Source organism: Platichthys flesus, chromosome 9 (assembly GCF_949316205.1).
Source record: "Platichthys flesus chromosome 9, fPlaFle2.1, whole genome shotgun sequence".
NCBI lineage: Eukaryota > Metazoa > Chordata > Actinopteri > Pleuronectiformes > Pleuronectidae > Platichthys > Platichthys flesus.
In genome coordinates, this window is record NC_084953.1 from 10,937,098 (window position 1) to 11,081,276 (window position 144,179).

At 40.8% G+C, this 144,179-nt stretch overlaps 4 protein-coding genes across 10 annotated transcripts; 2 read left to right on the forward strand and 2 right to left on the reverse strand.

The window, feature by feature from the left end:
• Nucleotides 1–45,321: 45,321 nt before the first annotated feature.
• xxylt1 (xyloside xylosyltransferase 1) lies at nt 45,322–65,883 on the reverse strand. Its single transcript, XM_062396213.1, has 5 exons — nt 65,411–65,883; nt 64,446–65,074; nt 58,995–59,142; nt 51,750–51,882; nt 45,322–46,572 (listed from the first exon to the last, which is right to left on the reverse strand). The coding sequence occupies exons 2-5, from the start codon at nt 64,968–64,970 to the stop codon at nt 46,176–46,178; spliced, it is 1,203 nt and encodes a 400-aa protein (XP_062252197.1). The 5' UTR covers nt 64,971–65,074; nt 65,411–65,883; the 3' UTR covers nt 45,322–46,175.
• A 2,479-nt stretch (nt 65,884–68,362) lies between these two features.
• On the forward strand, nt 68,363–76,235 carry LOC133961298 (serine/arginine-rich splicing factor 11-like). Of its 6 annotated transcripts, none has more exons than XM_062396387.1 (12): nt 68,363–68,718; nt 70,053–70,186; nt 72,784–72,893; nt 73,314–73,403; nt 73,489–73,535; nt 73,620–73,753; nt 73,910–73,991; nt 74,104–74,211; nt 74,516–74,605; nt 74,723–74,794; nt 74,881–75,070; nt 75,405–76,235. In XM_062396387.1, the coding sequence occupies exons 1-12, from the start codon at nt 68,597–68,599 to the stop codon at nt 75,609–75,611; spliced, it is 1,386 nt and encodes a 461-aa protein (XP_062252371.1). In that variant the 5' UTR covers nt 68,363–68,596; the 3' UTR covers nt 75,612–76,235. The 6 variants fall into 6 exon arrangements, with proteins under 6 accessions (XP_062252371.1, XP_062252370.1, XP_062252372.1 ...); XM_062396386.1 differs by having other exon boundaries at nt 68,364–68,718; nt 74,104–74,217; XM_062396388.1 differs by lacking the exon at nt 68,363–68,718 and adding an exon at nt 70,435–72,532 and having other exon boundaries at nt 68,741–70,186; nt 74,104–74,217.
• A 669-nt stretch (nt 76,236–76,904) lies between these two features.
• Nucleotides 76,905–105,160, reverse strand: LOC133960621 (ankyrin repeat domain-containing protein 13C). 2 transcript variants are annotated; one of them, XM_062395377.1, is made up of 13 exons: nt 104,504–105,160; nt 102,143–102,184; nt 95,189–95,293; nt 90,412–90,497; nt 88,486–88,531; nt 86,560–86,626; nt 85,169–85,313; nt 84,775–84,906; nt 83,835–83,996; nt 79,978–80,057; nt 79,491–79,589; nt 78,956–79,056; nt 76,905–78,755 (listed from the first exon to the last, which is right to left on the reverse strand). In XM_062395377.1, exons 1-13 carry the CDS (start codon nt 104,874–104,876, stop codon nt 78,625–78,627), a joined length of 1,569 nt encoding a protein of 522 aa, XP_062251361.1. In that variant the 5' UTR covers nt 104,877–105,160; the 3' UTR covers nt 76,905–78,624. The 2 variants fall into 2 exon arrangements, with proteins under 2 accessions (XP_062251361.1, XP_062251362.1); XM_062395378.1 differs by lacking the exon at nt 104,504–105,160 and adding an exon at nt 102,442–102,561.
• Nucleotides 105,161–108,497: 3,337 nt separating this feature from the next.
• On the forward strand, nt 108,498–119,173 carry LOC133960341 (cystathionine gamma-lyase-like). The gene is made up of 12 exons (XM_062394854.1): nt 108,498–108,736; nt 110,625–110,706; nt 110,880–110,975; nt 111,592–111,701; nt 112,439–112,573; nt 112,712–112,769; nt 112,889–112,966; nt 113,250–113,402; nt 114,057–114,178; nt 114,974–115,026; nt 115,284–115,422; nt 118,809–119,173. Exons 1-12 carry the CDS (start codon nt 108,560–108,562, stop codon nt 118,824–118,826), a joined length of 1,221 nt encoding a protein of 406 aa, XP_062250838.1. The 5' UTR covers nt 108,498–108,559; the 3' UTR covers nt 118,827–119,173.
• Nucleotides 119,174–144,179: the final 25,006 nt, after the last annotated feature.

Consider the following 144,179-nt stretch of genomic DNA (forward strand, 5'->3'; position numbering starts at 1 on the left):
GTATTGACAGTTGTTCTCCCCTCTCACAGGAAGGCAATTAGATTGATTATAGCTCCGATTTGGGAGTCTAAATTAATCTAGGAGTTTTTAACACATATATGTAAATCTTTTTGATTTTCTAAAAAAAAAAAAAAAGGTTGTAAAATAATCAGATCATTTAAGTCAGATCAGTTTCACTCGAGTCATTTTGGTCAGTTGGTCGAAGTCCGAGACTGGGAGATGCAGGTGGATGTGGGCCACCGACTTACAGTCCTATCACATATTGTCACTACCACCCTAAGACCTATGTCCCTAACATCCGCTGGTAGCCCCTAACACCTGCAAAGTCATGCAGTGTTTCAGAAATATTTAAGTTTCTTAGAAACACCCTTAAAACTTTTCTGAATAAAATGTTTAGATTTTAATATTCAGTTATTCTGGTTGTTATGGTAGGGGAGAGCGGGGTAATGTGGGACATCGGGTAATGTGAGACACCACCTGTATCTAGGCAATGGAACACATTTGTGGTCATTTGACCATTATATTTTCAAACCCCTCCCCCCCCCCCCCACCTTGCCATGAAGGAGAAGTTGGTGCTGGTGCTGTGGAAAAAATGTGTTTTTTGCATGTAAAAGTAAATTTTCTTGCTTTGAACTTAAATCAACTGTTGTGTCAAAACAAATTGAATCAGGTAGAAAAACTTATATCATACATCTTGGTGAACTTCCAACATAAAACCATGTGATTGATGCTAGCTGAAGATTAGCCTAAATTGCTAAGAGATTCTAAAACAGTGGCTATAGGGTATGTGTGACACTGTCTCACTCTACCTCACCATGAAGCACAAGCTAAGATTAGTCTTCAACATATTTTAGTGTTATTTTACATTATATATGTTTTATTTTTAATGTCATAAACATTGTAGAAATTGGGATTCGAACCGGCAACCTTCTTGTTGCAGAATACCCGCTCTATCCCCTAGGTCACGCTCTCCCCACAGAGCCCGAGAGTGCAGCCAGTGAGGTCATGCAAGGAAATAATTCCTTAAGAAAAGCTGAAAGGGATGGAAATATTGATAACACAACCCTCAAAAGATTCACAAAGAAAAAAGAGAAAGGGAAAGTAAAATGAGTAGCCATGGGAGCAGTAGCTGAGGCAAAGAAAATATTTCACAGATGAGATGGAGGAGGAGCTTGCCAAACACTTGAAACAACTAGCTGACCAGTTCCATTGCCTTGCTCCAGTTAAGTGCCGTGAACTGGCAATTGAATACGCAGAGAAAAACATGCTGAATTAATGGGAAATGTATAAATTTTACTGATATATCATTTTAGCTCGCCTAGAGGGGAGCAAATGTAAAAAATGTCCCACATTACCCCGCTCTCCCCTAATTCAAAATGCTTGGTATTTCTTTTGAGCTTGTTTCTCTCTGCCTTCATATGTGTATTTTAATTATCTTAACGCTTTAGTTTATTCCTCTTCTCTCTCTGGTCCTCCTCTCCCTCTCACCTTGGAACAGAGCTGATGAGAAATTGCTGCGTTGCTCTCAGCCTCAGGAATATGAATATGCGGGAACAACCTCTAATAAATATTTGAAGTGGGCAATAACTTCTCCAGTCCACACACACACACGCACACACACAAAATAAACTAACAAGTAGATTTCACACAGACCAAAATGGGAACACCCACAAACACAGGGTGTCCATGGTATCATCTCTCAACACATCTCCTCCCGACAGACTGCTCCTCGCTGCAGTGAGCAGTGTTATATAGTGTTACATATGCATCCTCACACACAGGTTAACATCATGCTACATCATTAGCACGTGAAGGAGGGCTAGACAAAGAGAGAAGGATGGGGAAGGATGATGCAGCAACGTGCTAACACCTCCATCTCCCAATCACCTTTGCAATGAACCTAGAAGCTAAGGCCAATCCAAAAAAGCATTAATTATTCTATCTGGGTTTTAATTTGTGACACAAACAGGTTGGGTTAATACCTCATTTCTTTTTTTTTGGTGTGGGGGGGGGGGGGGGGGGCGGATGTAGTGGGAAACTCTACAAGACGTCAACAGTCACCTGACTCCGGCTTCAGAGAAAGATAAAACATACGACCCTGTCCGACCTCTACATTCAATGCTGTAGAGCCACCAGACACTTCTGTGTTGGTTCAAATTACGCAGGGTTGTGGTGCTGTGGTTTTATTATTTATTTTTAGTTGTATTTATGTATATATATATAATTAATAACACAACACATCTTTAGTTCATAACCTCCAACATAACACTTATCAGTGTTTTGTGCTCTTATATTTTGGCTATACATCTGCCGGATGTCTTTTCTTGTCAGAGCTCAAGTTTAATTGTAATAATTACTTTTCATTCAGGCTTTTATTTCTTATGTTTCATTGAGAGTGATGCAAAACAAGGAAAGATAGATTCACTTATCTTTCTGCACTTTCCATGTATCTGACTTGTAGGATTTATCGAATGTACGAATTGAAGAATGTCACGTGCATGAGGTAATACTTTTTTAAGTCAAGCACATAATTTAAGCAAAGATCTGAAGAAGGCTCAGCTTCCTCCAGATAGAAGAGACGTTATATATTTAGCTCTGAGAGTCGACAGACAGGATGAATGAGGCAGAGGTGCTGGAGCCGGGCACTGACTCTTGACCTGCAGCATCTGCTCCTGAGTGATACGAGCTGGCTCTGGATTATGGCCGCTCAGAAGCTGAGGCCCTCATAGAACAGGCATGCTAAGTATGATACCACAGAAATTATCTAGTGAGGTTTGTGGCCATTCGTCAGTAGCTTCACAGCCTAAATAACAAAACATTTCGCTAATCTTATTGTCTGTAATTATGTAATAACGATTGACTTAGGCTGTTGTCGATAAATGCCCACTTTATCTGCCGAGTGAAAGCTGGCACTTCTAATGCCCCTTCATCACGAATGACCCTGTTAGGAATTAGGAGCCATACCACAGTGTTTTCTGAATGGCTGCTTTTGTTTCTGTTGTTACCTGCTAGGGTGTCCTTGAAACTTGCAATGTATGAGAGAGGACACATTAACCACGAGTTTGACTGCTTAACACAGCTTCTGATTGGAAATATGGGACAGGCAGTTATTAGAAGCACAGGTTTGTGTTAGCATAACAGTAATAGCTAAGGTTAGTTTAGGTTCTTAGGATCTTAAAGCTGAAATTAGCAGTCACAGTATCCTCTATATGTCCATTATTAAAAAAGTGCTGATGTTGAGTGTAGATAAAATCATGATAGATAATGATGGAAATATTCAGTCAAGATGCAGATACAGAAATGATTAGGGCCAACATCTCAACATTTTCAGCTGCACGGAAGTTAGAAAAAGCCACTGTGAGGTGATAAAAGAAGTCTCAGCCCTCAAAACAGCCTAAAGAGATCCAAACCTGAGCTAGCCCCAAAAGATAAATCAATTCTGCACTGCCCCACACTGAAACTTCTCAGCTGCCAAGAATATCTGTTAAAAGTGACAGAGCTGTCAAATAGGAGCTCTAGAGACAAAACAGACAGTATAGTGGACACTTAAAGTAACAGAGGCAACACATGAAGTTGTTTGCATATTGTTGAGACCCTGTGTTAAAAAGTTCAATATCCTGTGTATATCCACACGGCCACAGCTAAAAGTGGGCCTTTGTATTCGGCTTGTTTTTAGAACAGGCTGCAATGGTTTTACAAAAGCTTAATAACTACTGAGTTAGAGGAAGAGGACAAGTAGTTGTATAAAGATGAGTGATGGTGTTAACAAATATAGGCTGAGATAGGACAAACACACACACACACACACACACACACACACACACAACAACCCCCACACACACACACACACTCCAATCTGTCCTGGTTATCTCACCCTGCTTTTAGCCTGGGTGTTGATGAAGCCAAGTTTCCTCGATCAGTAAATATCAGGGTGAGTGACTCCATCAACTGGAGGCTTCAGGCTCGCCAAAAGAATTAGCATTAGCTGTCACTTTGATTAATGCAGTAGCTGTAGAAGGTTTCCCTCTATTTACTGTACATATTCAGAAGCATATCTAGGCTATATGGAGCTGTACAAGTGTGCAAGCCATCATTGATCACTATCACCTCCCAGTGGTCACAACAAGAAGCAAGGGAATTAACATACTGTTCAGTTCTATAGAATGAACAGAGTTTTAAGTTTTCTGTCACTACAACAGAGTTCCATCATCCAGTTTCCACAGAGTTAAGGTCAGATACAAATATGATTTTGAGAACACGATCGATAGTTACATATAAGGGATGGTGTTTTTTTTTCTTTTACATAAAAAACTATAATAAACCTAAAATATTTATGCTTTACCTGCTGAGAGTTAATTACGGTTTTGAATCATGATAATCATGACTCATAATATATGGATTATGATTCAATATACAACGATATATTGCAATTCTGTGAGTGAGGCAATATATTGCAATTTAAAAAAGTCTTGTTTGAATAAAAAATGTTATAATATAAAGAACACACCCCCAAAATTACAGAAGACTGATGACAACACTGCCAACCATGACCCTAAGATATAATAAAATGAACCACTGTCCCCCCCAAATCTTAAAAATATTAACTATTTTATTGTTTTTGAGAATTGATACTGACTAACTAATACACGCGACTCGAGTGTATCAATGTTTTCCTACAACACCCAATATAATGGTGCCGTAGCAGCTGCCGTTGGTTTCTAAATCCAACCACACTCAACTGATTAAGCTTCGTGCTTGTTCCAGTTTTAATCAATTTTGACTTTCGTGGAGATAGTTTACAAGCACATTATTCAAGAGTAAATAAAAGAGAAATTAACAAGTGAGCAACGAAACAAACACAAAACCAACTGTTCACACTCGTCTCTGTGATAAATACGATTGTTCCTCAGTGTGAACTGGTGGCCTGGCTGATGAGGGTCTGTTACACTGTGTGACAAGATAGTGTTTCAGCACAAGAGAGTGAAGCAGATCACCTTTCATGTTTGAAACAAAAGACTGCTAACACCTTGCAATAGAGCGAGGAGCTATTATCAAATATTCACTCATATCTATGGTGTGTCAAGTACAAAATACATATTCTACAGCTACAGGCTTGAAAATGACAAACTCCTATCCTGACATTCACTGGGCTTACGTTTCAAAAGGCTGTCCTACTCCTCAATATCACGTAGATTCAAAACCAACATGTCCATACGTGTAACTGTCTTTTTTATAAGTTGTCTTCACATTGACGCACTTTCTAAACAAAAATTGCCCTACGATCTTTGTTTTTAAAATAATACTATGCACTTGAAAAGATTTTCTAGATTAGATTAAATATCTGTCTCACCCCCCACACACATTCCTATTATCAGGTTTCTGCTTCATCCTGAAAGCAATAAAGTCACGTAGCAAAGTTCATTTCAAGTGTCAATCTCGAGTTTGATGCTTTTCTATATCCTCCTTTATCTCATCCTGTCAGGGCTCCAAGGCCCGAGGAAAACCTATCCCCTAAAGAGTGTAATTCAGGAGATGAGCACAAATCATTCTACGTTTTGGCAATAACTTTGTCCTATTGCCCTCAGACCGTTTCGGCCACTGCTTGTTTTTCTTGTTTGTTTGGTGTGTGTAGGTGTATTTTTAAGTGTTGGGGCTAAATTTAGCTGCACAACACCTAATCTTATTTCTCCAAACCAGGCGAGAAGGTAATTGTACCTTCTTACACACATCTACACTTAGCGGCACGGTGTTACAACAGCACTGAGAGCACAACATTGTGGTGACAGTCCATAAATTACCTTTAACAGCATTTATGTTGTGTTAGATGTTCTAGGTGTTGACATGAAGCTGTGTGTGTGTGTGTGTATGTGTGTTTGTGTGGTGTGTGGTGTGTGGTGTGTTATATTAAATTGTTTACACAGTCATATTACGGGGACTTGCCGTAAATTCTAGGGTGAAAACATGTTTGGTTATCGTTAGGGTTGGGCAAGTGTGTGTTTGTTTGTCTGTGCATGTTGTTTACCAGGGATAAGGTAAAATTTGGTACACATGATGCAAAATGTAGACACAAACACATTCACAAATGTGATCTGAGAATCAGGTAGAAGGTAGATAATGTTACGCAAAAATTAAAAAGGGTTAACAAAGGTCTCAATCGTATTATATGATCATATCTCTATATTAAGATTAATTAGCCCATAAATTGTCACTGATAACCTGGTTAAAAAAGCAGAGCCAATTGGTTCCATCAGGAGTTTGTAGAGCTCAAAAGCCGAGGTAAAGGAAAATGAATATTGAATTATAATGCTGAATGTGTTAACAATGTGTTGATTGAAGAAAAAAATAATCACCATATTAACAAAACAGGAGATTATATGTCCATCATTTTTAGTTACACTACCTTTTAGAGTGTTATTTCTAACATTGTAACTATAAAGCCATGATACCTCTGTAGGCTGCAACCTTAACCACAGCCATTATGTGTTTTGTACCTTTGTTTTTATATCCTCTTTTTAATCGCTTATATCCATAAATGTATTTTTTCATGTTTTTGAAACTATAATCCAATTAAGCTCTGATTTGATATATAATCACTTCATACAGTTGAACCCCATGACATGTAACCAACTGTTCTGCCCAATAGTATGCTGAGTGTTACAGGACACACTCTAAACCTGTTTATTAATGAAACAACATGTGCTAAAGTAGAAGCTGCCTGGCCAAATTACTTGATGGATAGAAGGCATAAAAATAATAATTTTGTCAAATGCATCCTCAAGACAGCCTTTTGAGGCAACGTGAATATTTTAATGAACATACGGAAGCATTGAGGTGAGTGACAGTGATTGAACAGCTTTACAAAAATGAATCATGGGAATCTGCAACTTGAACAAACTTTTCAAAATAAATAATTTGAATATAAAAAAAAACCTTTAATGGAGAATTCTGATCTCTATTGTCCAAGGACTCAGCAGCTAGAAGATCAACTTTGGTTTCAAACAAACACACATTTGGAAGTAGACTGGCACTCAGTGTAGCGTAGACCTCCACCAAGGGCCAACACTTCCCTCACCACATTTTAACTCACTAGATCTGCCACATTGTACATAAATATCAGTCCCTGATTTTTTCCCCCACAAGAATCATTCTCTGAGAAATCAAGGAAAATGTAGAAAGATGTATTTTCTCGAAATGTTGGAGAAAAAAAGAAGCTGAGAAAAAGAAGCTGTATTGGCTCCATAATCCGGAATTCGTTCTTACAGGCTCCAAACTTTAAATTTCCATCGATAATTTGACATGCGATGTGTGTGGCAGGTGAACTGCGAGCCCACATAATATTTTTTGACGTGTTTTTTATACATTATACATACCTGTCTCATAAAACCTAGAGTCCATTAAAAAAAACACAAAGTTTTCAACTGAAAGTCCAGACTGATGGAGGCAGATAGCCGCGCAGCCTCTGTCTGCTTCTCAAGGATTCTTCCTCTTTGAAAGAGAGTTTGTCCATGTCCCAATCAAAAGGTGCTTGCTCTTGAAGGGAATGTTGGGTCTCAAGGGGAAAAGCAAAGATGTTCACCAGGTGTTCACGTGGGCTTCTCATCTGATGAGACAAAATATCTTTCTGACAAATTATCTCTTTCAGCACTTGTCATGTCAGGTGATCATCACGATGGATAAAGGGATTTAATTGGCCAGTCAAAAATATTTTTAGAATTTAAAGATACATTTCATGCATAGATTGTGGCATTTAGCAGTAGTGCATCATTGTTTGGTCAACCTGTTGTCAAATGAACAAAATATGTTTACATTCATCACAGTTTGATGGTCAAGACATAAATGTGAAATTAAATTTAACAAATTAAATTGGTTTTCATTTATCAAAAATATGTTAAGATCATTATTATAATGTGAATGTTGTGATGACTGTCTTTGTTGAGCAAAGGACTGACTGTACTGAAGAAAGACAACCCACCATCTCAAATTCATTAATATACAGTTAATTGTGATCTTGATTTATTTGTTCCATCTTGGTTATGTAGAACTTGGTGTCTGGTATATATTGTGGCTGATCCAGGTACTTTACATGTTCAAAGTTTTTCTCTCTTAATCTGAGACCCTGAATTTCCTCTGTATTTTACTACATTGCTGTTTGTCTAATAATTGATATTGCAGCCATTCATAGTTGGTAAATGAATCACCTCCTTACAATAAATATCAACCATTCACGGCATTAATGTGTAATTGTATATCTCCTCAAATTTTCTGTATCGTTGTAGGTCCATATGATATTGTACTGTCACTGATCTGATTAGAATACCATGGTTATTTGTGTAATAACTTCAACACCTGAAATTGCATTGGATGTCTCTGTAATGCTGTTATCATGTAACTTCATTTATTCATAGACGAGGCTCTCACCTGTTTAAAGTGTTGTGTGCATAACCCTCATCTCCATCAGAGCATAAGCACGTTGCTGCATTTACGCAATTATTATTATTAAGTTGCGTCAAAGAAATCTGCACTGTTCGTGGTTGCTCTTAAAACAGTCATGAGTCACAATGTGTAAATTTAAAGAAAAAAATCTGGAAAAAATAATATAAAATGCCAGTTGTAATGTAAATGATGTGTCAATGTCTCATATATTACACCAACGCACCTTATACATGGTAAGACAATGAGAGCCTGTACAGGGTAAAGTGTAATACCATGATGGTGCCAACAGATTTATGCAGTTTTACAGGACACACACACACACACTCGCACACATCCATTAGCTTGTTCTAATCCTAAATCTGTGTCCCTGAGCCCTTACAGAGATGCAGTCTTGAGTAACGTGAGCACAAAGCCTGCTGTGTGCTCAGGTTCAGCCAGATCCTTATGGGGTTATAGATGTAATTTCCCAGATCATAGTGCATGATAGGGCGGTGTAACATGAAGATGTTGTGAGGCAGCATTGATATAGGGGATACAATGGTCTCATTTAGGAGGCGAGCCAGTATCAGAGCCTGCTGCTCGTTGTCTCGACAGAGAGAAGAGCAGGCCCAGCCACATGCAGGTTACAGCTCCTGCACATGGTGGAGATGAAAGACCTGAGTCAAGCACACAGCAGGGATTTATTATCTCTGTAATGAGGTGCTTGTTTAGTTTCCCAGGTGATTTTAGTTGAGCAACAGAATTTGGGTCCAGAGTCAGTGATACTTCGGCTAAGAAATGAAAAGTCATTGAAATGATGGCTTTCTGGCTTTTGTCAAGTCATGTTTATGCTTTAAATAAATATCTCGTATTTTAAATGGTTGGTTTGATTCGAGCATCTCCAGAAATAAAGTTTTTATTACATCAAATACGTGGTAGATGTTCGATATTCACATTGTCCAACTTAAATGGCCAAAATCATTAGAATTAGAATTAGCTTTAGTGGGCAAGTATATGTACACATGAGGAATTTGACTCCAGATTACCATTGCTGTCTTTGTACTTATATATAAATACACATACAGTTTGGCCAAGCTTGTTCTTTGTAGCCTTTGAGCCGACAAGATATAAAAAGATTAACATGTGCCTTCAGCAAAGAAGAGCCTACCCTATTTCCTTGGCTCAGGTGCAATGAAACAGCCAAACAACTGTGGCATTTCAAATTGATTTCTGCAGTGTCAAAAGGAGCAGTGAAATATTGTGGGCGTTCCTTAATAATATCCTGGTGCACACAATGAGGCATGACAGAGTACCTAGTCTGGAGCGCTGGAGTCAGTTTTGAAGTTACTGCAACCAACCAAATTAATTTCTTATTAATCTGCCAGTTATTGTGTTGATTGACGTCAATTGTAGTGGGTCACATTCAACACTTGGACCAAAATCTAAATCAATTTAGAAAATATATTTGGTTTACTGTCATTAGTGTCAAATAAAAGCATTGAAAGTCCTACTTATTAGAAGCTAAAACCACGCAGAACCTGGTTTATTCCAGACATGTCAGGAATAAATTCCAAAGATATGTCATTCAGACACAGTGTCTTTATTAAATACTTGTCCCATGGAGAAAAACGACAAGTTCCTTTTACTGCTGTCTTGCACAAAACATATTGTGGTCACAGTAAAGGTTAATAATAAACAGTGTTATGTTTATGCAAAATATTTGGTATTCAGAAAATGCTATACAATATCTTTTTAATCAGTTATTATGATGTAAAAACTTAAATTGATCACTTGATTGTAGGATTAATTGGCGAATGAGAAGAGTAGAGAAACTCAACATATTGCAGAGCATTACATAGCTATAGTGTAGTTAACCGCAGTTACCATTACAACTATTGTAATCCAATTAAAATATTTCCCCCCACTGTTGGTAAATAAGGCCTGTGTGCAGGGGCTGTAAAGAAGAACAGAGCTCCAGTTATTTTCTTTGTAAGTGACAAAAGAGAAACATTATTTTATTATATGGAAACCTGTGTGTAAAGGCAGGTCCATTCATTCACATCACAGTGAGTGAAACATCCATCAAACAGACAAAGAGCTGCACAACTAATGAGCTCTGTTACAACTTTTGGACAGAATTAGAGTCTGTTATGCAAGACCAGTCCGCAGTAATGAGGCTGCGTATAGGACTTTGTAGAGCATGAATAATGTGTTTGCCTGAACGTAACCAACTTACCGAGCGCACTTACATAACGGGGACTGTTAGGTTCCATGCGTGTGCACTAAACCAAAACACCTCAAGCGACAGCAGTCCCTGTATTTGTTCCTTGTCTATTGCCCAAGGGCCTGTAGGAACTCCATGTGATGCTAACGCATCAGGCTGGCAAAAAGGATCAACTAAGCACAAATTGTTATAGAAGTACCAAAGCATCTGATCATTTCAAATGCAGCATCCTAAAATAAAGATGGCTCAGGAGATCAGTTACACACTCCTGGTTCCCTATTCGTTTAGAGAAAGAGAAAGAGAGAGAGAGAGGGGGAGAGGGGGGGGAGAGAGAGAGAGAGAAAAGAGTCACAGCTCAATAAATTAGCCAACGGAGAGAGAAGCAAAGATTCACTACATCATACACCAAAGTCCTATTAAGCAGAGTCAACTTAATGAAATAGAGGACCTAGGTTTCTGTCACTCAATACGAGGTCACGCTAAACTCATAAAGATGATGAAAACCAATAAAACCTGTAAGTCACTTTCTCATTATTTGAGCTGCCTCACCTCCTCTTGGGTTTTGCTGTATTCCAGAGAATATTGATCCCGAGGCTCAAACACAATCTGGCTCCCCCCCTGTCACTGCTTATTGACGCTGGGATTTTAGACTAACGTCGTCTGAATAAACACTGATGACGTGAAATAAATGGGACCAAATTGGGCAGAACAGCAGCAGCCGGGGAACAATCTGAGCCATGTGTGAAAACATGCATCCCATGCAAATAGAATAAAATAAAATAAATATCAAGCTCAGTTTGGTTTCTTACCCTGATCCAAGCATGAAATGTCGGTAAAGGTTTTTGGTAATGAGGTGTTATACTCAGAATGAATGCAGAATGTTCTTGTTCTTAACTGTAAATAATCAGAATTGTGTTTTAAGGTAACAATATTGAAAGTGAATCATAACTTACAAAAAAGATACCACATTGACCCACTTTATCTGTACTCCCAAGTCATAACTAGGAGAAAAACTGAAGACTCTAAATAAAGATAGATGACACATCTCCACTTTCTCCCACTATCCAAATATGAAGCTAAAATAACCCAGATTTGTTCACTGCAATCTCTCACATTTGGAGCCAAAGTCTGCACAGTAGGTCCCACCAATACACGTGCTTGACCAATTCTCGGTCAGTCTGTGCTGTCAATCATCTTACTGTCAATCACCTTGTTTTTTTTAAACTTCAAATAACTCATTTAAAACCAGACTTACTGGCAAAATTAGGTTGCATTGAGCAGAGAAGCTCTCAGTGGGCGGCAGTCTTCAGCTATCGATTTTTGTGCAGTAGATTGCCATTGACTGTGCGATAGGAGATTAAAATGTCATGCTGTGAAGGGATGAGACTAACTAATGACCAAGTGGAAATGAGCGGCTTCCAACAGTTACCTTCACTCACTTCTGATAGAACTTAACTTCATACACACTGATGCTGCGACAGTGGTGTACTAAGAATAAAAAGATGTTACTGTTTTGTTTAAAGGTTGAACTATTTTAATTCTGCCAATGTATATTTCATTGCAGAGAAAAGTAAAGTGACACTGACAGAAAGTCAATAAAAAAGAGTCCTCCCACCTGGCTCCGGCTTAAGGCTGAGAGACAGAGGAACAATGGCAATCAGTGAGATGTGCAGCTGTATTCAGGTTTAAAGGGATAATTTGATTGAGCGCCAGAAGAGCGAGGCAAGGGCATGCGTAAATTATTAAAATTGAAAATACTTGACCTCCTTATATCTCTCTATCTCTCTCACACTCAATCAGTTCAATCCTTTGTTGAAGCCCGTTTTGCAGCAATTATATCTTCCTGTCTTCCTGGGTAAGTCTCTGTGAGCTTTGCCAAGTTTATCCCCATTCTTCACGGAAGTTTGTCTCTGCTTTGTCAGATTTTCTTAAATGATAATCAGAAGCAATAAGGGTTTTAATAAATACCTAACCTCCACAGCCTCAGCACTACAACATCAACGTAATCTCATCAGAAATATTCAGACACAAGATATGGAACATTTTAGATATTATCACATGGAACCCTGGATGCATGGTCTGTGCATCACATCCTCAGGCAAATTAGATGAATCCCCGGTTACAGCCTCAGATTAATTGGTGTGGATTTTGTGGTTACTGTTAACAAGACGCCAGCGAGATGACTGGGAAAGAGAAGAACTGCCGGTACTAAATATGTTCATTCATCACATTTTTGTTATAAAGAAAACTACTATTACAGATTTTCCTCTTGTGCAGACTTATTTTTCAAGATATTATCAATAGAAATTTTCAAAGCTAGAAATAATGTCTGTATTTCTTCTTGCTGCTCAATCTTATGTGCATTTTGTGATAACTGTAAAAACAGGACAAAACCCAAAGCAGATCCAAAAGAACTAACACTTTCCTCAACACATTATTGACTCAGCAATGTTTTATAATCTGTATAATCACAACCACGAAAGCACAGAAAATGCCCGAACAACTTTTCTAGTGTGTCTTCTGACTCAGAGCACAGGCCACGTGAGCGGCAGACATCAATTGCTTGTGAGATCGACCCATCAAGCTTTCACATAATCCTCCCAAGGTTGAATGCAGGGACTGAAAAGAAGGACACGGAGGAGTAATGTCGCCAGTTGCCAGAGCTGTCTGAAAGGGAAGTTACATTTAAAGCTGCTCTTCAGGAGAATTTTACCTTTTTACAGACAGAGCTCTTAAAAGGTTGTTCCAGTTTTGCAGCCTTCAGATGTTGTTATAGCCTCAGTAGCTTTATATGACAATAGATCAAGCTGAGACCATTTATTAGCCTGATTATTATATTAATTCCTGATTTAGGGCGGAGACTCGTCGATAAGCAAGATTCACGTTGCTGTTTTGTCAACTATTTCATCATAAGTTTAGCCCTTCGGTGCCAAGTGCCACCTTAGCAGAACCATCCCTAACTTTTGAGACATTATCTACATCTGGAATGATTCTAAGCAGGAGTGATTTATGTGCATTTGATCTGTCTGTCTAGGGACAGATTATACTTTTTTGGTATGTGTGTAATTGTATTCATATGTGTATGGTGTAACGCTGTTTTTGACTTTACTTACTCACTAATTTACTTATTATTATTATTTCCTTTTAGAAGCCAGATGTGCTTGCATCTTGTTTAATTACTGATAGAATGGAGAATTTCAGGAAGTCAGGTCATAATCTGGTGGTAAGAGAGAGGAAACTAATTCACGTCACACACAAGTGGAAACAGGTTGAGAATCTAACCTTTCATTTTCCACTGTCTCAGATAGCACATTCAAGGTCCATTTTTTTTTTATTAACTCCAGTTGTCACTCGTCAAGCATTTAGAGTCTCACGTGTGACCGAACATCATCAGCGTCCCATTTTAACACCTCTATTTCCTGTAGCTTGTGACATTAATGATGCTGGCGCGTTCGGGAGAGTGGAAAACCGAAGTGGGTCCTCTTTTTGTCATCAATTTTGTCTGCTGCCTTGAGATACAGGGGGCGATGAGAGGAAGGTAATGATCGGTTTCACTGTAGCACGTGAACAAACAAACTCATTTCCAAGACGTCTGCAGGACAGATGGCGACAACACGTGCTGTCACAAAGGGCTGTGATGTAAATCATAGGTCTTCTGCCCCTTTTGCTAATTTTTAAACCATTCTGTTTTTTTGTTTGTGATAGTAACACCAACAGCATCAAACTCATCATTTAAATATATATATATATTTATTTCTAGGGCCATTTTAAGAATTCTATGCATTTCCTCGCACGCTATTTCCTGTCTTTTTATCCATGACTTTCTCATTGTCAGTCTGTCATACCTGTCACTCCAGTTTCTCAAACATATGCACATACAACTAGAATTGCTGTCTTTAGAGCACATACTTCCACCAAGTCCCAAAGTCCTTAAATCAAATGAAGCTGCCCCGAATTGTAGATATAGATGTCATAGATATCAGTCTACTAAACATGCCAGATTTTTTAAATCAAAAATGCTCTCTCTTAGCATGTTAAAGAAAGGGGAAAAAGTTCCTGAATCCACTTACTGATCTAGATGCTCTTGGAAATTTAATGGATTCTTTCCTGACCCTCACCACATCTTTCCAGCAAGTTTTGTGAAAATTCGTCCAGCAGATTTTGCATAATCCTGACAGAAAACAAACTCTGACCAAAAAAAATAACTCCTCTGTGGATTAGGCCACTCGCATGCATTCTAATGTTCTTGCAAACCTACAGCTAAGGACCAAAACCAAACCTTTGATTTCCAACAGTGTTTATTGCGATGGAACGAGATCACTGAAGGAACATGTTAACTGTCAAGCTGCCGCTGTGACCTCTGGGAGTTTACACTGAGAGAAGTGGCTTCTATGGGGACAAAAGATGCTGCTGTGGAATGTAAACTCTGCGCTGTCGTCTGCCATAACACCACAGCTTCAGAGGAGAAGACAACACTCCTTCTACAACATTCTCTCTACTGACATGTTTTGCTGCCTGAGCTACAGCTATCAGGAAATGTTCTACAAGAATAAAAGATTAAAGTTAAATATGATACAAATTAGGAAACAAGCGTTAAAGTACTGATGCGGATGTCAATTGTCATGGCAACAATCACACCTTCGAAGCTTTCAGGTCAGCCCCATTTAAAACACACCTTTCGGCTGTGGCTGAGGGGTAGAGTGGTCGTCCTCCAACCTGAAGGTCGGCAGTTCGTTCCCCAGTCTGACCCATCTGCATGCGGAAGTGTCCTTTGGCAAGATGCTGAACCCCGAATGGCCACCCTTAAAATAACTAAGTGCTGCGAATAGATGCACTGTATGAATGTGTGTGAATGGGTGAATGTAGAACTGTACTGTAAAGCGCCTTGAGTGGTCATCAAGACTAGAAAAGCGCTATATAAATACAAAGCCATTGACCTTTTACTATTTACTCAAAAGCATTTGTTGTTTAATGCATAAGGGTCAATAAAGCAAACAGGCGACAGTGGCATTTTTGTTTTCCTAAAGCCACTCAGCATTTCCTAATGCTGAGTGGTGCTGAACACCTTTTCGTTTCCAATTTGACACTGCATTGTATAGAACAGCGGTCATACCAAGAATCCTCATCTTTATGAGAGCAGTGACTAGTGCGGTCATAACTAAATGTTGGAGAAAACCTCTGTTTAAGTCACAGTTAAATGTAAGTGTAGCTGGCTCTGTTGGCTGTTTTCTGTGATTATCCCCAGTATTTATTCCCAATTGTTTGCAACCACACATTTTCATGAAATGGATGTCAGCGTGCAGATATTTGTAATACATGTGCGGTTTGGGACAAATCAAACACTGGGCTGAATAGCAGTTCTAAATACAGCTCTATTAATGGAGGAGCCTCATCAGAAGCCATGACAACCGGTGCAAGGAGTCCTCAGGCGTTTCTGCATTTTGTTTTTTCAAAGTCTGAAGTTACACCAAGGGATAATTTTATTTTTAATTAATGATTCATCTGTTGATTGTCTTCAACTCATCAGTCATGTGTAAATGCTGAAAAGTAATAGTGAACTAGAATTACTGCCCAGTGGGCGTATGCCTCAACCAACCAGAGGAGTTTTAATCAACATTGATTTCTTTCCAAACTAATATGCAGTCACACTGACCCTTTGACCAAGAAGAACATTAAATGTATTTGTATTAAATCATTTATTTGCCAGTATAGAATAATATTAAAACATTTCTTACGGTTGCATTCAAATTCAAACCAAAAATATGGTTCACTGGCCCTTTTCTCGTCCAAAGCAAACTGAAATAACACAAGTACCATGTAATTTGACAGAGAGTGCTTCTGGCAACCTTTAGCCATAAGACTCAACATCTGCAATAACTCTCCCCTCAACTTTGAAAGGATTTCTCAAAAGATATGACCTCCGAAAAAAAAACTGATAAAACACTGGATCAACAGCGATTCACAGGGGGCCATATGGGCCCATTGAAGAAAGTAAAAACAAAAGATGGCACCAAAAAACCTCTGTTGATTGCTTTAATGAGTGTGTGTGTGTGTGTGTTACCTCAGAGTAGCTGATAAATTCCTCTCTCACTGATCAGCAGTGGGTTACTCACCAAGGACAAGCAGTCCATTGACTCTCCTACTTTGTCCAAACGTGGTCCCACTCACAGAAGAGAAGAAAGTCCACATTCAGTCTTCAGTTCCTACAAGATGAAGAAACAAACACTGTCCTCCTGGGTCACAAAGGCGAGGAGGACGAATAGCTGTGGTTCCACCACTGAGCCACAGGTGCAACCATGCTTTCCCAGTCACCTGACGCTCTGTGCGTCCTCAAAGTCCATGCTTAGAAAGTTAGCACCACGCTAATTGAGATGCTAGTTGGAGGCTAGAGCTGAACCGAAATCAATACATACACTGCTAACACCACGCTAACGAAGATGCTAACGGACAGCTGTGCAGCGGAGTAGCAGCTCAAAGGGTTGTGTTTAGATCCCTAAAATAACACTGCAAGTCAAAAACACCTTGCACACATTTTTTTCAAAGGAGTCAGGCTACTTTCATGACTTTATTTGAATCTTAATATCTGGCTTTCTTTCATAGCTGCTAGCTTCATTAGAAAAAAAGTGCATCCTTCATTCGCAGGTGCTGCACTTACACTCCTCTCTGCTTCACACCCCTTAACCAATCACATCGTCAGAAATGGACGGACTCCCTGAGAGGAACAACTAGATAAATGAGACTCATGCAAGGTTCGGTGTCTCACCTCCTGTTAAAGGTTGTCTAGTTAACATCAATCTATAGAAAAGTTTAAATCGTACATTAGTATACCCTTTATGATTGACATAGCTTTAATTCAGCATTGCTAGGATTTCTACTGCTAAATATATTTGAACTCTGTGGCTTTTACCCAGGGGTTACAGGGATAAATGTAATTTATAGTAGCCTATATGATATTTTCAGTATCTATACTGTACACACAGTTTATCGTAGGGAAGTGAAGTGCAGAGTTTGGTGCAACATGCCAATTTTAATGAAAATTGGAATAACATTGTGTTTTCTGGCTGTGGAGCGAGTTGAACTTGTCTTCTCCTATGTCCTAAAAAAAAATAAACACACAGCAGTGGTGGTGTAGATTATCATCACGGTGACAACATTTTCAAATGAATGTTCTGTAGTTAAGGAGCAAAGTATATTCAAGGTAGTTTTGGAAAAGGGAGCCAAGAGTTTATTCATTCTTGTTGTTGTTCCCTGTGCGTCCTTAATGTTGGCGTGAGAAGACGTCAAGGGAAAAGAGATGCGGACAAAAGCATTTGTTGTGGTTTAAGCCGGGAAAATGCTTGAGCTAACGTCACTGAAACTATGGTAACGGTTTTCTGTATCCATGACCTGTATGCACGGCGAGTGCGGAGGTATAATAGGACAATCAATTTAGGCAAAAGGGAAACACTGCTGTCAACTCGAGGTAAAGGATAATTGAAAAAAGCGCCTGCAGAGGTCTGTTGTGGAATTCGGTAATAATTCATTTTTAGGTGTTTTCTGGCTGCTATGCAAATATGTATGAGTACACATTTGTCATAATCAAAAAGTTAAAAGAAGAAGAACAGCGACAACAAAACAAGAGCAAGACACACACGTGTTTAAATTTGCAGGTGGAATTTGAATGATTGATGAAGGTTCCTCATAATTTTTACAACAAAGTGGAGGATGCACTGACTACGTGTCTTAGATCTGAATTTAAACATTCAAAACGTTTCCCAACATCAGATTCTCCAGTCATGGAGCTTGTGTCTCTGAGACTAAATCACTGCAGCTTTACAGATATATTTACAGACTTAGTGTTATGAACCAGTCTCTTTTGGTGCATTGTATCTATACCACTCTTTGCAGCCAGTATTGACCTATTCAAATGCTGACATTTACAGCCATGCTACTTTCCCTATTGGTATCTCAATTGGCCTGACTTTCACACGCGCGCGCACGCACACGCGCACACGCACACACACACAAACCCCATTGAGTTTTCTGTCCTCGTTCTACCTACAGTAACCTCTCTCTCACCTCGTCCTCCCATTGCTGAATTAGTCTTTTGTCGCCATCCACCATTTGTCGGTGCCCTCAGCCAATCAACCAGTCGCTGCAGTGTCCAGCCGGCCATGGGCTAATGCAATACTCTAAAGAGCCCTGACTGATTTGATTAATCAAATCTAAAGCGAGTGGAGGGTAAGTGGGGTGGGGGGAATGGTTGGATGATCGGCCCTGCAGCTAGACATTGTGTTTGTCAGTGTGTGTTTGTATGTGCGAGACAGGAAGGTTGGTATTTGGGAGGATAAAGGGCACAGGTATAAAATACAGACTTGGAAAATGTTTTTGTAATTTCAATGACAGCATCTGGATTGATGTTGCATATCACAACGACAGTTTACGTGTTTACAAGTAGAGCAACATTACGACTCTTGACTCGCTTGAACTTTACTTCCGACTACATGTTAACCCTCGAACCCAGGGCATACTTTGCTCAAGCAGTTAGTTACTGCTGAATGTCGAGGTCACAAAATGTTGTGAACTCTACATTATGTGACTAAGGTTCGAACACTCACAATGTCACGATTGAATGGTGTTTACATGACAGTGTTTTATTCAGACTATTGTCTTCATCAAGTTAATATTGTAATATTGGTGTCAATGTGTATTGAGAGGCATCCTTATTATTAACATGTATTTATTAATGTTATCAGACTCTGAACTCTGGGGTTCACTGAATTTTATAGACTTAAGGAAAAAGGAGCAGTATCAGAATAACAATCTCTATCCATACAAATGCACTTTGAGCATTCACATTGATTTAAAAACAATAAGTTTTGATGTAATCATTGCTTTATCATATCAGTGATCACGTTGTTCCTTAATTTGCTCATTCAGCATATCCCAAACATTTCATCTTATTATAGTATTTTATAAAAAACAGTTTAAAGCAAACAAATGCTATGAGACTGCAGATTAAAGGGCCTGTCATGAATGAAACATGGAGAACAGTAACATACTGTTAGTGCCACTTCTTTGTCACCTTGGAAACTGCAGACATAATTCGAAAAGTCTTTCTTCATTTCTCCCCCTCTGACACACTCTGTGGCTCATCTTCCATTCGTGTCAAATTATCTGTGAAGCAGTGACTGAGTGCAAGTTAATTATGAGACAGACAGACACAGGGAAATTGGGTGAGCAGGGACCAGTCTGGCCAAAGCTCCACTTTCCCCAATTACAGTGCAGCCAGAGAGCTGCCCCCGGCTGACTGGAGCACCAATTAACATCCGCCGAGAGGGGCTTTAGGAAACCTCTCTGAGTCTGTCCTGTGACCTGACATTCACCTTGGCATCACTGTACTTTAACAGCCAGCCAATGACACCATAATGAGATCAGAGGGTATAAAGCACCCTGCATCCCTCAGGACAGAGCTTTAGTGCAATCTACTCGCTAGAAATGAGCTCTGGTAGATCATTTTGGGTTATGGGGTTCGCAAAAGGACCAGCAGGACCACTCCCACAGTGACCCCCACAGGACGCCATGTGAGACTCTGTAAGTCATGAACCTTTAATGGCAACTTCAGCTCGAAGGCCCGCTCATAGCTGTAAGCTTCCGCTCCTCATTAACATGTGCTGTTACAGCGAACGTAGGTTGGATATTTATGAAAATCTATCAGTCACTCGTCTGGTTCTGGGGACTTCAGGGATTATGATATTTAAAGATTTACAGAGAAAAGAGTCATGGCAATTCTTAGATATGATGATGAGCCGAGAGCAAAGATAAGATTGCATCGTCTAATATGTTATATGGATGTACAACATGATATAAAATATCTTAATACATTTGTTTAGTCAGGGCAAAAAGATTGATTATTATTATAAGAATGTTGTACACCAACCAAGGCCAAATAATCCCACACATACACATAGAGATTGCATAAGAAATGGAAGTGGTCTGCTAACCTAATTATTGGTGATAAAAATATCCTAAATTAGGAAAAGTGGATCAGCCTCTTAACCTTTTTTCAGCCCCAACACTTAATATGTTCCCCATCCCCCCATCAGGTTTGGTGGATTCATTGGTTTTTGCATAATGGTGCTAAAGGCATTCCACCTCGGAGGAATAAAACATGGGACATACACAAAAGTAATCAATGACTCAAACAACTTTGATTATGAGTAGAAATTCATGAAATCAAGGAAATTGTCCAGTAATGCTAAGACTAACAGGAAGGAGATATCGTATCTGACAGTTTAGAGATGCTACTCCCTGAAGAGGTGCAATCATTCTGTTAAGCTGCAACTAGTGTGGTTTCTACCTGACGCTCACTTTTAAATGAGAAACTGTCAAATATCTATGTCAGACACAAACAACAATAAGTCATTTGAAACATCAGCTTTGACCGTGGGAAATTGTGATTGTTTTAGAACAACATATTAAAAAAATGTTTTAATGACTATGTAAATAATCACTTTTCTGATATGCTGACACATATACGTTAACATGGTTACCTGATGATGGAGCTCACTTTGTAACAGTTCCTAGCATCAGCAGATGCATGGCCTTAGTTTAAGCCTATAGTTATCTTTTTTACCATCAAATATCCTATATGATACATTAAAAGAGAATTCCTTATTCACAAGATCTGTGTTTTGGTCCAAACACAATAAAAACCCAATTCATTGAGTCACAAAAGGAGGCTGCAGCGTATCATCCCTTCTGTTGAGAAGGTTATCGGCTGCAATCTGCCATCGCTACAGGACCTGTTTGCCTCAAGAACCCTGAGGTGTGCAGGCAAGATTGTGGCTGATCCTTCCCACCCGGGTCACAAGCTCTTTGAGGTTCTTCCCTCCGGCAGGAGGCTTCGAACCATCAGGACCAAAACCTCCCGCCGCAAGACCAACTTCTTCCCGGCTGCAACTGGCCTTGTCAATAAGGCCCGGGACCCCCACCTGTCTTTGACTCTTATCCCGCCCCCACGCCTCAATTCTGGGTTACATTAACACACACTACAGTATATTGCACATTGCACATCCTCATTCTCTCCTGTTTTGCATTTATACCTTGTATTTGTTTTGTTTGTTTTATGTATAGTTATTTCTTTCCTATGTGAAATACTTATTGTGTTTTTGTAGTACTTATCGTGTTTTTATGTTTTATGTTCAATGTTTGCACCTTTTTTACTAAAGAAAATTCTAGGTAGATCTAAACCTACTTGGCAATAAATCCTTTGTGATTCTGATTAAACCTTTCTTCTTCTCTTTTCTTTTTTCTCTCAATACTTTGCTCGTTAAGTCATAATTTCCTCTCAGTTTAACAAAGCACAACTACCCTGCAGTTCAGCACCACATACACCACAGAAACTAAATTATAATATCAAAGAAAATTGGGAAACTCAGGTTTCTCGCACCCACTGACAATCTGACAACAGCTGTTAGAATTATTTATATATTTTGTCTTTTATATTTTATGCTTGCGGTGCTCACTAACACCCCGTGGATGCCCAGCTGAAAGGAGCTGCCAGAGCGGTCATAAAATAAAAATATGAGAAATAGTTATGCAACTGCTGAACTCACATAATATGCAGGTAATATATATAACTCTCTGAATGAGGAGACTATTTGATGTGGCAGGAGAAGCAAGAAGGCAGCCAGAGCAGATCCATCCAACTGTCCCTACACAGAGGGAGGAAGAGGAAGAGAAGGAGAAGAAGATAAGAAGATTTTTATTCATTTTATTTTGATCATTTATTGATTGATTACTGCAGACGAGACATCAGCAGTGATGTTAAGGCGAATGCATGGAGGTAACGCCTCCTGGTCCGGTAGGAAATGATGGTGAAAATATGCATCACATCGGATGTAAAGCTTTGTGATATGCTCAAAACGAATATGCACATACCAATGGACTTACCAACATAGAAAAAGTTTCAGCTTTGGATTTTGGTGTTACTCAATTCTCTGGTGCATAGGAACATAAAGAGACTTAACAGAGATCAATGCCTGTGGTAGAATAAGCACTGTTACTCAACTTCTGCAACTATTTACATGGTGTTATCGAGCCTGTCATGGGCAATAATGCTTAGGGACTCTTCCTATGAATCGACCTACTTATTCCACAAACGTCTGTCAGTCCGTATGTGGAATGTCTATCTCGGGAACCGTTCATCAAACAAGCTTCACTCTTGGCTTGTGAATAAACTGCATGCTAACAGGCAGTCTGCAGACCGACCTGACCATGTCCTCTTCTACGTCTTCAGATAAACTTTAGAACTGGTCAGCAACTGTGGCCCACAGCACAAAGCTGGCCCCACAGCAAAAAATAATATTAACCTTAATTCCCCATATCGGACTGAAATAGGCATTCACAGGGGCTCACGGGTGCATGTTAGTTTTCTTGCTGTAATCCTCTTTGTCTGAAATACCCGAAATGCAAACTTATAAATAAGCCACAGACTTGAACAGTAATAAAGCAAAAACACTTTGATTTTATTGGAAAAACACTGACTATAAAATCGGTAAAAAAGGAAATCATGGACAAACAATTGCTTCACTGCAGATAAACCAGGTTGGTTGAACACAAAGTGTTCTCCTTTCACTCTGCACCATACACTGTACATAAAAGGATGAACACAACGTCCAGCATGCCAAATAATATATACAAAAAAGTGAAATTATATTGTGAAACTGTTTGAGGAGAACTCACTAATGACAAGTTTTCATTCTGAAGTAGCTCCAGAGAATTAACAAACAGACCTGTTGAGAACTGGCTGCACTAGTATCCAAAATAGAAGAAAACAAATATCATCTACAAATTAGGTGTGAACATTTTTTTTTGGCTTGTGTTGTTTGTCCCAGAATCATTTTTAATTACATCTGTGCAACATTAAACTTCCTTCAGAAACAGTGTTCATATTGCCAGTGTGGCTGAAGATCTTAACTGGATGAATAATAGTGGCCAGAGGATTTTGTCGGCCAGTTCAGAAATGAGTTCAGCATGTTTGCACAAGTGTATTTTTAGCTTCTCACCCAGACAGAAGAAAAGCTGGATATTGCAGCACTGCTGTGAGAACAGATCACCTCAGGAGTCAGTGACAAAGTGGTGCAAAATTCAACAGCATAGCAACAAATGAGAACGTGGCAGCCAGGCGATGATGTATGATCTTTTTATACTTTCCATTCTCTCGCTTATCTCTGAGAAAGAGTGGAAGTTAAACTGCAGGGAAAAGTCTTACTCTGAATTGGTTTGCTGTCTAAGAGTTGTTGTTGTAAATTCTATCAACATGTCTCTGTACTGTAACTTGTGTAATACTTCAGAAACTGAATTTTGCCTGGGTACATCTCCATGTTTTAAAAGTGAAGCAGCATTTGAAATGCGTCGCTCTCTGCAACTATTCACTGCCTTAGAACATCCTTAGAACTCTGGCTTGTGTTTTCAGATTTTGTAGCACCCGTTCAGCTCCTTGCATAGTCTCCAAATATGTAAACGACGCACTGAGCCCACTCATAACAAGGGGTGCAGAAGTCTGACCTACATTAAGAGTCGGCTAATCCTCATCCACAGTGTGAAAGAAGCTGTTCCTTCAGCAGTAGTGAGCATGACGCACACACAAAATAGAAATCAGAGTAACTTCGGTAGAGAAGGGGCCTGAATGGCTTGGTATGTGAATTGTTATTTCAAGTCATGTTACTACTTGCATCAGATTTCTCACAGGGTCAGCGGTGAAGAACCAGCAAGATGTGCCTACAGGTGTCGATGTTGTCCAACCCCGACAGTTCATACCTGGCAGACCTCTGAGGACATACACGTTGAACCTGCAGCCCCACCAGTGTGATGCAAGATTGTCGTTGAGAGCAGCAGAATGGAAAACTTCCACCAAAGATGGGATGTTTCTGAAGGGTTTTCTGAAGGGTTATTCCAGGAAGCACAGTTCACCCCACTGGGATATGCTCTAAACCTGCTGCAACTTAATGCAAGTTTTGATCTGAGTGAAGTTCATCTGCAGAGAATTTAGAGGATCCACAAACAATGAAGACATCCTTTGCATCCTTTATGTATTTTTTTTTTCAATTACTTAAATTTAATAAATGTAGATGAATTTATGAAATTTAATTTATAACCTTATAATTATGTGGGTATTACATTATTACATTTTCTTGTAATAATGTGAGGCTGTCACAATTGTGAAGTTGTTCACCTTTATATAAATGTAATCGTTCTATGAAGTGACGGATATACAAATTTTTAAAAATCTGTTTGAAAATTTGGCTTTTAAAAAATGAAATTAAGCAGCATTGATGGAACCTACATAGCCAATGAAAATGCAAAGGGTACTTTAAAGAAGTGAAGGAAACTGTAAATAGATCCTTGTTGTGTCACCTTCACTGCTGCCCCCACATGAGGTTATAAATAGCATGTCTGCATTCCAGGTTTGGCATCTGTCCTCTGATGCTAGCGTTCCATTTGACACACACGTTGATTTGGCTCTGGACTACCTCCTCTGCTGGCTGTGAGGCGGATCAACAATGCCGACCCGTTCCATGTTCATGCCTTTTATACAGAAAGGTGCAACAATCCCGCCATGAAAAGTCAGGACTACACCAGGGACTACAGATAGCTTGACAGCGAGGACAGGGTTTGCTCATCTGTGAGTGCATGGCGAGGGAGGGAGGGAGGGAGGGAAGTCAACCCACAAGCACGTGTCATGGTTGCCTGCTGTGCCACCCCCGGTGCCTTGTGGGGAGGAAAAAAAAGAGGGCCGATTGATCACCTGCTGCACGGAGGGGCATCAGAGAGCAGTCGTCCTGAGTCCTCAGAGAGAGATGGTGGAGGCAAAAAAGAGGAGAGGGAGGATGTAGAGATCAGGATCGAAATATAAAACAAGGAAATAAAGAAGGGGATAAAGAGAGAGTGAAAGAGAAAAGAGATGGAGCTTAAAGACAGAGAAGTCAGACGGAGGGGGTTAGATATAAAAGACTAAATACACTACTGTACTTTCCACCAACATCACGCTGCAGTCTGAAGGTGGAGACACGAAAACATGATACGAAACTACTTTCATCAAGTTCATGGGATGATGGAGGCCCCTCTAACGTTGCTGATTACACAGTGGGGCTGTCAGTCCAGTGAGTGAGGGACGAGTGGTGCATTGAACTAAATGAACGTGAGCACTGAGATCGCAGGACGGGAGACTTCATTGATAAAATTATTTTTTTCTTTGTGCAATTACACTTTTCATACAAGTAGACAGAGGCTGCAGCATGTCCCAACATCTACTGGGCAGGCTGTCATCCCTTTATTTACCCAAAGCACAATCCACAGTCTCAAATGTGTGGAAAAACAAAACTATTACTATTAACCAACTTCTTAAAAGTTTCTGATGAAAGTGTTTTTACATTGAATGATGAAATTTCACTGGACAAATTAGCATGGCTTAATTTAACAGAAAGACCCAACGTTGTCCTAGCTCTGTCAACGGACTGAAAACTAACCCTTACCCTCTGAAACAATATTTCAGTTGCTGTGGTTAGGCTTCCCCAGTGTAAAAACACAACTGCTGTCAGACTGTATAACAACTTCATCATTGTCAATTACCGGAGCCAGAATATCCAGGTTTTGGCTCAGGGGATGATGTGTGGAGCTGAGCTGATCTTATAACCACCTCAGCTGCCTGAGGCTAAATTGATAAACACGTCAATCAAGCCAGCACATTGTAAAAAAAGATTTACCTGCTAAAACAAGGGAAATCACTGGAACTGATCAGAGCCAGAGCTGGAAGCCAGAGAGAAGATTTCAGGACATATTGCATCTGTTCTTCAACTACGTTCATACACAATGCTTATACTGCAATTACTGGATATTTTACAGGGTCCATAAAAGACAAATTAGAAGCTATGCAACATTGAACCTTGTAGCAAGATTTACTGGTATAATGGCATCCTGAGCAGGAGTGAAGAAACACTCCCTCTGACTGTTGTGCTGTGATTGCAGCTTCTGGGTTCTATGTTTTTTCTCTCCTCCTTATGTAACTGACACTCGTTCACCCGATAGTAAGCAGTAAATCTAGATATTACATCATTTTATATCTCTAAAAATTCCAGGTGCTGAAGGATTGGTTTTTCTAAAGTAAATGTCAGGGAACACCTCTTTTCTCATTGCAGTGTGGACATTTGAAATGTAGTGCAGGATATGGGGGATTTTTGATGCAGCTGTGTTTACTTACTGACAACTGACTACAATTGCCCAGGGCCCCAAGCTGAGAGGGCCCCCCCCCCCCCCCCCCGAGTACGGATCATATGGAATAGTGGCTGGGTAAGAGTGTGGATACCTAACCTGAGCCTGTCGGGACACGTCAGGAATGCATTTGGTTCGGGTTGGGTTCAGATATATCAACTGCTTGATCCCCTTGATTTTTTTACGGGCTTGGGTTGGGTTCAGAAACGAAGAACAGGGTTAGGGTCTGTGTCACGGGTATGGGGAGGACCCAAAAGCAGCACAGGCAGACGGATTCTCAGTCGGTAATGCCCTTTATTATTCACTGCAGTCTTTAACAGTTTATACAGTGCCAGGGGGAAAAGTCTTGGCTCCAGTGATCATCTACGAGATCTGAGAAGGAGTGAGCCTGGTGTTGCTGACTGAAGGCAAAGTAAACAGCAGGTGGATTACCCAGCTGGCAGACAGGTCCAGTGGTGAGCTGTGCAGCCACAGAGTCGAGCAGGTGCCTAACCAGGAGGGAATAGGGGAGACTCGTGGTCGAAGACAGAAGGCTGAGGTAATATCTAGGGCAGAGACGAGGCAGGCAGGTCGGCAACAGGTGATCAGTCCGGGGAAAAACCGCTGGAAGTCAGGCATAACACAAGAACAATCTGGCACTGAAGCAGAGACAGGTGTAGGGAGTTGGTCTGATGAGGAGGCGTGGCTGACTGGCAGATTGGAGCAGAGACAGGTGAGTGGAATAATACCAGCAGACAGGAGATGAGCAGACTGTGACAGTCTGGCTCTGCATATTTTTTTCAGGCTTTGGTTGCACTCAGAAAGAAAATTGCAGCCCAAATCATATTCTAGTGGGAGTTTGCATGTAATAATATTATAATATTGATGGGAATGCCCAGTACGATTGTTAAATGTAGGATCCCTTTTAACTGGGGCCCCGAACGTCCATTAAAATGCTCCTGTATGTGTTTCATGGGGCATTACTGCCACTCGTGTGGAAACAGTAGTGGGGATGTGTACCATCACCAATGATGTACATGTATGTGTGGATCTATATGCATCATGTGCGCATGTGTGTGATGTCAACTGGGGACCCATACATAAAACCATTACTCCACGGAGGAAACAGGATGAGAGAGGGAGAGGCAGCATGGCCAAGCAGGGGAGGAGAGAGGGAGGTTGCTATAGTGAGTGATGGAAGCCTAGAGATGAATGTAGGTCATCAATTCAGAAATGAATGTCAGTGTGTTGGATACAGTTTAAGAGAGCTGAGCATGAGAGACTAGCGGCCAAACAAAGGTAAACAGTTAATTAGATGAGAGATGGGAGGAGGAGTTACTGAAAAACAGCTGGAAAGAGAAGAGAGAAACATGAAGAGGAGAAGAAGTGGAACAGGAGAGGAGGCTCAATGCAATGGAGAAATAAAAAGAGAGAAAAGGTGAAGGTGATGTATTTTACTGCAAATCGATGGACCTGGATTGCTCAGGGATCACAGTGTGTAACCATGCAATTAACAGTCCTGCAGTCCGTCAACTGTTCAATACCGTAACATTTGAAACACAAGACAAAGGTGGCCATTGATAAAACATGGAGAGAGGTGTGTTACAGAGAGAAACGAGAAGTTCAGATCAGTGCATTTCTCCTGATATTGTCCTGCCTGTGTGTTGGATTGAACAACGATCACGGCTCTTTACTGAGCGGACTGTTAAACAAACACCAGTTACATGGCGCTGTGCACAGACCTCATGCTATTGTCCACAAATCGCTGCGCTGAGAGTGAGCGAGTGCATGCATGTGCATGCAAATGGGTTTGTCCCATTTCATGAGCAGCATCAATGCTGCCTCCTCAGAGTGCGGTAGCGCCCCCTGAAGGCAGCCCACGGAATCTGTCCAGCCTGTTGTCTTCTCCGTGTGAATGGAACATCATGTACAGCAGAGTAAACTGTGTGTGAACCATCTGCAGTTTGCATTCTGTTTCTCTCTCGCAATAACGTGATGAAAAACAGTTCAATTCATCTGTTACATATAAAATCAAGCATGAATCTGCAACTGCACTGCCTGTAATGTGTGATGTGACCTCAACGTCAGGATAATCCCCCAGAATTATGTTTTTCTACAATGTTTAACTCTCATTTTATTAACAATGATAACAATAATACTAATAATAAGTTTAAATGTTGGCGTTAAAATGCATTCCTGTAAAAAAATATGCTGTATGCAGTTATTTAAAAAACAGGTCAAGATCAGGCAAGTCTAATTTACTCAGGTAGGAAAGTCCAGAGGCCTGAGGTTGTGATGGGAGAGACCAAGCCACCCTTAGTTACCAATCTTACCAGTTGTAATAGGGAACAGTGGGAGCTCAGCGACTGCCTCATATTAGCTGTGGGGAGGAAAAACACTTTGTCTCATCTTTTGTAGAACACTTAAAAATCTTCAAAAGAGCAGTCTACTTAAAATTAAGCATGTCCCGATCAAATGTCCACCCAGCTTTTCCCACACACCACTGAACAAAGAGAACATTGTGGGCGCGAGTTGAGCACAAACGACAAACCCAACAACAAACATCATGTTCTGCTGCACCTCTGACACGGAGGCCGGACGCCCGAACCCGCAGAGCTGGCGTGGACAGGATCGAGAGCAGCTGCGATCAACCTGGCATTGATAAATCAAACTTCCCCTGCAGTGATAACCATAAATAATGAGCCGTGACCAAAGTTACACAACACAATTAACTGGAAGCACAGCGGCATCTATTTGCAATTCCAAGAAGGGCCACACGCCATAATTAGCCACAGCTTCAGTGTGCAGGAGACGCTGTGGTGGATGAGCACATGTGTATATTGCATGGATACAGGTGTGTGCACGTGTGCATTTGTTGGTTTGTGGAGCAGCTGTGCATTAGATGCTTGTTGCAATCATATGTTTTTAATGCCATGTCTCCTAAAGTTCAAACAATATGGTACATGCCTATTATATTAAAAAGGTAATACATAAAACCATCTTAAAGTCAGTTATTATACACAATAAAGTGTGTGCAGTGTGTTTTATTTGAGATGATTTAAGGTTATTATATATATATATTACTTCCTTTTATAAAATTATGTATTGTTCTATCGATTTAGCCTCATTTCTAAATAAGGGGTGGATTAAAAGAAAGGAAGTCAAGGTAATAGGTTAAAAGTTAATATATATATTTAATACTGGAAGTAACTAGGACACCATAGACCTATTACAGAGTGAAAAAAACATTGATTTCGAGAACAAACTCATAACATAACAAGAAAAAGTCAAAAAATGTATGATATCTAAGTCTTATATTATGAGAATAAAGCCTTTATAACAAGAGAAAAAGTTACGTTTATGAAAATAATGTCATAATTTGGGGTCATTCTAGAGAAAAACATATATGATCAGCCTGTCCCTTGCATATGAAAATTGCGGCAAATCTTTAGCTTAAGTTTTTTGCAAATAACCAGATCCTTAATCTTTGGCTCATTTCCACATTATCACCATAACTTTGAAATAATTGTGCAAGACAAGTCAGAAAATCACTTATCCTGCTACGAGACACACAAACATGTAAACAAACAGCAGTGAAAACTTAACCTCCCTAGGAAAGGTATATATCACTAATCAAGGTCAATATAATTTCCTTGAATCTTCATCCTCCCTCTATGTTCTTACATGTTCACTTTCTTTTTTTCAGTTTCTTCCTTAGGGGATGTATAATACTACTGTTCTGTACATATGAATGCTTACATCCCAGTAATCCCAGTAGGAACACACGCAGACAAGATTTTATGATGATGACGTGGATGTGTGTTAGCACACATGGTATAAGTGGGACAGTATGTACAGTATGTGTAACAGTTATAGTAAATCAGAGTTGCTGTGGCCGCTGTCACTCCAGCAGAAGTTGCAGCAGAAATGAGTGGGTGGTCCAGGCTGCAGGACGGGGCGGCACGCCAGAGCTGAACTGGCAGCCCTTGTGGGGCAGACGGCGGAAGTGGCACTGCCATGGAGGTGGGACGGGCGCTGGGTGGATCAGCTGCCCGCTATCCTCCAGAGATCCAGTATGTGTTCATAGAATTAATAAATAAGATCCAGATTGCAATTATCAGCAGATGTGTGTTATATATATATATAAAAATATATATATATAAAAAAAACTATGCCATACATCTAAAGGCTATATGCACTTAAAAGCTCATTCACATCACTAATTGTAATCTTTAGTGAAGAGGTTGTGTTTGTTGCTGATGCTGCAGACCTGCATGACAAGATATTTGAGTTTTGAGATCAAGTCAACACCAGATTTATTTGTCACCCTGCAAACACACACACACACACACACACACACACACACACACACACGCACACACAGACAAAGCAGAGATTTCACTTCCACACGTGATGTATTTTCAACACACTAGCAGAAAAAGAAGGTGTTAGTTCAACCAGCGCTGGATGTGTATAGACGGATGAGACAGCGAAGCACAGAGCGAGCATGAGATTCAAAGACAGACAGAATGAGCAAGACTGGATATCCAGCATCCTCCCTAACCACCCACATCTTTTAATCCACTGCCACTGACAACTGCTGCATCCTTCACTATAAAGATGTGTTTAGTTACCCTGGATGCTACAAAAACAGAAAATGTTGATGACAGACAACCATTCACATACACACTTACACCTACGGACAATTTAGAGTCTCCAATCAAACTAACTAAAGAAAGTATAGTTAAAATAACATCTGTTGACAATCAAATAATATTATATGGAAGTTTTCAGCAGCCAAACTGTTAGAGATTCTCAAGGTTGCCTTCATAACTGAATACACCTGTAAGGGCAAATTTTTTAACTCTGAGTAGAGCCAAATCAGAACATAAATTATCTCAATATCAAACAATATTGTAGAGGGAAATCACAAAAACACTTCCAATAACGAGCAAACACTTGGTGATAGTGGTGAGGGTAAAAAATCACTTTAACAGGAAATCAGGAAAATCCCGAGCGGAACCAGATTGTGGGGGGGCGGCCATCTGCCTCGATCCATCGGAGTGAGAGGAGAGAAATGAGTGAGAGAGGTGAGTGAGAAAGGAGAGAGAGGGGGATAGGGGGAACAAGGGGGTGAGAGAATACTACTGACCTCTGAGGGAAAGTACAAAAAGAGATTTAGAAATGAAGGAAACTGTCATAGTTTGTTAACTGTGTTTAAAAAAGGAGTTTATTTTAGTTTGCAAACGAACACAACATGTGGAATGTGAGAGAAACCAGATTGTTTGTTGCAATCATGCAACATTTTCAAAATCACCCATACTCCAATATTTAAAAAACTGAATTACTTGGCTTCAGGGTCCTGGATACATGGATAATAGAACTGAAATGCATACTAATACACAAACATATCTTCACAGCATTAAAAAGCACAGGAGCCAGACTGGGGCAACTTGAAAGTGAACAGACACTCAGACAAGGTCACCGTTTCCTTATAATGTGAGCAGCATGTGGTCCGAGGACCCTGCATGCAACAAGGTCACTTGTGTGAAAGCAGGTTACAGCAAAACTCCTCTTGCTGCTTTCAAGTTCCAGCAGGCAGCTTTGTGTGTGTGAAGGTTGTTATTTTCTATACACACAAAAGCTGCCAGAGAGTGAGGCTGAATTTGGATTGAAGATGTCATTCATCAGTCCACCGTCGCTGCTGAGTTGAATTTAATCACATCCCTTATTCCAACATGGAACTCAATATTCCCCCTGAATAGTCCAACTGATGAAACATCAGTGAGAAAATAAGTGCACTCGCAGAGCAAGAGGGGAGTGATTTGAAGAGAAGCACCTGTTTGTTACAGGGACTCAGAATGTGGGTCAAACTTGATAGAAATTATTCATTCTGCAGCCTGTACATCTGGCTGTGTGGTTGACCCCCCCGTATAAAGACGTGTTTCTGTTTGCATCTCAGTCTGACCATGGGAAGTTCAAATCCACTAATCATTTCCAAACACACACTCAGCCCTCCCCAACCTAATTCTATCCATTTATCAAATTAGTTTTGGCCATTATGTCCAATCTCTGGTATTCAGAAATGTTCGGACCCTCATAAAGCTCAAAATCGTTAAAAGAATTTTGAAACAAAAAACCTTCAGAAGTGAGCAGGATGACCAACCGTTTTTTTTAACCCCATTCATTTTTTTTTACCTTGATATCTCCATCACAGGAAGTAGCAAAGGTCAAATGAGGGAAGCACGGTAATGTGTTGCAACAGTCAGGTGTGTGGTTTCTATCAATGTGTGCGTGCACAAAAAAAAATTGTCATTTCCTTCTGTCTGTAATAGTCACCAACGTTTGCAACTCAAGTGTTTCGTCAGACCTGACATGAACGCTTTATGTGTGAATTGTGTGTATCGTAAAGATATAAATGCAGAACAGAGAGAACTGAGTGTGAGGTTTCATTTTCATTAGTATGCCAGTGAGTTTTCCCCTAGCTGCCCATTAGCAGCATATTATTAAGGTCACTGGTTATGACCCAAATACTTAGTCATCAGTAATATATGCAGGGTCGGTCACATGAGAGAGACAGAGAGCGAGAGAAACTGAGGAAAACAGTGGATGAAAGTAGTGTTTCACTGTCTCGACAAACCGACAGACAGTGAAACATTTTTTCTGCCTCAAAATTCCACTTTCAACAACTTTTTTTCAAAGCAAAGAAGTTCCGATAAAGTTTCTCTACACTAACAACAGACAAAGTTTTTTGTCTTGCTGGTGGACATGAAGGAGCATTTAACAGTAGGAGAGACAGATATTTCCCTTAGGAGGAAAACAAAAAAAAGCTAAAATAGGAGTTAATATTGGATGTGACCCCAAATTAAGGATAATGGTGCTTTGTCTGTAAATCATAGACTGTATCATAAGATAAATGGCACGAGAAAAGTTAAGCCAAAACATCTTGATCACTGGTAACTGAAGAGGTATTAATCCTGCCTCCTCCATGTTAATTGGTGGGATATGGACCTGCAATCTAAGGGTTTTTGTCCTTCATTGAATTGAATGGAAATAGTCTATAAACACAAAAGTTATACTATTCAGCCAGTATGTCCATCAACATCCGCCAATCAAGTATTTCTTGACCCTGAAAGTGAAAACATTGTTTACCACATTGATTGTTGAAATAGCTCCTCAAAGCCACATCTGTGCCAATTACTCTGTTGCACAGAATCCATTGGAAATCTACGAGTGAAAAATCTTTCAGGTGACACCACCTCACTCTTTACGTTACATTATACTATGGTTCATTTCTGATTGATGTGAAGAGACAAGAGCCAAAACCATCACAGGACATCAACCCACCACTAACGCTGTCATATCCGGCGTGTGTATAAAAGGAACTTGTGATCAAGATGCCACCTCGTCAGTGATCTGTCTGGGAACAACATCTGCATCCACTAAGAAGGCTTTAAATATTTGACTCTTCTGTTCCAAACACCAGTGAGTCACCACCACTGCTTTGGAGGAGGCACAGGGCGCGGACGCTGGCCATCTGGGCCAAGGAATGAGGACAGAGCCGTGGACACACAGACTGCCCGCGGGGCTTGCAGTCATTTGATGGAGGCTTATAATGATGCTCTCAACAATAGAGAGGGGATTTGTTGAGAAACTAGAGTGTGCCTACTGCCATGACGATGCTTGTTGTTTGTGGATGGAAATAAAGATAGGCGAAAAAGGGGGAAACATCACTGACTTTGTTTACAGATGAAATAAAGTGAGGCCAAAATATTGTGATCGCCCCCTGCAGGCCAGCGGCATTATTGGTCATAGACCCTGCTCAACTCCATAGAGGACGGGACATTGGTCTAACTTAAAAGTCAATTAAATGTTTTTCCGTAGATGGTTTCTTATCTTGCTGATGTATGTTCATAAGTTCCTTTTTTGATAAGCTTGATTTTTTTAAATAAAAGCTAGTAATTTGCTGATATAAGAAGACAGGGTTACATCCTGCATGACCCGCACGTAACTCTACTTACTGTATATATTGTTGTTCGATATTGTTGTTGTTGTTTTTTATATATATATTTTATATTTATGCAATTTCGGGTATGTGCAAATATACATGGCAATAAAAAGAATTCTGATTCGGATTCTGATTCTGATGACGACTGTGACTAATTAGGTCCCGAGCACTGACAGTGGGAGGCCCTCTTGAAATTGTAATGATTATTATTATTATTATTCAGGCAAATGAATTGGCTTTTTGAGGGCTTTAACATGCTCAAATTCTCACCAAAATTGGCAGAACGTTTTCAATGGGCGTCGAAAAAAGGCTCAATGGTGCCCCCCCGAGACACCCGGAATGTGTTCACAAAGACCGATCTTCACAAAAATCGATACACAGGTGTATGATGACCAGACAAACAAAAAAGTCTGTAGGTGCAATTTGAAAAACGTACAGCGAAGGTTCATCCTTTGCCAAAGGAGATGATGTTGTCAAAAGAATTCCACTAGAACTGCACTATTCAGTTATTTACTGGGACTAAGTATTTCCTGCACAGACTGCAATAAAGGGATGTAATGAAATTACCTCTTTTGGTCTACAATTAAATATTCAATAGGCTCTACAACCCTAACATTTAGCTTGTTGCTTTCTTTTATACGAAGTGGCAAGAGGGACAAACTTTCCCAAAAGTTTAGCCACAGGGTTAGAGACACACACAGAATTGGCAAGTTCTTTAATAACAGCCTGACCAATATGGAGGTTATGGCTTTGGAACATTTCTGTAACTGTACGCTTTGTGACAGGCACACTAGCTGAACTTAACAACAAAAATGCAACTGTTCCAATAACTCATCTCAACTTTTGCTGGAATAGGAAATATCTTTTCCTTCACAATGGGATCAGGTGACCATAAGGGTGGGACCTAAATACCAAGCTGCTATTCTGTAATGTGGACGTAAATGCATTCTCCTGATTGATTGGAAAAGGGGGATGCCATCCCGGCTGAATAGAATCACCCACAAAAGGTCTTCGCACATCCTGTCTTAATGTGTCACTCTGGTAATAGACGCGCCGGCAGGGCCTGAGTGGCTGTTAATCACACACTGGAGCTTCCCCGCTGCCAGCCTGTTGCATGGACTGTAGCACACTGACCTAGTTGTGAGCCCTGCTGTTTGTGTTTTATGCACTATCTCTCCTGCCACACACGCACCAGAGAGGGTCGACGTATCGAGGCTTCATTATGGCAAACCTTTCCCTCTGTAGTATTTCCATTAACCAGTGTGCATGTGGAATTTATGCCTTTGCCTCTCTGTACATGTGTGTGATCGCCTCTGTGTGTGTGTGTGTGTGTTTGTGTTTGTGTGTGTGTGTGTGTGTGTGTGTGTGTGTGTGTGTGTTTTCCTCACTGTGTGATTATCAGAGTGTGTGGGTGCACATATGGGATAGGGCCATTATACTGTATATGTGTTAGAAGAGACAGAGATGTGTGTTACGGTACTTGTACTGTTGTTGTTGTTGATGTGTAAGTTCCGCTGCCTTTACCATTAAATTGACAAAGACACCCGCACACACACACAGACACACACACACAAACACAAACACACATTTAACGATCTTGCCAGAGGTGACGTGTGGCCTCATTGTGAAACAGACGTCATACCCCAAGCATTACAACAAAATGGGGTCAGGTTGTAGGTCTTGTCAGGTACCTGACATGTCAGGAGCTGAAAACCTAAACAAGCTCAAACATGGTGACGCACATGGAGCATATAACAGATGAGCTGTTGGGTGTTGAAGACGTTTCAATGCCCACGAAACGTCATAAGACCTACAGAGCGTTTGATGTTTTAACATCTGGGTCATTCACACTTTGAAAGAATAAAAGCCATAAAATCCAAGATTGTTCAAGACTAAACAAGTTCTGCTATTAGCTTTGAATGAGTTGTTTTTATTTCCTCCTTGTTCCTGAGTAGACTTCTCTCTCAGCCAACACCAAGTCCCTGAAGTGCTTTACAGTCAGATATTGTCTTTGCAGGAGAGGAGATGGCCCGATTCGCTGTAGACTCATTGGGTCCTTGATTTATTCATTTAATCAATGCTCGATAACTAATATGGGAGCTTAATTTTCTGCTTACTCATGTCCACCATCACCTGACAATTAACAGAGATGAGCCATAAGAGAACAAGTAGGTCAAGATAATCAATTCTCCTCTAAGCTGTTGGAAGGTGACTATTTTCATTATTAGTTCCCCTAAAGACGCGTTTGATCTCAATTCATTTTAAATTAAAAAGGTTTAATGTCTAAAGAAAAACATTTAAAGTGAGAATGAGTTAAGGTGGATCATGATTCTGATGATGGATCGTGATGCTGGAGGCAGCTGATCATGGATTATGATTACAACTAGATTGCTTGGATGTACAATTCTTCTACTCACTTAAACTACAATTATTGGCAATACCTTTATCATTGATTGTCAATTATTTTCCCTTCATCTCTGTCAGACCTTCTTTTGCATAAGCACTTGAAACAATGATACACCCTCTCCATTCATGTAAGACACTGTCTTTCTCATCAATGTTGTAAATATTGTTTTGTTGATGTGCTCTGCTCCTTGTGGCCTCTATTACAGTTCTGTCTGATCTGGGAGAGGGGTCCACCACATGTGACTCTCTCTGAGGTGTCTTTGATTAAAGGGTAGAGGATATCAAACCTTATTAAACCCTTTGAGGCAAATTTTGAATTGTGAATATATGCTGTACATAATATTTGATTGATTGATTGATTGATTGAAGAGCTAAAACCAATCTGCCTCTTGTGTCTCAGTCCAAAATCTAAATTAAAGCTTTTAGGCATTACCAAAACAATCCATTGAGATTCTCCAGGACTGACTGCATTAGGCCACGGCCGTATGTGAAAACATTCAACCCAGCAGCCAAAAGTGGCAGCAGAGGATAAACTAGGATTTCGATCAGAGACTCTGTGTGGAGGATTCTACAGTTTGTATAGAGCAGCACGTGGGTTTTGGGTTTAGGGGGAGATTTAGTTTATACATTTCGTGGAAGAGACTCTGCTTTTTGACGAAGCTGTGGATTCTTTCGAGAGAGCTAATCCCTCATTAATCTAAGGGAGAATCAGGGGAACACAGTAAATGAAAAAATCAAATCACTTCAGTGATTTGTGCACATGAACTGTGTATGCAGGTGTTATGACATGAGTTTGATAAGAGAGTTTACATGAGAAGTGCATTTAGTGAAATGGGTTGGAACACTAGCACTACTGAATTAATCCATCCTTATTATCCATGTTTTTGTTTTTAGTCCAAAACTGTTGAAAACACAAACTGAGTCAATAATATTAAAGATGATCACAAAAAATAAAGCCATTAAACCCTTTTAATACATGAAACTTCACATTATTTGCTTCATCAAGCCATTTTGTGTCTTTATCACCAGAGTCCAGGGACACGTGTGATATTTGAAATCTTGCAACAGACCTTGTTTTTGACTCGCACAAATTGCACATAGATTTTTTACTGTTTTTCAAATGTAGTCTTGGGAGATCATAGTCAATTTGTACAATCTGATTCAAATTACTTCCATCAGTACCCACCCCTGTACACTCACTTGTACTTTCCTGTCTATCAATGAATAAACCAATTTATACTAGACATTAGTTTCCACCTTTTTTTTTCACATTGACTTTGAATTACCTGGGGTACAGTTTCTAAAGTATTTTAACAGCAAGATGATCCTAATCTCAATGTTACCGTAAGAGTTCCGGTCATCTTATCCTTCAGATGCTTTTGGCTTTTTCAGAACTGAGGCTAATACATTTACTTACCAACAAAAAAGCCACATTTCAGCCATAATCCATTAAAAGGGAGTGAACTGCACTGGGGAAAAGTTCAATCAGAAATCCCCCAGGTTGCCACCTCTGTTTTCAAATCAGACTCTGAAGCTAAATACAAGATTAGATGTCCACATTGGACATTTCTCCCCGTGGACTTTGAAGTAGGGCGACACAGAGACCTAATTTCGGTGAGATGGAACCATATATTATGTGGGTCAGCCTCCCAGCCAGTGTTCACAGTTTGCATCCTCCCAGAAGGCATTGTGATTCCATATCTTGTGAATAAATGACTGAAATGTGTCTCGGTGTTGCTCTTGAGACCCTCTGTTGATATATATCTCACTGTCTGGTCATTGTGAGACGCTGCCTTCCCTGCGGTTTGGGATGCCACTCGTAAGCCTGTATCCCCTGATCTCACGTAGTTTACCTTGTGTCATTCACATGATTAAAGGTGAATATGCACAACATATGAGGAAATGAGCTTACGTGTCTGGGGTTGTGTGCTTCCTGTTGTTGTACTTTAACTGTGCTGTGCTCCCTAAACATAATCCCTGAGATGCTTTACGTAACACTTTATTTCACAGAGGCTTTGTCACACTCACCAAGGAGGCTATGTTTCCATCTTTGTTTTGTTTATTTCAGAGTAGGATTATGCAAAACACTTGGTGCAAATAGGTTCAGTATATTTGAAGCAACAACCTACACACACTTACAGATATCAGCTCATTATATGAGCCTTTTTTCATCAAGATCACTGAATCATTCCCTGGGAAATCAGTTACAATTTAGAAAGTCAAATAAAGCCTGGATCACGACTAGAATAAATGAGATGTGAAGACAGAATGCTGGACAGATCGACGTGAAGCACAACATGGCAGGGAAGTGTGAGTGTGTGTATGTGTTTGTGTGTGTGTGTGTGAGACAAGGTGTATTATACCGGGTGAGATGATGATGAGGTGCAGGTGTTGTGAGTAAAGTGGGTTGGGGTGAACTGAACAACAGAAGGAAGGGAAGCTGGAGACCATGACCAGACTGGAAAACTAAATAAAACAGATAGCAAGAGTTCAATCAGGACGGGTCATCTCACAAACGGACAGGCGTGAAAACATAACATATTAGACTGAGGTAATAACCCCTAACCCTAACCCTAGTCCTAACCCTAATTGCAACACTAACCCTAACACTTCACAAATTGGGTTTTCTCTTCCAAAGGTATTAGAAGCTTGGGATGGAACCAATCGATCGGGAGTGCCCGAATTAGTTGGGGTGGAGCCTACTCACAAGTCTATGACCTTTTTATCAACAACCCTAACACTAGCCCTTAACCCTAGTCCTAACCCTAACCCTAGTTGCAACCCTAACCCTAATACTTCACAAATTGGGTTTTTCCAATCCGAAGGTCATGGAAGCTCGGGGATGGGACCAATCAATCGGGAGGGCACGCATTAGTTGGGGTAGAGCCTACTCGCAAGTCTCTACGAAATTTTTCTCCATTACCCTAACCCTAACCCATAACCCTAACCCTAACACTTCACAAATTGGGTTTTTCTCTTCCAAAGGTCGTAGAAGCTCAGGGATGGAACCAATCGATCGGGAGTGCCCGCATTATTTCATCTCCTGCTTGGGTTTTCATTTGCTATACTTTGTAATATTGTCAATCCACAGAGTTCAGGTTATTCCACTGTTCGTAGCAGTCCTGGGATGTCAGTCTGGATATCAGCACCAGCAAAGTGGGTGTGAGCCAGATCCTTAAGTCACACACATGAATCAGCTCCTCGCACTCAAACTAATGAGCCACAGAAATGATGTTGACCGGTACTGACACAGTTTCCAGCCGTTGATGTTTCATCTGTCGGTGATTCACAAAATGTCCCTCTGCTGTCATTACCATCCCCTTCACTTGTGTGTGAGATATGGCTGCTGTGACACTGGGAGGTGAGAAACAGAGCAATCTCTGAAGGCCGCAGATGGTGCTGGTGTGTGTGAGTGCATCTTAAGTTCTGTCTGGCTCTTAATGAATATGCAAAGCCCTAGGAAGATAAGAGCATGATGATGAAAAATGGACAGAGAGTAGCTCAGCTTCTGTTGATATAAAAGATGGAGTCGGGTGTATTAAACATGATCACGCGTCTTTTCTTTTCTCTCTGGATCCTAGAGGGAGACGCGAGCTGGAGAAATGCATTTCACACCCAAGCAGCAGCAACACGTATTGTCGTTTATTGAGTGCGGATGTTCACCTTGATATCGACCATTGTCGACGGATTGGAAATAAAAGGAGCTCAGCAGCTTTCGTGACGGCCTCTTGAATGAAACACTTTCATGCACATTGACTTGTGTAAAGGTGAGTCACGGCTGAGTACGCCACATGAGAGAGTCACTAAGAGAGGCCGGGATTGAAGAAATCATTTCTACGAGCTTTTTTCAACATTTGGTGACCCACAGACCCAAGTAAAAAAAAAAGGTTAAAAAATGCAGTAAGTTATTTACAAAGAGTCTGGAACTGCTGCGTTGCTAAGTTACATGTTTGTGGACGAACAAAAAGTGTAAAAGCTCGAAGCTAAAACATATAGATATAGATATAGATTCAGATTCTAGTTAAAAAACAGACACACCTCTTTGTATAAATCAATATCATTTAAAAAAAAGCATCACAGACTACATCCTCCTCAATGCTCATATAAAGTTGAATCAACCCTTTTTCAATATAATATAATAATTTTACCTTTATTGAATTGGATTTATTGAAGTTATATCAGACTTGATTCGTTGTTGGTTTTCTAACTAAACTGAACTGTGTGGATGTGGGGAGCAGGATCTTCCTGTCTACCTTCACCAAGGAGGCTTTGTCTTATTCGCCCATGTGTTTTCTTATTGGTTTGTTTGTTTGTAAGCAGGATGACACAAAAACTACTCAACAGATTTCCATGGAAGAATGGGACATAGGCTGAGAAAGAATTTGATTAAATTTGGTAATGGATCCAGACAAAGGGGAGGATCCACTTTTCTACTTTGCCTCCTTCTGACATTTCCCCAATTCCCCAGGGAACTACAATGTCACTCAGGAGAGCACATAACTGCAACATGGCCCAATCGTCCCCTTAGATCCAATCAAGCTGCAGCAAATAATACAAACTCAAAGATATTAGTTCAAGATTCATAATTATTCTCTGTTATAAAAAAATAAACACAGGTCTCACAATGTTAAAGAAAGACAAGTATCAAACCACATCCTTCCACCAAGTGTCAATGTCATCCTCCAAAAAACAAAACAAACACAACCTCCTTGGTGGAGATAATAGTGGAGGAATCTTGATGAAACAAATCAGGCCTATTCAGGGAGCTGATATCTATGAGTTTGTGAATTTTAAGCGACTGCTGGGTCTTGGGGGAGATGTGTGCTCGACTGAGTGTCATTTTTCTGTAAAGCATTTCTCCAACTAATAGTACAAGTGACAGAACAAAAAAAAATATGCCCTTCCCAAGAAAGAGAGATATTCAGTTCTTGACTTTAGGCAAATCATCTCTACCAACGTGTACTTTACAGAACTTCGTGTTTATCTCTCGATAGTGAAATCCCAGTTTGTCGCTATAGTACCTCGTATGTAGGAGTGTCGTCATGGGAAGGTTCCGCTGGATTCTAATGCAACGCTGATTAAGTGAGTCATCTACGATTAGAAGTTCAAGCAGCGATAGATCCTGAGGAGGGTTTTATATCGGCAGGAAACAGAGCTTCAGAGAAACACTCCTACTCTCACTGAGCTGTGTTGGACATCGATGCTGCTGCTGCTGCTGCTGCTCACCCTGGAGGTGAATGAGCTGTATGTCGATGAATCCAGGCTGAGGGATTTTACAGTACCCTGATGGTCTGGACGGCCCAGGGTTGTTGTGGTGGAGCTATTATAATTTCATCAGTGTAGGAGCTGTGATACAAGGCCAGGCTCTGGAAACTCCAACAGCCAGGGGAGACAGGAAGTGTGAAAATTGACTTTGTTAATGGTCTGTTGGGATGAACAGATGAACAGTGTTGCCCTCTTGTTTACCTGTACTGAAATGCCTAATGATCCATGAAGTCATGCATGTGAGAGATTTCTCAAGTAGTGCAGAGATCTTTATAAGAGCATGTGTAAAGTGCTATTATCTCTGAAGAGGTGAATTTTTGTACAAATCTGGATAATGATCTTTTTTGTTTTTTATTCAAAATACAATATATATACTCGCAACATGGAGATAAACAGGCCATAAAGCCTCGTGGGGATATGAACGGTCTGAGCGTCTAATCCCACCAAGGCACAATATCTGCTATCAGAAAAAGAAAATCTAGAAAAGCACAAAGCAGCTTTGTTTTCATCTCTTAGCTGCATTATTAAAAGAAGTGCAGAGCAAACATCATTCGTTGGCAAGCTTGAGTGACAGAAGCAGGTCGCGTCTCGCTCCTGGCAGACTGACAAGAACACAGCCACAGGTGCGTACGATGACAAACGTACAGGCGCTCCCATCAACGCACATTGATTTCACCACCTCAGTCTAATCTTTAAGTGACTACACACGTCATGTTCATCGTGAGTGTTGTCAGCTCTGCCCCCCCCCCCCCCGCCCCCCCGCACACACACACACACATACACAGAGAAAACCTGCCTCTCATGTGAACAGTTCAATAACTGGAACAAGAACACAATATCTTTTGTTTGTCTTTTATTTTTGTAGGAAACAACATGAAAATCATCTGTAACTGGGACACATACAGAAGAATTACAACCAGGAAGCTCGACTATAAAAAGATCATATTAAGCTACTTGGAGTTTTTAACACACTATCTTTCTAAATCAAGTGGATTCTGAGTAAGAGAGGAGACAAACCCATTTAGTAAACAAATATTTATGAGCCCTTTAAAAATATCATTGCACAAAAACATGTGACTGATGGGTTGAAACAAGGATACTCCCTTTAGCACATTTATTAAGTTGCACCTGTTCATTCATGTCGCCCTCCATCTTAAATCTCTACCTATTGTCACTACCCCGTGTTATACACAGGAGAGTGTGTGAGCACATAAAAGTAAGAAGTAAAAACACATAAAGCTTGAAGTAGACAGATAATTAACTATTAAATGATGACATTAGTGTTTTTTGCACATTTTAGCCCATTAACTACAAGCCAGCAATATTTCACTGCCAACCACAGACTGTAGCTGAAGATGGACGACATCACAGCCCCCCTACAAAGTGAAGCCAAATACTCCTGATCTCCCCCTGGTGGCTGACTGCAGTCTATGGCATAATCCCGCTTCTTCATGTTAGTGGATGGGACATGGACCAAACCAAAATGTCATAACACACGTCAACACATTATACATGAAGATTTAATTTTCTTATCACACTCATGTTCCAAGTGTTTATATTCAGGATAATTTTGATACGTTAAGATGACTCTACTTTCAATGAATGTATATTTGTCCATGAGTGCACAACTATGAAGCATTGGTTTTCCAAACGTGCGACTGCAAGGCAGCATCTTTAATGTACATGCTTTACTTTTCACAAGCAACTACAATTCTGCAGTTTCCGTTGTGAAAGAAACTGAAAGTTATTGAGTCGGGTATCAATCAAAAGGATACAGTGTAAACTTAAGAGTAACAGTCATGGGCTGAAATGTACAAAAACACTATCTGTAAAACAACAGTTATTATCAATAAATCTGGTAATATAAATGTAACCTATGGTACTAAACTCTTCACATTAAAGCATGTGTTTTGAATTTGTAAAGTGCAGTCACGAATGGAGGATAAAAATATTTTTTTCAGCATGCACACTAACAATTTGTTTTCAACCTAAAGAGAATCGTTCTGAAAGAAGCAGAAACCATACTGATCCGTTTCAGAGTGAATTGAACAGAAGCTTATTGATTTGGAGCGATGTTTATTCTCAAGTGTCGTCAGTAGCCTCAATTTGACTCCACAGGATATTCAGCAGCTTTACTGTCACTCTGTGTGTGTGTGTGTGTGTGTGAGCGTGTGTGCATGTGCGCCTAATTGGGTACCACCTCAAACATTCTCCAGACTGAATGTTGAGTGTATACATGCCTTAGAATCGGGCCGTTTATTATGTTGAGCAAAACAATAACATTCCCTCCCTCTGAAACGTGTGCTCTGGTAAAGTGTGTTTGTCCTTGGCTGAACCATAAATGCAGAGCGCTAACAACAGCCATCAGTCACATTATTGTTAGCCGTTATCTACTTGACCCCCCCCCCCCACCCACTGATGTGATTTTTTTCCACCTCTTCCTATCTTCCAAGCTGCAGGAAGATATGCTTGAAAGAGTGTTTGTGCCCTGCGCCCACATGGCTAAAAAATTTGGAGTCAACTGCTATTAAACATACTCCTCCCTCTTCTCCCACGAGCCACAGGGGTGGAAAGCAAATGGCACCAGATGAGCCTTCACCTGGTGTTGCAGGAAGATAAAGTGACACAGGCTGAACTCGTCCCACTCATAGAAGGAAAATGGAAAAAAAAACGTCTCTTGTTTTTAAGCGGCGATTAACACATTTGCTGACTACATGTACTGATATTTCAACATTTGTTGGCAATTTTTATTTATTTTCATCCATTATCCATTATCATCCATTAATCTTCTGATTATATTCTTGATTTATTGGTGAATTATTTTGTCTATAACGTCAGAAAATGTGAATATTCTAGAGCCAAAAGGGAACATCGTCACATGTCATGTGTTACTAAGTATTCAATTCTCACAATTGAGAAGCTACAGCAAACCATCATTTGATAACGATTAAAATAAAGTGATAAAAACTACAAAATATTTGGTGACTAATTGTTTTGTTGAATTAATCTGTGCAGCCCCAATGGCAACATCAATTAATGTGAATTCTAAACAAAAAAAATTGATATCTTCCATTTAAAGGAATCGTCTTTTAGACTCTCCTCAACCGAAACACCAATTTAACGATGGCAAATCAAAAAAAAAAAGGAAATTTGACAACGACCCTACCATCATTTGAACGAGGGCCACACTGACTCGGTACCATTGCAGCTCGCTCTGACAAAAACGTGGACTCACCCTGCAAAGTGCATCTTTGGCCCATCCCAGATAATCCAGACCACATTCATGGTAGATTACCTGTTATTTTCGAAAAGGATATTTTATACCATACTAATTTTTCAACGGCAGAAAAATCCATCCCGATAATGTTGTCAGCTCTTCTTTAGTCTTGAGAAGCTGATACGTCTTCCTGAAACTGAAATTCACATATTTCTTCATCTTTGTACCACAGGACATGATTAGTGCAGCCCTCTGCGGTGCTTTAACTCAAGCTGTTTTCTCTAAATTGACACAGATGAAACCCATACTTGTAGTAAGTCTGGGGGTCTCTTCACCAGCCCCTTGACCAGCAGGAGGCAGAGTCTGTGGCTAGAGGCGCACGATCAGGCAAGTCACGATGTTTACATAGATCAGTCATCTGGTATGGGGGAGTTACAGTTACCATGGTAGATGTAAACAGGTCCTTCACAGCGATAATACATCTGAAACACGTCTCCGTATCCATGGTCCCGCCACCATGTGCACAGCTGTCTGTTCCAGCCACAGGTCAGGGAATAAAAGAGTTCAGGGTGCTCCATGCCGATCATGGTGAAGAAGTCCTGGTCGCCGAGGTGGCCCCTGAAGCGATACTGGTCGGCCAGTTTGGCAACATTACCGGGCTGCAACAGCTGGTTGTAGAGAGCCGAGGCCCTCATCGCTCCCAGGTCCAACAACATCACGCCGCTGTTGAAGCCCGGGAGGCCTTCAGGAGGCGGTTCGCCAACTCTGGTCTGAGGGTTCTCCTTACGGTACTGCCAAAAGGTGTGTCTGGAGGAAGAGGGAAAGAGGGGCACGCTGGAGCTTAGTCCACAAAGCTGATTTCAGACATGCACTCAACTTCAGATAATATCAAAGTCAGTTGCTTTGGACCATATCTGGATTGGTTCCTGCCAGCCCCCCTAGTAAAAACTCTGGATAATGCCAGAGCCCATGTGAGAAGATAATATGATGTCTGTAGACAAGAAAGGCAACACAAATATCTCAGAAATCACCAAGAAGACGCAGAGGAAGACATTAACTTGGCAAGATAATTCACTCTAAAAAATAGATGATGCAATGTCACTAACGGATTATACTGAACGTGTGTGTAAAACACATGTTTTCTAAAGCGGGACAAGATGTTCAAAGAATACTGAGCTGCAGCAGAGCAGTTTAAAGCCACAGAGGGAGCGGGGGGTTTGGATGAGGTCCAGTTCACTTGACCAGAAGCTGGAAACGTCCTGTTGCATCCAGATAAACAAATGCTCTGTTGTTTGAGCATATATGTGTTATTTAGCTTTTTCCACTGAAGTGATAGGTCCAAGTCTGATGTTTTCTCACTCTCTCTATCAAATCCATTGTGGCCACTGGCTGCACTGTTTTAATAGAGTACGAGATGTTATTTTTTTAACATTCTGACTAACAGTTGGTGGAGGGTTGTTTCACATGAATAAGTAGGTAGACACACACACACACACACACACACACACACACACACACAGGATTATTCTTAGCACTGGCCCAGCTAAAAGTAACCTGTGGATTAAATATTAATGGTAAATGCTGCTCGCTAAAAACACACACAAGGGGATAGCAGAGAGGAAGAGGGCAGGTTAAAAAAAACGAAAACTTAAAAATGTACAATCAGCTGAGCTCTGCCTGCTGTTTTGCTGCAGTTAAACACACTGCAAACACACGGGAAATTGTGTAGAAGAATTATGCTTGTTATAGCAGAGGGTACTTTCTTTCTCTCTGTGCAGTTTGAACAAATCCAGTGGGAGCTGTGGATTCTCTGACTCACACTTTGATATTATTACTGACCTACATTCAGCCGCTGCTGCTCGTCCACACTGTTCTACACAGTGTGTGGGTTTAGTAGCTGGGGACTGGTGGCCCCTGTGGAGCATTTATCATCTTTAAAAGACATACATTGGGGCTACGTGCCTGCAGACACATTCAGGGTGAGCACGGTCAGTGAGGGAACATTTACACAGGCTTTTCCATTGGGCTGTTTGGACTTCCCATGCCACTGCGCTCACGTTACACAACTGACACCGCACTGGTTTAGGGTTAGGAAAGATTAAATGGGACATATTATGCTTTTTCAGTTTTCTCTTGAAATGCCTCATTGGTAGATCCGGCCGATACTTCTGTTTCTGCATGATGCATACATAGCGGCTACTATGGCCCGCTGATTGTGTGATCAGTGATTGATACAGTTGATATCACATGGATCTGGATAGCGATAGTTGAAGTAAACACTAGCTCACCAGTCGTGTTCATTAAAATAAGTTCTAACCATCAGACAAAGGAAATCACGCTCGACTTTGGCCTTTTATAAAGTTTCCTGAAGTCACTACACTCTGACTGATTCGTCTTATCCACTCACAAGATCTAAATTTCACAGCAAATGTACTTTAATATAGATTTAACTTTAGGTTTTGTTCATTTTAACAGGAAGTCAGATCAACCTGGACTTTTCTAGCTTGTACTTTGAATGAGGTCATGGAAATTAGCAGAAGCATTAAAATACACATGAATGAAAATGTTTCCAATCATGTTCTCACATAAATAACATCAGGAAATATTTCATTAAATGTTCACTAGCCTCTAACTTTCCCATACTATATCAAATACCTCATAGTTTTTTTCAGGCTTATTTCAAGGAATTACAAAGAAAAAAACCTGGAAAGAGTTTGGCCAACATTATCCAGCCCAATAACCCAAATCAGTCACATGGGTCAACTTCAACATATGCTGGGACAGTTTCCTGTGAGATTTGAACGTCGGGTACAGAATGCAGCTCTGTCATTTGTCACGATAGCTGCAAGTTTCTGCTCCACTCAAACTACACCTATACAACCTCTTACAGTAACTGGGATCGCTGCCACAAGTGCCTCTTCTCCAGCTCTGCCAATTCAGCTCTCCATCATCTCCTTCCTGCAATTTTCCCTTCCACCCTTTCAAGTGAAACGTCTCTCACACGCATTACACTGAGAATCATTAGCAGGTGACAGGGACAGTCTGTCCAAATGTGTCCTCCGTTTTGTTCAGGAGGTGCAACGGGCTGCTCTCTGAAAGTCGTGCCAAACACTCTGACAAGAGGGGAGTCTGGCTCTGGGGAACCCAAAGGAAATGTCTGGTGTTGTTCATCACACAGTAGTTTAGCAACATGTTGAGGATATAGTAAAGACAAGTCCAGTGTCATGGAAAAGAGGGTTAAAGAAAGCATATGGTGGCCCTGTAGATATAAGATCCACATTTAAAAAAATCATTTATTATCTCAGAAGAAAGACTTTAATTTGTAAAATAACTCACAACCATCCAACTGAAAATACTAAGATTCACATCCACTGGATTAAAAATGAAATTGCATTCTCATTGAATATTTGAAGCCCAAAAAGGAGGGAGAACGAGGGATGAATCACACAATGGAGACTCAACGTGATGTCTTTGTATCTGTGGCTTTAAATACGACACTTACGTAAGGGGGTCTTGTCTCCTGGGTTTTTAAAACATTACCAACGCCGCTGCAAGGAAAAAAAGACACGGGGCATTTGTTCCAATAATGAACTTCTCAATGGCAGGATGTGGCTGGTGGGAGGACGCATTCTCCTGCAGAACGCTCTGTCCATTAGCACCAAAACAGAGTGGGAGCCGAGAGCCATCCACACGCTGCACAGGAATACACTCCCGAGAAGAGGATGCACACAAAAGGCTTGGTAATACCAGCTTTCAAAAATTACAATATGACATTGTCCATTGGCCACTGGCTAATGGGTAATGGCTAACAGGCCATATTCCTGGGCTAAAGGGCTGGTGTAGATTTGTTCCTGAATGTTCTCTCTGGCGGGATTATTATTATTATTATTATTATTATAAATAAAGAACTTGATGCACAGACAGTGTAACTATACTGGTTTGTTTTCGGATACATTGTAGATGCGTGGATACATTTACCTGGTGAATTTAGATAAGGACATTGGGGTAGGCATACGACTGATCCGAATTTCTTCCAGTGAAAACCCTAAACCCAGTCAATAATCTTTTCAATCCACATGAAATGTTTGGATTTTTATCCAGTAATTGCACCTGGCATGACAAGACTCCACGGATCAAAGCAAAGCTGTAGACAAATATCGTCTGGGTGGGTAGTGATATCCTTGAGAGTCTCAGTGATGTAAACCCTCGACTGCTGTCAACACTTTTTAATTTCTTTAAAAAAAATAAGAAAAAATCAATAACTGGTTCTGGAATCTGGTTCAAAAGTCTGAACTTGAAAACTCACACATGCACTCACACATTCTTATTCTTCTATCTTAGTGAGGAAGTACACTCATTGGCATGCATTAGCCAACCCCTGAACCCTAACCTTACCATCACACTTAAACCTACCTAATCCTAAATGCAAGTCTTGAGTCTCTAACAAGCCTTTGAATAAGTGAGGACTGGACAAAATGTCCTCACTCCGTAAGGTCTATGCTCAAAATGGTCCTCACAAATATATAAGAACACACAAACACGTTTGTAAAGCTATCTTAGTGAGGCATTGGCATAATATGTTTCTACCAGTAAGCAGCTGTTACTTAAAAACTCCCACCTGGGTCTGTATGGGGGAAAATAGATAATAGGGAGATTTGATGTGTGTTCCAGTAAAAGAAGAAGTACTGGTCAGCAGTATCTCAACTCTACAAACCTCAGTGTTCTTCCCCATAATTATACAGCCCCTGCATACCAACAAGCCAATAGAGATATTTACTTATTTGGAAATTTGGAGTTTTGGGCAGCAACATTTTAGTTGACCTTTGTGTTGCCTGAGAAACTCTTGGCATAATGATACCACTGCCATCAGTAAAACTCTTGAACAAAGCAGCAATATAAGGGCAAGGAAGGGACTTAAGTTAGCAGATACAAAAACATTGTTGATGTTGGTTTGAGTGAAGATGAGCCAGTGAAAAGAAATAAAGGCAAAAATCTAAACTCCGAAATCTTTCAGTAACTGCTGCAGTCACTCTAACACACACATCCCTTCATCTTGTGCTCTGCACTGCTAACAAGGGGCGATGTGACCTGAATTGAGTTTAATTAATTGATTTTAAGTTTTCCATTAACTTGACACGTTGGATAAACAATGCAACCAGTTATATGAGGTTATACTGGTGCTATGAGCGTGTTGCCAGAGTTTGTTTATTGGCACCAGACAAGTCTGACGGAAAGACTGGAGGCACGTCTGATTCATACGATGAGAACAAAACATTTCCTGACTAGAGACGCCGCTCTGCTTAGTTCCTGCCGAATCCTCATTTATTCATCTTCCATGCAGGACTTAAAATAGTACTTTCACGAAAACATCAAATCAGTCTGTCAGTATTGCACTATCAAGCAACTATCTCACAGCAAGGGTCTCGTTGCAGGTAAAAAGGGCACGACTGAGCAGTTTGTTTTGAGGCTGGTTGCTTTAGTAATTTTGATTTTTAATGGGAGAGGAGGATAAAGCAGGAAACGTAGATCATCAGGTAGGCTACTAATGGTTTATCTCAAATGCTTCATTATAATTCTGATGAGAAATGACGGACTGGTAACACTGTTGAGGTTCTTGTGAATCAGTTTGTATGAGAGACCACTGATGTTCTTTCTCACTTAGAAACTGTCATAGAAAATAACTGTGAATTTGTAAGCGAGGCCCTGAAAGCAGAATAACAAAATCCATCTGTGGTCAGTGAGATTAGTAATTCAACACAAAGAGACCGTAACATTCAAATACTGACAAAAATGTGCTACAAATAACTTTGTACCTAAACTACTGTACACGTTATTGTCCCTATTGTGTTTCTGTCATTCTTTGACTGGTATCGAAGAGTGTTGAATTAATTTTAAGTTAAAACAATCTTAAATTGAGTCTGAATTTAATGTGCTGAGCAGCAGAAGCCCGGCAGTAGCAAGTATGTTGTGTGCAAGTTGTTTACCTGTAGACTGGCTGCATCTCTCTGGTGATGCCTATCACGGCTCCCGGAGGAAACCGGTCAAATTCTTGGAAGAGGTCTCTGATGTTGGTCCGGTACTTCAGATCCAGGTCTAGCTGCACTATGCGCATCTGACCTGAAAGATGAGAACTTTGTTTAAATAAAACATCCAATGTACATTAAACTGATGAGACTTCAAACTGATCACTGTGTAAATCCCCATCCGAGTGAGCTGTGTTCAGAGAGTATTTTTTTACCAGTGGCACATCATCTAGTAATGGCTTGGCTAACACTTCTAAGAGTCATTCCAGGAAGACAGAGTTAGAGGAAATAAGGAAAGACTCCTTAAAAGAAAGGAGGAGCAGCAGGATTATATGGTTGACTATGTGGCTGTGTACTTATCTTTACCTATCTGTGATGTTGCCATTAACCTAAACATTTTAACTGCAAAAATGTGTCTAAAAATTATGCAGCGAAATATGTAGAAGGCTGAGAATACTTTAAAAAAAATCACAAAGTGCAGTTTGTGTTTCGGTAAATGATTAACATTGTGTCTTGTTGGTGGAGAAATCATAACAACCAGGATATTCAGGCCCTCATCTGTTCATTGTTCCAGCTTCCTCTGTTTTGCTGGTTGCCGTGGTGATGAAAGGATGGGAAATACTCAGGAAAGGTTCCCCGCGGCAACAACTGACAGACGAAAACACTCGCAATGTCAGATGACGGCCTGGAGTTTTACTGCAGTAAATGTTTATCGGCGACCAAAAAGCTTGGTTTGACGCATCTGTGCAGCTGCTGCTGAAGGACTTACAAGATGGAGCCATTAAAGAATTATGAGCTGCATAAGAGTCACATGAGTCTTGAAAATACATTGAATCCAATCAGCATTGTGTGAAAGAATTAATTTATATCGTTACGATCTAAAAAGAAAGAGGCTAAAAGAGGAAACTAGTTCACTGAATATCTGTGTCTCAGTGCAAGTGCTGCAACCTTGAGGCTGTATATGAAGAGTGATTGCATCACAGTGGCCTGACTTGGCTTTCCCATTTCAAAGGCTCAGACAATTCTTCATTCTTCCATTCCTGAACAACCAAGGCTCCACAGGTTCCTTCTCAGGCCAACCTATCCCATGATTCATTGCACTTCGGTGACAAATAGTTTTGCAAAGCAATAATGACGCTGGCAATTTATGAGACCAAAACGTCTGATGGTCACACTTTCAAGGCCAAACTAGTATAAGGCCAATGGTGCATATGTAAAAAAAACAAAGGTCAATGCATTTTTCTCATAGTGTCCCTGTGTAGCATTGTTGCGACGCAACAGAGGTGGTGACTGAAATAACAGAAATGTCCCATAGACCAGGCGTCTCATTTAGGCTTGTCCTTCTTGGTCTATGTGGCCCATGAAGGCCACCTGCTTTGTAGGCCACATAGACTGCATCCTCTGAAGAAGGCGGCCCCTGAAATCGGACACAGCTAATGTGGGAGCAAAGAACAGAACATATTGTTTCACTACGTAGAATTTCCCCACAATGATTATCAACCTGTCAGCATATGAGGTGGTCCAAAAGTTTGTCTAATTGAAGCTGGCAACTGCATCTCAGTTTCCTCATGTACATCAGTGTTCAAATCATAAAAAAAATGCAATGGTGTCTCACCTCTGTTATTTGATTTAATTTTGTACAGACAGAGTGGAAATCTTGAAGGTAGTATCTGTTTGAAAGTTGCTATTTTGGATCATAATCACCAGCTTACTAAGAAGTCAAAATCCAGCAAAGCACCAGACTCAACAAGGATGGGAATCATAGACATAGAAAAAAAAAAGTCACAATCTTGGCCCCAACAAAGAAAATTGGAATTCAGATCAATCCAGAGAGAAGCTATGGGAAGACCGTGGGTGGACTAGAAGTATGCGCTAAAATATCACATCAAAACAAACGACAGAAAAGCAAGACTCAGCAGTACGGCAGCGACCGGTTTTCTGTGCTCTCCAAACAAGGAAGCTGTCGTGACAATGCCTTCGTATGCTGTGGCAACAGAGAGCGGCACCAAGTGTGATCCCTGAGTGATGGGCGCTGTTTGTTTGCACTAACAAGGCTTAACTGGTGGGATTACAACAGGAAGAGGGTCTTACATTATTAGAACATTGTGATGTGGTGCCTTTGATGTTAGATCAGTTACTCAACACAAAGTTGTGGAGGTGAAAGTCCAGTCGGATGCAGGGCAGTGGTTGTACTGCTGCTGGGTTTTCTCATTATAAGAACAGAGATCAGTTTATTACTGAAGCAACAGTTCTGAATTGTGGTGTTTGTTTTGGATGGAAATAAGTACTTTCCATTCACATAGCTTACTCTCCTTTTCAAGATATGTAAAGCGAAAAAATAAACATTATTTTCTCGTAAAAGTGCAAGAAAGATTCTGTAATAATTAGCAAGGAGACAGAGGGTTATTATGCTTCCACCCAATCCATGTCTTTCTCCATTATTTCCTCAGCTTGGTGATGAACAAACAAGTTGGTTTGATACTTGTGAATCAGAGTTTACAATCCAGCTGATAATAATGCATTTTGCCTTTATTGACAGGACTGTTCAAGTGTGAAATGGTGAAAATGGGAGTTGCAATGAAATGTATTAAAAAACGTCCCTTTAAAAACATGACATTAATGTTGCGTGACTTGCTCATACACTATATATGAGTGTTTGAAGTGAATAGATAAATAAAAGAAAATCACCTGGAAGTAAAGATAGATCCTCTTAGTCATTTATAGACTGAGGTTCTGTTCAACTTGTTGTGGCCGTAATGAGAAAAATAAAATTACAGAATGTTGTCTCTTCTTTCTACAGCTCCAGTGGGAAACATGATGGGAGATGTTAAAACTAGACAGAGTTGGTTTCTAACTCTTAAATCAAAAATATATCTTAACGTAATAAAAAAAAAAAACTTGAGTAAAACCACAGAAAGGTGTCACATAAACTCAATGACTGCAGGTGCAGCTGATCCACATCATTTTTGAATTGTTGGAGATTTTCATTGTTTGATCTTATATATTATTTTCCAGCAGCGTTAAAAGAATCGGACGTTCTTCGGGGGACGGAGGAAAACAGAGGAGAAATAGAAATAGAAAACTAAATGCACATATATATGTAAGAGGATTCAACCCAGTAGAAGCCCAATGTTTGTTTCCAATAAGCTCTTAACCACAAACAGGTTGATGTTTTCTGAATCGACAGGATCCATTGAAGGAAAGGCTTGAATAGAAAGAAGGTCAGTCTCAGACAGGTGCATGGGGGGGTGTTACGACGACTCAGAGCTCGCCCAAGGCTCCGGATAGAACAACACAACTCAGACACTGTTATCCAACATCACTTTTTTTTCCTGAGAGAAAAGTGGGTCAACCTTGTTAAAGCCTAATATCAGTCTTGATGTGAACACTTACAGCCTCTTTGTGAGGGTCATTGTATTCTGCTTTGCCACAACATTCATGAAAAACACACTGCTGCTTTTATTTTAAACTGGCAAACACTTCCCATGTGTCCAACCTCTGATGTGTTTCCTGCTGCAAGAATAATAAAAAAAAAAAAAAACAGTACAGTGCTAACCAGGGTCCTCAAGTCATGGGCACAAGTTGCAGGATGAAATATAGAGAAAGAAATAAGCTTCATATTTTGAGTCTTTACGATTAAATAAAAATCAAATTAGTGTTTGTGGGTAAAACATTATTTAACCACCCTTAATTTCTCAAAGTAGTGGCTTTTTTTCTAATTTAATGTTAACTTTTTTTCAAGACAGCAGAACAATTGATGTTTACAGTCGGATCTCATTGCTTTGACACATTACTTCAAGAAAGTGATTTGACTACAAACTGACGAATTGAATCAAATTGGTATCCATCACTTTGTTGTTAGTTTAATCTTGTTCTTGGAAACAAAGTGGGGATTTACGTCAGTGACTCGTTTAATTGGGTTTCATTGCAGATCCAAGGGGATCTCCATGTGAAGCTGTCACATGCACTTCAACAAGTGTTAGACACTGATGGTGTCTTTCAGTCATATGTCTCGCAGATTAGATTAGATTCTTGTTTGATATCTAGCCGTCTACACAGGCAATTACGTTAAGTCTGGTGTTTTACTGACGCTATATGTGCAACAAAAGGCGTTGTGTGTTGGTCTCAGAGGGTGAGCTACAGGAAAAAGGACTGACAAATGTATTGTTTTTTACTCTAGTATAAACACTATTTATACTATAGCTGGGCAGGTTATATTTATTGAGAGAAGTGCATCAATATTGTCCATTATGCCAGTAGATAGTCATCTTAAATTCAATATTTCCATGCAGCATCAGTTCTGAGTGGTAAGAAAAGATTTACTGAGGTCCAATATTGTCACCCGAATCTGAAGTGTATGAAACTTTTACTCAATACTGTACGAACCAGTTACTTTACATCACTAACTACTTGAGAAAAAGTAGGACAAAGTGTGAGAGGTTTGACTATAGCATCGATGTCTTATAAAACTATTTAAATTTAAAAGAAAATGAATACATTGTTTATTAGAACCGCTAAGTGATTAAAAGGTTTTATGACCAAGGTCTCTGTTTTCTGAGATTCATGTTGCAGATTTTATTCAATGTCAAGAAAATGTCAAGAAAATAAAAGACAGTTTGACATACTGTTTATTTGCCATGTTATTTTTGGCCTCCCTGCTGCATCGCTTTTCTCATTTATATAATACGAGTCACACATTCCACCTTGGGTGGAAAATAAAGGTCGGGGTTGTGGAAGAGACTCATGCCCCGACATGCTGAGACCTCTGGAGGGGATGCGAAAAACGCAACACGTCTCCACTAACAATAACAGTTTCTTAGGAACCTTATCGTTAATTACAACATTGTTCCATCGTGCAGTTTTATTTACCGTCCTCTAAAGACAGATGGTGTGAACATAGTCTTCTCTCCACATGACTGCTTTCATTAAGCTGTAAGTGCCTGTCACAGCTTTAGGGGTGTCACAGAAAGCTGCTGTTAATTACTCACTAATATTTGACCAAACTACTCTATCTCAAGGTCCACTTAGAAAGAGCTTTCAACAGTATCTCAATGTTTAAATTATAAAGCACTTCACAGTGCATCTGCTGATGAAGACCACAAGACGAGGTTAAAAGTTCCAAATCATTGAGATAAAATTATTTTCTATGAGCTGCTTTGTCCAAGGACAACAATGATCTTAAATACTTAACTTTTATGAAGGTTTATCTTCAAACCGGTTCTCTTTGAAATGAGAGTACACAGTTCAGTCTCATCTGTCTGTGACACCTTTACAATAAAAGCTAAATTTGTCCATTTAAGACTAGATGAATGTCATAAAATGTAGAATCAGATTTTGAACTAATTTTATTGTTAATTAAAATAACACTGTTATTATGAGCAAAATCATGTGTCGGGAACTGCCTGATGGTCTCAACCCCTATTCAGGTTTAGGTTAAAATAAGTTTTAAATTAAAAAAAATTAAATAGACATTGCAAACTTTTTTATTTTCCATTAATGTTCAGCAAAGACTTGTATCATGCTGGGTATTTGGCTTAGCACAGATGTTGTGACCATTTCCTTTTCTTCCTCCTTTTCCGACAACCAAATATGCTGAAATCACAACATCTCCCACTTCACAAGTTAGAGAATAAGACTGATTTAGATTTGAGTTCAACATATTCCCCCACTCTCTGTGTCAAGCCAAACTCATTATGCCCTTTATAGATGAAAGAATCTTTTAATAGAAACGGGTGACCACTTGGATGGAGAGAGAAGACAAGCAGCACTTTGGCTGATCAATAAGTTTGGTTGATCAATAAGGATTTTCAGGAAGCAACACGAGACACCAGCAGACACACACCTCTAGTTCCGCTGTCATAGGAAACACACAGGGGTTGTGAAGGTAGGAAGAAATAGTCCTGGACGGGGGAAAGTATTTGAACACAAATTGACTATTGATTTCCCCCTGTTGTGTTATGATCCAAACTTCTGACATCACTCCTCGCCTTGCACGCTGAGCTACGGTCTAAAAACCTTCAATGTGATGATGCCCTGCTCTCTGCAAGACACACTTCCGGTTTCATATGTACCCGTGTTGTTTTGATCGAAACCCAAAAAGCCAAATGGAGTGGTGCATCTGTGGCCTGATGCCCCATGCTGCACGCCCATCTAAACCCCAACAGTGAGCCCCGGAGGAGATCGTTGCCATCAGTCAGCGCCCAACACAGGGGGCACTCCTGTGGGTGGCAGTGATAGAGCACGTCTTCCTTCCGCACTCCCCAGGACCTCTGCAGCACGCCACGTGTCTGTGAGATACCTGCCCTCACTGGCTGTTCCAGCTGTGCACTGTGCCAGAATAGAGATGTGAGCCTCTGAGTGAATTTAAAAACACCTCTTATGTAGTAGAAATAAATGCATGAACCTCTTTAGGGCAGAACCGAACTGGGGCTGTATTGCATCTCACCCAAACACAACTTGGAAACTTTTTGTCCTTTAGTGCAAGTTAACTTTAGCTATATAGTGACAAAAATGGTGAAATCAAATTTTCCAAGTGTACTTTGGCAAGTTGCTGAACCAGGAATGACCCCCCCCCCCCCCCCCTCTCTGTAATTCAAACAAGAAAGAACCTCCAAACAAAGGAGGGATCACTCAGTGAGGAGAAACAGATATGTAATAGATAGTGGGTACAGAATTGAGAAACCATAAAGTTATTTAATAAATATAGAGGGGGAAGCCTAAATACTAAATATCTCAAATAAAGGATCAGTATCTGAGTATGCCGCCTTTAGAACTAGAAAAAATACAAAAGAATGTCAAAATCGGAGTTATTAATGTTTTCTGATGGTGTAGTTTACAATTAAATACCACCTATAGAACTTTGACTCTGAAAATGCATTGCGGTCAGTGTCGATTTTAAACATCTGACCAGCTTGAAGGTCCTTTCATCCCTGTTACGTTGGAGTGGTGACAGATTTGCCAGAGATAGATATCTCAAAACTTGGTTAAAAAATACCAAAACTATCTGCATGGCAGGGAAGATTTTACATTGTTTTGAAATAAGGGTGCGATGACCCTTTAATCATAAAAATTATAGAATGTTATCTGCAACATTTAACGTTAGATTGTTTAAAAAGGATTTCATCTGATACTCACACCAGCAGGCTATTCTAAAGTAATCTGTACAAGAAGCTGAATCACTGCTAAAAAGAAAAGGGCTTTTCTTACTGTCGGGCATGATATGATGCATGGCCACAGACAGGAAGAAGATGGCATCGCTGTAGTAAGCTCCGGAGCCGGCACTGAAGTGCTTCTGCATGGCCTCCACAATAGGGAAGAGCTTCTGTGTGAGGGCCACCACGTCATGAAATAACACCTGCAGGAGAGATCAGCAGTGAGATCAGGTCAGTTCAACAATCACCAAACTGCAGAGGAGCTGGGGAAGTATTTAAGATGCTAGATCAGATATTGCTTCGTTAGACCATCACAGTCACAGATTTTGGTCAGTGGCTTCATTTGTGGATAAGTACTAATCTGGACTTTTACAGAACATGTGGTAAACAACATAATTAATGTCTCACACTTATCCCAATCCCAACGACGACCACAATACCAAGTAATGAAATCACAATTGATCAAAATGAAAAAGCCACTGATGTGGAATTTTCATCATCCAAGTTTACAAGTTGGGGCCAACTACAATATTTTTATATGAAATAACTGAAACTGAATAGGCCAATTTTGTCCTTTTCTATGTTTATACAACGGAAACCAGAGAAAAGCAGGAAATGGTGAGTTGTACAGATAGAGAACGATTGGTTCTGAAGTTTGCAAAAGTAACCAAAGTGACTCAAAGCAATCCGACGCTCGCCTCCAGGTCACTGCTCACGACTGCACCTAAGCTCTGAAGAGAAGTTAGACAGCGATTTAATGTCATCCTTGTCTTTGCTGATGCAGATTTCTGTTGGAGTGAGTCACTTGGAGACGACATTAAATCTATTCTCTAATAATTCGATGAGAAACCTTCACAGAATTGAGTGGAGAAGTCTGCTCTCCTGACTTTTATAGCCATGAGAAAATTAGCTCCATCGTGTTGAGAAAGTTGATCGATGCTATTTTTCGATTTCAATGCTTAATGAGCTGGGGATTTTGTGATGTATTGACAAAATGGAAAGAGAAATTGCTCATAACTGACAGCCTCAGTACAGAAAACTTCATACCACCTAAAAGCTCACACAAAGGACCAGTGTATTAATAGGAGTACTGGTCTTTTGTAGTTGTGCCATATTATCATATGTCCTTTTCAAGGTCTAATATTAAACTACAACCCAATTTTGTTTTTATTCCGTCGTTTTGTGTGCTCCTGAGAGCTTTTAATCCTTCCATAGCAGCGAGGCAGCAGTTTCTGCTCTGACCATGTACAGGAGATATCTAACCAGATTAATGAAAAGGGATCTTTTTTTAAATACAGTTAGCGCTGATAATCAGTCAAGCTCCCTGCAGGAGAAAAACAAACTATGTTGATTCGAGGCAGTATTTCCAGAGGACGATCAAGACTTTTCTGTGTTAAGCCTGACGTCAGTAAGTGTATATGTTAGCAGCTTCATATAAAACATAGACAGTATGGATGTTGTATTATAAAATCAGACCCACGAGCCTCGTGGGGAAAATATCATTTAATGATCCCTCACAGATTAAGGTAAACCCTCGACCACATGGTGATATCAGTCATCTCCTGGACTGCAGCTGGTAATGCGATGTAAAGACACATGAAATCCCTGCCACGGTTAGGACCTCATAAATAATAATTAAACATGAAAAGGGTAATGATGTTATTTGAAACCTTGCTATTAGGTTAGAAGAACTTTAAAACACTTACAGACTAGAGAGTGTAAGAAAGCCCTTATATTCAATAGGCCCACTTTTCCGACCCAGATTTCTCAGATCAGACTTTACGACATGACGACTCGCAAAAAGCATATCAGCATTTTTATTAAGTGATCAAATAAATACTTTTGTGTTTATAACCTATACTTCTGATACCACTGGTATCCAGTCTATGTGGCAAAATATTGTTTTTGGCATAAAGACAAAACTAGCTGCACAAAGCCGAGAGACAGGACTTGTTTGGCAGTCGTTGGCACGTTGAGCTGCTGGCCAGCTGCAAGAAAATTTCCTTTTTTGACTTTGATGGTAGGACCTGCAGCCTATAATCTCAACTGAAGACAGCATGAGAGGGAGAAAGAAAGACCTTTAAGCCTGTATAAACTTTAACACAGAATGAGACATATTACACGCTAAAGATGGATATGTAGTTGACTTTAAAACAACATTATTGTTTTCATTAGACATTTCTTTCTCTGTCAGAAACGGTAACGGTGTTTTGTGAGGGCAGATTTTCAAAAATATTGTACGATTCTTTTAATAGAAACAAATCAGAAAGAAAAAAAAGGAAGTTCACAAAGTGGAGGTTGGAAATTTGTACAAACCAGATTCCTTTATATCAGGAGATGTTCATATAGAGGTGAAGATAATGACCCTTCTATTCTTGGCCTTTAAAATGCACCATCCCTCCCATGGGTCCGCTGGAACATTGGTAGCACTTCTTGAGAAGTCTTTTGGTTTGTACAGCTTTCAGTCTTCTCACGAACTTGACAAATTCCACATTGTTTGATCATTCAAAGTCTCTACAGGTTTATACCTGTACAAAGCAGTTAAACAATGTCAACGCAACAGCTGTAGACGAAAAGTCGGTTCAGACTTGTGGCTCTGAAATGTTTTACTCATATTTTATTGGGTACATTATATTCAGGTTTGTGCACATCGTCTGATCAAATGTGAAGTATCAAGGACCCACATTCAGGAACTCTGAAAGTCTGATTTACTTTGACTTAGTTTCATGACGTTCAGGCACTCCTGCTTAAAGGCACAGGATTTTCAACTGGGAATCGTGACACAACACTCTGCCTAATCTATCTCCAGTGATTAGCACCAGAGCACACAGTGTGAAAGACTCCAGTATGTAGTGAGAAAGCTGGTCAGCAGTAATGAGCACAGCCCCGGGGCAGTGACTCCACAGACCTTTTGTCGACTGTCAAGTGGGTCATTGAGTTGTCGGGAAGACATGGAATTTAAAGTTCTTGCATAACCACTGTCTTACCACTATGCTCCTTTAAGATAAATAATTAAAGAGAATGAGACTCGGGATGTCAACATGCTCGGATACACCGCCTGCGTCAGCCTCTGGGCAGTCGGCTCGCCAGCTGTAACTTTGTCAGGAGTGAGTGTTCGAGTGCACATTATGAGAGACTAGTGTTGGTGGTGGCAGACAATTCTTTCATGAGTCATTATCTTAATCCATGTTTGAAAGCAGTGGACTGGAATGATATGAAGAGACCAATTAAAAAAAAAAATACAAAGTTTACTTACTTTATGTAACGGCACTGAATGTTGTGTGCGTGTTCAACAAAGACACAAACAAGATTGTGAGTCGAATTCACATTTGATTTACATTAGTAATCTTCTACAACATTTAGTAAATTATGATCCAATTTAGTGTAAGTGAGTGTGGATACAGTGTGAATGAAAGTGACCAGCCAATGGATGCAGGTCACAGATGTAGGTGGGTGTGCTGTGTGCAGTGTCCTTAAGCTCTCAGTGGGGCTCTCAGTGGGGCTCACCCCCCCCAAACCTCCATATACAGCTGCTTTCAAAAAACCAAAGGGGCCCTGGACAAAATGTGAAACTGGAGGCTTCAAAAAGGCCAGTATTACCCACTGTCGGTCTTGACCAAAACTTAAACAAAGATGTTGGACAGCATGTTATGAGATTTGATCTATATTCAGTCTCATATATCCAGTATTGCAACGGCCAGCACACACCACTAATGACTAGCAGCGCCTCGCCTTATAGGTTGGTCTTAACACATGGACTTATCTCTTATCTCTTATAAACTAGAATAGATCAAAACTTTTTCTTAGCTCCACTTCTTAGTTATGCCTCCGACATGTTTCTGTTGACAATTTAAATAAACATTACCAAACCATGTGTTTCTTAAAGCCAAATTGTTTTTATATGTGTGATCCTTTAAAAAGAAGACTCTTACATATCTGTGTCTTGTTTGTACTGCCACTACTCTGTGCTATCGCCGTCCCACGGATGTGTTGTGTATCTTGGCCAGCTTCAGTCGTTATTGAGCAATCGGTGATTATTAATGTTGGCCGAGTGGTGCATTAGAGGAAGAGGTGGAGGAATCATCTCTGCGTGCCAGTCTGAGCTGCAGCCAGAAGAAAGACACCTTATCTGGTGCTGTCTCACACCCTGGTAACAAAACAGACCCAGTTCTAATGAGTGTGGCCGACCTCACATCATTACACAGGATTGTCTTTTACCGTACAAGACTCTGAAAAGAGACTTTGAGTGTAGAGAGTGAAATGAATAGTGAGCATCTAACCCACAGGCTCCAAGCTGCCAAGAGATGTCAAGCTGAACAAATCTCGGACCAAATGCAGAGCAGTGAGATCAGTAAGAGCTAATAGAGGGCTGATACTCCACAGCAGATGCTGCTGCTGCTGCTGCTGAGGCGGGTTTAGGAGGGGATGTGTCATTTGTAAGCAAGTTTGTGATCATGTTCTCTGTGCAGAATACAAAGGAGGAGGCAGGATATTGCATGTCAGAGAAGGACCAACAGAGAGGGAACATAATCCTTTGCTTTGGCAGGAAGAGAACAGTTGGGGAGGGATACCCCCGCTGCTGGGGGACTTGTTTGGCAGACCAATACTGCCTCCATGTGTTTAGACTTCAAACTGCATCTATAGACAACTCCAACATCACCAAGGAGGCTTTTATAAATGTTGGTTTAGGGCTTTAAAGTTAGCATCTGCCATAACTTAGATAAAAACTTATAGTAATAATGGATTAATCAATTGGCAATAGCTTTTTTAGTTGCAAAACTAAACTGTGACTGTTTGGTCTTTGAAATGTAAGAAACTTGTGATAATAATCAAAAGCAATTTCATAAATCTTTTGACAGGACAATTGTCTGAGATCCCAAAACCACTGATTAACCATCATTCATAATAACTGTTATTTATTCATATACTGTTTATTATCAGAATTAATAGCCTCTGCTGAGGAGGTTATGTTTTCGTCTGTGTTTGATTGTTAGTTAGTCATTTTGCCTAGGGGATGAGCATGACCCAAGAAAGAACCCATAAAATGATGTGTGTGGATCTGGATCAGGGGGCAGATCCAGGAAGTGTTATCATAATATGTTTGCTATCTTTAACATTGCAAGCATTTCTTAGAAAATAATTTAAGAATCCTGATGAAAGAAATGTGGCATATTCAGGGAACTGATATTCATGGCATATGGATTTATAAAGGACTGTTGGTGGAGGTATCCACTACTGTGGACCATTCTAGTTTTTGAATGTTTTAAAATAAAATACTCAAAGCAACTTCACAGACTTTTATACTTTGAAATCAGTAGGTCATACTATTTCTCTTATTTTATTGTATAGTGTGTAATTACTTGAGCATTGTTAGAAGAGAGCCTGAGACTCAAGCATTTCACTGCCAGCGACTGCTTAATGTTATTATTGTGCATTTGACAAATACAAATCTTGAATCTTGTGATTGACAAACGGCACAATGCATCACATCTTTAAAATTGCTTACCTCGTACTCAAACGTTGCGTCGAGGAGAAACTCTTGCAGCATCCTCTCTCCCAGTTCTTTGCTGGCCTGGTCGCTCACGAAATGAAGCACCAACACCTCTCCCTCCAGAAAGTGTCCGTGCTCCACCATAGACAACATGGCCACCCGGAACTTGTCCTGCAGGCTCCGGCTCTTGTCCACCTTGGTGAACATCATGAGTGCGTGGTAGCGTTGGTCAGCAGCCTCACTAGGCCCCGTCTTTGACCTGAAAACCTCACCCTCTCCTCCTGCATCTCCTTGCTCCTCAGACCCCCCCGCGTGCGAGAGCCTGGTGTCCACGGTCAGGTCTGCGTCGTTTCGGTTGCTGTTGTGGCTGGCCTGGCTCTGCTTGATCCTCTTCGTGGTGCTGGAGAAGTTCTGCCTCTCAGAGCCAAAATAGTAGAAAGCTACGACGGCGAGAGCGGCCGCCAGGAGAAGCACGAACTGATAGGACCTGAACGTACTGATCCTACCCATGATTCTGAGCACCAGTCTGAGGACGCCCATATCTTCCTGCTGGTCTCATGAGAACGGGGGAGCAAACGGGAAAACGTTCACCATGTTGTGTCCGTCCGGGTCATGGTCACTTTTTATGCCCTGTCAGCATTTTCCTGTAAGAGAATGGACAGAATGGAGTTGATAAGTAATTAATACTAATCAACTGACATGTATTATTAGTACAACAACATTGCGAAGTTATGTTATGCCATTTCAGATGAGTCACAACTCAAAAACCAAACTTTCTGGAGTACCTTGAGACGTTATAAACTAACTTTGGATCCAAACCTGATAAATTGCACAATATATGTTTCCCTTGCAGTTCAACTGTGACGGTTAAGATCCCTCGTGATACTGTTGGGCTGTTTATTTCTCGCTCTCTGACTTGGCTGCTCCACAGACAAACATCTCATCACCACCATGCACAGTATATAAACGATATAACTCACCTTTGCAGATAAAGTGTTGGCCTCGCCTGCCTCCTGCTGCTGCAGACCCGTGCAGTCACATCCTCTCAGGTAATCCCGGGATTACACGTTCTTCATACTGGACTTTAATAACGTCAAACGTGCATTTAACGCTCCACTTGCATGCACAGAAAACCCGAAGAGGATGACACCCTCCGCAGGGACAGAGCTGCAGCAGCGGCGGCGGCGGCGGCGGCGGCGACCTGTTGACACCTCTGGCTACGAGGATGCTAGCGAGCGACGACTTTGCTCCCAGATGCGGCTCCTCGAGTTTCCCTCCGACGCTGAGTTTGCGCCGAACCGAGCCGAGTTCGAATGTTTGAAATAATAAACTGACACGTGCGAACCTCCGTGGACCTGAAGAAACCAGAGCGTTCGTGCACACGTGTGATTTAAAGAGGAAAACCCGCGGGGGGAGTTGGAGGCTCAGAGCTGCAGCTAACAGCCTAGCAGCATAATCCTGTGACGCTGCCGAAACCACACCCACTCTGCGTCAAACGTGGTCCGGCCCGATGCCTTCGTGGACTGTCGGGAAAAGACGGCGTCTGGTGTTTTTAAAAGCCACCTCCACCCAGTGTTGTGCAAGTTTACACCTCTCATGAACTAGTTCAAATTTCAGTTCATACAAGTTAACATGAATAGTTCACGTTCATAGTTCACCATTTAAATTCTGAACTAGTTCATAGTTCAGTTCAAGTCATAGTTTTAAGGTGGAAAGTGAGAATGAAAGACTTAACTTGTTAAAGAAAACCTTATTCATCATTACTCCTTGCCTTTACTGTTGGAATCTTTATCAGACAGTGTGTAATAAAATCCCTTTCTGCTTTTTCTTGCCATCTGTATATGAGACCGAGAGCTGTTGTGTTGCAGGTATGGCCTGCCCCTTTGAGGAAAGTTTGTAGTGTGTGACGTAGTGCACCAGGTTATTGTGGGTAAAGACGCTAAAAGTGTGAAATTTGTTCCCTTTTTTATATTTAATTAAGTTAAATTTAAATAGTGTAAGATATTTTGCAATTAATAAGTGATATCCAACCAATTTTAAGAGTTCAACATATGTCTCGCCTAAAGAAGGGTAGGAGTGGGATTCAAACCCAGATCCCTCTTGTTGAAGAACAGACACTCTACAAACTTGGCCACACTGCTTTTGATGAACACTTCAAAGCAAATATTTTGTACTTTACTACATGTATTTGACAGCCTTACTTAAAAGTTATTTTTAGATTTTTGCCTTTTAGATACTGGATGATTGTTAGAGAATAACCCAGTACGTTTTCCAACCTTGTCTTTGAACACCTTAAAGAATCACAATCTGCTGTGATGTCCTGAGGCTGCGCCCTGCTGGCTGCTGGGTTCGTCTGCTGCTCTAGCTTGGTTTGCGCAGCTGGTGATTAACTAAAGTTGTCCATAAAAGAAAATCTTTAATATCCTTCAAGGGCAATTTGATGTACAACCAGCAATCAGTGCACAACAAAAATAAACAAATATTAACAATGTAAATAAAACACAATATAAAAACCCTATAGACTAAGTAGCAGGGGGAAATTAGCTTTTAATAAATGAATTGATAAGTCGACCAACAGAAAATTACCAACAACTATTTAGATATTCTACTTTTAATTTCCTGTTGTGTAGGAACATTATAGACTGCAGTTAGAGTCAAAGATGAATCAAAAAAAGATTAAATTAACAGGTGCACAATTCAGAAAGCACCACAAAGTAGAGGAGGAGAAGAAAGAACAATATATAGGTAAGAATCACCCCGATTGTGGACATCATTAATGTTTATTTGTGTCGACATGACATGATATGCTATCAGTACAGGACTCTTTTGATATATTTTATTATATATTTTTATTGTTTTTTATAGCTTACAAATTTGTCTGCCTGTGTGTGCATCTGTTTATAGTTCAAAAGTTCTTGGGGATACATGACAGTTTGCGTGTGTATTTTGGGGGGCACCAATTTTAAATCTCGCCTAGGGCGCCAATTTTTTACGGGCACTGAGCAACGACATGGTGAAAGCATTCGATTTATAAGCATTGATAAGGGTAAATGGAATGCCACTTAACTCTGGTCAAATCCATCTGCCTCAACCCTAATGGACTCATGTCACTCAACAATGTCGGTACTCATGGAGACGTAGATACTGTAGCGTGAGGCCTGTCCACCCTCTGTTGGACTCTTGTTTCCTCGTTTGTGAGATTGAGTGACAGTACGTGGGCTCGAGTTGTCTCCTTCTTATGTATTGGAATGTGATTCCAAGTGTAAAAGTGCCGTAAAATAAATTAAATAATGGTGTCTGTTGACTCTTGTGTCATTTTCCCTCTCCTGCTTTGTTTCTGAACAGATGCTGCACTGTGACAGTTTTTATTGTCTCACCATGTGCCAAATGAACATCAGCTTGTCTTTCCTACACCTGTTTCCTAAATTTAAAATGCCATGACATGATCATGAGAAGATTTGCACTACATCACAGTAAAGTAACGTGTATGTGTAGAGGTGTGACCTTTGACACTTTGTCACCAGTTATGTGTTTAGCACCTTCCAAACAGGAAATGCAGTTCAAAGTGCTTTAAATACGATATAGATACAAATAAAAACCTGTTAAAATGTAATTCACATAAGAGTAGAGATTTTAAGAAACACAAGAACATGTTAAAATTAAATTTAAAAGAAAAGGATATCAAAATGAAAGGGGCATGGAAAGAGGGGGTTTAAGAGGAGATCATTTGAATGTAGCCATGGCAGTAGATTGAGAACCTTTGGGTTTTCAGCTGTTGGTAAAAACATGTAAACTGACGGGCTGTGAGAAATAAGTGCACTTTTTATTTATTTCACCGTTAAAACATTGTTATTACCATTTTTATTGCTGCCTCAATGTAATGGATCCAATCGTGTTTACTGTGGAAAGAGTGATAAGTACGCGCTTGACTTGAACGCACCCCTCTGCCCCTCGACAGTGTCGGTCGCGGTTGAGTCTCTGGCCGCTCGCGCTCTCGTTGTTTGTCCCTAACAACAACCACCGTCTACTTCCTGGAGAGACGCTGGTTCCTCTGTTCGACTAATGTGGTTTTCTTCGTGAACGTTTTCGCAGCTCGTCTCTTTTGGCTTTAAACCCAGGCGCGTCGCTAGCCTCGAACTAGCCAGCTTGCTAACCAGTCGTCAAAAATGAACTCCAGCACGCACGTCATTCAGGTGACTAATGTCTCCCCGAGCACGACGTCCGAGCAGATGAGGACTCTGTTCGGCTTCCTCGGGAACATAGAGGAGCTCAAACTGTTTCCACCCGAGTGAGTATTCTCCATTACACCCGGGTCAAGCGTCTGTCTTTGCCTCGCCGAGGTCTGGCTCCTCCTCGGGCCTGTAGCGTCGAGCAGGCCCCGCTGCACGGCTCGCTAGTGCTAATGCTAATGTTTGCCCGCGCCTTCGTTGAGCGGCTCCCCGCAGAACAAACCATCTTTTCGGCCAAAAAAACCGATTAGGGATTAATCCTCCGACCAGTTCTGGTTAATTCCCATGTGTTTTTAATAAAACACTTGTAAATCCTCATCAAAATCTAACGGGTAACATCTTATGTCTATATGTGGATGGTGAAGTAACATTTTATTTTGAAAAGCTGCAACCAGAAAATTTGACATTATTTTACAACGATCATTAATAATCAAGGATATGATCATGCTGTAAATACGCAGTATAGTTTTTTCCGGTTGAGTAATCGATAATTGATCTGATCAAGACCATCATCCAATAGAAATATCATGGTGTCGATTCATCGTCTGGTAAAAACATAATTTGACCAGTGACTGTGTGAATTTTGAGAAAATGGTTTAATGTCCAATGTGACAAACTATAAACCTAATAAATGTACAGTTTACTATTATGACAACTAGAGGATGTCAATTCACCAAGAAGTAACGTGGATTCAAAATAATCAATTATCAGAAGTGAAATCAATAATAGAATCATTGCAACCATTACAAATAAACACACAAATGTAATATACCAAGCATTAGCTGTGTTCTGCCTTTTTTCTGTTTTATATTATGACAAATTGGTCACATTTTTCCTGTTGATATTTTAATGAATATGTATAACTGAGATTTATCAAGTTTGGTAAAATGTGTGTTACGGCAGATAAGAGCTGAGGTAGTAAAAAGCTAAAATTGAAATGGACAAATAGGAGGAATAAATGCAAATCTCATGATCAGTGCCTCCCTTAGACGACCCAGATCCCTCTAGGATGCCTGGATTGAAGTATTTTTAATTTGACTAGGAAATAATTGTCCTCTGCTTTGTATTCTCTTCTATTGAATTACATCTGGCCACTGTGCAGGTAGGAAATGTCCTGCTTCTCAGGCAAGATGAAGACATCACAACCATCTAATGAGAAGGTCTAAACATGAGTGATTGACAGTATTCATTAATTCTCAACAATGTGGACACGTGGAAATTATTGAACACACTAAAGATATTGTTTGAACCCAGTCTTATCTCAGTATGTGCCTTTTCTCTCATAATCCATCATTAGCTCAGTTGTCCCTGGGGACACAGACTCAGTGTAAACATGGCTTGGTGGGTCTCCTTGTTTCTATTCTTTGCACAACATATCTGTATTTTTTTCCAGTGACTCTCCCTTGCCTGTGACTTCACGTGTCTGTTTTGTAAAGTTCCTTGAGTCTGAATCGGTGGGAGTCTCTCAACACCTGACGAACACCGTCTTCGTGGACCGAGCCCTGATCGTGGTCCCCTTCGCTGAAGGTGGGTCCCAGTTTTGTTCTCATGTCACTCACTTGGCTATCTCTGAAGGTAACATCACAATATGTAGGTGTGTTAAACAGCATTGCTATCTGAGCCATTGTGAGTTTTTCCTGACCAATCAAATTAAGCTAAGCTTTTCACTGCTTAGCATTTCTAGGTATGTAAAAAGGGACTTGTGCATTTGTGTCCATGTCTTACAATCTAGCTGTAAACTTCTCTCTCTGTTATTTGTGTTGTGGTTTTCATAGTGGACAAGTCATTTGCAGAGAGCCCCTTCCCTGCTGGCTGAAAGTGGTCCACTGCTGCCATCAGGAGATTAGAAAAAAATAATGGCACCAGGCTCGCAAGCTGCCTTCTCTCTCTTGTTCTGCAGTAAAATATTAACTCTTTATTTTTCTCTCTCTGTTCAAGGCATCTTTTCTTTGAAAATAAGAATAGGCACTTGACTCTTAAGTCAATTGAGGGGGTTGGGGACAGGGTGCAGGGCAATCGCAATTCCTCACGTTCAAGTATTTCAATTTTTTCCTCAAATTAAATGTGGACAAGTAGCCATGCAGCGACCTAGGGATGCCCCGAGCAGATCTGAATCGAGATCCCATCAAGGCCTTAAAAAAAAAAAATAGATCTACTGTCAAGCTTGAACCATTTCTTATCCTGTATTTATATTTTTCAACCTTTGTCTAATGTGTTAGTCTGGAAAAACCAGACTAACAATCACTTCACCTCTATTTCAGCCACAGTTTGCCATCACACAGCACTGACACTGATATCTTGTGCCACATAATAGGAAAGCATCAAGTACTCTGCACTGACACACAGGTATTTTCAGTAACTGGCTGATTAGAGCTGTTTTTTGGTTCAAGTTGGACCGGGCTCATGGAGGAGTTTGCTGATGTAATCAACTCCAGGTGTCTTGCTCAAATATGTGCAAGAAAACTAAGCAGGCGAGGGAGATGTCAATCATTCTTACAGGCCCACACTGTCCTGAGGGGGGATGCAATCAGCCAAACATGCTAGAAAACCTGTGACTTTACTGTGGGAATCCCTTTTTTTTTTTTTCTTCTTCTTAATGCAGAGCTGTTCAGAACTCCCCTGACTGTTCAGCCTGAGTATACAGTACAAATACAAGCTAAAAGAAAAAATATAAATACTGGATTAAGGCTTGGTATTGGGAGATTTTTATTAACTTACACTGGCAATAAAGGGGAAATGTTCGGGACCTCCCTACACCACAACGCATGCAAGATAAATTACCTAATCAGCCCTGCATGCAAGACTAGATTTCCAAAGTGTGATCACACAGTCGATTTTGTGGAAGTAAATAAGCATATAATTTGGTTATTAATTATAAGCGCACAAGCTGCCTTTGGCTTTTACTTGCTTCATGTGCCAAAGCATCATAGTATTTTAGACTGTGCATTTGTGTTCCCAAATTTCCACTAACATACAAGCTAAAAAGAAGTGTTATCAGCCTCTGCTTGATGTTGCAGTAAAAATGCATTTTTTTTTATTGACCCTCTCCACACATAACTCTGACAGAGTTGAGTAAATCTCACGTTTAACAGTGGTGTTTCTTTTGTTGTTGTGTTTTACAGTTCTTTTTCCTGGTTCAGCCAGCCCCCTATATACCAGGCCCTGCTGAAAATGCCACCAACAGTTTTGTCTTCTGCAGCCTTATCCTGTTCTCAAGTGTCTTTTCTGTTGTGTGTGTGTGTGCGCGTGTGTGTGAGCGTGTCTCTCTCTCCCCCCCTCTCTCTCTCCCCTCCATTTTTTTCAAAACCATGTAAAAATGTCAGTTTAAAAATAGGCCGTTTTCAGATTGCACAACCATGGATGATCGTCTCCTTTTAAGATTTTGCTGTTCAGTCTTTCTTCAGCTTTGGGCACATTTTCCATGATTTTTGCAGGCACAAGCCCATGACTGTTTAGTGCAGATTATCTTGGACATTGTGTATTTATACTGTGACATACTGTTGGCTAACACCAGTTCTGAAGCTTAGTAGTATGAGTATTTTATCATGTTGCAAATCAGCCTTTTTGTCTTTGTTATTCTGGTGGTATTGTACAAAGTAACCACAATCAAATCCCAGAAAAGGTAAAATGACAACCTTTTCTGTTGTTTTATTTGTATTGGTAGTGGTAAGTGATGTTGAAATGTACCCTTGTGTCTACACCCAAATCATGAACTTTGTTTTCTGTATCTCAATGTTCTTGTGTACTTTATAGCGAAGCAGCCGGCGCGAGTCGCTTGTTCATAAAACATCTAATGAAAGTTGAGAGCACATCCCACGGGACAACTGGCTGTGCTTGCTTACGTTTGGTTCATGACTTAAAAAACAAGTACAGGTGATAAAATCTTGGCAGTGTTGACCAGTGTGTATTGTGACTTTTAGACTCATAGCTGCTAATCCTACAATCATACTTTGACACAAAAAAAAGTCAGGGATCAAGATTTACAGACGAGACAAAGTGGTATTATTATTTATTTTTATTTTTCACAAAAGTGTAGTTAGACTAAGGAGGCTTGTCTGCAAGTCTTGAGTGTTTATTGATCATATGCTCTGAGTATATACTGAAATGCTGCTGTTTTTCACCAGGAGTCATTCCTGATGAATCTAAAGCTATGTCGCTGCTGGCTCCAGCCAATGCCGTGGCAGGAATGATGCCTGGTGGAGGCCTTCTCCCAACACCCAATCCTCTGGCATCAGTGAGTTCTCACATCACACTTACACTCCTCACATATGCTACTAGTTGTAAGATAATTAAATGTTAAACCTGTCTACTATTATTTGATTTAGATTGTTTTGTACCTACCGGGCAGCCTCACATATCAATGATCGGTGAAATCAGCCCACATGAATAAATTATGCATTAGAGTTGTAAATGAGCGCTGACTATCTAAGGAAAGTTGTATGTGTTAAATGACATGTGTCCATAATATGGTCAGCTTAGTATCTTCTAGCAGAGGATGAGCACTGTGCTGTCCAGTGAAGCTTAACATGCTGATAAATTTCCCTACAAACAAATCAGCCGCTGTAGCAACCAGACGTCAGTAAAAAGTCACCTGTGCTGTGTGTGATGCTGTTCATCGAGCTTTGCCTTCAATTTCAATGGTTTGATATTTCAGATGGGCGGTACTCCATTTGGAAGTCTGGGAGCTCCCAACATGGAGCAAATGGCTGCCATGGGAATGCAGGGCCCAAACATGAACCCCCAGGTGAGCTCCCAGTGAGCCCCATTCCTAGTTACAGAATATCCAAACACTTTGTCTGATGTTTTAACATCTTGTGCGTCTCTTTCAGGCTCTCTCTGCAGATTTTCTGAAGCTCATGCAGTCCATGGATCCCAAGTAAGAAACGACAGTCTCATCTAGAGGATGTAATTTCAAATATTTATTGAAGAAAAATCGTAATCATTGATTGCCTCTTTTCAGATTGAATTCATTAGCAGCCGGACTGAACTTGAATGCAGGGATGAAGAATGACGCCTCCAACAAGGAGATTGAAGAGGCTATGAAGAGAGTCCGAGAAGCTCAGTCTCTCATTTCTGCAGCCATCGAACCTGGAAGTGAGTCGTTTCCTATACATGCTGACAACCAACTTAAATCTCAAAAATAGTTGACTCTGAATTCTAATTACAAGTGAATTTGTGTCCTGTTTGTTCTATTGTCAAAGTAATTAGTCTCCACTACATGGTCAATATTTAATTGTCGTTGTTTTGCAGATAAGAAAGATGACAAGCGTAAACATTCCCGCTCCCGTTCACGCTCTCGGCGCAGGAGAACCAGATCTCGCTCAAGACACAGGTATAGATGCCTACTACTAGATTATTGAGAAGAGTTCTGAGCCCACATACAAAACATGGAATACAGTTGTGTTATTACCCTTTTTAAAATGATCTTCTCTTTATTTTGGCAGACGTTCGAAGAGCAGGTCTCGGCGAAGGTCCCATTCTCGTAGTAGGAGGAGGACCAAGAGCCCACGAAGGAGGAGGTCCCACTCCCGGGAGAGGAACCGCCGCAGCAGGTCGAGGTCCGCAACTCTGTTATGGAAAATATCAGCTAACAACAGTCAATGATGCAAAGCATGTGGTGGTCATTTAACACTGTGCCCTGAATAGTATTTATTTCTCTCCTCTGGTACTTTACCTCTGTTTCGCTGTGCATTTTGCCTCAAATAGTAAAAGTGTGGTATTGAGGACCAGAAACAAATTCCTTAATACATACCTGTTTACAACAAATTACATATAATATTCTCTTAAATCTGCCACTTGCTGTCAAAGCAGTATCTGTTAAGTAATATTTTCTGACTTTGCTCGTATCTTGAACAGGGACAGGAGAAAGGAGGAGAAGTCTAAGAAAAGGTCCAAAACGCCTCCTAAGAGCTACAGCAGCGCCAGGAGATCTCGAAGCATCAGCCGGTGAGTTGAAGCAATCATTTAAATAAATGTGGACCAAATTAAACCCAGATGAGAATTACAGGTAGTAGTATTTGTTCTTTATTTCCTTGACTTTAATTTTCTTTGATTGGCTTTCAGGAGACATAGGCGAAGCCGCAGTGCGTCTCGCTCCCCCAAGAGGAAGGTGTCCCGGTCTCCATCACCCAGACGGTGAGTGGAGTCATGTGCAATGCTTCTTAAAGTTACATTCAAATAAAAAGCTAAAGATAATTATTACGTATTGATAATATTTGCAGTCACAAGAAAGAGAAGAAGAAGGACAAGGAGCGCGAGAAGGAGCGGGACAGAGACAGGAAGGAGGACAGGGACCGCATTAGAGACGAAAGGGAACGTTCCACCAGTAAAAAGAAGAAGAGCAAGGACAAGGAACGAGAGCGAGACCGAGACCGAGAACGCAAGTCAGACAGCGAGAAGGGAGACGTCAAGGTACATACGACTACGTTCTGTTTGTTGTTAAAATGTACTTTACACTACACTACACTACATGTCATTTAGCTGATGCTTTTATCCAAAGCGACTTACATTTTTTTTAGAACACTCATCATTTTATGAGGGGCCATCTAGGGGTTCAGTATCTTGCCAAGGACACTTAGGCATGCAGATGGGATAGAGTGGGATTCGAACCGGCAACCTTCTTGTTGCAGAGCACCCGCTCTATCCCCTAGGCCACGCTCCCCCCAACTTTACTTTAGGAACTTAAAGCAGCATTAAGATTCCAAATTCCCTTCATTGGTTTTGAACACTCAATTGTGTGCCACAGGTGACCCGGGACTATGACGAGGAGGAACAAGGTTATGACAGCGATAAAGAAGTGGAGGATGATGACGACGAGAGGAAGAGCGACTCCGACTCGGCCTCGTCTCCCAAAGGCCAAGAGGAGATGGAGCGTTCCGAGGGTCAGATTCCCAAGAAGTCCAAACAGAACGGAGACGATCACCATCAGGAAGACATGGAGATGAGTGATTAAACACCCCCCCCCCCCCCCCCCCCACCCCCTTCCCCACGAGAATGATCATGGCAACGTTCTCTTCCCACTGTCCTTTTTATATTTTTTAATATCTGCCACAACATGTCTGTGTCTGATCACAAGGTTAAAAAAGATTTGTTGTCTTAGCTGTAGATGCCTTGGGGGAGGAAGGGGTGTGTAGAGTTAACAGTCCATTCAGTTTTGTAAAGACGTGAGAAAACGAGGACTAAAATATGAATAACACAAGACCTGTTTTTAAATTGTCTTCATGTACTTTTTTAAGATCCTGTTTATTTTTGCTTTGGGTTGAGATGTTGTCTTCCTGACAGTAGAATACGCAGCGTTTTCCTCTGATCGGCTGCATTTGTAAATATTTTACTGGTCAGGTCTGAATCTTTCCCTCAGACGGTTAGTGACGCAGCACCAGCTTCCTGTTCCTTTTATTTTCCTCTTTGGTTGCAGAACCATTTTTGCTTCAACTGTTATGCACCCAGTGGTTGTTCAGCTGACCCTCCTATTTACAGCGCTTTGTTATTGTACACTGTAGACTGAATATGTTGCAATGAAATACTTTGTCTGCAATAGGTTTTCCAAAGGAAACAAATAAAATTTGATCCGACTGTCCACTTGTTTCATCATTTGACATTTTTTTGAAAAAGTTTCATGGTTGTGACTCTTCTGCTGCTGCTTTGTCTTTGAACATTTTCCACACAGGCAGAGAAACGGTTGATTTCATTTGTCAAATGAATAAGCAAAATATGTAATTCAATATGAAATGTACGAATTGCAATCATAAGATTAGAAATGACACAAACTAGAATTACAATTAAATTCCCTTTTACTTGTTTGAAATGCAGAACTAGAGCATTATACAAATTGGTCTTAACTGTGACGTCCAGAAGCTGTTTCCTTCTTCTCGTCAATGAATTTTGGATCAGTTAGTTATTCCACCAGCTTTTAAATCAACTCAGATAAATCCATGGGAATGGCTTTAGTTAAAAAAATATATTGATCATATTTATTTTTAAGAAAATGTTTTAAGTAACATTAACAGATAAACATGTATATGACTAATATTAGTGTTTTTCCATATAGTCATTGCCAGTTGCAATAGAAAGTGTTTGTAGAACTTTAACTTTTAACAAAGCAAATGTAATACAATTCATCTCTTAGCTGTGGCTCCACATTAAACTGAAAAATCAGTTCAATCTTATTACATTTAAACACATTTACCAAAACGTCAAACTACATCCTGAAGAGTTATGGGAATGTGAAAAAACATGGGAGTCAAAATTCAGTTAGATATGTGGAATTTTTATTTTAGTACATTTTATATGAAAATAGTGTTGCAGAACTTTACAACAGTTTTGGCTGCACTGAATATGGATATAAATAAGCATGTTGCTCTTTTAATGTTGCTGCTGAGGAACCAGAGAGCAAGAAGAACATCCTCCAACATCTGTTTGTCTCAGCTTCACCAAGAGTTCATGAACCACAGCAGCACCGGCACAGACCTCGTGCCGGTTTGCCCCGGCCTCCAGTGAACGCCTCACAGCCTTTAACACACTCTCACTTCTCTAAGAACCTCGGTGCTTTGTGCTTTACACGTGGTGGAGGTGATTTTTGGATCCACACATCTGAAGGAGGCTCGTACAATTTATCAGGAGGGGAAAAAAATGACAGGAGAAATGACAGATTTTCTTTTTGTTTCTTTAAAACACATGTACAAAAATAGCAACTGCCACCATGTTTACAAACCAAGTAAATGGACCTGTGGGACGCTACATAAAAGAAATTCCACAACTCTCCCTCGGGTTCCTAGACAGCACGAGTCATGAGAAAACATAAAAGGACAAAAGCAATAAAACGTGTATTTACTTATTGTGCAGGAGGAAAAATCCTGGTTGTGGTTTAAGTGTAAAAATGGCGTGAATGTTTTTGTCATTCATTCCCTAACAGCTAACATCTGTACAATGTCCGTTCGTTGTACACTTTGTTACATAGTTTACAAAAAGGTGAAGTCAGAAACAAAACACCCGACATTCTAACTTTCGCTCGCCGCTTCTCAGACAGAGAAAACCAAACAATCTGTGGTACCATTAAAAAACAAATTCTGCAGCATTGTCTAACGTCAACTGAACGCAGTCACTGTAGTGGATCTGAATAGTGCCAAGGAGCTCAGTGGTAGTATTCCATTACCACGAAAATCATCGTTACACACACTCACAACTTTATAATGTGCAGGGTTAAAGTGGAACTGAAGAAAAAGAAGATTTTTTTTAAAGTTCTTTAACCTACAAAAGTAAAAGATCGACTTGAACAGACTTTCAATTTTTTGGAATCCTAAATGTTTAGTGTTTATCTTTGGGAAAACTTTAACATTTGATGATGTTCGAGAAGTGAGAGTTAAAAAATTAAAAGAGGATGATTCCATTCCCCTCCACATCTGTCTGAAACATATGGATTAGACTTTGTACAGCTTTATGTTGTTGACCTTTACATCGAATATCACAAAGTTAAAATGACTTTGCACCTTTAGAGTTTTCTTTTTTACTTCAGTAGGAAAAAGAAGTTAAAAAAACAGGTTTTTAGTGAAACTCCTCCTCGACGTGTCACACAGTAACATCAGTGCCTCACTACAGGTCAGGTAAACACAGTCGCTTTATAAACATCACGTACAGTCGGAGCTACGGCCAATCAGCTGAGCCGGTCGTCTTCTCACGTCTGCTACTCACGCCCCCGTGACCAGGAATCTCAACTGCCCTGCCCTCACTCATCTCTACTTCAATGCCCCTTCACTGATGAGACTCTCACCAGGTGCCGACGTCTCTGTCAGCGCCGTCATCTTCATCAAACTCTGCTCGTTGGTTTGTAATCAGAGTCTGGACGTCCGATGAAATCTATGAACTTGTTTTTCCCTCAGTTTCTCCTTTTCGTGTTTTTATAAAAGCATGTCTCGTAGCAGTATGTTGCCCCGGTTGTACGTTGGTTCCCTTTGCCCGGCATGGAGAGGTTAAAGGTCAGGGAAGCGGCTGGGGTCTTCTTTATACTCGCTGGGAATGGTAAAGATGGGCGCCTCAAACTCGTCGTAGCGAAACTCCTGGAACGTCACCGTGGCCGTGATGGTAGGAAAGACGGGGATGTCTGCACGGAGGCAAGAGCACAATTAGAAAACATACCAATATCTTACTCTTTGTTTTTATGAAGTCACAACATCTCCAAGGGATCTTGTTAAGTTACCACATCCTTCAGTTGGCTGACCCTGTTTCCATTTATCTTTCAGTCAAACTGTCAGAAAATCCTAAAGATGGTTCATTTCTCTTCTTTTATTCACATCTACTTACCGAGTTTAACGGGGAAACCCGGGGGGAGCTTCATCTGCACAAACTCCCTGAGTTTATTAAAGTGCTTGAAGGGAGCAATCACCTCCAGGACATTTAACAACCTGAGACAGAACAAGACCAACAAATGATTCAGAAAATAGATCAACAGACACTGAAATCCAGACAAATATAAAAGCTAAGTTATTAATCCTACATTGTTAGATTTGTGCATATTAAGCTTTAGATAGATTTTACAGTATAACTTCACTTTTTTTTTACACATTTAATATAAATATAAAACCCCTTGAGATGCAAAATTACGTTTTCAAGGGGGTCAATTACAAAATCAACATAGTGCCAATAATATTTCACACATACTAACACATAACTACAGGCTCCCTCCCCAAATCGAAAAACTACTTCATCTGTTGTCTGCACAAATAAAAAACAAAAAAACAAATGAAAATAGATAATTAAAGAAAGAAAATATCATAAACAACATAAACAGCTTCGACTGCACCTCACAGGAGACGTTAGAGTTAAAGAGACGACTCACGATTCGATGCCCAGAGGGAAGTCTTGGCTCATGGCGATGGTGGCTTTGAAGTTTTTCTTGCTCTCTTTGCAGATCAGCTCTCGCCCCAGATGAGGAGCTCTGACACGGGACAGAAACGGCAGCTTGTCAGAAACTCATCTCAGGATAATGTCACTGACGGATTCTTCTAACTCTGCTGCAGTGTTTGTTGGTTGGAATGTTCCATTGGTTGCGAATCTTAATTCTCAATTGTGATCTTTCCCCTGAACACTAACCAACATGAACTTTATCAAACAGAATATCGCAGTTACATGATCAGAGAAACTGCAGCATGTGTGTTAATTACAAGTCACACCCCAGTGGAACTATTTCCTATAAAAACGTTTTATATTTCTTTTCATTAAACAGATTAAGTCATCAGGCCACATGCATCTGTAATTTACAGTAACATTTTGTTTTCTTATTCTTCTGGTTTTCTCTGTCAGTCTTCATGTGATCAGAAACCTACCTTCCATTGTCAGAACCGATGTATTCCTCCCAGGATATAGTGTTGGGTGACGGGGGGGTTAGAGATTGTCTCCTCATGGGCTGAGAAGCAGAGGAAAACAAAATAAAACAGGTTGAATTCAGATTTCAGGCGAAACCTCTGCCGGATAAGAACAAAGATAAGATATTGTCACTTTATAATATCTATGTTCTTGAAACAGGCTCTGAACCTGTGAGCTGTCAACTAGGGAAGGTGGATCTTGATTAACTCTTTAATATGTTTTAAAAACTTTATTCTTGTATTTTTAATGTATTTCCACAGAGCACAGGACACTAGAGGGCCCCATTGGATCAGTAAAACCAGTTTATCCATCAGCCTCACAGTGAAACACACATCCCACCAACACAGTCAAACACTGAACATGTGATTTTATCTTATGTGAATTCTGATCCAACTTTCCGACCTCTCCCTCCTGAGCACCAGTGTTTATACTTGATCTTAATCATTTGTGCATTCAGACTGAACAGGTTTACGCTTCTACAAATACAACCGAGAGAAATAAAAGTAGTAGTAGTAATATGCCTCTGTAAGAATGAGTTATTTCGTACACGCTAACATCACATGTGTATCTGTGGCTGGAGGACAGGACGCTGATGGTGGACAAACAGATGAATGGACATAGACCAGAGGAAGTAACAAAATAAAAGCACTCATAATCTGTCTTTAACATCATGATCTATTGAGGACATAACATCCTGTTAGATACAGTTAACCACAAAGATGTATAAGTACATTTCTGAAAGATAAAAATTTACAGCAGGATTAGGTGCATCTACTCTCACTACAAGAAGTACTTTGAAGTGATAAAAATACTAATCAGAATCATCTGAATGAATTATATAAAATATAGGTACTTTTTAATGAAAGGCCTCCATAATCCTGTGCAACTTATTTTTTTCATTATTATATTTAATTCTACCTTTGTTCAAATTCAACTGAATAACTTCTGAAATAAAACTTTTTATATAAACCTAAGTATAAAAGGAAAAAACTAATAAAATAATTTGTACATATTTGTTAATTCTGTAAAGTATAAGTTTTCATATTGTCAATTATAAATACCGATGCTGATATGTTTGTGAAAGGTTCATGTCGGCCGATAAATTGGTCGCGCTCTAACAGATTCTTCCAACAGCAAAGCAGCATTAAAGAAAACTTTCTCCAAAACAAATCCATCATTTAAACTTTCTGTGGAAAACGATCAACTCTGCCTCCTATGCAAGTTTATTTTCAGATTGGACGATCTCTCCTGGCCGACCATGACCTGGAGCTGGGATGAGCTCCATCCACTTTCCCCTGAAAACGAACGGCAGAATAATGTGGGGAAATGTGGCGAGTGAGGAGACGCCGGCCTGAGCCAAGAGTCAGACGTCTGAGGTGAGAAAAACACCAGGGACAATATCATGCAGCCATCACAGAGAGGCTTCGGGGATTTTTTCTCCTCAGCAGCTTTGACAGGTGCTCGCTCTCACACTGTGCGTATCAGCTCTGGCGTGTTGTTGTGACGAGGGCAGAGTACAAACAGGCCGCGGAGGCCCTGGTACGCTGGTATGCTGCTTCCCGCTCCCCCCTCCATCATTCCATGGCACCAGGGGTTTTAGCCTTCATCCGTGAGATCAATAGTGTCTAGCCCCAGTTGAAAAGCCTCCCCACTCTTCCCTGTGTCGACAGGCACAGGGCTGATCCGCTGGCCTTCTCTGTGGTAAACACGGCTATGTCACGGCAGCTGCTCATTTCCCTCTCAGCCCCTTCCATGTATCGTTTTCCAGCAGCGGTGAGGGAGAAGTTATTTCCACACTGACAGCAAGGCAACCTAAAACACAGCTTTTTACTTTAGACATGAGTAGAGTCTGGTTCGGATCTTTACGGATAGACTGACACACATCGTATTATACTGTGATGAGACAAAGCCCAGCACGGAACAAGGGAGTGTCGACAAAAACACAGGCGAGCAGTTAAAAAGCACCGGTGGAGTGTTTGGAGGCTTTGTCTTCACAAAGCGTTATGCTCCGTGTGTGTGGACAAGGGCTTGCTAAGCAAACTCTGGAACATACTGCAGTGGGGGGGGGGGGGGGGGGGGGGGGGGGGGGAGGGGGGGGGGGAGGGAGAGAGAGGTGATAGGCTGGAGGATCGTCCCCGTGTTTCACCACCAGGTGGCAGTGCTGGGCACTCGATTCCATGCAAAGTGGATAAGGAGGGGAGCAAACCTCCCTCATAACAGAAGTGACCTGAGCAGCGTCTCATGTTGGAGACATTGAAGAAACAACAGTGGGGGAATGAGACTGGAATTTTTCAATAAACCATGCAAAATGGAATTGATAGAGTCGAGGGGCCATGCGGTTTCTACAGGATTGATCTCTGAACACATACAGCAGGGGGGTGGTTGGAGGTGGATTGGATTTTTTCGGAGACTTATGTCCTACCCCAAGGTTCCAGCGGGACAGGACAGTTTCAGGACTGGACTGGTGGTTACGCTGCAGGACGTATAAGTAAACAGGATGTTCAACCAAAGAGCAAACTGTGACCCGACTGGTTCCTAGTTGTTCTAGCTGCATTCTAATCCTCATTGTTCCCCGAGACGACATCCAAACCTCACTTATCTTTAAGACAGAGATTCCTGTCTGTTAAGCTCTATGAGTTACAGCTTAAACACACAGTTCTCCTCACTCACTGTGTAACCAGCAATATGAATAATAGCCAGTTTTATTGCAGCCACGTATATAAAGGGAACTTAGTGCAAATGGAGAAAAAAAAACTGTATTTAAACCAGTGGAACCAGGAACTAAACGTTGGTGTGGTACTTTTAAGTTAAAAATCCTGTAGTACTTTTTGTTGGTTTATGGGATGGAGTACACATGATTGGTCATTTGTCATTCATAAAAACAAGGGAGTAGTGGAGATCACTGGTATTAATATTAAGGCTGAAAGACAAACATTTATTCTGGTTCATCAACAATAAAAACAAAGTTTAGTTTCCTTGACAGTTTCCCAACTAGAGAATAAGAAAGACAGGAGTTAGTTATTTTATCATTTCAGCATCATTTCACTTTACCTTCCTTCATTAAACTCAAACATCAGTCACACAACGTTAAATACACACAACAGAATGACTGTGTGTAGATCAATCTTCATCTGGCACTTGTCTCATTTGTAGAAATCTGCTTATATGGGTTTTTGGGGATCAATGTATTAATATTAGGGAGTAAAAAAACCTCCAATATATCAGTGATCGGTATGTTTAGTTTATTCTGTAAATAAAAGTTTTCATATCAGAAAACGTAAAAAACAGACACTACATACAGATGCTTGTCCTTCACACTTGTTCCATAATTCATTAAAACCTTTTGGTCAAAAAGGTCCAAAGCCCAAAGTGACCATGGAGTTAAAATCCAGCTGTCACTAAAAGAAGGAGATAGTTTTGAGTCTCTTGGACAAAATAGAGTTTTGAGGAGATAGAAATAGTTGTGTAACAAAAGGAAAAACAGAGCAATAGAGAAGTTCAACCCTCGACTCCTCTCTGACCTCTGCACAGCTGGCAGATCCTTGGATCGTTGATTTTGGAAAGTTACAGACGTGGTCCGACAGAAACCCTCATAGCCAACAATAAAAATACATGTGTGTGTGTGTGTGTACACGTTTGAGGGAGTTTGCGGATTCCGTGCTGAAGGTGGCCCCATAACCCAAATTATCATTCACAATCATGGGTAATTATGGTTTGGCTCTGTAGCACCACGCACCAGCTGTGGACAGATGCTGTAAACGCGACTGTTTGCTCTGTCGCTCTACTGAGTCGACCAGTGACAAACGTCCCGACTCACCTCAAAGCTCTGCTCTACGAGGTTCCCTCCTTTGCTCAGGCTCTCCATGATGGCCTTGTTCCTCAAGATGTCCTCCTCGCTCAGATGCTCCCGTCTCTTCCTGGACTCGAGGACCAGGCCGTTCACCGAGTAGAAATCTGCCAGGAAATTTCCCACGCGCTCCTTGAGAGAGAAGAAACAGCGAGATAAGTCCCCCCCCGCTGAGCCGCCAATTTCCCTTTTAAACCCACGTCAAAAGGACAAAGGAGCAATCTCCACATATCTCTTTCACCGCCTCCGCGTCGCCCTAACCCCGTCTGTGTTGTTTTTAACCCTGAGCCTATCACCTGCGGTTCCTTCCTGGGGTTATCACTGCTGCTACCCCCAATTCATTTACTGTCTTTTCCTGCCTGGTGTGGGTTTGAAGCACAGGAAATATGATCAGGAAAGTGGAGGGAGTTCAAGGTAAAATAGTAAGAAGACCCAGAAAAAAAACATTTACCCATCAAGCAAAGTCAAACAAAACGGAGAGCAGTTCAGAAAGAGTAAACGGAACAATTTGGTTTCTCTTGTTTCCCATTTAAGACCTTTCATGGCCTTACATATTCTATCAGTCTTTGTTTGTTTGATTTGTTTTCAGGCGTAGAAGTTACAGGTGCAGGGGTCAACTGTCTGGTTTACTCAAAGCATAACATATTGTGTACATTACACGCTGATAGAAATCTGTTTACTGAGACCCTGTGCATCGTCTCCAGTCCATTTCCTGCGTTTCCCAAAGAATTAATCAAATTTCCAACTTTGTGTCTGGGAAAAGCTACTGAAGATTCCTGGAATTCCTGGAGCTGGTGAGACCCTGTGACCCGGAGCAGCGTTTGGGAAAGTGGGAGCAGTGGGAATAACAATAACAATCGGACAATCAATCTCACGCTAACGCTATCGAGGACAATAACATGACACCGACCGTCTTGTCTTCTCTGAACAGCCAGCCAGTCTGCGCCCTGGAGAAAGTGATGGACTTGGTGGAGAGTGTGGCAGAGTAGACGTCGCTGCTCATCAGGATGTCAACTTCCTCCTCCGTCTCCATCTCCGACTCCTAAAAGGTACACAACATGAGCATCAACACAAGTAGAAAACTATGGAAAAGACAGAACACACCAAAACAAGGTATATATGAAAATGGCTGTAGGAAAATAGATTTTACATTTATCAGACAAACCGATGAATTGAGACAGAAATCAGCAGGTTCATCAATAATAACACTCACTATCCATAACTGTAAATAAGTTTGTTGTAATGTGAACTCTGTAAATGAGGCTTTATACTTTCACATTCATATCTGTGTGGGTCTCACACACCTCGTGGTGTATCCGCTGGAAAACCTTCTGTTCGTTGTCCAGCACGACAAAAGACTCGGAGGGGATGGCGTTTCCATTGAAGATGAAGCTGAGGTCACCGCGCTGGCACTTCATGTCCGTGAAGTCTATCAGGGTGGTGTCCAGTCTACACACAAACAAACATTTAAGATAGTTTAGTGTGAGAACTTCGGAGAAATGAAAGGAGAAAACAGGGGAAGTAACCAGAAGATGACAGCAGAGGAGCTCAACTGGGTTTACTGTGGGTCACATCTAACTCTGCAGGAGACACTGTGAAAAAGTGTGAGCTGAAGAAAACCTGTCACACCTTTGGTCTGAAAGATGAGAGCCGTTGTGTATAATAATCGTGCCACGGGAAACCAACATATCAAGAGTCTATATATATTTTTTTCAGAATGGGAAGTCCTGGAGTCAAATATAGCAGAGAGAAAAACATTCATCTTTTGAAGAGTAGAAACAAAGTGCTGGGTGCTGAGAGTCGCTGTGACAGGTTGACACACTGTAGCACAAGAAAGTAGAGTAGCTCACGGTGACAGTTCTTTAACCATCTCCTTAACTCCAGGATAATCAGAGGGCATTTTGAATACCAAATCAGACAGGAGCAGATTCTGAGTAACGACGAGCTCCGCATCAAGGCCAACTCACGCAAATTGAATTTTTCCTTCAAATACTTTCCGTTGATATGTTGTGGAGCCCAAATATAGAAGCATGCGCGTATGTGCTGGATAAGGGCCTGCCCTCGTCTGTCAAGCAAACAAAAATAACTTATAGTAAACTGAGCAGTGGGTTACTAACTGTGCACGTGCTACAGAGGCGGCCTAAAACACAGAATTGTGGATTCCTACTATAGTTTCATTGTTTTGTGTGTGTGTGTATGTGTGTGTGTGTGTTTGTGTGTGTGTCAGCTGCATTGGAGTTTTGCTGACACCACTTTGTTTGTAAGCTCAGCAACACTTTAACAGTTGTGTGTTAAGGGTCTGGATATTTTCCGGAGTTTTTCTTTCAATTATGAGGAACAATACAGGAGATTGTCCGTGACAGGACCGTTGACAAGAAGAGGAAAATGTCCGGCACGCTCCGGTGAGGGTCAGCTGCTGTGGCAGGACGTGACGTATAAATTCTGCTTTAAAATTTGTATTTACAGCAGCAGCAGCATCTGCCTTTATTGTCAAAAGATCTTGCATCTCAACTTTCTGATTTGACATCTTTGTCTGCATCGGTTTTCTTGAGGAATTGCAGTTTATTTCAATGCCGTTTCCGTTAAGCTGGTCCTTGTTTACTTAAATAGAAAATTAATAACATATAATGTTCCAAAGCTAATTTAATTACCACATTTTTGACATGTATGCATTCCATTTGTGGAGAGGACTTGCCTGATGTTGATGCCCTGCTTGTAGATCTTACAGGCGTCTGAAGGCAGGATTCTGGAGAGCAAAGGCACTGCAACAGGAAAAGATTCAGTTAAACGTGTCATACATCTTGGAGGGGCCTCGATTTAGAAACTTCACTCAATGAAGGCGACCACTTCAAAGCTCCTGTAGCATATAGACCATGTGCACGTCTAGTTCTGTGGCTTAATATTTAATAACTCAGAGCCCCCACAAGGCTTTAAGTCACTGAAACAAGAGGCTTAATTTTCCTTTGCTGTTTCAGATGCACAGAATTTAACGGGGAGTTTAAAAGTCTAGTGAAGATCTTTGAATGGCTGCATTGGAAAAAACAACACAAAACACTGGGTTCTTCAACCCAGAAGAGTATAACAGGCTTGTTGGTCTCATCAGGCCTGAACGGCACCAAGAAAGAAATCCCTCAAGCAATGTGAGCACGGATCCATGGGACGTGTTGGTTTAAACATGATTCTTCGCATTCACTAAATATTCCAACCCGGTCACCTATTGACTTTGTTGTGTTGCACCATCAAACTTAAACCATTCAAATATTTTATTTATCAATCTGCACTCAACGCCCCTAATGACAAAGAATTTATTGAAAAAGAAAAACTGAAATATTATTTTCTCTCAAAGCTCTTTGAGAAGTTTTTACACTTGATCAAAGTCCACCTTTGATGATTTAAATTGATAAGACATTATTTGGAAAGACTCTTGCCTGGAGGAAACCATCTCCTGACCATTTAATCCCAACTGTGAAACATTCGGGTGGCTTTATGCCGTGGGGGGGTTTCGGGGTCAGGGACTGGGGGGTTCATCAGGATTGAGGGAAAGGTGCAGAACAAATTACAGAGATAGCCTTAATGAAAACCTGGTCCTGATTGTTCAGGACCTCATACTGGTCCAAAAAGTCATCCTCCAACTGAACAATGACCCTGGACACACAGTAAAAAAACTGACTTTGGGACAACTCTGTAAATTTCCCTGAGTGGTCTAACCAGTGACCTGACATGAACCAAATTAAACATCCCTAGAGAGCCTTAGAGAATCTGCAGAGAAGAACGACAGAAAATCTCCAAATCCAGGTGAGCAGAGCTCGTTGTGTCATATAAGCAGGTTTAGGACTATAATCGCTGCCAGAGGTGCTTTGTCTGAATACTTGAATAAATTTCAACGTGATATTCCTGTTTTTCCTTTTGAAGAGTCGAGTGATGAGGGGGAAAAACACAACACAATGTGGAAAATAGTAAATCTGTAATTCTGTAGCCCAAAAAAATTATCTCAATGTCTGTCTTTACAGCAAAGCGTTTACTTTCGTACAACAACAAAAATTTGAGTACACACAGTTATGCAACCACTGAACATACAGTTCCCATCAAGCGTCCATTACATAATCTTGCCCACCTTGTAAATAATTCACAAAGACACAGAATTCCAGAGGGCTCAGACCAGATTTCTGCTGACAAAGCAAATTCTCCTGCACCAGCACCATTAGATACATTTATTAAACTCTCATACAATATCCTTCATTAGCATATACGAGGCCCTGCATTGTTAAGTAGTGGTGCCAGCTGGAGAACACATTCTGCTCCTGGTGCTGGCAGATGTCCCTGACTAAGCATAAATGGAGACTCTCATCCACATGAGAGGATGGTATGTCAGCTCATTCCCAGAAGGGGGAGTAACTTGACTCCAGCTGTGGACCTTGGAGCACAAGGTGAAAACTCTGACCTCATCATATTTTACTGACTATAGTGTGTCAGTCCTCTGAGTTCCAGACGACACTCTAACTTGGGACATGTGGTTCCTTGCCAGAAGAAATGATGTTTGTGAAACTGAGATTAAATTTGACTGTCAATATAACTGTTAACATAAATATTATGGGGCAGCAGATTGTGGAACTTGACTCACCCCAACTTTGGAAGTCCCAGTGAAGCTCCAAGTAAAAGTCACCAAGCTGCAAATGAAGATAGAGAATCACTGGTTAAACCATACGAGTCGAAACACAAAGCTATTCACAACAGAATCGCTGCATACCTTAAAGACAGATTCAGGTCTTATTGTCGATAAGTTCAACAAAAGGAAGAAACACTGTATTATTTTGGGACTATTTTCAGCTGCGCATTAATCCAACTTTTCGGCCCAGTAAGTTTTGACAGTGCCGGGAGGGCGTATGAAGAAATTACTGAAAATAGTTGGTAATCATGTAAGTAAACAGATTCCATGTTGTCCATAACAAGTCCTGACTGACACCCCTCGGTACAATTGATGGGAGGTACTGATCTCTTCACTGGTGGCCTCAATCTTTCCCTCACTCAGGCTCGACAGCGGATCGTCCCTTCCCAGACCTTTTATCATCTCAGAGCGATGATGACGCAGACAATTTATCTGCAGCACCTGTGCCTCGTCAACATCCAGGAAGGTTCACATCTTGTCACAGTAAACACACTTTTCAATGTCAAGGTGCTTTTAAAGACGTCAAACAGGAGGTGATAAAACAATGGAAACAGGTTCTCGATACCACACAGTTGAAAAACATGGTTTTAGATAGTTTGTCCTTCTGTTGACCTTCTCCCTGACTCTCCTGGGGGGGGGGGGGGGGGGGTGTTGTTGCAGCACAGATGACCTGAAAGCTACAATCACCAGATGATTACACCTACAGAGTCAATTACATGATGTCAGGCTGCATGACTATTACTAAAGGGATCTTGTATGGTGAAGCTCAAATGTGTAGATGAAGTGCAACAGCCTGCACATGACTAAATGTTTACTGTGTCTGTGTGAGGCCTGTGTGTCATCATGTCAGCCAGACACAACAAATCCAGAGGTATTACAGTGTATGTGTGCATGTGATGTCACACAGAGGCACAGTGAGGCTTCATTAACCCTGAACAAGCACATCTCTGACTAGATGTAAATGGCCAGGCGTGCATGGGGCCATTGTGAGTGCTTGTGTGTGTCCCTCTTGGCTTTACCTCATTGTGAAGAGAATCCCTTTTGAAAGAGAATCTTCATTGTGGTCTGGGAACAAAGATTGTGTATCTGTGGGTGTGAAATATATATATTTAACTCTCTTTGTGTGTTTATTTGGTTTTAATGAGACATAGAAACTATTGCAGTTCAGGCAGTAGTGTTTATAAGCTCTAGATGCCCGGATCCACTGGTCAAAAGAACATCCACTAACATCTGGATTTGTCAGCAGTCAGAATGGATACAATTGGCTTTCACCTCTGGGTCAAATGACTCTTTATCAACTCCAGCTCTGATCAGCAGTGATGGAAACATGACACCCAGTTGAACCTGCTAATTACTTCTTCTTTATTGTGGCAGTATAGAATACAGGCACTGACACTGCACTTTTTCTGGCACAATTACATGGCGCACCTGGAAGTTCCAGGCATTGGCACATCAATGGCGATGACGTTTTTTGTACTTATTAACTTTTCACATCTTGGAAAGAAAACTGCAATAGCGATATTTTCTTCATATTGTGTAAGATGGGAGCGATCTAAACTCATTCAGTCGCCTTTGGGTTCGAAAGAGGGACTTAAGTAAAAGATTTGCTTGTTCTGTTGTGTGCTGTGCTTCACGACACGTTGTGACATCAAACATGCCCCAGCGGAGAACAGAAGGGCAAACTCTTCTTCTAGCAGTGGGAGTTTGGCCTTTTATTGGGAAGTTTACCCGTGTTTAAAAAAAAACTGGGTATACCCATGCGGATTCTGTAGTAAACTGGGTACAAGAGGCAGAACGGAGATGTTAAAAGACTCAAGACACCAAAACATCAGGGGCAGCATCATCAGAGAGAAACGATCAGACAAATAAGAACTAACAAACCTCTTTCAAGGCTTTCAGCAGCTTGGGCCTCTTGTCCTCCACAGTCTCTCTGGACTGTTGCTTCAGCTTCCTCAGCAGCGCCGTGACTGGAGGACACAGACGAACAAAAAAGACAAACACAGATGAAGAAGAAGCACAAGTGAGTCCAAACCCATCAACAAACAGGAAGCGCCCTGCTGTGTGACTGACGAGCGTCTGGAGGGAAAAATGATTCGCAAGTGGAGACAAGTGTTAGTTCCCATAACAGCTGACTGTTAATCACCTTTTGTAGTTTTGAAATCTGATCCCTAGAAATAACTCACTCCAAATAGAACATTTAGTCACTATATTCAAAAAGTAATTCCTCTGCCATGTTGCTGTTATGCCAACTGGAAATGCTCTGTCTCTACGTGGCAGGAAAGTCGAGACGTTTTGGAGCAGGCACAGTTCAAATGTGACCTAATATAATATTAAAATAAAACTATTTTCACAGTGGCAGGAGTAATGCAGCATTGATGTAGGACCGTACAGAAGTAGTCCAGATATTGTCACAACACATGCTCCGCTAAAACATTTCAGCCACATGCTCAGAGGTAATAAATAATCTTGTGTATATTAATGTATAACTTTGCTGCCTCTTTATGCAAATCCATCCGACAGTGAATCATGCAAAAGGCAAAGAGCACGCACTTTAATGTATATGTGATTTATGGTTCAGAGCTATGTTGACTTCCTGCAGCAACATGGGGCACTCCGAGCAGCGTCCGACTAATCCCTGCGCACCACCTGCAGGGATTAAACCATTCCAGGAAGTTCAAAGGGAACGAGCCAGGCAGACATGGAGCTGCCTGCTAATGAGCTGCCCCCATAACTCCTTAATGACCTGGGAGAGACACACTCCAAGCAGGCTCTTAACCGTGATGCGCTACATTCACAAGCCATCACATCTCTTGTGCCCAGTGGCTGCAGGAGCCCTGCTTGTTAATGTAAGCATTTATTTGAATGTCATTTGCTGTATATAAGCGGAATGGGAGCATCAGCAACCCATCGACATAACTGTGGTGGTTTTATGGAGCCAGGAGGGGATTATATTACCACTTTCAAAACTCATGGAAGCAGTGATGAAAAAAGAAAATATTTGGCTTGTGACACTCAAATCGCCCTCTGTTTTATTAGCATGAAAAGCAACAGTGGACATATGGCATCATCAGCAACCTAACTGTGCGGCTTTATGTCCACGTGGTCAGTCAACACACACAAACATGTTGTTCATATGGTGTGACCGGTGCTCCAGACGAGGTGGCGTGGAGGGGGCAGGGGTAAAACAGGGCCAAATGAGAACACAATGCACACACAGACATGATACACACGATGACACGCGTGGCAGTTGACGCAGACACAGGTAGAGGAAGAGGGCTGTCTTTGTGGCCCGGCTGCCTAATGAGTGAAGACAAGCCCTGAATGGGGCTCCTCCTGATCCTTGCCGCGTCTCAGCGGGATAAGGAACGGAGTACAATCTCACCATCTGCCCACGGCCGACCTGTCCAGCACACACCGAGGAAACCAATCCTGACTGCTTCAGCGCTAAACCAAACTGACTCTCCATGCTGGCACTAATTCACTCTGATACTGATTAGGACACTTTCCTGGCATTAATGAGGTGAGTGATCTCAGTAAATTCACCTCCTGAAATTAATGAACAGAGGCAGAATCAGGACCGTTTTTGCATTGAAGTCACCACAAACTGCTGCCATTTAACAAGTAGCTCTTGGCTGTGACTGGAGAATTATCCAATAATCTGAGAACAGTCAATATTGACACAGCTACCCTGTGGAGTCCCTGTGTGGAACTGTCAAGCGGTTGGGCCGCTGCAAACAGGCCTGAATGAATGTACTTTCAAACTTACTGAGGCCCAGTCAATTAATTTTACAAGACATCTAAAAAGACTCATGACGGCCGTGCAGCACGAGGACTTTTGAACATCTGATTAAAAACTTACAAGCTGCTTTCAAGAAGTCTGTGAATGTAGTGAGGAGGAAAAGATGATTTAGTTCAGCTTCAGGGCTGTACAGGAACAGATGTCAGTGAAAAGTACTTTATCATAAAATAAAATTTGTGTTAATATTTTATAGTATTTTGTCAGATGTGATATTGCTTTTTAAATGGCCTTTTTACTTTGCTATAAAACCTGGAGTATTTAATTGGACGTCTTATACTACGGCTGTTAAGGACTCAAGTTCAAGCATAGAACAAAGATCCACTGTGTTTCAAATATATTACAAATCTTCAAAATGTTGCCTGAAGAAGCTGCACTTATTAGATAGTTATAAGTCTATGTAATAATGTTTATTTGTGTTTGATTGTATATGTGAAATCTACATTTCTGTGTTCAATCTTTATTTTTGTGTCTCAATGGAAGACTAAGAAACAAAAATAATATTTAGGATTAACTCCTATTTTACTCCACATATGAAAGTAAAGACACTTGCATCTTTTGAGTATAAATGAGATCAGTTATTGGGGAGAAGTTCCAACAGAATCTTGCACCATATTCCCACCTGGTCAGTTCCCCCAAATATAGACAAACACTGATGGTTAAACAAAGCTTCCATCATCATTTATATAACCCACATATCACTCAGAAACACGTTACACATTTCAGCCAGTGATTTTTTTGTGGCTTTGAAGTCACAAGGGGATGATCACTTGATCTTGATTTTTTTCTTAAATAATCCAATATTCCACAGATTTTGAAGATATCAAGAGAAAATTAGACGGCGACCTTCAACTTGGATTGAATCAGACCAACAAAAAAAAACCTAACCCTCTTTTCCAGGCGTATAACTTTTGACTAGCTGCTAGATTTCATTTAATCTCACATAAACATAGTTTTGGCAGCAAACTCAAATCTGGTTCTCTATTCAACAGTCAACTACAAAGACCACTGCAGTCTGACATGTTCCTCATCTGAACAAACACTAACTCTGACTGAAGCAGCTCTTTAAACAAACTCCTGAAGCTGACGACGCAGCCGAGTGAGGATGGAAATAGATCTTTCTCAACCAAACACTGACAAAATCTATTTCTGAGCCACATTTTAACACCTTGTTCAAATGGCTGCAAGTGTGGGTAGATATCGGAAAAAGTTTGCCATAAATATTCACCAAAAACAACACATTCACTTTTTTTTTTATTGCTTTCGAGAAGTTTGCCTGGTAATAGGACAGTCTATATGGAAATTTGTTGAAGCGTTGCTTCAGTCTAGGACATGACCCTGTTTGTAAAACAAAGCTCCTGGGTGTCATTGAATGATAAGCAGGGCTCGGTTCGGCTCATGCTCAACATGCACTGAATACAGAAAAGGTCAAGTTTCCCTCAACATCTTTCACCTTAAATGTCATCATGGCAGCCAGGTAAAATCCTATAGAAGGAAAGTGTGAATGCAGTCATTGGATCAGCATCACACTGATCAGTGCAATGAGAGTGTTGTTTGCCTGGCCTGTACATTAGTGTGGCAATAAATTCGCCCAGGAGGCAAAGACAAGTCCTGCTCAGCAGAAGCTGTAAGGCCTCTTTCCTCTGAAACCTGACAGATGATTGAAGAGATCAGTCAACTGACCCACTCAGTCTGTACTGTCCTCCGTCTGATCCCCTCAGACACAGGCCCAGCCAATCAGACACTACTCGCAAACTCACAGCAAACCAAACATATTTTCTGACAGATCAATTCACAACAAAGCAAAGATAAGTGCATTCATTCTTCTCAACAACTGCGATGGGCTGCGAGGCAATTCACATGCTCTGACAATGGAGATGGCTAAAAAAGAAAATGCATAATAATGACAATTTTGAAATGACATCAAGGTATTTATATTCATATCGAACTAGAAGAGCCGTTCTCTCTTTCTAAGACCTGTCAGTCATAAACCAGAATCAATTTGTAGCATTTCACACACAGTATGAAAGCTGTATTTGTCTTACAGAACAAAACTGAATGAACCACATGGAAGGTAACTGGGGTTGCTTCGTGTCAATTTTCATTATAAACCGGTTTGATTCTTCCTGTACAAACAGCCGGCAAAACCAAGTGACATGATCTATTCAAAATCCCCATGATTAACATATTAGGAACTTAAAGTAGATAATGAACAAAATGCATCTTTCAAACATCCCCATGTTCATATTCAATTAAACTGTACAGCCTGCATACAAAGAGTGTTCTCATGCTTCCCTCTTACATCAATAGCATTAAAAACCCTGCATGATAGATCTAGGTGCCAGTTTCTTGTACAATGAGATAATAACTATTAACGGTCATTGGATACATAACATTTTAATATTTCAAACCCCAGTTTAATCCAGACTTTGGACTGTGGGCAGGAAATGGGCGTGAAAAGGGCCCGAGCTTAATCAGCCAATGACAGGCGAGAGAGAGAGAAACATCTAATGAACTGCCTTTCATCGAAGCACAAAAGCCAGAGGGCCCTTGAGGAATGTCCCGTCTCTCTGAGGGACAAAGGAGGCAGGCCGGCGTCACGGCCTCACTGGGAAGCAGAATGTGCCGAGCTGTTTGTTAGTTTGCATCTGTCCCTGGGACCTTTTCTCTCCCACTTCAATGTTTTCACACAAGAAAATCCCAACTGAAGCTGCACCAAAGCCACGTTTGTTATAGTGAGTGAGTTGGCTGACACTTTGACGAGGTGATCAGGATGAAGCAGTGGTGCTGGTGGGGGAGTTTCAAAAGCTCTGTCTCAGTGTATGACCAGGCAGAGACAGCCAGTCAGTCACAGATACTTACTCATCTGCCGGTCTCCGTAGCTGATGGCCTCTGCAAGGGGGCTCCATCCCTGAGCGTTCTTCACCTTCACTGGTGCATTGTGGGCCAGCAGCAGGTGTGCACACTCTGTAGGAGGTCCAAACAGACAGGAAGATTATTACTAAACACTAACGTACATGGATGATAGGGTTTACTCATGGCATCGCAATTAGGAAAAGAAAGACACAAATGAAAAAAGCATGCAAATAAAAGACCAGCGACACAGACATCAGCAAAGGAAAGAGAAACATTTGTATTAATGTGTCTTATGAACACGACTCTACAGGTGCTACCATCACAAAGGTTCTAAAACCCCAGTAAAAAGCCCTGGCAGGTGCTTTCTGTTCAAACAAGAGGAACTGGAGATGTGTTTAAATCGAGCAAAAGCCAGGTGATGAGACCTGGCTTTAGCCACAATAAAAGATAAACTGGTTTTATAAAACAGAACAGAAGCAGAAGTCTGCATCTAAACATCTGAAGGGGTAAGAGGCGACTCTTAGGTACAATACATTTATTTCCTTTTAACCCGAGAGACAAAGAACATGGAGAAACAAGTGGAGAGAAAATGAATTATTAAACAAATGGAAGAATAAGAGCTTATGGCTTTTCTCATTTCTCTATCTGATGCAACCACAATGCTGAACACACAATGTTAAGACAAGGAGGAAGGATAACACCTGCTTTACAAACACACAGAGAACAAATGATCATTTCCTCAGGAGATTTATCAGATGAGACCGACTTCACGTTGCTATGGTAACTATCACATGTAATTCATAATAAGATACTCCCACGCAGTCAAACAGGACAATAAACACCTGGATACTTATTTTTAATTCCATGTCAACACTGACGCCAGGTCTAATTTTCCCTTCAGCTTGTCTTAAAGCAAGAACCAGTCAAAATGAACTACAACTAGAATGACACTCATACCTCCACCTGGAACAGTCCTCTTAAATTCAACAAACCCAGGTATCAGTTCTCTAAATGGACCTGACTTTTTTTAGTATTGTGGAGTTTCGTAGAAATATATTCAGTAGCTTGATGCAACTTGTGTTATCTCCTTCACAAACTAACATACAACCCAACCAACAAATGGACAGGGCTGGAAATAAAGTCAGTTCTAGGACCCCATCATTGGCTTTCATTCATTTTGTATTTATGCATATGTGCCCTATTTATCTCTGCTTATTGGCCAATCAAATGCATTGATCGCAAATGTACCACATCTTGCAGTAGATTCAGGTACACACGACTGACTTGCCGCCTGCTGTAAGCATGTATGATACCAAGCAGCGATTCTTCCTGTGGCATTGCATATTTAAAAATAATCCTGGTTTTATACAGGGACAGATTGTATGTAGGATTGAGGTGACAGCTGACCCATTAACCAAAGAGCCATATGGGGCCGACATACTGCTGTAAAACGGGGAAAATATTATCACATTGAAAACATCACACTGTACAGAGCTACCCTCGGAGCTGTGCAGGAAAACAGCCAGAGAGACTCATCCCTTTTTTCTGTGGCACCATCTGCAGCACACAAAAAAACCCTCCTCTGCCTCTGGGCTTCGTGTCAACAAACTACAGCAAGGCACAAAAAAAAAACAGAAAGAAAATAAAACCTGTTGTTCTGGCTCAGCTGTCAGTTTTTTTTCACGACACAATTCGTCATATTGTTGGCGTCTGTTGCGGCTCAGTCTAACCACTGGGCAGGAGCAGTCGTAGCCCTGTGAGCAGAAAATTGCCCAAATGCAAGAGCAGAGGCTAACTGCGAACAGCCTGCCGCTGAGTGAGTAAGTGGGGCTGTTTGATCGGCCCGGCACTGATCTCTTAGTCTGACAAAAGCCGCACACAAGCCGCTCAATATACCTGGTTACTGTCCTCGTGTTCAGACCTGTTCCTCTGCTACACGCCAACATCAACACTACAGAGCCAACCTGGTGTCCCGAGGCAGAGGGAGCTAATCTTGCTCTTTGAAAAATCAAGCACAACACACAGTCTAAACTACCACATCCCCTCAATGATCCACATACCAACCATGTTTTATTCATATGAGAGAGGCCAGCGTCTCATACATTCTTTATGATGGAGAGGAATGCATGTAGAACCTCATCCTAATTAAACATTATCCTCACAACAAAGAGCAGAGAGGCTGTCCCAGGGGTGTAGTTACACGGGGATAAAAAGACAGGTTTTTGACAGCACCCAAAGTATTTCAGCTACATTCTAGCAACAGCTTTGCCTTAACGTGCAGCTCTAACCCAAGGTTGAGAAAACGAAAATGAACAAAGACAGGCCAGTGGGAAGTAATCGTGTTCGCACCAGGGGAGCGGCTGAAGTTCAAAGACTTGGATGGTGACTCGTCTAAACTCGTCTTCTCATTATATTTCTGCCCAATTCGCTGTGACGTGATCTGCATGTTAAGTGCTATAGATCGTCCAAAGTCTGACTACCTCCAAAAGATCGATTAATACACATAATATTGCAGGATTTCACGATTATATCCTGTGTGCCTGTGCTAATTGTTAATTTCCTCTGCCCAGGAGTATTATTGACGTAGTCCATCAAACCACAGAATTTCCCACTCCAGGTCGGAACTTCGACTCGGAAGGTAGGAGGATGTATATTAGCACTCCTGTCATTAAATGTGTTGTACACATAGTACTGTCCAATTTCTGTCTGTGGACGTTTTACTGGTATGCGTGAAATGCCACATAATGCGTTATTATGAACTTTTTGTAATAACAATAGCTAGCTGGCTAACGATAACATTGTTCCTGTGCAACTAGAACGCTATCAACTCGGCTTATTTGGGTGTGATATCATTCTGAGGGCCTGGAACGCGGGACAAGGTTTCACCCATGTCTATTTGGTTGATGGTTGGTTTGTTTGTCTGTTTTTAGCAGGATAACGCAAAAACCTTTGGACGAATTACCACTGAACTCGGTGGAAGGATTACTTGCAAATCCTGGACGAACCCATGAAATATTGGTGTGGATCCAGGAATATTTGTATTCTTTCTTTAACAGTTTGAGATAGGGTGTTTTTTTGACATTTTCACAAATTTCTCTCACAATAATTTATTGGTTTTGACGAAAAAAAATCGTACATGTATGGGGACTGATATTTATGAGGGTTATGCATTAAAGTGCACATCCAAATCTGGATCTAAGGAATTTAAATCTGGTTTCATAAAGGGGACTGTTTGGCCATGGCTGAGGTATGCACTCTAATGAGTGCCTCTCTAGATTATCTATTGTCCCTCAGTAGCCATACATACAAATTCCAGTTTCAGCTCTTTGATGACTCTTCCTGTACTTGTTGGCATTTAATCATTTTATCATTGAATTTTTAAATCCTTCCCAGTGACTTTAAATTCCTCCAGTTCCCTACGCTGTCCAATCCCTTGGTCGAATCCACAGGCGCAGAACTCGTTGACCACAGAGAGACAGAGAGCGGGCTGTTGTCACGACTTCCACATTGAGCGGGTTGATGCTGTCAACTCTCGCACAGGGGTGTGACACACTCTCTGCCCCATTGGTTACTGTACACGCCAATCAATAGCTGTGACAATCTCCTCCACAGCTTTGTGTTTTTACTGCGCACACACGTGAGGAAATCAAAACAAAAATCACCCTAACAACATCATTAAATAAAGAAGCTGGGCTGGCACCAGAGAGAGTGGATGTCACTGCAGAGTGCCTCACAAAGAGGTCTGCATCAGCAAAGAAAAAAGGTCAACCTCAGTGTGAATGCATTAGTCCGCTCCGTGCCCAGGCTCAGCTTGCCTTCTGTCGTAAGGCTCCCATTCCATCTGGCCTTTGACCTATATATCATCCTGCTAAATCCAATGATTGTGTTATATAATGGCAACATTTAGCAGAGATACATTACATAACCATGAAGAGAACACTCAGGCCAAGTTTCATGAGCTACAGACCTGCCCTCGCTTCTGATGATGGTTTGAGACATCATCATGCATAAACTCTGTATCTACCAGAGGTTTTCTGTTTTTCAAATGTCCTCCAGCATGAATTTAATCCAGGAGCTATATGTTTAACGTTTCACCCTCAAAGACAATAACAGCAACCATCCGTTATTTAACAATGCAAACAGACCGATGCTCTTACAGTTACATTGCTCTTAGATGATACTCTTTAACAACCTCAACAAACACGACATGTAGCCTCATCCAGTGGCACAAACTGAGTGCATCATGTGTTTTGATGTCACTTTCAAATTTTTCACTTTTAATCAAATACTGCATTTTATCTTCTAAAGTTATAAAGTTTGAGCTGAGACATACTATTTCCTGTAGCCGCAAGAGCATCCAGCCATTTGGTGATACAATGTGTGAGCAGTACAAACTGCACCAAACTGGACCCTGCCTCTCACCCTATGAGAGCTGGAATTGGCTCCAGCTCCCCCCACAACCCTTAAAGGATAAGCTGTATAGATAGTGCATGGTTGGACGTGCAACAGCTGTGTACACTGTGAGAGTTACCAGTTTTAAATTGACCAGTTATCAGTTATCGATCCTGGTGCGATGTACATTTTAATCAGTTATAAGGCAATGTTTGTATGTGTATTCATGCAGGATTATAGCAAGAAATAAAAAACTAAACAACTCCAGTTCATTCATTACAATCAAATCAGATGGATAAGGGTGGATACATTAGCACTTATCCTATAATTCATTATCCACGGGTTGCTGTCAGATTTATTCGGTTATGCAGTTCTGAAAGTATTGATATTAGGAAGTCTCCTGGTGGGCTTCTGCGTTAATTGCGTGTGCAGCAAGTGCACGAGTCACATGCACCTCTGTGAGCGAGGCAGAGCAGGGTGGAGACTCTAAGTGCTAATCTAATGCTGCACCGTGTGCACCGGCTACACATGGGACACTCGTCAAGAAGCTCTGTGGGCTGTTAAAGCCCCGACCATCACCACTCATTCTCATCCAGGCTGAGTGCGTCTATAAAATTGCTTTTTTGCTCACTTCTTCTCCATCGATCACACACCCAGCGACTGAATCAAACAGGAGTTGGATGGTTTCCAAATCTGAGGCAGAACAGAAAACCCTTAAACATCTCGTTTGTGTTTTGCAGACTGAACCCAAAATGTTGATATGTTTTCTCCACAAACAAATGATGTTAATGTTCTGGGCATGATGACTATAATCTTCTCTCTTGACTTAATGGGCTGATTATTTAGTGATGATCTGACTTTGTTATCTCTCATCACTGAAACCAATTTAAGATAGCTCACAATTTTATTCTAGTAACCATAGAAACAGATATCAAAGCTAAGGAAAACTTGATCTTTCTCTGTCGTTTGATGTGACATGACAGGAAATGGGCTTCACGAGAAAAACTGTTTAGACAATGACATCATCCAAAAAGAGTGACAGTGTTTAGTGAAGCGTTTCATTTTCAGTAAAAGCATTAGTGCTCTATTACAGATTGTGAGTCAGCTGGTGACTTAAGAGATCAATGAAATAAAAAACACATCACCAATTCATCTTTAATAATATGTTTGAATCTCTTCTTTTCCTCCTTCAGTTACTGTTTTCCTGGACGTTTGACGATAAGTCTATGAACAGAAAATAGACCTGCAACCATTTAGGTTATCATGCGTTTCATGCATATAGCAACCCTCCTTGTCTGGGTTTTGTTTGTTTTCAGCAGCAGAACTGCAAACATGAAAATCATTTTGCTCTGTATTAAGCTCATAGTGACGTCTTCTTCTAAATGGGATTTTTCCCCTGTAGAAGTTTTAAGCTCAGAATTAAAGTAGCTAAACAAGAATCAGTGTCATCATTTGCCCGGGTAGACACACATAAACCAAGACCCATAAAAAAAGAGAGCCTTGTCCTGTCTATCCCAGCAGGGCAGCCACACCCAGTCTATGATCTCATGCTGAAGCCTTCACCATGTCTGGCCCGAGCCTCCCTGGAGGACAGAGGCAGCAGCAGGGAGGAGATAGGCAACCTCATTAGCACGATCAATTCCATAACATGGCATCTACCACTACACTGGGGCACGCCATAGTCCGAAACCCCCATCGGTAGTGGCACGGCCTCTGCTCTGGCGACAGGTATTGAACTTTGCGAATGGGAAATCGATGGCAGCCCGTGTGCCAATGGGTTTCAATGACGAGAACTAAACAAATGGGGGCTGCGCGACACAAGACAACCTGCGCCTGAACTGCTCACAACAGCCTGCTGCAAAAAAGGAGGGGGAAATAAATGTTTCAATAGCATGTTCCGAGGTCTCCTCGTGAAATTAAACACGCGCATCGGCTCCCAGAGTGGGCAGTGCATTAATGTTTCATGCACATGCTTTCAGTCCAGCCGGTGCAATTCAGCAGAAAACAAAATCACAAAGAGATTTATTTAAAAAAAGCCTTGAAACATGATATACTATATCTGAATGATTTGCTGCCTTCTCTGTTTCACAACCTAATAAAAAGTCAGTTAACTAACTCAACTAAACGAAAATGACTTCTTATATCAGTTAGTGATCCTCTGCACCAGCTTCAAATCATTAGTCTTTAAGCCAGTAGTAGAAGCTCAGTCTGAAGAGACTCAGCGAGGATCTTATTTCTTGCAGTGTCATCATTGTCTAATCCTCACTGATTAAATATGTTCTCATATCCTCTGTGAATGTATTAAATAGTCAATCCAGATTTTATTGTCCATGAACAAAAACTCAATCTTCTCTTCTGGGATTTGTGTGACGATGATCTGTGACAACCGTTGGATGATAAATGCACAGACAGAGAAAGACGTGAAAGCAAAACATGCTAATAAATGGCAGCACACACAAAAGACAGGCAGCCTGGCCGAGAGAGTTTCATTTTGAAAGCCACAGAGACAGACACTAAGAGAGAGACAATAATAGAGCCCAGGGAGGTGATTCTTTTAACACTTCTCACCTTTGTTGCCAATCATGACAGCGAGATGCAGCGGTGTGTTTCCTGTTGAAGAAATAAACAAGAATTTGACGTCAGCATTTTGCAGCTATGAGTCACATGTATGGTGAATCAGAAGTTAAAATTGGTAGGCACTTTCTAATAAACACAGAATGATATGCTAAGTGAAACCCAATTGTGTTTTCTCCGGCAAAGTCAAGCAGCATTCAAACTACTGCACCCCCCAGGCAAGGAAGTGGCCTATTAATGACACAAGGTAAACAGGGAGGTCTGCTCACACATTCAGAGAAAATAACCTTTACATTAGGTGAAGGGAGGCACAGGTTTTCTTCCCAGGATGTGAAATGTGCCTCGTAAGCACTGGAGAATCCCTCAAGAGGAAGACCGACTGCCCGCTCAGCTACTCCAAAGCACCTCTTCCAGGGAGGCCACCAGATTGGAAAGAGGGCCCTCCCTGCTAGTGGCCCTAGTGTGGTTGAAAACAGAAGCTGGAGATCAGCTGGAGTCCAACTGGATGTTGTGATTAACTGCATAGAGGGGTGCAGAGGAACAACAGTGGCCATATCTGTGCTGAATTGCTTTGTTGTCAGAACCACCTCTACTTTCTCCTGACACTTTATATTTAATGGCAGCACTGAAAGCATCCCTTCTACCAGAGGACAAATGTTTCGTCCCATTTTCTCCCCATGAGATTTCGACAACCGGTCCAATTCCAGGGAGAAAATTTAATTTACTCGCAGCTCTGAAAACAATTTGATTTCAACTGAGCAAAAATTGGCTTTTCTTTTCAAAACCAGCAGCCTGCTTTCAATAGATAACGCAGAACTTGCTGTCAATAGTTATTGCTTGGTTAGGGACTATTTCTTCTGTTGCGTAAAGAGGCAAACTTTTTAAGTCTAACAGTGGGGGGTTTTCTAAAGACACTAAATTGAATCCAGTTTGAGACAAAGATGTATATATTTCCATTCTTATTGGTTGATTGATGGACTGCAGATATCTATTAGTTAACTGGACCTAACACACAACTTTAATTTATCTTTGATTACTTCTGTGATTTATTATCCAATTTTACAAGCACTGATACAAATTTGAATGAATCCTCAATGATAATTGGTAGTTGCAGCCGTGTTATAACTCAAAACAAATCACATTATTTTCATGGTCTTATTCTGATACTGGAACAGAAGGTGAGAAAATATGGTTTTATGATGATGAGGGTGAATCAGTAACCAGCCTTGTTAGTGGTTTACAGCCATTCATGTTAAATTAGATTTGCCATATATGAGGCAGATGTTGTTCCAAGGAGAAGAGTGGCATAAATAATAAGCATTACTTCTTTGTCCTTACACTACTGGCTGTTACTCAAAGGGTGTACTGATGTATTTCAGTGGCTCGGTGCATCAGTTCAGCTTTAGCCTCAGTGTTTCTTCCCCCAAAGGCTGAGTGTGGGTGTGAGTAAACACAAACTGCTGCCACTGAACCACACCAGTCCACAGCGAGGTGAGCAAAGCCTGCTGGAAACTGCAAGTTCAAGTTCCACAACACCAACAACAACAACAGAGGCAAATGTGTCTCAGATTATTGTCAGAGCTTTGACTTACCAGAAAGACCAGATTCGTCCACTGACACAACTGCAGGCAACTTTCTGTCTCCACACACACACACACACACACACACATGTGTGAACCGGAACACAACAATGTTGTTGTTTCACCAGGGAGTGTCTCTGGAGATTGGGCCAGCATCTGAGCAGACTTCGTCCTGTAGAAGATATGCTACCGGTCATGGGACAATGCAGCAATGTCTAATCTATGATTGGTTCTTACCCCAGAAACAACAATCAGTCAATTAATCAATTGACAGACACTTTATCAAGCACCTATTTTGATTATCTTTTCATCATTTTGAGTCATATTTAAAGAAAATTTGGATTTTGGAGGGTTCATCTGACAGAATCTGTCACCTGAAAACATCAGAGCTTTGGGGAAGATGGATAGAAATTCCAATATTCTGAATTAAGGACATATCTGATGATCCGATGAATTAATTGATAAAGACAATAGTTAGCTGCAGCCCCGGTTGTGAATAAGCAGGAGTTTCCCTGCTGCTGGTCAGAGGACGCACAGATGAAAACCATGGGTCACTTTTCTGTTTGCTGACCAGAAGAAACTGAATGAATAAAGTTGCACGGTGGATGAATTAAACAGTGACCCGGGCCTTGAAAGGGAGCAGCCTCGTTTACTTCCAGTGCTACAGGACACTCAACGGCCTGTAAGCTACAAACTAAGCTCCACTGCACCCTGACACCGGAGCATCGTGATGGAGCCCTTTCCTCCAGTGTGACGGGGGAACAGGTTCACTCACCGTGCACGTCTTTCTGCGCGATGTTCTGCGTCCGGATGAGCGAGGACAGGCGGCGGACATCTCCCTTAAACACGCACTCGTGCACCGGGAAGTCGTGGCCGGTTCGGATGATGGGGTTCTTGTTGTTGTCATCGATGACATCCGATGTGGACAGCGCGTTGGTGTTGTCGTTAATCTGCTGGTTCTGCTGCTGCTGCGTGGACGACGACTTGATCAACTTGTGATTGCTGAAGATTTTGCTCGCTCGGCTCTTGCCACTGGTCTTGGAGGCGGCGAAGGTCCCGGTGGCCGCCTCCTCGTCCGGCTCCAGGAGGTCCTCGTCCTTGCTCGGCCTTTGGTCCTTGCGCAGGGAGCGAACCTTTTCCCCGGTCATTTTCCCCCAAACCCGTCGCCTCTAACGGAGCAGAGGGCGTCTCGTCGCGGACGATGACCCTCCGGACCAACCGATGCGAGCCGCCAGCTGGAAGTGTTCACGCACACGCCGAGAGCCGCACCGCATGAAAACACTTCCCGCAGACACTAGAGAGTGTGAAGAAGGAGAGGCAACGGAGACGAACGGGTCGCAGCTTCCGATTAGCGCCGGTTCTCTAATGAAAACAAACAGTCCGCTCCCCTCGTATCTCTCCAAAGCGTCGCTGCTCAACGTCAGCGGCTCCAGTGGACGAGGAGCTCAAGCTTCCGCCTCGTAGTATCGCGAGATTTCCGGAGAGGTTACTATCGGTCACATGACTGTACATGGCTCCTATCATATATATATATATAAACAGTGTTGTGCAAGTTTACACCTCTCATGTACTAGTTCAAATTTCAGTTCATACAAGTAAACATGAATAGTTCACGTTCATAGTTCTGCTTTCTCTTGCAATCTGCATATGAGACCGAGAGCTGTTGTGTTGCAGGTATTGCCTGCCCCTTTAAGGAAAGTTTGTAGTGTGTGACGTAGTGCATCGGGGTATTGTGAGTAAAGACGCTAAAAGTGTGTGTATAACGAGAAGTGACGGACCAATTGGAGGTGATGCCAGTGTTGCTCCTGCTGTATATCCGAGAAATAGAGTGTGGTCGCATTCCAAGTAAAGAAACATGTCCTCCTCCTTCTTCACGGAGCGGTCCGGACGGCTGGTTACCGGCCAGACAGCGAGCCAAGATAACCAGTGACAGGGGCGGCACCTGGTACAGGCGACATAGAAGACTGATTTATCATGACGTGAAACATGCAATTTAAAACAATACATTAAGTCACTCATCATTCTCTAAACCCCGGGGACGCACCGGAGGTAGAAGCGCTGAGAAAAGCGGTCCGCTTCCTTTCCTCGCCCATGTTAAATACTTGGGCTGTTCGCACACACACACACACACACACATAATCTCCTGTGAATACCAGCATCATTTACCCTGAACCAGCGCGGAGAAATGATGATGATGATGAAAAATTAAATATAAAATATATATATATATATATATATAAAATTAAATATAAATAAATTTAATTAAAAATTAAATTAAATAAAACTGCGCGCGTGCATCCTGCGCAGAAGCCCATTGCGCACATCCTGCGCAGTAGCCCATTGCGCACATGCTGCGCAGAAGCCTACTGCGCACATGCTGCTCAGAAGCCCATTGCGCACATCCTGCGCAGTAGCCCATTGCGCACATTCTGCGCACGCAGTTTTTTTTTTGTTTCAATTAAATTTTACTAAAAAGTTACTTTTAGATTTTTGCCTTTTAGATACTGGATGATTGTTAGAGAATAAATCAGTATGTTTTCCAACCTTGTCTTTGAACGCCTTACAAGAATCACAGACTGCTGTGTGTCCTGAGGCTGCGCCCTGCTGGCTGCTGGGTTCTTCTGCTGCTCTAGCTTGGTTTGTGCAGCTTGTGATTAACTAAAGTTGTCCATAAAAGAAAATCTTTAATATCCTTCAACGGTAATTTGATGTACAACCAGCAATCAGTGCACGACAAAAATAAACAAATATAAACAATATAAATAAAACACAATATAAAAACCTTTAGACTAAGTAGCAGGGGAAAATTAGCTTTTAATAAATGAATTGATAAGTCGACCAACAGGAAATTACCCTTCAACTATTTAGATACTCTTTTTTCTACTTTTAATTTCCTGTTGTGATTCTAATAATTATTAATGTTGGTGACATTTCCTTGATAAATGGGTGGAGGTTTTATTACCTCTGCTAAGGTGGTTATGTTTTCATCTCTGATTTGTCAGTCAACAGGTTTATGTAATACCCAGAATGCATTGGATAAAGCTGGCATACGAAGAAGTTTGATGTCATCAGTTTTTTTCTTGTTATCCATTATTAGTTTAGCCATTTTAGAGAGTTTATCTATGCGGGTGCCAACTTACATCAAAATAGTATTAATGGAATATACTGCATTCTAAGCTAAGAGGTGGCCACTACCTGCCTAATCAATCAAAAGCTTTTTTAGGTTGCAAAGACTTTTCTTTGATATAAGCGATTACGTTAGGACATCATAAAGAATAAACCCTTCATAAATGTCACCTGTTGTTTTTGTAAAGATCAGTTTATCAGAGTTTCAAGACTTGTCTATGATCCAAGGCAGTGCTTCTCAACCTTTTTTTCAGTGATGTACCCCCTTTGAATTTTTTTTTTAAATTCAAAGTACCCCCTTACCAGCGCAAAGCATCTTTGTTGAAAAAAAGATGTAAAACACAGTGCTGTGCCATTAGTGTCTGATGTATTCAACTTTTGTAACTAGAAACTTTAAAATTACAACTTCAACAAAGTACATAACATTTCTCATTTGTAGTGGTCTCTCTTGAACAATTTGGAAACAAAAAGATATCAATATTACCAAAAGACTTATTAAAAAAGAAATAATTATCTAAATTATAAATAGAGATTTGTGCAAATAAAAATAATTATCAACTTAAAGTGCCCTCTTTCGGGATCATATCAAAGATATGTTCTCAAACTGAACTTATGAACTTAATTTTAAACACAAATTATTATCTTTCTATCTGCGTTTATGTTTGCTGATGTAAGTACTTGCAGATTTATGTTTACATTTTGCTTTTCAAAATACATTTGTTGAAGTTGTATTCATTGTGTTCTCATTTAAAGCTATGTATTAAAACGTTTGTGGTTGAACTGAGAATAATCAAGCCTCCTTTACATTGTTTTGTCTTGAGGGTTCGATAACAACATCTTGCAATCTTTGCAGGATTCAAACAAACCTGTGGTGCAGGGTTATACGCTCAGGCTAGACAGAATGAAGCAGACTCATAACAGCGTTATCACCAACTAACTATAGAGCACTTCTCCCCCTATGGCCCACGAATGGAAACAACAGCCACACGTGAGTGCGCGTGTGCGTGCGCGCGCGTGTCCTTTTTTTTTGTGTGTGTGTGTGCAATAGAAAAAATGCCCATAAATGGAATGAAGCATTTCACAACTACAGCTGTTATAGTGATGGTTCGGAAACGCCAAGAGTATTACAGTTGCTGCATTGTGAGAAGGACCTAATGCGGGGGCCCCAGCTGTTGGGGCCCTGCTGGTCTCCACTGTAAATGGCCTCTGGTGTTTCAGAATCCCCCCCCCCCCAGCAACCACAAAGCCAACCAGTCGAAATGATCCGTGTTAAAAGGATTTATTGATTGAGGAGGATTTGTCAGAACGTGTGGCAGTAAAAACCGGTGAAAATGTGAAAAACGAACCAGCAGCAGCTTGTCAAACGTGAATGGCTTCTTCTCAGCGATCTAGTGAGAGGGGGGAGAACCTCGAGGAGCGCCCTCCCTGACTCAAACGACAGGAAGTGTTGCATCAGTATGCGGACACAAACACGCACAGAACACACGCACACACATAAAAGAGCAGACCAACAAAGAACGCACATAACGTGCTGCGTCACGTGGCTTTTACTCCCCTGCCCACGCACCAATCAGCATCGGGCGTCCCGTGTTGATGGCCGCTGATTGGCCGGGGCGGAGGAGCGCAGCGCACTGTTAAATGGTTTCTCCGTTAACCGGTCTTCGGGGAAAAACTCTTCTCGGTGCCGCCGCGGTTCACAGCAGCTATGGATCCCAAGCAGAAGACCGAGGATGTGTTCGCCGGTTTCTGCCCGAGGTTCAAGTCCTTCGCCACCGAGGCCATTCACGTGGGACAGGAGCCGGAGCAGTGGAAGTCGATGGCCGTGGTGCCGCCGATCTCTCTCTCCACCACCTTCAAGCAGCACGCACCGGGGAACCACGCCGTAAGTAGCTGCAGCTCGGGTTACCCGGCGGGGTGGAGGGTGGAGGGGATCGTTACCTACAGTTAAGCTGAAGGCGCCATCATTACATCGCCATAACGCCCGTTCTCTTTATCAACAATAAAAACAAATGAATGAGATCTGAATCAAATATATAATAATATTAAAATGTCTAAAATATAAATCAATGTGCTCCTGTGACTGATTCATTATCAGTATAAAGGTTCATTGCATAAGGAGTACATTGTGCAGTAAATGCAATGTGGTACAATGCTTCCCAACCTAGGGATCTAAGAACATCCAAATCTATTCTGCTTGATACATTTGTATTTTCGTTTTCGTGAAATCTTTTCGATTATGTGACCGATTTGAGCCTCAAACTGGTCAAACAAAGCCACGTGAGAAAGTTCAGTGTGGTAAGTTGGGCGGTGAACAACTCTGGCCATCTGAAGCATGACGAAGCATTCTCGGGTTGTTTCTATAACCTGATTTTGTTCAAACAATATAATACATTCATAGTTTAATTAGATCAGTTAGATGAGATCTTCTGCAATGTAGCATGGGATACATGTGCTCAAGTACAGTTCAAGTGCGTCAAGATTCTCTAAAGCACCAGTGGGGATCTGTAATTGAAACAACATAAAGACAAATGTAGTGGTAAAATAAATAATGTTGAACTTGTGTCATCTGCAAAATAGGAATTATTGGCGAAATATATTCCTAATTTCCAATCCCTCCGTAATTGGAGCTTATTTTTAAATGGATAGTTTTTCCATAAAAATTAGTTTTTAATCCTTTCCTGTAAGAAAATATGATGATGAAATAAAAAATGTTCAGGTAATCTCTTAACTATATAGAATACCTTCAACTAAAGCATAAGGCTCCGTATTAGAAATGCATAAATATTGGGACTAACAATGCAGGGAAATAAAAAGCATATACATGAGTATGTTAAAATGTTCTTCTCCACCCTATCTCTTCCTCTCTAATTTTCAGTTGGTGCAATATGTTTGTGTGTGTAAAGTTCTCTTGAACAACCTCTGTCAATGATTATACACCACAATTCTGGTAGATTGCCATTGTACCTGTGCTGACATGAGAACGGCGAAAAACATAAAATGAGTTCATGAGAGCTGTAGTCATTTAGGTTTTCACACAAAAGAAAGAAAGAAATACCCCAACGCACCACTCGCCCCAAGCTCCTCACCTCTTGACCTTATTTTCCAAACCCTGGTATGCTTATCCCCATTACTCCACCAATTTTGTTATTGCTGTTTTTTGTACTGTCAACCCAGAGTTAACTTGTCAAACTAGGATAGTGACGTTAAGCTTATCTGCTTTTTACTACTGCATGGCTACAGCTGGCCTTGCTCACTCAAACTACACCAACCATGTGTTCAAGGCCATTCAGGCTCCATTTATTGCCATAGGCAGCAGACTCCAGGCCAGTCTTCACACCATTTTTCCTGATCTTGTTTTAAAGGGAATCATCTCGTTTCCTGCTCTTAAAATCTCAAAAACTCTCCTCAGAACTGTTTAACATCAGTCATTTTGTCCATAGTATAAATCTTCTTCTGTATTTGACTCAGTTTGCCTTGTATACACTGTGCAAAGCTGAAGACAACACAAACTCTTAAGCTGTATTTGCTATATTGTTTAAAGAACTTTTTTGTATTACTTTTACCAGTGTGCTCACGTGACACTTCAAGGTGTTCCAAGAAAGAGGTTGGGTGCTGTCCGTACAGGCCTTACACTCTTATTATTTCTATTCATTCAATCAGTTTCGGTATTGTGCCTACACTTGGGGTGTGGCCACCTGTTGTCCATTTATACAATATATTACTTCAATGTTTGTTGTTTACTGAAATCTTGTGTTAATGTTCTCGTGCAGGGGTTTGAGTACAGCCGCAGTGGAAATCCTACAAGGAACTGTCTTGAGACGGCCGTGGCAGCTCTGGATGGAGCAAAGTACAGTAAGTGGTTATTCATGCCATATTGTATCCCTCAGGCGGAACATGCTTATCATGAGGCCGCATGACCAAACAATAACACTAATCATCACTTAAGCACAGTGAGGGGGGTGCAACACATAACTAATCCACCTCAGATTTGTAAAACTGTTGCGTCTTGTTTTTCTCCCATGCAGGCCTCGCTCTCGCCTCAGGGCTTGCCGCCACAGTGACCATCACTCACATGCTCAAATCAGGTGACGGGATCGTTTGCATGGATGACGTGTACGGAGGTGAGTGACCTTTCTGAGGCCTGGCCAGAACACAAACATATTCCTACTAATGTTTTCTTAGACCATCAGATACTCACTGTTTGCGGGAAGCTGCTAGTGTTTGGCACAACAGCACTTTTCGGTGTGCTGTATCACCAGGATCAGTGATGAAACCCAGATGAATGATCTTCAGCTCGTTAATAAGCGAATTGAAAACAGACAATTTCAGTGGATGGACTTAAAGGAAACCCACTCCATTTTGGAACAATGCAACTTTTATATTTTTACGATAACAAATTAAAAATAAAATATCAGGTTTACTTCTCTTTATACATAAAGGAGAAGGCTCACATTCACTCAAACTGCCTTTACACCATTAGTGAGTGGACGCGGGTTATCTGTTTTTAATGGTAGAATCGCTAATACAGCTATCGTCTCCATGTGTCTGTCTATGTGAATATGCAAATGTCCTAGTGAGAGGCTTCAGGGTTTCTGAAAAACTGGTAGATTCCACCGGAGGTTTCACTATTAGTCACTTGTACAAAATGGTGGGTCTTACGTGAAAAAAGCCGGGTTTGAACCATAAGTGGAGCTATGTCTGAAAGTGTTGACTCAGTTTTACTTTGGTCGTTTCAAGGAACAAATCGCTACTTCCAAAGAATCGCTACCGAACTTGGCCTGCAGGTGGCGTTTGCTGATTGTACAAAACCAGAGCTGGTGAAGGCGGCACTGAAGCCAAACACAAAAGTAAGTGAAAGAACTTTTTACAGTTTATTGTTTGTTGTTCTTGTAGGCTCCTCCAAACTGATTTTTATAAAAGTATTTAATAAACCACTTAATCTAGTGAGGGTTTAACATGAAACTATTCTATATATGTAGTTGTCTTGTCCACTTCCTACATAAATGTTTCCCAAAAATATTCAAACCCAGACACTCTCCAATTTAAACAAATTAACAGGATGTTTTATTTTGGCAACCTTTTTAATTTGGTCGTGTTCCACTTTACCTGTGGCTTTGCCGGTCTCTGCCTCAACCTTTGAGCCAAACGGTGTATGAAAAAGAAGAAACAGTTCCCCAGTCTGCTCGTTTTTCCTCCCACTGTTTGAAAAGGTCACTCGCAAGCGATTGTTATTATTCTCTGATGTTTGCTGCGTAACGTGACTAAAATCTTAATCCATGACCTCATCCTTGAACGTTATTTGCACCTTTCAGTGTCAGGAGGATTTTTCACCAGCAGTGTTGGTGACAACAACAACTCCCCTGATCCCACGAGGCCAAGTTACATATTGTACATTTAAATAAATGATAACAAATATTCGGATCCAGCTTTACTGTTATGTGGTGAAACAGGGTTTGTGTCTCCTCCCTTGTGTTTGTGTGATAATCATTATATGTATTTATGTAAAATGCTCTGATGGAGCTGCAGTGACCCTCCAGCTCATGCAGCTGCAGAGAAATGACTCCCTCTCCTCTCTGGCCTGTAGCTGGTGTGGATCGAGACGCCCACCAACCCCACCATGAAGGTCGTCGACATCAGGGCCTGCTCCGACTTGATCCACGAGCACAACAAAGACATTGTGGTGGTTGTGGACAACACCTTCATGTCCGCCTACTTCCAGGTTAGAGGGACAGTTGTGCTCTTCGTGCCCTTTCGATTTTCAAATAGCCCTTCAATCATTTCCTGCAATCACATTCCAGCTCATGTGGAAACAAATGGCTTAATGATTAACTCAGATGTTTGTCCTGTTCACTCACAGCGTCCTTTGGCTTTGGGAGCTGATATTTGTATGTATTCAGCCACCAAATACATGAACGGTAGGTTGTGTACATTTTCCCATTTTGACCCCTATACAAAGACAAACACACACACACACAAATGAAACATGTTTTGTCTCTAACTTGTCTCTTGTTTTATTCCTGTCCGGATTTCTCAGGTCACAGTGATGTGGTGATGGGTCTGGTTTCAACGAACCGGGAGGATTTGAATGAGCGACTGAGGTTCCTGCAAAACGGTGTGTAGTAACTAAACGAATACAACTACTCGTGTTGTCTGCAAAACACAAAAAGCTAGTCATGTCATGTCTTGTGAGTAATTACTGGATCTCAGCCACAAAAAATAGAGACCTACCCACTGTGCTGAACTGGTTATTCCAACTTAACCTACATTCACCGGTTAAAGAACTGGAAAATGCCCCAGAGGCCTAACCTCTTGGATGCTTGTTTAGGTGTTTGTTGTTTGACTGATCTGGGTTTTGTGTTTTACCTTCTATTTTTTCTTCTTGTGTTGTTCTTCAGCACTGGGTGGTGTACCATCTCCATTTGACTGCTTCCTGGTTAACCGCGGACTCAAGACGCTACACCTACGGATGGAGCGGCACTTCAAGAATGCCATGGGGGCTGCCAAATTTCTCGAGGCTGATCCCAGGGTGGAGCGTGTCATCTTTCCAGGTAATCACATGCCACTTTAAGTATATACCCTTATAACAAGCCAAATTATATAAGAGATAGGATAATATATCAGCGGGACTCTGCTACCGCGGGTCCATCTCCTGATCACTACTGCAAAGATTCTGCAAGTTATGTCTTTGCCACAAGATGGCATCGTTCTAATATTATAAATATTCCGCTAAACTTCCTGGGAATCAGTTCAGTAGTTGGTGTTATCGTCCTGACAGTCTGAGACAAACACCAGCGCTGACTCCCCTGTCTGACGAACTTCTTATTCACCGCTAATATGTCACCATTACAGTGTTACGTGCCTTCATACGCCAGTGTCAAACTATAGGTGTTGAGAAACTTTACATAAATCACAGTAAACCGAGGACACAGTTGTCCTCGGTTTACAACTGTGTCCTCTGCTGTGGGTCGTTTTAGTTCATGTTGCCCAAGAGGCTTGTGAAAGATTAACTACAAGTCTTCATGTTTTATGTGTAATGTATTCCTCAGTCAAACCAACAAAACCAGACATACTTATTTAAAAAGAACGATGTAATGTTGGTTTAAGGTGCCGTCTCTGCTTGTCTCTGCTTAGGGTGTAACTAAAGGATTTGTCTTCTTGTCTTACTGTTTTTTTTTGTGTCTTCCCTCTGTCGATCAACGCAGGCCTGCCCTCTCACCCGCAGCACGAGGTGATGAAGAAGCAATGCACCGGGTGTCCAGGCATGATCACCTTCTACATCAAGGGGAACCTCGAGCATGCCAGCACCTTCCTCAGTAACCTCAAGGTAATTTGGCAGGAAATATTGTTTTTATCGAGGCTGTTTCCCTTTGTGTTTATAAAGTGGTTGTTGTCGTGCGAGTGAAGGGGGATTAAGCTAAATGGCTGGATTAGATTTCTGGTCTGACGGGAACGCTGAAGGGAAGAAAACGTCAGTGTCATAACTAGAAAAGCACTGAAGGTGTTTCCTGGCACCGGTTTTAAATATTTTACTTAAGTAAAACAGCTTAAGAAAAAACTAAAATATTTAATTAGAGAAAAGATCCTGATCGCTCAGTGACTGGAATAAAACCAAACTGTTTTCATAAAGATCTATGTATTATTCACTGAGAAATCAAGTAATGCTGAAAAAACATGTCACAATGTAAAAAAAAAAAAATGATTCGCCCTCTGATCCAGATCTGACAGAGTTCTTCCCTGACACCACATTGTTTCCTGGTAGTTCCATCTAGTAGTTTTTGGGTTATATTTGTAACAAACAAACAAAAGGACAGTGGTGAAAACGTAAACCTCATTGGTTATAATAACAAGTAATTCTCATTCTTTCCAGATATATATTTGTCTGTCACCAGACTTTCCCCTCTATAAACGGATATTTGACTTTATTTTCTTGTCGGTTTTGGACGTCTTCATCTAATTGGATCAGGCCTCAGTATTATTAAATGGCTCATTTTGTCACACAAACACCTGCTTGTATTTGAAAGAAAATGACACTTTGGTTAATCTTCTTCAATTTGTGGCGTTGACTGTTTTTCTCATTGTGTGCATTATTACTTCATGTTCTCTACTTTTCTTGTTTCAGATATTTGCGATAGCCGAAAGTCTCGGTGGCTACGAGAGTTTAGCTGAACATCCGTAAGTATCACAAAATAAATTATTTTAGTACTTGCTAGTTATTCTATGCACCCAAAGGCTGATTGTAACAAATAACACCACATGGGGGCAGCAGAGATCAAGAAGAAATCCCTCTCTGAATCACGTAGAGAGGCTTAAATTAGACACTTTATTTTCATTACGAAGGCTCAGCTCTAATCTCTGTTGAAGCATCAGGATGTTATTTTTCTGTATCAGGCTCATATCTTTGTGTCTCTATCCTCTTTATCATAATTCAGGGCGATCATGACCCACGCATCAGTGCCGGAGAAAGAGAGGTGTTTGCTGGGGATCAGCGACACACTGATCAGACTCTCTGTTGGCCTGGAGGATGAGGCCGACATCATTGAGGACCTGAGGCAGGCGCTGGCTGCTGCTGTGAGTACTCAATGACACATTGAGTGATGACAACCCTCATCCCATCCTTTAAGACGGAAACAGCTGGCTTGAGAAAATTAGGTTCCTCTACTTTGCGCAAAATAACTTGGTCAGAAAGATGTGTTGAACTTTCCAACATACATAACAAGTAGTATGACTCGGATGTCTTTTATTGTTTTAGAGCAGTTAACTAGAGATCTCTCATAATCTCTTAGTAAACAAAACCCGCCCCACAGTTAAACAGGTCACTTGTCTTGGTAATGCTTTGCAGTAAGTTTCTGACAGGCTGTGAAGAGTTGCACTGCTAGGAACCTGTAATTCAGGTTTGAGACAGACAGCCCTGTTTGCCCATCCTTCCCTTCCGCGCTTGTGAACGCGACTGTGTCCGGCAACCTTTTATCAGAGCCAGCCACCTGTCAGTGACTTTAACCTTGTGGCTTTAACCTGTCTGATAAATCTTTGACTGAAATCTATGAAATTTTGACTCGCTGTTTGTGCATCTAAGCATATTTTTTATTTTATGTCAAAGTGTAAAGAGACCTAGAAAAACAAGGTCAAATACACAAGTTAACTTAATGAATAAAAAGCATTTTCCAGCAGCATGGAAATAAACTACTACTACATAAAATAAACCACTAATGTTATTGCCCCCGCAGTTGTAAATATGAATAAAATCCCCTCAAGTCATAAAGCACAGCAATACAATACAAAACCCAGTTTGTGTTCTGTGTAAAGACAGTTCTAAATAATATCATATCTCTCCATACACACAGACATTAAAATGAGCCTTTTATACTTTTGTATAATGATCATTACATTCACTCACTTTATCTCACACAGTGCAGTGTTTTCATTGGGACCTCATGAGGACACAGGCAGGATTTGTGTTCTAAATTAGCTGTAATTTAATATGACACGCTCATGGTCCATGACACTCAATCTGAGAGCTGGCCAACAGAGCAGCTGACAAAAATGTAACGCTATTTAATGCAGCACAGTGTCTCCACTGCCCCGCAGCTTCATGGTTTGAGTGTTATGAAGAGAACCCAGATGTTATGTGTGGCTCGCTAATGATCAATCGGAGGTTAAATGGACCCATGGCTCTATAGCTTTACAGTTGCAAGGCTATATCTAATCTCAGTGCTGCATGGGATCCCTCACTCGAGTCGATACCTGCACTTCTGGAAAGGATTTAAAGAAGATTGCATTTCAGTTTTCCGTGAATCTCTTTTCAGTAAATCTTCGGAGAATCTATGAAATTCCATACGGCGTTATGGCTGTAAATTGTTTACTTTCAGAATATAGACATGCAGAAAACAAACCATATGTTTGACCTGTATAGTGTTAATTAAGGCACAATATTCAAAACTGAATACAAACCCCTCCTGGAGATGTGGTCATTATCTTGGGAACATTTAGGGAGAGCCAGGACAGGAAGGATTGCAGACCAGGATTGAGTTAAGTGTGCAGCGGTTTCATTTTGTGCACTTTGTGTACACTTTGTCGTATCCACCCATCCCATAAACCCACTCTCCTTCTGCTCCAAAGCCAAGGATCTGTTTTCCTAAAGCACAGTTGCTAACTTCATTAGCAACTTAAATATATTACATTTTCTCATTTGGCTTTTATCCAAAGTGGCTTATAACTGGGGGACGATGCTAAAGCTTCAAGAATCAAGGTCAAAGCTGTTAGTGAGCATTTGGATCCTACATTCATTAATTGCCACATTGTTAGCGAGTAGGACAGAGGGATTCAAACCTATTAACCTTGTGCCAGCAGAGAAAGTGGGTAACCGACTGCACCACAGGGACGACGTATTCAGAACTATGCCGCTGCAATTGTCTCTAAAGCTGTGTAGAGGATAAAGTTTGAAATAACCTGCCAACTGTCGCCTTGAGCCAGCAGCAGCACCACGTACTGGGGGTGGCACAGTGATTCAATGGTTAGCGCTGTCTCCTCACTGCAAGACAAGTTCCCAGTTTGAATCCCTGCGTTGGCGAGTTGCTCTCCTGGAGTTTGCATGTTCTCCTGTGTTAGTACAGATTTTCTCCTGATACTCCTGCTTCCTACCATAGTCCAAAAACAGATTGGGGCTAGGTTAATTGGAGACTCTAAATTGACCATATATGTAGACGTGAGAGTGACTGGTTCTGGATCTATGTTGGCCCTGTAATACACTGGCTACCTGTCCAGGATGTATGCTGCCAGTTGTCAGATGCGATTGGCTCCAGCTCGTCACGACCCCCAGAGGATAAGCCTTGTTATAGATGATGGATGGATGTGTCAGGTTTTGGTAATTTGCTTACTAAGACAAATTGTTAAGTAACACAGGTGTCGTTAAGTTGTTTAGTTTGAATTCCAGCCCTTCAGCTGTGGCTATAAGTTTAAAGACAGCAGATGCAGAGGAAGACAGCTAGTCACCATGTTAAGTAAACCTTGCTCAGTTTCAGCTTTTCTCCACTGTGCACTGTTAGCCCCTCATATCTTTAATCATTTTCATGAATCACCCCTCTCTCTCAAATTGAACGGCAAGTGGCTCTAAGTTTTTATTACACTTCTGTCTCTCTCTCTGCTCTCGCATGAGGTTTTATTTATCAAATAAATAAGGTTTCAATCAAATCTTATTCTTTCCAGTGGACCTTCTACGAGTATGTGTGTATTTTATATTCTGCGTAGATGCATTAGAAGAAGCAACTTAAAATGAATGGAACTGCTCGGTTGCAGCAGCTTATCTGAAGACCGGATTTGGTTGAGATTGTATCACATTAAAACCAAATCAACTAAGCTCCTGTGTGCTGGTTTTGAATGAATCACAACAAATGTGCGTCTATCGACCTTATCACCATCAGGAGAGAATTTTAATTCCTCTCAAACCCTCTCTGCCACCTCCTGCAACCATATCCTGTGTTTTGGGCTGCACCTTCTCGCCACAGGATTCAGATGTCATTTCTGAATCCCTCTGCTGCTCCTCTGTAGCGAATGGAAATTAAATGGAGACAAATGCCTCTAATGACCGTCTGTGTCTGGCCTGGGAAAAAGCAACTTGTGATGGGTTGGGTGTTTAATTGGATGGGACGTCAGGTCAGACGGAGGCAGGCGGTTAAAGTCCCGGTCAAGCCTCCTCATCCAGGGGTCGGTTTTGAGTCACAAACTTTGCTGTTGGTTAATCATTTGAGACCTCTGTGGGTGAATCCCATTAATTTTCATTTTGTCTGAATAATCTTTGGTCTGTGATGTCCGGTTTTCTCTTTGACATTTTGGAGGAGAAAGGAGGAGTGTGGATTGTTCCTCTTTTTCCACACTCCACGAGAACATGTCATTCCGGAAAAACCTGCTGTTACCCTCAGCGTTGATTTAGATATTTTTCTTTCTCCCTTTTTTCTTAGCATCCAACGAAGAATTGAAATTTCTTCAGACGACTGGAGATTCCTGAAGTCTTTAAACATCCCAGATCAACTCATGGCGCCTCATGATCAGCACACAAGCAGCATCTATCAGGGAAAAACCTGCTCCTCTTAAATGATACAAATCTTACTATCGCTTAGTTATTAATACAATGTTTTAATAATTATTTTAACACAAGTTGAAATCTTATTTATCTCATGCTGGCTTTGCTTGTTTTTATGTTTCTATGTGTTTTCTGTTTTCATTTAGAACGTTTTAAAATTCTTATTCATTCAGACTGACATGATATTCAAGTGTTTGGATCAAAGACAAATAAAGCTTCCGTAAAGGTATTTTTAAAAACTTGTCTCAGAATGGATGTCATTCATGTTTTCCAAAGAACTTGAACAGTGTCTTTAAACAAGTCTACTTTGTTAAATTACATTTGAAAGTGTGGGAATTCACTTCCTCACTGTAGTTTGAACTTGCCAGTCTAGAAAATGTCAGGTCGGGGAATAAGGTTTCCGGCCATCCCCTTCAAACCAAAACTAGATTGTTCCTGTACATCAGTGGAGACTCCTCGTCATGAGGTGCATGGTTTGTGCCAATCAATCCCCTTTAGAACTCCACACGTTGTGGTGGCAGACTTGGAATTATCCTTCCCCTTGTAATCCTTAAATTACCTCTATCTATTACCATGCACCAGATTTGCAGTCTCTCGTTCCCTCGAGCCCATCTCCCCATCTCCCTGTTGCACTTTGCAAGTGTATCAACACCTCCTGTCACAGGAATGGTGTTATTGTTAATTCTTATTTCCCAGCAGGGCTGTGTAGGCAGAATTTGTTATCAGCTCCCAGACAGAAGGGACAGCTCCCAGACTGCTAGGTGATATTCAGCGAATTAGACAAAAGGTGTATTGGATTAGATCTATAAAACTATTCTTCAGGCTGCTTCTTAATATGGATGGACAGTCCAGTCTCCAAATTCACTTCACTTCATATTATTCCTCATGTTTTAATTTAATCGGGGTATTTGCCATTAAATGAGGGTCATGCATCATTCAGAGCAAACTTTAGCCGCAATGACAATGTTCAAGGTTTACTTTTTATAACTGAAGGCTGTTAAAGGAGAGCTTTGTCAGAAAAACACAATTTGATGTAAAGCTTTTGCATTTGAGTTTGATGTATTTGGGCCAATCACAAAAACTGAATTCCTTCCTACTTTTTTATTTGTTTTCAGGGACTTTTCCACATCGCATCACCGCTCATTCAAAAACCTAATTTAGATCAGACCGCTCATGGACAATGTCGTTTAAATAACCGACTGATCCTTGAAAACGAGTTTGCGGTACAAGTCTCTGCGTGTCTCACTTCCTCTCATCCGTCCTGCTGTCCAAACACGAGTGGAGTTCAGTGTCACAAACCATTACGAGTTGACACTACACATTCAATTTAGTGGTGGGCTGCACACTGGAGTTTAAGCTGCTGGATCAAATGAGCGGGCTGCCGCCCTAAGGACCAAACCATCAATAACTTTCCCATTAGGAGACTGAAGGTTCTGGCTCAGTCGAAGACTAATCGTCCTTTTAAAGGTTCTGGTTCACTGGAACTTTAATTTCTTGCTACCTACGAGCATGTAATTGATTGTTAACATCTCTGTGGAGCTTCTGCATCAGGCATTCAAGCTGACCAGCTCTCAAGTCTCTGCCAGAAGAGAATCAGATTGCTAAAGTGTTAACTCAGCAATCCTCCACTTCCTCACAGGACTCGTAGGGAACCTGGCATGTGCTGGGTTTAAGTGGGAAAAAGATTGAAGGATGCTGAACTTAAATTGGGAGGGATGCGGGTTCACACCGTCGACAGATCGGTAGTCCGTCTCAGGAACAGCATTCAGAGACAAATAACCATTAGTGCTCACGTTTACACCTATGGGTAATTTGGAGTCTCCAGTGACCTTAACCTGCATTTCTGTGGACGGGGAAGCAAGAAGAGGGAGAGAACTCACACAAATACAGTAAGGACATGTAAACTCCAAAGGTTTTACATGAGTGGTCCTGGTCAGGTTCCACCCCAGATTCTTCTTAATGTCTCTAATTCAAAATAAAATACCAGACATCTTCTAACTGATATAAAGGCCTCCTGCCACAGGACATTCTAATAACAATGCAATTAAAATACGTGCTCACTAAATGGAGCCGATGTTCTCCCATGGATCCGTTCAGGTACAACTTCATCAATCAAATCTGGAGAGAAGCAAAAACATTACCAGATCTAATACTTACAATAGGAGTCATTTAGAAAGTCAAAATCCTTCACAGTCAAAAGAACCTTGTACTGTGGCATACAAAAAGGCCAACAGTTCTCCCCACAAACCAATCAGGCTTTGGATTGTATTCAAACACCATGTGCAAACAAAAACTTAACTACAAACCTAAATCCAGCTAATTCTAATGGCCAGCAGCTCTGCAGCTTGGTAATGTCTCAGTCCTTGTCTCTCTCTGGAGGCTCAGCTGCTGCCTTTTGAATCCAGGGAGAGTTGACTGGCCAACTAGTCTCAGTTGTGCCAACGCCCTTTCCCTGGTTCACCTGGACGTGCTCACTCACACACAAATATATTTTTTTGCACAGTGGTGGTGGTGTTGCTCCATATTATATGAAACAGTAAGTAGGCCCCTAAGTATCAATGTAATATCTAGAACCTCTTAGCACAGTAACTACAGGCCAACAGACGATTTGATTCTTAAAGTCTGTTATACACGATGTGCTGTGCATTGTAATAACCAGTAGATGTCACATAAAGACAACATTCATCCATCACAGGCTCATTCCTGTAAAACATGAGGCAACGTAGCCGACTTTTATTGTAATTATTTACAAGCAATGAAGCACTGTCCCATTTTCATGATGTGCTATTGGATAATGTTATACCACTGGGTTTAATAAAGCTTTAAATGTAAAGTACTGATTATAAAAGGTTAACGTGAGGTTGCATAATTCATGTGAAGTGCGCCCTTGTGTGTTTCTTCAGATTTGTGGCTCTCTTCCAATTGATTGTGTAGTCACAGGGTTTCTCTCTGACTGGCCTTATGAACGGATCCACACTTTTTTGTTCTTTTATCTTCTCAAAATTTCCTACAGCCATAGCATTTCAGTAAATACAACAGTAGACTGAAGTTCTATCTAAATAGGACACTTTATCCTGTCGTGCCTGTTATTCTCTGAAAAGCTAAATGACAAAACCCTTTTTTGAACTTGGGCCATGTTTTCCTGCATCTCTTCTGTGTGTTTCACTCACTGCTCTTTCCATTTGATTTGTTGCATCTTGTATTTTCCAGTAAATAGTCCATCGTGAATTTGGCCATGTGTCTGAAAATGTGAAAAGCTCTGAGAACTTATTTCAACCTCACACTTTCTCTGCGGCGAGGTTTTCTTTACAGCATCGTTTCCCAAACTGTGTCCACCTTCTCAACCCCCGCTCTGTTCATTATTCTGTTGATGTATTTCAATTTGAATGAATAGAGATAATGAATGAAATTTAACTCTGATACTCGGATGCTAAGCTGCTGCACCGTAGTCTTTGTGTGGTTTGACTTTCCTAATGAGCATCATCATTCAGCTCTGGCCCTCACTGTTTGTCAGTCCCTGATACCATCCAAAAGGATGCATGAGCGGTCATGTCATGATGGCTACAAGGGGATTTGTATTGTTTATCCTAAAGATGACTATAAAATGACATTCTATGATAAATAATGACGTGCTATCTCCAGTTAAAACAACAGAATCTGCGGCTAAACTCTTCAGAGTAAACACAAAGTGGCTCCCTTCAGTTTTGAGTGCAGGTTTTCAGTCCCTTGAATTATAGTGAAAAGAAACCCTGGCTGGAGGCTGCCTGCACTCCATCACATCTCAAGATTACATTCATGAACACACGTTTGTAGATAAGGGGTTTGAATATGAGAGGGCAAAATGTTCGGTCGTGGACTCTGACCCCAAACATGGCCGCAAGACACAGCAGTTTGAAATATTTACTTTGGTTTCCCAGAAAGTGACATCAGCTGTCTGGACACTGTTAGAATTATATTACCAACAAATAGTGAATCTGGATAAATAAATCATTTTATTATTTCAAAAAATAAGCCAAAAAGGTAATTGTATTTAACAACCCAGTCAGCACCAATTGATCAGTTATCAGATTTAGAAATTCAAGGTAAAGCAGGTTGTAATTGCTCATTAAGACACTGGATACAATCTCCCGACAACAATTCAATCAACACTTCCATGAGAACTGAACTGATCAGGATCAATCACAGGCTACATGATGAGATTTCTTTTCTCTCATTCAACACAGTTACATATTTGATGTTTATTTGCTCTTGAGAGACCACATGTTCCCCATTGCTATTTTAAATTACAATTTACAAAGTAAATTAGCCCAAAGTGGAACAAATAAAGGACTTTCAAACCGTTTCTTATCTTAAATAATTCCTTTCTTGGTGGATTCAACAGGCAGCCAGGTCTGGTCCTGCAAAAGCATTTCTGTGGCATCTTGCACCATATGCTTAACCTGAACAGTACACACCTGTAAGCAAGGATCTCTGGGAGCTGGTGGTTTGATGATGTAATTCTGTTTGTGACTGAACAGACCGTTTTACCTGATGAAGAACTGAATGAACCCTGAACCCATTAACTCCCTCCCATATTAACCAGTTTGTTTGCAGAGAGGGGCGACCTGAGATTTGAAAAGCTACATTGTATGTCCTGTGATTTATTGTCTTTGTGAATTAATGTGGGTAAACGAGAGGGTAAATAAACTTGTTTCGTGGTTGATTAAATCTCCATCAGTGTCCAGTGAGTGTTTAGTAAAGTGACCGAATTCTGCAGGTGCTTATGACTCTGGAGCTGCAGGATCCAGATCTACCACTTCCACTCCATTATTATTATTATATTATTAATACACACAATCCAAATGTGCTTAGCTTTACGCATGTGCATGCACACACACACAATTGTTATTGGTATAATTCCTCGAACAGAAAGAAGACGATCTGAGAGGCCTGATCGAGTTATAAACAGTGAGCAATATACAAATGTACTCAGGAGCAAAACCATTAATTGCTTATTGACTGTTAGAAGGATTTTAGTCTGGCTGCTGCATTTTAAATGAGGCTGGAGATGTCCGACTCATTGTTTGGATAACCCTGCACACAGAGCAGGGTCACTACACAACAATGTCAAGTGTAAACACATTTTCTGTCTCTTATTTTTAGGACCAAATATAAAACCAGTCTCGTCTTCATTCAACAGTAAAAAATGTGGGGTTATCCGGTAATAAATTAGGGGGCGATATCCATTAATATAATCACTACAGTTTATATCTTTGTTTCCAAAACTGTGACTATCACTAAAGTGTGTTTAGTCATTGTCATATGAAGAGCAATGGCTCATATACTGACTGTTGTGAAACCTCAGATAACATTTATATTTCTGCAGATTTAGAACTTCCTATTGAAACGCAGGCGCTCATATTGTCCAATGGATAATAACCAGTTACTACTGGGGTGCATTTATATAGATCTTAAAATTAACTTGTAATTTACTTTTCAGTCCATTTCTGTTGGTATTAGGTGCAGATTTTCACCAAGGAGCTTTCTATGGTATACAAACCTTCACAGTTCTGGAAGGAGCATCATAATCAGTGATCTGAGACATGACATTAGAGAAATCCTCCACCATGGTATCGCACAATGGAGTGGACAGAGCATCCTTTCAAAATGCCCTGCTAAATATATCAACTGTAATAGTATTAATTTAAAGTGTATAGAACTGTATATTCCCTCATTAAAAGCAGCACATGACATGAAAACACAAACCAGAAGAGCTGTTATTGGGATAGAAAAACAGGGTCAAGTCTATGACCCTTGGTTGTGGGCGGACGGTACCTATTGACATATTGTAAGCACAGATACTCTAATAACACAAAAATTGATTTTAGATAAAAGTTAATTGAACTCCTCTGTCTGGTTTCCGGTTTCCTCGAGTGTAACAACTTAGGCTGTGTGATGCCACAGCCGAGTAAATGTCCTCAAAGTGGGCAGATGAATGGCAGGAGATGAAGCACCTGCTGATCTGATCAGGACAGACCGCGTATGAACCAATCTCAGATCCCGCAGCCAATCTTCTAACCATGAATTCCCCTCTGGGGGCAATGACTCCCTCTGTTCACTGTTCACTGTTAACAGTCCGACTAGTTTCTTTTATCACACAAGTCAAACGTTTTTCCACACAAAACACAAACAGCAATACTTTTTATAGCTGTTTTCGGTCCAGACGACATTCACTGATCTCTATAAACAGCTATCTGCCTAAAATGTATCTGCCTATAAATGCAGATACATTTTTTAAATGATAGCCGATGCATGTGAGTCAATGTGTTTCACCTCTTGTGCTCTCCACACTGACTGTTTACCTACAGGCAGCTAAAGTCTGCTCCAACTCCGCTTCCTAAAAACGGACACCAGAAGACTTCCGGCCTCAGAATCTTGACCCTCTGTAGATTAACATGCTGAATCTGTTTATGGAGATAATAGATGAACAAACCATAAGCATGTTGGCACATTAGCGATTGTCCTGAGCGACTGCTTTCAAAGAAGTAATACTTCTCAAATTACTTGATATTTAAAATGGAAGCCTTGGGTTGGGTTCCATAACAGCTTTGTCTAGTCAGCACTGTGTTGGACAGCGCTGTCCAGAGAGAGCCAACAAGACAGAAGTGTAAACGGTGCAAGAGTCTATAATGTGAAGCAGTCAGCACCCCCCTCCCAGAAAACAGCTCCAACATCTCTGGAACAAAAAGTCCACACTGGACGTTATTTTGATGTTATCAATAGATCTGCAAGAGATTCTTTGGTTTATTATGAAACTGTGGCGGGACAAATTGAACTGTAGCAGGCTGTCACAGTCTAATCTGAGAAACAAGAAACACTGATCGCCATTCTTCTCCTAACAGCTCTGTGCTGAAAAGGGAAAGAACATAATTAGTCCTGTATTGATTCTGTGTAATGTCAATTTCGCTGCTATTCAGAGAAATCCAGAAAAGCAGTTGTTTTTTATTTACCCATGTACACCACGAACTGAGCTGACCCAAGGTCAGACGTGTAAAAAGACATGCTGTAAATTTGAGCTGATTGATGTGAATCATAATGGTGAATTATGTCCATTGAAAAACCAGTGCTATTAAATATAATGATGTTCAGGCCAAAAGAGAATAAACATTAAAGCACCAGCAGAACAGAAAGTATCATGAAATGTTCTCATCAAAAGGGTGAAATGAACATTTTAGAAATAAATGTTTTTACCAAATCAAAGCACGTACTGACTTTAAATGCCAGGTGGAGGTGACGCAGAATCTAACAACGCTGCTCGGTCCACACTCCTCCAGCCTCGATGAGTCGTGCACATCATGTCTTCTACTCACAGTATCTGCTGCAGCCTTATTAAATGTTTCAAAAGGTCACGAGAGACAGATCTGCATCCAATAAAGCCATGCTTCCAGTACTTGACTTCCATCTGTGTCGAGTTCATATATTTTTGGCATGAATGGATTTGGTCACGCTGCAGCAGTCAACTCCCGGGAAGTTCCCTAGTCCCGTTTCAAAAGTGGCGTTTTTCTTTTTTTTAATTTTTGAAAGAAATCAAGGTCACTGGTCAAGTTTGTTGACTCAAAAGGAATTAGTATCTGGTTGTATTCTCCTTTTTAAGTGGTTTACACAAACCAATTTTGAGAAGGATTAAAAAAATACTTACAGCTGAACAACGATAACCTTTTCTGATTTGAGCTAATAACCAAAAAATAGAACAAGTCTGTTACTTACTGGCAAGTGCTGGACAACACGTAACTGAAGTAATTTTTTTTATGGGCACTTTACATAGAGGGCTGTGGAACACAGAGTTCTTGAGTGTATGTACTACAAACAAGGCTGGAATAAATATTGTATGAATAAAATGCACTATTTATATAGAGGTGCTGTTATGTGCATGTACTGAGAGAATAGGTAGAGGCTCGAGTCTGCCATGATTTAAATAGAATAATGAAAGGTTATTAAATGGACATTACAAGGGTTGATGACTTTAACCCAATTTTACCATCAGTAAGCTCTTCTGAAGAAGCATCCTGGCAGCTGCACACTATAATTTACATTATAAATACACATTATAGCATAAATTAGGTGATTGACCAACCGCAAGAGCAAATAAACAAAAGATAAGTACCTCAAGTGGACTCCTGCATTTAAAAAACTTCAGTGTAAATCGTGAATAAAACATGAAGTTCAAGAAAATCCCTTTGAAGTCATAAGCAGGTCGTTCAGATGGATTCACTCCATGAAGACAGAAAACAGCCTCAGGGCATCGCACTGTTCGGGACAGACTGTATGAAATGTGCAGCCGAAATATGAAGATGTTGCAAATTTCCACTTAAAAAGGAAAATACAATTGTTTGTGAACTGCTCGACATGAGGCCACACAAGACTGAATTTAATTTAGAAAATCTAATATTATCCGAACAAAGAATTTTAATGCGCGTGCCAATGCACAGTAGATGCTTATGTTTCCATACTACTTTGCAGCCTGCAGGATGTTTTCACCCGTGTGTGTGTGTGGTTGTTTGTGTAACTCTGCAATGCATAAACGGATTTTCAGCGGGCTTATCAAGGAATTTGTTTCACTTTCTTTAACCTGCCCAGATGGGCCGTTTTTATTTATTTGTTTATTATTTAGCATATTCACAGATTTCTCATAGAATAATTCATGCGGAAGAATCAGGTATATTTAGGGGACTGATATGTACAAGAGTGTACAATTTGACTGGTGGGCCTCACTGGAGGTAAACACGCTACATTCTAGTTAATAAATGAAGGTACCGCTGCATCCTGTAGGACTAGTGAAATGACCTAAGGTTTGTATAGATTAAAAATTAACTAATGATCATATGGTGGGAATCACATCATCATGATGTCGCTATGAAATGGTATTCTTACAACATAAAGAATAACAAGTTTCTGATGGGGTATATACAACATGCACAGTGTAGGCATTGTCCCTCTTGTGTTGTCATACTGTGCATTTTGACACTTGAGTAAAGCTGCTCTGTAGCCGTATCTGATGTGGACGCCTTTGCAAGTCTTATCATGTCAAGATAATATCACTACATGTTTTTCACTCGGGGCTAAAATCAATATCAGCACAGCACGTCACACTGTCTGCTGTGTACATACGTGGTGATAGTTGAGGCATGAAATTACCTCTTGTTTCTCATCAATGACTCTTGTATGTCCGTGCTGCTTCCCCAGGAGGAAAGAAGGTCAACAGAAGTCTATCAGATTAGAAAGTGGAACAAAGTAACTCCTGAAGAAGGAAATAACTTGTCAGTGTTAACATGGAGGAGATGGATGCCTCAGCACATCGAGCAGGAAGGATTGTTTCCCCTGCTCCTGGCCCTTGTCTAGGTCAGGTACCATATCAATTATTCATTCTCTGAGGTGTCTTGTGTTGTGGGCAGAGCAGATAAAACATCTTCTTCTTCTCTTTCTGTCTGAGTCGTCCTCCATCTGATGTTTCATCGGTTTCCCCGGAGTCCACGTCTCTGCTGTTAGAGATTCATAATCCTGTTATTAAAAAACATCCTGCTCGGGTCGCGCAGCACCTCCTTCCCGTCATTACAGATAAGCCTGACCCTCGGCCTTGCAAACTGTTGTGACTCACAGCCAGTGAAGCTGCAGAACACCAAATACAGAGACCACTAACACAAACATTCTGATTAATGTTGAGCACGATGACTGGTGAAAGTGTTTGAAGTGCGACTGTTTATAGACAATTTCTAGATAATTCTTGGAGGCTCAAGAAAAATGTATTAAGTCTTGTTTTTCCATAACAAAAGACGCCTGATAGGAAATAGTCACGCAATTATAGATATTCGGGTCAGTGTTGTGTTAATCTATAAAATGTGATGACTGTACTTATTGAAGGATCCATATTTAGAATACATGTGTTTCTGTGGTTACTGCATTTCAAACAAGATGACTAAAAAAGTTACAAATCTTTTTTCTCTAAGCCTCCCACCACTGGGTCAGAGATTAACAACAACAACTCTCTTATGGGTGATGACAAACCAATGTATGATTCAGGAAAAGGCTTCTTGAATAATATACATTCTAAAATGTTGAAATGAAGCAAGTTATACCAGTAAATAGTATCTTGAAAATGGTTGGGAGTGAATACGTGACTATTTTTTGTGTCTGTTACAGTCATTGCATCTAAAATGTAACGCAGCGTCCAGCACTAGGTGGGGCAGCAGCCCTCCACTCCCTGGACCAGTAGACGGAATAGAGTACTAACATGGTTTAGAATTATTTTTTGCCCAAGTGCATGTTGACCTGCAATAAAAGAAGTACTTAAGTGCTAGTCTGTTTAACCCATAGTCTGTAAATTAAGATCCACTAAAGAGAAGCCAAAAAAAATCACAAACGCACCCTGCTGGCTGGCTGTAGTATAAGTCAGACTCCTCCATGTTAACATATGGGACATATGCCAAACTAAAAAGTCAAAGCAGGCTACAAATTAAATTTGACATAGTTTTCACTCTAGTAAATGTTCATGCGTTCATTTTACAGATATGATTGGCTTCAATTAGTTTATTTGAGTTGTCATGCTATAAAAATGGGGTCAAAGCCGTCTGAGACTGACTTGTGAGCCTGTTTATCAGCGGGACCTCACTAATGTGGCTCCACACCCCCACCACTACTGTGCAGACTTTGGCATTATCCGTATCCCATATAATTTGTCTTCACTTTTGCACAGTGGGAGGATATGTCTATCTTTGTCCATCTATATTTAGAGTGATTTACACAGATGCTATGAATCTGATAACATTACGGTGAGTTGTAACTGTTGTTGTTAGGTCTGCGTTTCGTCTGAATTTAAATGTGAGTTTGGTCGACCAGGAAACGAGTCATTAGGAGCATCTTTGACGTCAGGTCAAACATTCTCTTCCTCTGATGTGTCAAGTTTGTTGTCTTTGTTTCGACATCTCTGCCAAATGTCTTTGATTGTGTTTTGAACTGTTTCTATGACTAAAGTAATATTTTAGGGAGTTAAGATTTCCACCATCCCATTTATTTCCGGTTTTCTTCGATGATAGATAACCATTGTGTGAATAAAAGAAAAATAATCGTTTAAAGCAAATGCCACCAATAGATTTTGGATGTTTCACTTAACTTTGTATAAAATTTGAAATTATACTCAGCTCTTTCTTGCTTTCCAAAGCTTTAAGACTAAGACAGAGAGAGAGCTTGATATTGGACAAGGTGGCCTTGTGTACTGGACCATCAAAGAAGTGCTTGTTCTGTTTTAAAAAAATCCTCTGATGCACACAATTACTGTTGAGACACATCCACTCTTTTGGTGATGGTGTTATATAAAAAGAAACATGATCCGGATGTTGAGCTGAAATGCACAACATCTCTGCCAAGGCCATGCAAACCCAATCATGTGAGTCCATGTGACTCTCTTAAAACAATTTTTAAAAGTGTGATTTGTACCATTTCTAAACTGAAACAAAGACCCAGAGGCCTGGATTCTTTAGATGGACGGATGCATGTGGGCCAAGAAAATCCTCTGCGCCAGAAGCACATTGATGGACGTCCTTCAAAAGGGAGCCAGGCGCAGCAGCTGGATCTGCATATGAAAAGCTAGCAGGGGATGTTATCTGTTTGTTGTTCTACCTGCTGCTATCTGACATTTTCCGTGCTGAAAAGGTTTATAGGACGTGTGTTGAGACGACTGGAGAAAGAAAAAGGTAAACTCAGGCCTTGATGAGTCATAGCGTGAACAACACGGGATCACAAATGATTCCCAACAGAGTACAAGTGTCTTGGATGTTTATTGTTTAATAATTCAGCCACATTGGTGAATTGAAAGGAAAGAAAACTGTGGCCTCGACTGAGCGGAACAGAATTAGGATTGAAAGGTTTTATTTGTCCCATGCTCACACATTCTGTGCTGTGAAATGCGGGGGATCCTTCTCCGGTTGTGTTTCAATGCAAATGTGCAAATAAAATGTATGATTTGACAAAGAGTCAAAATTGAATAAAAATATGATGGATCCGAATTTAAAGATAAATTGTGAAGATGTATGTAAAATAAGTATAAACGCCTTGCATGCATATTGGTGTGGTGTGTAGAAATTGTTAAATGTTATAAATATTATAAGGTAGAATATAAAAGCAAAGTTAGTTAAAAAATAATTTGGCTTTTTTTTCTCCATTGTCTCTTGCAAATGGACATATAGATAAAGCAAGAGTTGGTACGTCCCCAGCCTTCTCTTTTTATATGGTGTTAAAGTCTCTCAGTTTCTTAAGGGGCTCTGTTCACTCAGTGATGACGATAACAACTCATATGACTTTTCTGTACGAATATATAAAACTATTCTAATTGTTGGACAGTATGTAAAGCTGTAAAATCAGTGGAGGCTTAGAGCAGATCCTTGGAGTATTCAAGGTAATTCAGTAAGTAAATATAAGTGCAGTGCACGGTGATTAAATCTTCATCGATCCGTTATATAGATTTACTGTGATTAAGTCTGTGCATAAAATCAACAAAAACCTGTTAAATACCACTAAGTTCTACACAATTTCCCCTTCCTGTTTCCTGGTCAATGCACCACTGCACTCCTGCTCCCTGATTAGTTTCCTGTAGCTGCATTTCCCACCTGGTGAATCGCTTTTCATCAGCTCTTTCCTTTGCTCTTTGTCAGTCTTGGACTTTGCTGTCAATCATAACATTATGATTGACATTATGATTGACAGCTGAGACAGACTTACAGTTGGTGGAGTGTGTGCACAGACTCTGGCTCCAAATGGCGTAATCGGCACAAGACGTCGCTAAATAATCTGATGTGTTTTGAAAGATGATGTGGATATCTCACTGTGATGTTTCACTATTAAAACATCTCAGTCCATAGAGTAACCTAGCCATGTATCTGTGTGCCTCCCTCAGCTTGCCTCTTAGACTGTACAGGCCCAGACAGTTTACTGAGCCAGATCCTCAGCGCACAAGACAGTGAGATCGATCTCTGTCTCTGATGACTTTGCAAAGTTGTTTAAAAAACTTTCTAGCTGCACAGAATTCTACATTTGTATTCAAGACTTCATTGTGAAAAGACCGGGTCTTATAGAATCCTTGTTTTTTGACATTTCAGTGGTTTTGCTTTCTCTTAAGACAACTGCTTCTTCCTGGCACTAAGGGCATTTTTAATGTCTTACAACATTGTAGAGAGACTGATTGGATTAAAATGTTCCTGAATTTTAACCTTGATGGTTAAAACTGTACATTTTGGAAGAAAAAAGTCTTTAGAAATAAAACTATTAAGTGGAAGAACAATCTTTATAGCTCCTGTGCCCTCTGGGTCAGTCTTCACCTGTTTGGGTCGAACGAGCTTCTGCGCATTTCACTTTTAAATGCAACTGCAGACCATTGGGGCTTGTGTTTTTTTATGCCACTGTGTTGTGGCCAGTGATTACAACAGTCTGTACAAATTAATTTGAACCCATAACTGTTTGCTGCTGCAGATCCGGCAATGAAAATAAAAGGCTGATATAAAAGTGTCACCAAGTGATTGAAAACTATGACACAGCTTTTTCAGTCTTGAAATGATGTAATCATAATTTAACATCTTTCAATTCGAACAATGGCAGTTATGAAACTGACTCAAAGACGATTTAATTGCCGGTTTTGCTTTAGCGCTTCACTTGCTCCCAAATTGATCTTCTCTTTTTATTAGATTTTTTAAATCTGTTGCCATTTATAATTGGATTTATATTTACATAGAAAGACACAGTATGGTGCCGATTAGATGAAACATCTGTGCATGGACATGAGTAGTGTACTCAATAACATCAGACACCAACCGGCTCCGGGACTCTCAGGCCTGTCCCCTTTCCGTCAGCGAGTGAGTGATGCTGCAGATTTATTGTGGCCTCTTTGATGGGTCAGTACAGTAAAAATATTCACAGACACACATCCGCGTGATTTAAGTCCATGCAACACAAAATTGTGTATGTTTTGTGTGAGGACTTGTTCGGGCATGAAAAATAATCAAAGAAAATAAAATAAAATCACAACTCAAAGCGAATCCATAAAAAATAACTTGATCCTCAGTACAACGGGGAGACACATTAATTCACATGAGTGCAAAGAGCTCGGACATCCCAACAAACACAACACATGCAGCAAGTAATGAAACACATGGACACTAACTGGCTGCATCTGCTGCTAATATAACAAATATATTAACAACAGAGGACATTTGGGATTTGATAAAAAGCTAATCCAAACCAACAGTTAAAGAATGTCAACATCCCATGTCTCTTAAACCAAGATCTAGGACCAAACATTTGGTGTGCAACATTTTTCTTTTGTTGTGTTGCATGTATTAAGCCTACTCTACAAACTGTGCAATGTGTTTTTCACTGAGTTTGCAGCTGAAATCTGATCTGATCCTTGGAGACAGTGCGAGTGAGGTGGTCGGATTTCTACCCCAAGAGAAATCGAGCTGCTGGTCCAAAGGTGGGAATCGTTATGATGTGAATATTAGAGCAACACATTGTAAGAATTGCTCAATCATCAATGTTGTTCATACAAGTCTTGGTTTGAGGCTCCCCCTGGACGGGGATAAATACATGCATTTGTTTACGAGCTCATGGAAAAGGAACTGGCACTAAAAGCTAAAGAAGCCAGATGATGAACCAGGTCGCCATTTGTCCTGCATCCTTCTGCCTCTTTAGCTGAAAAACTGTCCAATAGTCAATTTAGTCCTTTTTCTTACTGTCACTTAGCTGTTTTTTTTTTTTTGTTAAATTCCTTTTTTGTTAAATTCCAAAACTGACAATACCTAGTTGCCTAGTTGCCTCTTATAACTAGATATAAGAGGCCTCTTATAACTACATATAAGAGGCAACTGCATGTTGGTGTGTGATGTTTAACGTTTCATCAGATTTTCAAAGTGCAATTTGAGGCATTCTGGCGGATGGCATTCTCCTGATTATAAGTTTGTTAAAAATCAAATTTTATTTTAGGGTTAAAACAAATAATAACAGTGGGGTAAGTGCTACCAAACATACACTTAAATGTGTAAAAACTATAAGGACAGGTTTAGTTTTAGCCTGTAATTATGTTCACTGTTGATCGAGTTCATGTTAAAGTTTTGATGAACTCAAAATTAAACTCAGATAAGAAATCAAGTGAAAAGTCCTATAGGAGCTGTTTACACCTGCTCTTCCGGGGCAGATATTTTCTCTGCAAAACTAATTATATGTTCCAGAGGAATTTAACTATTATAAGCATAATACAAGATGATGCATAATGCATGAAATCATATTAAGTAAGCTGAGAGGCAGATGTTTTCGAAAAATTGACGCACAAACTTCAACTGTTTGTTTGAAGAATAGATCACATGTGTCTGGTGCAGGATGCACAACATCTGAGCATGTGCTTCAGTAGATCTGTTTAGAGGAAGCAATTCTTCAACATCACAGATCGACCAGGCGGAACATGGGTCCTCTGTGTCCAATTTACTGATTTCACATTATATACCCATGGTTTCTCAGAAATGAAGCTTAAAAGTATTCATTTTATTTTTTTATTTTTTCCACTCTACCTGAGTGTAACAAAAAAATTATTTTCATATTGGACTGAAATTTAAGAAAATGTCAATGATCAAATATAGTAGAGAGAGAGCCATTTAAAAACAATCTCCCGATCAAAGATGTTTTTCATAAAATGTAATTAAGATTTTATCCAACATTATTGTCTGGGAATCGTGTTGTTCTGTTGATCAGCGTTGGATTGAAACCTTAATTTATAATTTGAAGATGGATAAACCATAGGCTCTATATGAAGGTGGATGACTTGCCCTTTTGAAGTCATTTGGAGCCAGCATTAAATCCTACCCTTATACCTTACATGCTCGACCAGCCAGCACTCTGTCTCAGCTGTCAATCATGACATTTTTTATTAGCCTTAATAAGTACTTTAAAATGTAATTAATATGTACATACAGCAGTTTGATAAGCACTATTTATGATGGCAGAAACCAAGATGATGATGGCCCAAGTCCCATCCACTAACGTGGAGAGGGCAGGTCTAATAAGCTTTACTGCAGAAAGCCACCAGGAGCAATCAGGCTGATGTCATTCATCTTTAACAGAAGTGGGTTAGAGCCTGACAGAGCTGTGCAGGTCCCAGGCTCTGGCTTGGGTTCATAAGAATTGAGTCAGCAACATAAACCTGAATATCTGGACCCGGAGGGCAAATCTGAGTTATGAGGTCTTTCACTGGGGCTGAATTTGCTGTTTGAGAGGGTGGGGCTCCATGAAAAAAAAACTCGAAAGGCCCACATAAGCATTTTTCAGTTTCTTTTTCATCAACTACAAATCATTTTAATTCAGTCTCATATATTGTACCTCAGTGGTTCAGTGAAATGTGCGGTGAAACAGATTAATTCTGACAGAAGTCAAGGTAAGGTTTCCCAGCAGTCTCTCTGATCTGAGACTATGGTGTGTACTTCTATCACAGGGTGCATCAACCCGAGTTCAAACTAAACCAACTCCACAGGTCATTATTAGACGGTGTCATATTTTTCACAGCTAGAGCGAGGGAGCAGAGCCAAGCTAAGATAATGTATGAACCTGCCAACATTGATTATGTTTAATTCGATTACAAGGTGGAGCTCCCTTCTCAAATCAATTGACATAAAATCGTTCGGCGGTTTAAACGATTGGCTGGTTTGCATCATTTCCAACTGCAAACAGAAACATTAAACACAGACCATTTAAAAACAGTGCGTCATTTTAATTCAATGATTGGATCGATGTGCTTTTGGTTTATGGTTCAATACAAACAAAACACTGTTTGTATTGATGTCCTAAATGATAAGATGTTCATCGACAAAAAATAATGTAACTCAATATTTTGCAGTGCAACTAGCGATGCCATAAGAAAACTATGTGAGTTGATACTGATAGTAACATGAATATCCATATCTTATCCCACCACAATAATAAACATTCCACGTGATGCATTCTCCACATTAACCTGGTGATTCCGAAAAGATCTTGATCGATTCCTGCTACACAAAGAGTTATTTACTGTGTTGGCATAACGATGAGAAAGAGCCACTTTACAAAGATGGAAGAGGCACCCGATTGATGCTGAATTTGCATTCTTGACAACATTTGACAACACTGATTTACAATGCCATTAAGAGTGCTGCTTATTCTCCAGGTTGAGTGGAGCAGTGGTTTGTTACGGGTCAGATGAAGCATATTCCCAGATCAAGTGTTCCACAAATTGTTCAGGGTGATAGTGAAATAAATTGGGGGCTTAACCTGCTTTTCCCTTTCCTTTCTGTTTCAGGTTGAAATAGGGTTCTTTAAGTTGTAATAAATCATCAAACACAGGGTGCTTTAAGTAAAACATGCAGTCAATTCTCATAAAGGACAGTAGTGTATATGTTAGGGTTATGGACAAATCCTCTTTTACTTTGCTCTTTTGTTCCCTGTCTGCCCCCTATTGGCTGATATTCCCTCAGTTTACAGTGGGTGTATATATTGCTGCTTGATCCCCTGCAGAAACCTGTATTATCTTCAGTCAACGTGTAGACTCACACCTGCTGCAGGATCAATAGATACCTCCCACCATCCAGAAATGAAGGCAAATTATCCCGGATCGTCATTTGGAGACATAGCAATTTAGCATGGAACCCCAGTATCAAGGTTCCCTCCTATACACATGCTTGACCAATCACGAGTCTAAGCTGTCAATCATAAGCCCATTCTCCCCATCAAATAACTAATTAACAGAAGACTTGACCATACATTTCTTTGATAGGAACTATCCCAAATATTATTTGACATGAACTCTACCTATGACCTGTACTGACGCCACTTTTGGAGAGCCATCATTTTGTCCATCTTCATTAGGAGTCAATGGATAAAAGCCTGGTTCTTCCTTCCAGTCTTCTCAACCTCTGGGACTCATGTTGGAATTGAACCAGTGTCGTACGTTGTTTAGCAATCTGTTGTTCCTTACTGGCTGGCCGACACACGATTCCTCTTCCTCTATCGACCAACTGATCTAGGTAGCATGCTTCTCACTTGTGAAAGCCAAGAGACTTTGACGTCTTCTCTGACAGTATGAAATATATGAAATATGCAGTGCTTATATAGTCGGTAACTCTTGTCTAGTATGTCTCAGGTTCACCCGCCTCTTGCCACGTCCTCCTGCCTTGTCTTCGCTGGTTCTGGAACAAAATTCAAATAGATCTTCTCTTTCTAATGAAGAAATTCTTGAATTCGCTCTGCATTTTCAGACTCAACTGGCTTCCCCCACAGTTTTTGGTTTGGATCCTTTGTTACTCAATCTGCACATTCCTAACATTTAAGTTGGTAACAGTAAATCTTGTGTGTGTTTCGGGGTCCAGACGAAACAATTTAGTGAGATAAATTGGAAGAGTATATCTCATTTTACCACAATCTTAAACTTTAAGTGCAACTGTCCAGTAAATCAGATTTGTATGTAGCCCCCAAGTCTTCTCCCTTTAGTTTTCACTATGTGACCTTTTCAACCCATGGCTATTTAGCCAAGACTGGATATGATATGTAGGCTGGAAATAAAAACGTCACTATTCCTAGAAATCGGTCTTTATGTACATGCTTTGAGGTAGATCAATTCAACTACAAATCAGCCTTTAGGTCTTGTTTCAAGACAGGTGGCATGAGGACAGATGGGAGTTTGTACAGCCATCCCCCACCCCCCAAAAACCCCCAAACCAAACACCCACTGTATCTCAGATCAACATATTGTGTGGCCTGACATGGCTTTACTGCAGGGTGCTGGTGTTGTTTTCCCACAGGCGATGTAATGCAAATGAAGCCTGCCATAACACTACATAAAAAGTTTGTTAAAAATACTACTGCAGAGGTTTGTGTGTTGACTGAACTCTGTGGTAACCCTGTGCTATATGAAATAACTTTTAACAATACATGTCTATGCGCTTTGCCCATAGCATTCATATTCAAGTCATTTGAGGGGGAAATAATTAAAAAGACTATTCATTTTTCCCTTTCTTGTAATTCGGATAATGATATTTTGACACCAAAGGCATCGTTATCTGGAAACAAAGGCAACTGGACTCGCTTAAGGTCCCTGAAGATGTTCCACCTCTAATCCAAAAGGCTTCTTCACTTTTAACTCCACTCATCAGTCCCTTACAATGCACTACTTATCACACACTTACAATGCACCACTTATCAGACACTTACAATGCACCACTTATCAGACACTTACAATGATGTCTTGAGATCCTTCCCCGGGGCAACTTAACACGGCTCATGTGACCCCATCCACTCACATGATGACTGGGCGGGTCAACAGAGTCGTCATGACCTCAGCGAATCTAAAGGTGTTAACGAACCAACAAGAGGGCAAATGTTTGGGACTTCCCAAGTAGTCAAGATGATTAAACAAAGTTGGCAGAAAAACTGCTTGAGAGTTGCAGCGGATGTCCTGAAAGTGTGACCTCGCCAACACCCCCTCACACAAAAACTGTGCTCTGAGGCTTATACATAGAGTGTATATAAATTAGAACGTGACTGCTTGTTCTTATCACACTGTTTTTACAGTAAGTTTGATGCTCTAAAAAAGGGGTGAAACGTCTTGACAGCTGAGACTGACTCACCATCCCCTGATCACTGCTGCCCAGACACTGGCTCAAAATTACATGATCAGCACAAGATGGTAGCGTTTGTATCTGGGGATTTGTTGGGTTCATTCCGGATAGTGGGAGGAAATGAAGAAGCATCATCCATCTTTATATTTTGTCTATATATTTATATATGGGTTGAATGCACGACCACCAAATAACCTGCCATATTTTTGGTTGGTTTTTGTAGTTTTTTCTGCTTGACCATGGCGTCTTCAACAATCAGGCTACACCTAGTAAGTAGGCTCAAAAGCTACGTCCATACTGATCTCCATCCAGGTGATCATTTTAGTTTTACAAATAATCCCATTCACACATTTATAAATACACATGACATGGTCATTAACATACGCTGGTCATGCATGTGATTTTGTAAACAGGAAGCAGATTGCTCTCTCTGCAATTATTTCCTTAGTTGCAGAAAATGTTATGAACAAGGAACAGCAATGGTGAACACACTGTGTTCCTGACAGCAACGGTTAGCATCACTTGCTAATCACCAGTTGCGTTCAAGTCCAAATGGGCAGGTTTCAAACTAAAATGAATCCAGTAGCATTGCCAGAGGTGGGTTTTCTGGCCGTGACAACTCTAGACTTATCGATTGAGTAATTTTAATCCAGTCTTTCTGCAGATCAGTTCAAGTTCAGAGATATTTCAGGCCGTCTTGCACAAACCTCATGTCTCATCAAGGTCTATTTTCAGAGATGTTAAAGTAAGGGGGCCAAATCTGGGTTGTTCCATTCAGTGTTTCTTGGACTTGCTCATGGTGGATTTTGAGCTCTGCTTTGAATCATTGTCCCGTTGTTGATGACAGCCTCTTCGGTTTCACTTTCTTGACTGATACTTAATCAAATCCGTTCGTACAACCCTAAAGCCTAAAAGGGACCATCGGTCTGAGCGGAAATATCTGCTAGGTGTCGCTGAAACGAGGCTTTGCACTTGTGTGTTGTGGCAGAAAATCCATTATCTCTGGCTCTTTCCACCACCACGTCTGGAGTTTAGATGAAACCGGAGAATTATTTCTCATCACGCCTTCTCCATGGCTTGAGAGGGCCTGTGGTCAATCAGACTGTGTTAGAAATTCATCAGGTGCCTGCGGCTGCAGCAGACATCCGAACTGCACCGAATAGCTTTCGCTACCTCTCCATTATTCTTGTTTGATCTGAACTCACTCATGTAATAACAGTTTCCTCAAGCAGCTCTCTCACTTCGTACAGATGGGAGCGAGCGCGTCTGACCCTGCTCTGGTGTTTCAGCGGTGAATGTTACTGCTGCCGGGTTCCTTAATGAGCATTTGATGTGCAGGAAATACAACAATGCTTCACAGGAGCTCTCTAACCTTGGCTGTTGATTAAGAGGTGGGATGATTTATTTGGAGTTTCCATTTAATCATCCATCCATCATCCATTCTCTCTGTAAAAAGACTAGCGGGAAATTTTCTCCTGTGTGATGTGCAAGATATAAAAGAGGAATCAAAAGACTGAACAGCCCCTTTGAGTTTCTGGCCGCCCTTTGAAGGAACTCCTATCATGTCCAATTATTTGCAATTTGGTCAAGCTACACGGCAGAATTTCCCCAGGAGCAAACACAGACGCCTGTGTTGGATGAAAACCAATTATCTTGGTACATGTTGATGCTGCTGCTGCTATATGCAAACTGACTGTTTTACATACTGCTGCTTCTTACATGCTTCACGTATTATCCATTTGTTGCTCCTGCCATCAGCTTTTGTCACACTATGCATTACGTACAGCTGAGGGCCGAAGAGACACGGAGGACCTTTGATACTAAATCCAACTTACTCTAATCCTCTTACTCTTGACTTTCTATATTAATGCATATTTCCCAATGCAAAATCCATCTGGATGGATTTAAAAAAAAAATGTTGCCAATACTTTAACTTGAACAATGGATGTTATTGGGTGGTTGTGAAGATGTTGCTTGTTGGGACAAACCCACAGAAAGATTTCCTGGCTGCTAATCCCCTCAACTCTGCAGTGCTTTATGGCATCATTCAGTTCACTGAACTGAGGTTTGAGGATCCACAACTTTACTAATCGTTTCAGTATTCTTTAACAACACTGGTAGCATAGCTCAGTCCCTGATTTTCATTTATTCTTCATCGTGTCCACAGGTCTTCGTTGGATTTTCCTGGTTCTGAGTTGTCAGCCTTTGCAACACCTTGCTGAGAACGTGAAGGGAAGGGGAGCTGTGGCTGAACAGAGGCCGCAGAACAGACTGTAATAGTTCTTTTTCTCATTGACATGATGTTGACTTGATATCTTTCACTTTAGGTTGCATGGACCGCACCACACAGCCCAGGTAGGGTGGAGAAGACATCACACTTATGCCTTCTTCTGGGGCAGCAGGAGGCTTGAGAGCCACACAGAGGACAATGCCTCATGCACTGGCTCACACTCTGCATCCTGCCAGTCCCCAAGCACCCTTCATCTGGGCCTTAACCACCAGATCCGGAGCCTCGGAGGATGACTTCCGTCCTTAAGATGCTCCCACCAACAGGAATGTTAGGAAAGTCTCATCAGGTCCGTCTTCCTTTCATGAGCGGAGCTTTCTGAACAAATTCAGTTAGGAAACAGTGACTAAAAGCTTGTGGTTAGATGTGACGGATTAGAAATGATGAAGCCTCCAGCTACCAGATTGAAAAATGCTTGTCAGAACCTCTTCCTCTAATCTTTTATTAACAGCTTCTCCGCTTCCTCTCCACACCACTACATTTTAGTTTTTAAATACATCATTGGCTACGCTCATGCTTGGCATCCACACTAGTCTAGGAGATTTCAAGCACCTAAAAGGGGGAAGTTTCAAATTGCTGATGGCTATGTTGAAGTTTAAAACTCCGGGGCTGTGCCATAGTATGGACTGGGTGTCAAAGTCAGCTGCATTAGCTTCTTGATTGTTTCCTATCACTCACAACTCGACTACCTTTTCAGGACTGACTGGGTTAACGAGTCAATCTAGTTAACTCACCCTCCTATCAAAGCCACAAGGAGGGTGGGTATTTTCTCCATTTTACTCACTGTGGAAAACTGCAGCTGTTGCCTCTGTTTATTCTTTGATTTATCGCTGAGAAGGCATCTAGGAAACAGCTCTGACTCTTAGAAATCTAAATCCTAATCTAATTGTAAAGTAACATCTCGTACAAAAACGGTTCTAAGTGCTTTATATGAAATCTGACTGGAACATCAGAATGTCCTCATGAAGAGACAAACGCTGTCTCTTATCCTCCAGGGACAAACCCTCACCCCAAACCACACATCTGCTTGACATTTACCCACTTACACAGAACTTCATAATCACACTTCACTCTGAGTGACAGTGATTGACAGTTGAAGAGATTTTCTCTGAGATAATTAACAATGTCCTTATGCTCCATGCCAACCACTGCACATGTCAGTGGGCTGGAGTGGGAATTTTATAAAACACTCCTCTCTTGTGTTCATGACATTGATCTTTCACTAATTTTTCGACTTCACAAAGTCTTCTTTCACACTACAAATATCAATTGTTCTCATTGACGGTGCCGACACCGATTTCTGGCTATGGTCCCTTTTTCGAATGGAGCACTAATATCACCTGCAGGGATTTTATCGACTCTCAGGGAAGCGGGTGGGAGAACGGTGCAGAATGGTGGCCGCATTTATTTTGTCATTATGATGACGCAGCGTCTCATTTGGAAAAAGTATCAGTCAGCAAACGTTACACAAAAGTGGGACATTATTTTCATGATTTATAAATTATTGACTTCTGCATTCTGCATTTTGACGATGGAGGAGTCAATGATTAGTCTGGGGGAAATAAAAAGGTTCTTAAATGGTGACACTGCAGGTTTGATCATTGTTTGCTAAGTATTTATACACTAAGAGGAGTTTAATTTCCTCTGCGCTAAAATCGTTAAGTCGTTAAAATGTAACTTTTGTTGCTGAACTGGTCAAAACTGCTGGTAATTTATGGGATCTTGACTCAGATATTAGGCACAAAGCTGTTAATTATAATACAATATTTCAATGAAAAATTTAATATTGACATTTTTCACACAAGGGCTGATATACTCATGACCGCACATGACATTTAATTATCTGTGACAGTACTCTGGCAGTATTTAATTTACCGTAATTCCCTTCGGTCAGCCACGTCCGATCTCTGTCTGTCTTGCCTTTGCAGGCCACACTGACATTGAACGTCATGACCTCTGAAACATAGAGTTAATGACTCGGACGCCACAGGAAGCCCTTGTAGACACCATCACCATCAGTCACTGTACTGATACAAGCAATACTGTCAGTAATATATTATGTGTCATGTCACAAACAAACCATTTGTCACTGGAAGTCAAATGCAAGGCCAGTATGATGCATTTTTTAAAACTAGGATGACACTCAGTAGATCGCAGACATCGGCCATGGCTGAGCAATCCTTCACAACAGTAGCAGAAAAATGTCATGCTCTGATAACCCCAATGATTATCGTCATAAATCATAGTAACATTTTTATACCATAGAAAAATTCTGGCTCTGCCACTTAATCTGCTCCAAAATGTAACAGGATCAGGCTCAAGTTGTTGACAATGTGTGTTTTTTGGTTTGATTCTGCGAACTAATAAACCAACAAATGAAGCAACAGACATGGTGAAACCCTTGAAAGCTCCTTGGATGAGATACTGTATGTTACCTACAGCTCCTTAATGGAACCAGTGAACTTTACAAGAAAACAGCATAACTTGACCCTGAATGTAAATAAAACGGCTTCATCATCACATCACATCCCATATTAAAGATTCCATGGTTCTTTGAAACTGAATTGGAAGCAGATTTTAAATTGCCAATTTTTAAACTAGAATGAAACTCAGCAGAGCGTCTACTTCAACAAGGCCCTCTCAGCCCCTTGAAGTCAATAACGCTGCAGCAAATTGCTCTCACTCATAGATATTTGTCCTGTGGCCTGATTTTCATGCATCATTCCATGGGAAATCAGTGAAAATAAATACAACACCTACAATCTTAGAGAAAGTAATAAAAGATTCCTGGATTCCACAGCAAAATGTAAGAGTCCTCATTGCCTCCTCCTTCCACCAATTTCTACAAAATCTGTTACTGGTAATACCAGTACTGCGCTATCATGACGTTATCAGGTCAGCAGTTTTTGCGTAATCCTTCTGAGATCATAAAACACTATATACAGTGATTATAAACTACTAAAAATCGATTTCTACCATTACATCAGAGCTTTCTTGAAACTTTCTTTGAACAAATGAACGGTTAAAGATTTTATGCTCCGGGTTGCAGCCCCATCTTACAGATGTTCCCTCCTTCTATTTTCCACAACCGTGCTCCACGCCCAGTTCAAATGATCTTTGAAAAACTGAAAGTTGTGCAGGGCTGAAGCCGACATTTCAACAGCACATGACACATCTCCAGCCAAATGACAAACCAGTGGGAAAGCTACTCACTTTGTGCAAACAGCTGTTATACAATCTGTTTAGATCAATGAGGAGTGATAACATATAAAAAGCTGTTTGCTCTCTGACTTTATACACATCTTTC

What these genes read in the sequence shown, in the direction of transcription:
- xxylt1 (XM_062396213.1), bottom strand. Translation starts at nt 64,970, where the DNA reads ATGGGCGTCCTCAGACTGGTGCTCAGAATCATGGGTAGGATCAGTACG. An exon ending in ACGCAACGTTTGAGTACGAG is followed by an intron (nt 59,143 to 64,445) that starts GTAAGCAATTTT and finishes TCTCTCCTGCAG; the next exon opens with GTGTTATTTCATGACGTGGT. An exon ending in GAGATGCAGCCAGTCTACAG is followed by an intron (nt 46,573 to 51,749) that starts GTAAACAACTTG and finishes CTCTTCCTCCAG; the next exon opens with ACACACCTTTTGGCAGTACC.
- LOC133961298 (XM_062396386.1), top strand. Translation starts at nt 68,597, where the DNA reads ATGAACTCCAGCACGCACGTCATTCAGGTGACTAATGTCTCCCCGAGC. An exon ending in CACCCAATCCTCTGGCATCA is followed by an intron (nt 72,894 to 73,313) that starts GTGAGTTCTCAC and finishes TTGATATTTCAG; the next exon opens with ATGGGCGGTACTCCATTTGG. An exon ending in AACCGCCGCAGCAGGTCGAG is followed by an intron (nt 74,218 to 74,515) that starts GTCCGCAACTCT and finishes TATCTTGAACAG; the next exon opens with GGACAGGAGAAAGGAGGAGA.
- LOC133960621 (XM_062395377.1), bottom strand. Translation starts at nt 104,876, where the DNA reads ATGACCGGGGAAAAGGTTCGCTCCCTGCGCAAGGACCAAAGGCCGAGC. An exon ending in CTACGGAGACCGGCAGATGA is followed by an intron (nt 90,498 to 95,188) that starts GTAAGTATCTGT and finishes TGTGTCCTCCAG; the next exon opens with TCACGGCGCTGCTGAGGAAG. An exon ending in ATCGGTTCTGACAATGGAAG is followed by an intron (nt 79,590 to 79,977) that starts GTAGGTTTCTGA and finishes GTCCCGTGTCAG; the next exon opens with AGCTCCTCATCTGGGGCGAG.
- LOC133960341 (XM_062394854.1), top strand. Translation starts at nt 108,560, where the DNA reads ATGGATCCCAAGCAGAAGACCGAGGATGTGTTCGCCGGTTTCTGCCCG. An exon ending in CACTGAAGCCAAACACAAAA is followed by an intron (nt 111,702 to 112,438) that starts GTAAGTGAAAGA and finishes TCTGGCCTGTAG; the next exon opens with CTGGTGTGGATCGAGACGCC. An exon ending in ACTGAGGTTCCTGCAAAACG is followed by an intron (nt 112,967 to 113,249) that starts GTGTGTAGTAAC and finishes GTTGTTCTTCAG; the next exon opens with CACTGGGTGGTGTACCATCT.